Source organism: Leiobunum rupestre, chromosome 4, assembly GCF_980474605.1.
Source record: "Leiobunum rupestre chromosome 4, qqLeiRupe1.1.hap1, whole genome shotgun sequence".
Lineage (NCBI taxonomy): Eukaryota > Metazoa > Arthropoda > Arachnida > Opiliones > Sclerosomatidae > Leiobunum > Leiobunum rupestre.
In genome coordinates this window covers 38,777,454-38,921,632 of record NC_143387.1, presented here as the reverse complement: position 1 = coordinate 38,921,632, position 144,179 = coordinate 38,777,454, and the positions used below count along the sequence as shown (strand labels likewise).

The 144,179-nt window shown below is 35.5% G+C and overlaps 6 protein-coding genes across 17 annotated transcripts; 3 read left to right on the top strand and 3 right to left on the bottom strand.

Annotated features, from left to right (window-relative positions):
* Nucleotides 1-3,372: 3,372 nt before the first annotated feature.
* Nucleotides 3,373-6,362, bottom strand: LOC149947703 (uncharacterized). The gene is made up of 5 exons (XM_090170936.1): nucleotides 5,738-6,362; nucleotides 5,406-5,688; nucleotides 4,442-5,351; nucleotides 4,176-4,395; nucleotides 3,373-4,103 (listed from the first exon to the last, which is right to left on the bottom strand). The coding sequence occupies exons 1-5, from the start codon at nucleotides 6,360-6,362 to the stop codon at nucleotides 3,373-3,375; spliced, it is 2,769 nt and encodes a 922-aa protein (XP_090027062.1).
* A 36,379-nt stretch (nucleotides 6,363-42,741) lies between these two features.
* Nucleotides 42,742-78,521, bottom strand: flr (actin-interacting protein 1 flr). Of its 2 annotated transcripts, none has more exons than XM_090171268.1 (16): nucleotides 78,347-78,521; nucleotides 76,063-76,184; nucleotides 72,286-72,376; nucleotides 70,743-70,890; nucleotides 52,242-52,422; nucleotides 52,099-52,176; nucleotides 51,794-51,871; nucleotides 50,780-50,871; nucleotides 50,575-50,716; nucleotides 47,495-47,576; nucleotides 47,228-47,381; nucleotides 47,074-47,161; nucleotides 46,737-46,850; nucleotides 45,708-45,878; nucleotides 45,025-45,175; nucleotides 42,742-44,295 (listed from the first exon to the last, which is right to left on the bottom strand). In XM_090171268.1, the coding sequence occupies exons 1-16, from the start codon at nucleotides 78,360-78,362 to the stop codon at nucleotides 44,183-44,185; spliced, it is 1,821 nt and encodes a 606-aa protein (XP_090027394.1). In that variant the 5' UTR covers nucleotides 78,363-78,521; the 3' UTR covers nucleotides 42,742-44,182. The 2 variants fall into 2 exon arrangements, with proteins under 2 accessions (XP_090027394.1, XP_090027395.1); XM_090171269.1 differs by lacking the exon at nucleotides 78,347-78,521 and adding an exon at nucleotides 77,863-77,883.
* Nucleotides 78,522-78,798: 277 nt separating this feature from the next.
* On the top strand, nucleotides 78,799-85,145 carry LOC149947701 (uncharacterized). Of its 8 annotated transcripts, XM_090171785.1 has the most exons (11): nucleotides 79,200-79,297; nucleotides 81,066-81,135; nucleotides 81,191-81,226; nucleotides 81,281-81,360; nucleotides 82,139-82,218; nucleotides 82,509-82,632; nucleotides 82,801-82,894; nucleotides 83,918-83,994; nucleotides 84,188-84,296; nucleotides 84,671-84,826; nucleotides 84,887-85,145. In XM_090171785.1, the coding sequence occupies exons 1-11, from the start codon at nucleotides 79,244-79,246 to the stop codon at nucleotides 85,096-85,098; spliced, it is 1,092 nt and encodes a 363-aa protein (XP_090027911.1). In that variant the 5' UTR covers nucleotides 79,200-79,243; the 3' UTR covers nucleotides 85,099-85,145. The 8 variants fall into 8 exon arrangements, with proteins under 8 accessions (XP_090027914.1, XP_090027913.1, XP_090027911.1 ...); XM_090171788.1 differs by lacking the exon at nucleotides 79,200-79,297 and adding an exon at nucleotides 78,799-78,913 and having other exon boundaries at nucleotides 81,191-81,360; XM_090171787.1 differs by lacking the exon at nucleotides 79,200-79,297 and adding an exon at nucleotides 78,799-78,917 and having other exon boundaries at nucleotides 81,191-81,360.
* Nucleotides 85,146-86,099: 954 nt separating this feature from the next.
* On the bottom strand, nucleotides 86,100-91,944 carry LOC149947700 (uncharacterized). Of its 4 annotated transcripts, none has more exons than XM_090171699.1 (2): nucleotides 91,777-91,944; nucleotides 86,100-90,356 (listed from the first exon to the last, which is right to left on the bottom strand). In XM_090171699.1, exon 2 carries the CDS (start codon nucleotides 90,303-90,305, stop codon nucleotides 88,440-88,442), a length of 1,866 nt encoding a protein of 621 aa, XP_090027825.1. In that variant the 5' UTR covers nucleotides 90,306-90,356; nucleotides 91,777-91,944; the 3' UTR covers nucleotides 86,100-88,439. The 4 variants fall into 4 exon arrangements, with proteins under 4 accessions (XP_090027825.1, XP_090027828.1, XP_090027827.1 ...); XM_090171702.1 differs by lacking the exon at nucleotides 91,777-91,944 and adding an exon at nucleotides 91,389-91,406; XM_090171701.1 differs by lacking the exon at nucleotides 91,777-91,944 and adding an exon at nucleotides 91,326-91,343.
* On the top strand, nucleotides 90,473-94,887 carry LOC149947699 (uncharacterized). The gene is made up of 4 exons (XM_090170935.1): nucleotides 90,473-90,622; nucleotides 90,686-90,775; nucleotides 93,551-94,274; nucleotides 94,577-94,887. The coding sequence occupies exons 1-4, from the start codon at nucleotides 90,473-90,475 to the stop codon at nucleotides 94,885-94,887; spliced, it is 1,275 nt and encodes a 424-aa protein (XP_090027061.1).
* A 5,462-nt stretch (nucleotides 94,888-100,349) lies between these two features.
* LOC149947698 (R3H and coiled-coil domain-containing protein 1) lies at nucleotides 100,350-142,977 on the top strand. The gene is made up of 12 exons (XM_090170934.1): nucleotides 100,350-100,607; nucleotides 102,026-102,623; nucleotides 104,609-104,904; nucleotides 138,596-138,750; nucleotides 139,320-139,466; nucleotides 139,848-140,003; nucleotides 140,694-141,282; nucleotides 141,409-141,499; nucleotides 141,568-141,720; nucleotides 141,782-141,877; nucleotides 142,293-142,433; nucleotides 142,617-142,977. Exons 2-12 carry the CDS (start codon nucleotides 102,077-102,079, stop codon nucleotides 142,670-142,672), a joined length of 2,427 nt encoding a protein of 808 aa, XP_090027060.1. The 5' UTR covers nucleotides 100,350-100,607; nucleotides 102,026-102,076; the 3' UTR covers nucleotides 142,673-142,977.
* Nucleotides 142,978-144,179: the final 1,202 nt, after the last annotated feature.

Genomic DNA, 144,179 nt, shown 5'->3' with positions numbered 1-144,179 from the left:
AACATTTTTTAATAAGTTTTATTTTTGGGAATATTTTACAAACAGCTCACCACGGAGGCGCTGTTAAAGGGAATATAACCTCAGTTATTTGGTGTGGAACACCAACGTTTGCAGCTCTGGCCACTCATGCCTTTGGCTTTAAAAATGTTTGGCGCCACTGTACAGGATGATTTAAAAAATTGAAGGGGTCTTCTATAAAGATTGCTTTGCAGGTTATATTCCCTTTAAAGGCTACGTGAAACACGGAAACGTGCAGAAACAAGTATCTTGTGACTATCTCTCGTAAACGTTTAGCGTGTATCATATTTACATAAAAGTTATTATTATTATTATTATTATATTATAAACTTATGGTTTTGTATTATACTCATTTTACTTCTAAAAGGACATTAATGAACTTTTGCCACTTGTTATTAAAGTTTCTCGCGTCACGGATAAAAAACAATTGATAGTTTAATGAAAACAATTTGGTTCATAGAAGAATAATGTTTGCCAGATTTAAGGCTGTGTCCGGTTTTTGGGGTATTTTTTTGGGAGCACATTTCTCTGAAACGAAGCACTTTAGGACGCATGTTTATTAGACATTTTTACTCATAGAGACCCATAGAATGCATATAGAAAGTTTAGGTACTCTTATCCGTAACACCCTGTCTATATGATATATTTTGGTTGTGATACCGGCGTTGCAGGTTGCTGTGAATAGCTCAAACAAACTTAACACATTAGTAGGATTGTGTGTATTCTGACCGTCGTACGTCTTGTTAAATACTCTCGTAACAAATTACTTTTTTGTATACGACTACGCCACTGCTATAAACAATGATGAGCTTGGCCGAAGCTACGACTGCTTGGACTCTAATTCCGCTTTTTTGAAAGATTTATTTTCTCTCAGCACGGAGGATACTTTTTGCAGTTGAAGTTTAACCTTTATTGTCCAGTGAAAAACTTCAATGAAAAGTTGACTAGAAAACTGTGATACAAATAATGAAATTTTATCAACACCTTTCGTTTTATTTAAAAAATAGTACTAAAAAGGAAATAAACACCTTTTTCTTATCAATATCAACCTTCAACAATTTATCGCCCTAGCAACCTTCACTCTAGTAAAATTATTTCAAATGTTTACTTGTAATCGTCATAATATCTTTTTTTAGCCTATCAGCATATGTATATCTTCTTACGAAGAAACGCTTTAGTAAAACTCCGTAAAAACCTTCAAACGAAGACCATTTTAATTGGAAGAATATATAACAGTTTCGCGTAGTAAAGACGAAGTTTCGTTCACTGAGTGATAGTTTCCTTCGCGCAAAGAAGGTTTCCGCGGTTTCGAAAGGTAGAGTCCTATTCTTCTTTCAGAATAAGAAGGTTTCATATGGCGGAATTGGAAACTTCACTGGGCGAAGGAAATATTCGAATAGAAAAATATTCGTAAAATGCCACCTCTGCCCTGAAGTGCTAAATCTTGTTGGGGACATAATATAACAACTTCAACGTGTGTAGATAGGACCACTGTATTTCTAATAATGTCTGGTTTATGGTGGTCGTTAACCTGGAAAGCTATTGATCCACGGGATTCGGATTCCATGTAGTAGAAGTACGTTTTGTAGGCTAGTTGGTGAGAAGATTTGTTGGAAGTGAAGTGTTCTTTGAATTGTTTCCCCATATTTTTCCAATCCGAAAATCCCTTTAGAAATCCAGTATTTTTACTGCCTAACAAATGACGGCAACAAAACAATACACTGCATCCTTTGCAACTGAATATTCAATCATTTGATATTTGTCATACCTAGAAGAATTGAAACCTCGACTTTTACCTCCAATTATTCTTTTAGGAAAAGGATTTAGTTTAGGCTGAACTGGAAGGCAATCTTTATCTAGACTAATATCCAAGTTATTCAACGCGTGTAAGCCCATTTCTTTTGAATTGGACACGTTGTTTGGTCTATTTTTTGCATGGTTAGAGCTGGGGTTTGCAATTACTTCTGCAATTTCTCCTTCATGAGTTAGTTCCATTTCCATGGCGTTTGGAAGTACTTCAACAGTATTACTATCACTGTTATCAGTCCCCAAGGATTCTAAACCCTCTCCCAATTATTTGCCTAGGTTTTCCTCAGAACTATCGTTATGGGTTTGCGCCGACGATTTAAAAAAAACGTGCCATTGCACCTTTCTGACACTAACGACACTATCTTCTCTATTTCCTTTTTGTCGTTTTTGAGCCACAGATAAAAATTTTCTGGTACTCATATTTAAAAATACTACTATTATATACTAATAGCTAAATAACCTTAACAAGGTTTAAGACAATGAATCTTAGTTAAAGCTATGTAGTCTTCAAACAGACTTTATAATAATAACAGCTATATCTAGCCTTGAAAAAGGCTGTTTGAACAATTTAGGTAGAGTTGCTAATTAGCCTTGCCAATGGCCGGGGCTCATTTAACGCGGCAACCACTGTCATCTCCTAGTCCTGGCTTCTGTCTATATCAATGTAACCAGAGTACACTACCAATGGCCGAAACCACAGAGTTCGCTGCCATTGGTAGTGTACTCAGGTAAGATTGATTTCGAGTATAGGTGATTAAAAAGATAACGTTTTGTAAGGGCCATTTAGGACTCTTGGAAATTGGAATTGAATGGGATTTCTTTTTTACAGAGCTAGATGACCAATTTTTAAAAATAAATAAAATTTGAAAATCATATTCGGTCTCATTTGGAGACCCCAGAGGGTATTCTTTTGAAACTTTTAGAGGCCCCTAAAATAGGCCTAAAGTTTTTCAACATAGGCACGTGCCTACTTGTGCCTACTGCTGGCGGGGGCACTGCCTCTTTCCCAGAGGTTCTGTAAAATGATTTTGACGCGTATCGTAAACGGCGTTAGAAATCCTTTTGGGTCAAAAACCCTAGCTGACGCTCTTAAGATGCATCTCTTCGTTGGGCAGGCCGATTTTAAGTATTTCAATAGTCCGTCTACTTCGAAGTAAAATTGATCTTCGTGGCCGTCTTAAGGCATGGGCTCCAGCCAGTTTGTGGGCCCCGGAAAGGCCATCCATACCGCCTCTACTCTAGGGATAAGGGATTAGTTAATTAAATATTATTTATACTCATTTAATATTATGTATCTTTCAGTTACGTCTAAAATAATTTGACTCGTCGCCACATCGCGCATCATACGGTACCAACAATTTCTAAAACCTAACAGCGAGTCACTGTCAGTAAAAATCTTATTTTCAGTAGGACTATGTTATACTTCAGAAATTAAAAGCTTTGGTTTGATTGTGTAGTTTAATTTAGACAACGGACATACAAAGGCTGACCGTTGGGGATCGCAAAGGTCTTAAGAAAAAATTTTGTCCATGGCCCCAATAGGTCTTAAGACGGCCCTGCATGCCAGTCCGAGTACCTTGGAAGTATCTTTTGATCCAATGAAGGGTTTTCTACCTGAGTCTCATCGACGAATTTTTCTTCTTTAAAACGTTCGTTAAGTTCCTTGGAATTTGTCAACCACTTACGCAAGGTCATTCCAGCGTCTGCCAGTATATTCTTCGCCTCTTTAGACATCTCGAAAGCCATTTCCACATTGTTTCCCCCAGAAGCTACGTCATCGACGTACAGGTCACGATCCAACAGTTTGGCCGTTTTAGGAAACAATTCTTCATACTTCTTTGAGTGATGTCTGATGGTTGCCGCGAGGAGAAAAGGACTGCACGTGACGCCGAATACAACTCTGGTAAATCGCATAGTCTTTACCTTGCTAGGTTTACCGGGTAAAAGAGTATTTTGAAACCATAAGAACCGCATTACATCGCGATTTTCGGGTGCTATTTCAATTTGGAGAAATGCCTGCTGGACGTCCGCCATAAAGGCAACCTTGTGTGTCCTAAACCTAATAAGCATGTCGTAAAGCTCCGGGTTCAAATTTTCTCCTGGTAATAGACATTCGTTGAGCGATAGTTTGTCCTTTTCCTTGGCTGATCCATCAAAAACTATACGAAGTTTCGTAGTAAGTCTTTCCTTATCAATGACTGGCTGGTGTGGTAGATAATAGACCAATTGGCCTTCCAGTCGACTGTCTTCATTTACTTCTTCAATGATTCCTTTTTCTAGATAATCTTCAAAGACCTTCTAGTATTCCTCGTAAAGCCCTGGATCCTTTTCGAATCTGGGTCCTAAACCCGTCAGTCTTCTGTACGAATTGTTGTAGTTTAGAGACAGTTCTCCTACCTCGTCATTAATCCATGGTAGCTTCACTTGATAACGGCTACCATTAAACTTTACATTACTTTCAAAATGCTTCCTGGCGTCTTCGTTTCTGGACTGATCCTCCGAATTGTCCACTATTCCAACTGATTCCAACTCCCATAGCTTCTTCATATCTGCCGAATAATCCACCTTCTTCAAAAACTTGCACGTTGTTTACTATGACGCAACCAACGTTTACGCCAATGGACATAACGGCCGAGGTGGTTGGTCCTTGTATAAGGCATCCAAATATACTTTCCGTGGCTCCAACCGTGTCGTCTAGATGCTGGAAGTTTCCCGTAACTACTTTGCAATAGTAGTCTGATCCAATCAGTACTGATACCTGCATGTCTTGGAATTTTTCTGGTGATGTGTCGTCCGCTAACTTTAAACCCTTTTCCTGCATTTTTTGGCGAATTTCCTTTCCAGGGACGCACAAGATGCCTTCATTGATTTCTTCTACTTCGAGCGCCTCGCAATAAAAGTAATTTCCGTCTCGCGCGAGTAACTTCAGGTTGACCTTGACGCAGGTTCTTCGTTTTTTCTCATTTTGGCCAAAGGGTGCTACCCAAATGGTGTCTTCTCCTATTACTGGCAATCCCAGTTTGCGTGAGACTTCAGTCCTGATGAAGGTTCTCTGACTTCCATCACCGTTGAAAACTCGAACAGGACCTTCTCTTTTTCCTTTCGCCATAGTTCTAGCTGTCTTGAGTAAGACTGTTTTCGGATCTTCTTTAACTATAGCGATTGTTGTATTTACCGTAGTTTTTTGTGAGTCTTTCTCTTCCATTCTGAGTTCTTCTTTTTCATCTTTCTTCTCTGAATTTTCACAAACTGCCGCGTGATGGCGTTTCTTGCAATAGGTACATATAATTTGTGTCCGGCAAAATTTGGCCAGATGCCTTCCCGTAACGCAAATATAGCAATGTCCCATGCGTTTCAAAATGTTTTTTCTGCCCTCCACGTCAAAATCGTGACATTCTTCTGAGCTATGACCTATGCTCTTGCAGAACATGCATTTTATTTCGGTTGTATTGCTAAGAGCCGATATGGTACTCGTTTTCCCTACTTCTTGGTCCTTTTTATTCTTCGAGCTATATTGACTAGACCTTTTCCCACTTCAATTACTGAAGTTTGAATTTTGATAAATTTTCGAGTCTTGCCCTCGCCTTTCTCTGCCTTCTACTCGCGTAAAAGACTCAGCTCTTTCTCGACATTGCACTTCCTTTCTGATAAACTCTAAAAGATCGTCAACTCCTAATTCTTCCTTATCGTCGAATTTTCTAGTGAAATTTACTTTCATCTCCATAGGAAGTATGTTTAAAATGATATTGAATAAGGCTGTGCTATACGTGTCTTGAGTAACTCCTAGAGCGTCTAAGCTTCTAACTTCTAATTCCATTTTATCGTATAATTGGCGAAAGGCTACGACATCATTACTATCTTCTAGTCTTGGTAATTTAAATAAATTGTTCATATGAGCGTTTTTTATTACGTCTATTCTTCCAAATCTTTTTTTCCAAAATTCCTTTAGCTACCTTATAATTTTGATCTTCAATGCTCAATGACGAAATAGCGTTATACGCTTGTCCCGATAAGTAAGATCTTAAATACACCAGTTTTTCGGTGTCACTTCTCGCAGTTTTATCAATGATTAGCTCAAACTGAGACCAAAAACTCTTCCATTGGTGGATTTCTCCATTAAATTTCGGTATTTCTATTTTGGGTAAACGTGCATAAAATTTATTATTTACTCGCCCACTTAATGTTCGATATGACTCGTCCGACTCCGAAGATCCTCCTGATATTGTTCTTCTTCTTGGCGCTACGGCTTGCTTAAGTATACTTTGAGCTTCAGTCTTAATTTCGATGATACGATCCATGTAAGCTTCCGCTTGTTTGATATTTTGGGAGACTTCCGATAGGGGCACAGCATCTTCTATTTCTTTATCAATTTCACTTAACGCATTTTCTTTTCGTTCCAACTGTGCCAACAATTTCTCAATTGCCCTAATTTCTTCCGGTACCTTTTCAACTTCAATTTTTAATTTATTAATGAGTTCGTCCACGAGATCGCGCAAAGCGTCCCGTTTACCGGTCTTTCTTTGTAAAACCTCCATTCCGTGTTTTTTCGCGCCTTCCTTTATAATCCTGAGTTTTACCTAAACCTTCTCAAGTTAATCACGTCGTCTTATTTAATCGCGTTAACTCCTAAATCTAAAGGTTCCGGGGTTTCGGCACCATGAAATGACTCGCGTATTAAATTTAATACCACGTACTAACGAACAAAACAACGTTTATTTTACAAATTCACACAGTACACTTTTTTCCGTTCGTAATTTACGAAGTTCTCCTTCTTACTGACCCTTCGTTCTATTTTTTCTCATCTCCGCGATGCCCCTTACCCCCTTTTTCCTAGAAAAATGGGGGTTCCAACGGCATACCAGAAAGGAGGTCCATTATGACAATAGGACAGTTTCCAAATATAGCTCAAGGTCAACCGGTTTTAACCTCGTTTAGGAAGGCCTTTGCTTGAGTTATTTTCCGTATATTCACAGAACAAAATAACAAATACCAGAAGTAATATAACACCATTTTTAACACACGGCCTCCTGCACGCGCTCACCCTGCTCGCGACGATAGCGGCCCCGGCAAAGAATTTCCTCCCCATAAATGGTTCAAGTTTTGTATTGGCAATGAGTTTTCAAGTTATTAAAACTGTATTTTGTAGTTATTTAAGACTATAATTATGATAACTACTCATAATTTTTGTCATATTTTCCAAACTTAGTTGTTCTTTATAATTTGCATAAGATAAAACATTAATACTTTGCTCAAATGCTATTACCCTGGCTGTGTTACATCCAGTTTTTTAATAAGTAAAAATTACCCAATTAAAAAATGCCAGCAAATTGTTCTGTTCCATTGTTTTCATCTACTTTTAAGAAGACGTAAGTGTCATTTCATCAGTTTCCAGCTGATGAAAATTTATGCAAACTGTGGGAAGGATTTTGGAGTCAACGTAGCATACACTTCACATGGAAGAGTGGTTTGTGGTTTGCATTTTAAGGAATCAGATTATCACGAAGGTTAAGTATTAAGGCAACAACTTAAATGTATTTTTAGTATATGTGACTGTAGCTTTCTTTGGTGACCAGAATGAGTTAAGTGGTACTTCACATGCTAAAGTTTTTATTCCCATGAGGTTTTCTATTTTTTCAAAGTGCACGTTTTAATGTATTTTTAATTCTTGTGATTATTACAAATTTCAAACATTACATCAATATTACTTTTAAATCATTAAACCTAACATTGGTTCATTCTAATTAACATAATTATTAATTTGTTACTAAAGTTTAGTTTTCCAAGTTTTAATAGTACCATAAGTTACATATTAAACATTAGTATGACACTAAGCGACTTCAGTTAATGATAGTCTGTTGCGAGGCTATTGCGTAATCGTAGGATTTGGAACCAGAAATACGTCACTACCTACTACTTGGTGGCATTACAATAGGGAGTTTACAGTATGACGTGCCACTACGTCACCCGTGCTTTTTCCTATTGATAAAAAATTTCCCCCCACAATGGCGGCCATGCTCAAAGCTACGGAGTGATATTTCCCTATAGAGCCAATACACGATTAGTTCTCAAATTCGAATATAACTACCGTCAGAAACGAAAAGAATGTTTATCAACATCATCCAGCATATTTGAACATCATTCAGCATATTTCAACATCATCCAGTAATCTTAATTGAATTTTGATAAATTTTACTTAAAAAAAGCTATAATAATAAAGTTTATTGAACAGGAAAAGAAAGTTTACACTTATTGCGCCCTGCTTTAGTAGGGAATGGAGATAATATTAAATACCATAAAAGTTACACAAAAATAAGAATGAATTAACAGCAATGACAAAGGAATGGCGATGGATATGGCAGTTAGGAAAAGTAAGATATAATTTTTTTTTCGGTTTATACAACTATATACATGAAAGATATTTACCAGGTTCCCGTAAAACTTGTCGAGCCGAGTCTTAAAGGCAGAACTAGAGGATTTAATCTTAATTAGGGAAGGGAGGGCATTCCATGAGTTTACTACTCGCTGTGTGAAGAAAACACGGAGCGAGGTACAAGCATTACGCTCCTTACATATCGTAGGACCTGTCCTGCCCGTCCAGCGAATGGTAAAGAAGGCGGTGGCCGGGACATCATACAACTCGTAAATCAGTTTGAAGGCCTCAACCAAATCAGTTCGCAGACACCTATTCGATAGGGACAAAAGACCAAGGCGCTCAAGACGTTCAGGGTAAGACAGAGAACGAAGGTCAGAGACCATCTTGGTGGCCTTACGTTGCACTCTCTCAAGCCTCTCAATATCCTTTACCAGGTGAGGGGACCAAATACTCGAACAATAATCGATATGCGGACGGCCATAAGATTGATATAACACCTTAAAGGACTTGATAGAGAAATGGGAAAACGAACGTTTTAAAACATACAGGGCACGTAGGCCGCGGACAGAAGCCACCCGACTGTGAGTGGTGCCTAACATTTATCCATCCAACATGACGCCAAGGTCACGAACAATTTCGCTGGCCTTGATGACCCGACCACCCAACCGGTACTGGAAAAGGGGATTTTTAGGACCACAATGGAGGACCATGGATTTATCAGGGTGAAAACTCATCCCAGTTGTTGAGGCCCAGGAGTCCAAAGCGTTTAAGTCACTTTGCAACAATAGACAATCGTGGGATAATTTGATTTCGCGCCCAAGTTTGGAGTCATCGGCAAACAGCCTAATAAAAGACTCCCTAATAGCTAACGGGAGATCATTGATATATATGGCTAATTACTTTAATGTGAGGGTGGGACTACTAAGTTATCGGGATTCTTAGGCAGAAATGGATTAAAAGCAATTAACCAAAACCAATTTTTAACTTAAATTGATGTCAAGAAAAATTTGGGAATCTCTACATTTCCCTCTCAGAAAAAAAGTTAGTGTTAACCCATATTGTGAACTGCGAGTGAGTCTGTGACTATTGGAAATTTGGAATGCTTAAATGTCGCATACATAAATTTTCAGCAATCTTCAACATTGTCCGACTTTGTTAACTGTAAAAATAATATTATAGTTTTATAATCTGCATTACATTTACTACTTATTTACTTAAATTGAAATTAACTTTGTAAATATTAAAACAACTTACTATCAAAGAACTGTAAGAATAAAATCGAAAAACAACCGCTGATAAGCGAACACATGACGAGTTCTTTTGTTTAAACTATTAACGTTGACAGCGTCTTTTTTGCCTGGTTTTCTCGGCGAGTATTTTGATTTAAAAAATATCCAAACGTATTTTACTTATTTATTAATAAGTAATTTAAAGATTGAACTTAATACCCGGAAAGTATCACTTTGTTTGTAGAAAACACTTTAAAGAATCGGATTATCATGTTGGCAAAAACGCGAAAGATCTCACGCGGAAAATTCTTAAGACTCAATTCCTTCGGTTTTTGCGAGGGAAAAAAGTGATCTAACATTTAATGAAACTGGGACAAAAGTATATAATTAAGTGTTTAATAATGTTAGTGAAATAGGTATATATACATAATAACCGACTTTGTAGCGGAGCTATAGCAAGCATAAACCAACGAACTTAGAGTTATTGAAGAAGAATCTCAAGAGGAAGAAATGGATGACTTTATTATGTTTCTTACTGATGAAACATCAAAATCCAACATCTTTCGAGAAAAACATAATCCGTTATATGGCTGGTTTTGTTGTAAAGAAATTACAAAAAGCATTAAAATGCCAAACATGTTTACACGCTTTAGACGAAAGGCATTCCTCACTATCAAGTCATAGCTATGAAAAGGAGGACCCAACCAAACTTCTACTCCTTTTAAAGGACAATGGTGGATTATGTCATCCGACAGCTAGTGTTCTCAAGATTTGTAGCTTGACCGAGAAGGCAGTGAGATACTTCGGATCAATTAAAACTATATCTAAAAACATTGACTTAAAAATAGAATGTTTAGTTCTGCGCCAGTTAGTAACGGACGATATTTTTCTTACTGAACATATGTTTGATGACGAACTTGGATCACAACACCATGTTAATGTTTTGATGAAAAAGGTTATCAAAATATACGTTAACATAAGGCTGAGGAAAATAAGCAGAGACATAAACGATCAAATGAAGAAAGAAGCTATTCGAAAAAGACTCACCAAGCTAATACTTTTTCAAGGGCAATAAGAGTTCTTTAATCCTTTATCAATGTGTGTAGAATCCCTTCCACAATTATACCTCCCTTTTACATCCTTTGATTGCAATGTCAATGGCCAAATACTCAGACACTGTGTATTTTATTTATGTAGTTTATTTTATTTATTTATATTAATATTGAAACTAATATATTCATAAGTATTACATTAACAGATAAATATCATTAATATTTACTCACATTTCATTATATAATTTGGAAATTTATTGGTACATTCCTCCATGCTTCCTTTGTTTACATCTGACAGCTGACTTACTTTTTTTTAGTATAGTCAAGGCTATAGCCTAGGTATAGTTAGCCGCGCGTAGACGCCGTAGGCGGCGCCACGTAATTTTGTCCATATCACGCATAACAAAGCGCCGGAGCTCAAAACCGGCCTCAATCTCGTAGATCCAGCAGTTTGTCTAGGTATAAGTATAGTTCCTAAGTCTATGGTACGAAATGTAAGAAATAAAATGGCCGTTATGGTAGTCGGCTTATCAGGCCCAACTCTATCGGAAAATTATACCTAAATAGTAAATACTAAATATTTTTAGGGTCATTTTCATAATTAGCAATTGTAAAAGTTATTCCAGAAGTTTGAAAAAGGTAATTCTTACATTTTAATTTATCAATTCATTTTTATTTTGATCACAGCGAACAAAACCAGGCATTCATCTAGGTACAAAATACAAATATATTCAAATTATAATAGTAAAAATCTGGAAGAATTTGTAATAAAATATTCGTAAACTAAATGAGAAACCTTTTTACATTATGAACGTAACAAGCTGAAGGTTTTTTAACGTCTAAAGTATTTGGTGCATAACATTGATAAACATCAATGAGATTGATCTTCTCAATATACTACACTAGTGATCCACAAATTTCGAGTTGTTGGTGAATTTCTAATATAATACCATTTGCCCGATATAAAGATTTAATATTGTTGGGGAAAATACATACAATTTCTTTAATTTCTTCCGTTGTTAAAGTTTCCGTGGCGAAAACGAAATTAGTGCGGCTATACGCCTTAAGCCTAAAAATGACTGTTTTCAAAACCGCGGGAATCACGTTCCCGGAAGTTGGGTTAGATTAGTTCATGCCGCCGCTACCGAGTGGCGCTATTTCGAAAAAAATTTGACGTCACTGTGAAGAAAGGATGTAGTAGAACATTTCCCTAATGTCATACTTAGGGGTTTTATGTTACTTATGGTAATAATTAATGAAACTCTAAAAATTGGAATGTTTTCGCCATATACTCCAGCCATTTCTTCGTTAGAATTTCCGGCAAACATACGGACACTTCGACCATAGACTAATATACAGAGACACGTCTCGGTCAGCCTTCTACCAAGGAATCTGACCTTGGCTGGGTGATTTTGGAGAGAGGTAATTGCGCATGCGCGCTTTATATTCCCGGCGCTTGAAACGAGTCACTACCTATCCTTTTACTTCAGATTCCTTGCTTCTACCAAGGAATATGAAAAACTATCCCCAAAGTTGGATTCCTGTAAAGGCCCAAACACCTGCGATTTTCGAGCACGCGCCCATGCGCCATGACTTCCATTCTATTTAAGTCACGCGACGCGACGTGATTTGCCAGCGAAGTGTGCATCCTCCAGGCAGTTTCACGGTGCGTGAAAGCGGAGGGAGGGAAGACATACGCCGGGGGATTAAATCGAACTTTTCAGGGGCAAGATATGGGCAAGACACGTGATTATTTTCGAAACTATTACGTCAAGCAATTATTTGCGCCATTTCTTTCTCGATAGACTCGATTGTCCAAATAAAAGTAGCTTGATGTTTTTCAAGATCTATTAGGTTTAATTTAATTAACGTAGGTATATGAGGTTTTTATTTTCTTATAACTAGAATCTCAATTTAATTCGACAACTATTTTCAATTCCTGCAAGCATTTTTCCCACTACCAGCTAACCCTGGGAGCTATTAAATTAATTATATATTGTTTAAAATATATTTAAATACTTACCACTTAATAAATCATCTAATTGTCTGCAGTTAATTAATAAATCATCTAATTGTCTGCAGTTAATTGAAAGATCTAGTGGCACATCCATTATCCCAAAAATAAATAACTGACGCTAAATTTTATTAACTTTTTACATAAATTAATTTGAAAATAAAACCGATGATGCAGAAATTCAAATGAAACCGGCTGATGCCAGCATGCCAGCTATGTGGGAATTCCGAAGTCACGTGACGATTTATTTGCCCCTGAAGTTGAAGCTAACGCGCCCTAGTGATACGATCGCGAACTAGTCCCATCTCTGGCTGCTGCGGAACGTAAGCGTGACGCGAAAAGCTGCCCGAGAAGTGTCTCTTGTATTAGTCTCTGCTTCGACGTCATCTTGTCACACGAGTCGACTTCACGTAAGGTCAGGTGACTCGCAGACTGTTATGATAGCGCTCAGCTTTAGTTACTCTGGGTTTTGATATTCAAATTTTAATTTCCGGCTGCTGGACTGAAATATAATTTTTAATCTTTGGACTGATAATTGACTTTGGCAATCTGGCAACGCTGCTTTGACAGTGACTTGCTAGGAACCTTTTTTCCTACAGCTGCTGTTATAATCACGAATAGGTCTGTACAAAAGCGACATAAGACCCAAAAGTGTGTCAATACTACCTTCGCGCCTGCTACATAACATAACCTACTAGTTGGAATAGTACTAGCAACATTATATTTAGTCTATGGTATGGCGCGATTTTCTCGGCCGTAGCCATGCGTTCTAAAACGCCTCACTCGGGGGCGCTGGAGTGTAGAAAATTTCAAATTTTATGACGTAGCTCGCACGTCACTCTTACCCCCGATACCAGGGGTACGTTCAGTAGCAGTCAACGAAAAAAAACCCGATGGATTTGATATTTTCCACCGATGAGCTTTTTCGTCATAATGACGTCGTAAGTTGCTGAACGCTTTTATTCAGTCACCGGTGTTTTTTCAAATGGCGTACATGTAGCTTTTATAGTAGTTTTACATCAGAAATGACGGCAGTCATCGGAAAAACCGACTCTTCCAGCCGATATTTCCGGTTTGCGGGCTCGCGCCGCTAGGTGGCAAGGTTACAGAGTATTTTTGCGTTTTTTCGCTCGTGGAACATCCTTTAGTGTTTAATCCATGCTCCCACTGAACGATTTGCCTTTCTGACACACTTTGGGTCTTATGTCGCTTTTGGTCTGTATATTTCCCAAAGACAGTGTTGCCAATGTGTGGGATAAATCCCACATTGTGGAATTTTTGGCGATTTAATGGCTTTGTGGGATAGAGGGATTTTTAACTGAAAATCATTGATTTTGTGGGATTTTTGACATTAAAAATTTTGTTTTAAATTTTTTTTAGAAAAAGCACCATTTCCGAAACAAATATCAATTTTAATTTCTTCAAATTTTTTTAGGGTTTAGCTATTTTATCCCTTTTAATTATGGACTAATCTACTTATTCGCGTATTTTATAATCCTTTGCACAGTCCATAGCATAGAAATCGGATAACAAACTAGAACGCTTAATGGAATGGCTGACAAGGTACCGATTAGATTCTTGGCGCGTAACTTGGTTAAAAGTTTTCCCCCACCCCATTGAAATTAATGTAAAGTTGGCGATACTTAAACGTTAATTAACCTACCAAATGATATAAGAAATATTCCACTGACAATTTTTCCCGTTTATATGAACTTAAATGTAATATAAAATCGTCTTGAAAAATCGTTTATCGCTTTATAACATTCAAAAATAATATTTTTCGCGCACCATGTAGATAACCGAGAATCTGCTCCTCTAGGTAAAGTTTGTGTTGTCAACGCGCGTATTAGAAAGAAAAATGAGATTTTAGAAAGTAGGTTGTAATTCGGAACGATATTAATACTTTTCACGGATTTTGTCATCGGTGAATTATAAATATAACTTGAAATAAGTTTCAAGGTTTATTTAAAAGCTAGTTTCATAACTTTTCATCCATTGGTTCGTTCAGAAAGTATCTTTAAAGTAGACGAAAATTTTAAGGCGCGGAATCTTGCCCAGTCTTAAGCCTCGGTTTAATCTACTGCGTATTTTGAAACGGAAAAGCCCGATTACTATCGTTAAATCTTGGTTAAATGTTGGCGAACGCTCCTTGTAATAAGAAACAAATAACGAAATACGTTCTAAGCTTATTTAACGCCAAAAATTCCATGTATTTCGTTATTTGTTTCGTATTTAAAATATCATATTATTAATCCATGATTTAACAATAGTAATCGGGTTTTTCAGTTTCAAAATACGCGCGTTGACATCGCAAACTTATTATATTATTTATGTTAATAATTTTAATATTATTTTTGAATGTTATAAAGCAATAAACGGTTTTTCAAGACGATTTTATATTAAATTTAAGTTCATATAAACGGGAAAATTTGTATGTTGAATATTTCTTATATCATTTGGTAGGTTGATTCGCTCGCGTTCTACATGTCGAAGTCGAACAGTCTCATCGGTGTAGGGCTCGGCGATCCGGTGACGGTTATCCACTATTAAACGCACTCCATTGTGGAGTGATTAATTATATAATTCCGCAAATTGGTTTAAATAAACTTACCAATTTTATCCATGAAAGTTTAATCGATAAAGAATATTTCCTTTTTTATTTCCTACTATAGTTGTGTTTGAATAAAAAAAATTATGAAAAACTATTACTGTTTAATTATGGGAAAAAACGAACCTACTTCCTGACAAACGTTAACCATTAAACGTTTTTTAATCCTAGTCAAATAATTTGATTGTCTTTAGTGTCATGTTTTGCGTAAAATATTAGTTTCATATGTAAAACAGTTCTTATCAGACATAATCGGCTTAACTAACTTTTATATATTTTTTTACGGATTAAATTAGATAATTCACCGTTGATGAGCTTTTAAAGTAAACACGGGCAAAGTCAACGAATTAACCGTAATTATCCGACCGTTCCGGCGAAGTATTACGGTTTACCACGCTAGCAGTAAAAAATTGTAAAACTATTACCGTTCAATTATCGGAAAAAAACGAATTTCCTTCCTAACAAACTTTAACGAAATTAATAGTGTTTTACGCTACTCAAATAATTTGATCGCCTTTATCTTCGTGTCCTTTGTAAAATATTAATTACGATTTTAACACAATTCTTATCAGTCATAATCGGTTTAGCTATTTTTATGTTATTTTAAAAGATTAAGGCAGTTAATTCACCGTTTTCGAGCTTATAAAGTAAACTACGGCAAGGCAAACGTTTTAACCGTAGTTATCCATACGTTCGGAAGGTTGCGTACAATTATCATGGCGGAGGGAACAAGTGACTTATCGGAATATGTCAATAAGAAAAAAAATTACCGAAGCTATGTGTGGGAACATTTTGAAGTTGACGAACAAATGGCAATTTGCAGATATTGCGAAACGTATGTAAATCTAATTTTATTAAGTTTATTTATAAATAAGCATTATGGTTGCCTTGGTGTTTTATTTTGTAGTAAATACCAATTGTGGTCTTTGCACTAATGCGTCTAAAACCAAATGTTACATTAACCATGTTTTAATAATAGCCCAGTCGAGTCGAAGTAGCATTTGACTCGTAAATAATTTACGATAAGCAACTCTCAATGGTTTTGGGGGAACTCATTGGGAAAAAAAAGTTTACCATTTTCTGCATAGGGGGAACGTGTCTAGAAATGGTGGCCATTTTCTCTATTTATGGTTTTTTCGCAGTCACGGGTAAACGATACGAGATAGGCGATTTTCTATGATTCGGTGTATTGAATGTCTTTATACCAATTGCGTCACCTTGTGTACATAGATGAAATCAAGGCCGCCAATTTGTATATTTTCTATTTTCTGGGTAAACGGTGTGAGATATCCCTAAACTAACACGGGCAATTATCTACCGAACAACTCTTCCTATCATTTGGCATATTCCATGTCTATCCATCGCAAGCGCCACCTGGTGTGCATAGACGAACCTATTACGTAGCTTCAGATTTTGAGCCCGCTAGCAACTAGACCCCATGGGCCTTTTTGGAATTTACTGCTTAGAAAAAACTATTTAAACTATGGGTCCTAATTGTGAATGCCCCCCCCCCCCCCCCACGGCCCGTCTGCATTGCTCTGCTCCCCAATAGCTACGCCACTAGATGGATATGAGGACGATATGGTTTTAATTTTTGGAAATTTAAGTTTTTTTGAATTTGAAAAAAAAAAAAATTCTAAAATCTGTCCAATTTGATTCGAATCCCATAAATCGGCCTCAAAATTGTCCCCGAGCCATTCTTGAACTTGGTAGTACACTCTTTTGATATGTTTTGCAACTTCTGACGTTGAAGGAAGTGAAGGCAATTAAAATTAACTTTTCAAAAGTTTTTTGAAGCAATTTTTTTGTACAGTCGCGGCAGAAAGTTTCCGATCACTTTTATTTTATATCTTCGATCCTATTATAGTGCTACATTAACACGCAATACATCACTTTATATTCCGCTCCAACAATTAATGACCCCTAAAAATTGGCACCAAGATATATTTATCCGAATCCTTCAAATATGCGCATTATATCCGTGGTAGTATTCTGAAAAGAAATTCGAAAGAAAATTCGAAATCGGTGGAGCAGTTCGAAAGTTATGGTAGAAAAAAAGCGCCCATTTCTGCAACTTTTGAGGTTCAAATTACTGTTTAAGTTGGCACTATTGTAATGTTAGACGGCATATTATTTCCACAACTAAACTCCATCGACTAGAGGGGAAGATAGCTTTGGTACATGATGTATACTAATAATCATGATTAAATGTAATAAAAATTTATTTTCATAGAATAATACAAATAATTTAATTAAATGAGAAAGCTAATTCTGTATTCCTATGTTAAGCGAATTTTTGACCGACATTTCACGTTACTTTTCAAAATACTGCCACGGATTTAATGCGCCAATTTTGAGGGGTTATTAAAAATGTGAATGAAAATATTTTTCAAAATAATAAGACTATTTTGGAGCAGAATAGAATAAAACGTGAGCAGACATACAAAAGATTGTTAGTAAATTTATTTCCAAGACTGTACAGTCTGTTTTTGTTCATGGGATTTGTTTCGATTTTTCCAAATTTATTCTTCAAGGAAGTGACGTGTGTAAAATACGGTTTTGTTCCTGGGTAACTTATAACTTTTTGCATCGCAATGCAAAAAGTTCGAAAGTGGTGAAAATAGGCCCAAAATAGGCAAAACACTTCAATGTGGCCAACACTTGGAAAAGATACGGGAATGGGACCAACACCATTGGAAAGATCGGCCTCTAAACCAACCGATTCCAAAGTTACGGAGCTTCGAAAATCCACCCCGTAAAGGGACAGCTCATAAAGGGGGAATTCCCCTTTTTTATTATTAAAAGTTCTCACTTGGTTTACTCAAAGCTAATTATATTTCACGCATACGTTTTGGCCTGAGTAAATAAGATAATTTATGAATAGCAGGAAGCTACTTTGCACCATTATGACAGTCACATCCTCCTTTGAGGATGAAAAAAAGCTCTCGACCAGGCTGGGTGCGCGAGCTCCTAAAATTTAAATAGAAACGCGCATTGTCATAAGAGCTTTATTTTGAACATTTTCATGCTGGTTGAATTTGTTCGTCCGCGAACCGAAAATCGTTAGGATGATGACTTGCTTAGACGTGGAGTTATATATTCCCCATCAAAGGAGGGTGTGACTGTCATAATGGTGCGCAGTAGCTTCCTGCTATTCATAAATTATCGTATTTACTCAGGGCAAAACGTATGCGTGAAATCTAATTAGCATACAAATGCCACGGGCAAAAACTTTCTTAACGGACTGTACATTAGGTTAAGTGATTTGGTTGGTACATTTTCGCCGCACAGTGGGGCAAACTGAGCCCAAACCTGGCCAAAAGTAAAAAAAATAAATGGCGCGTATGAATTTTATTTTAATTTACAACATTTGTTTATAAACCACCGCGCAATTTTATTCTCCTCCAGGCTCCTTAGAATTGATCAAATAAATTCGGGCCAAAGTTATTCAGAAATAAAATACGATGAAAAACAACTTTCTAATTGGAACGATGTTTCTAAATCTAACGATTCTCGAGATAATTTTTCAATGACCTGGAAGACGTTATAACATCGATGCTTTTCAACCATTTTTAATTGTCTCCCAACACGTGTTAAGTGTCACAAAAATATTAAATTAGTACAGGAAACGGTTTTTGAGATATTAATTTTGACCATGTTTGGGCTTAGTTTGCTCCACTGGGCGCTGTAAAGTTTAGAATATGATTCCCAGCTTCGATAAGATCTTTCAGATTTACTTCCGGTGTTGAACGTACTGTTCTATGATATTTGAGTAGGTTGAAGACCGGTGCCGTACGACTTTGTACAATAAATGGCCTTTGTCAACTACGAATATGTTTTCGGCATTCTGGGGAAATTTATTAGTTAGCGTCTCAAATTTATCCAGTTCTTTTAAAAGTTTCGACTTAGTAGCTTTACGCGTGAGCCCATCTAGAAACGTCGAGGATGAATCTAAAATACGGTACCGAATTTTTGCCCGGGAGGGTATTGTTCGACGACCAATGTCTCAATATTCCTTGTTTTTTGACCTTGATCTACGTGGAGAGGTTGTAGCTTAGGCCGTCTTGTTTGTACGTGTACAGTCTGAATTCTAAGCAGAGGGGAAACTTCTACAAAGCGGTCTTTATTTTCGAAAATAGCGCCAGAATTTCTAAATTAATTCATTTCATTCCAAAATTAAAAAAAAACCTAAAAATTCATAATGGGCCTCGGGTCTATCTATGCACACCAGGTAGCGCTGGCGATATATAGACATGAAATACGCCAAACTGATAGGCAGATAATTGCCCATTTTATTTTTAGAATACCTCATACCTTTTACCCAGAAAATCAAAAATAGACAAATTGGCGGCCATCTACCTACACAAGGTGGCGCTAGGGGTATATAGACCTACAATACACCAAATCGTAGGCCATACTTATACTGAAAGTGTTTGTACATCTCGTATCGTTTACCCCGTGACCGCGCGAAAAACCCTAAAATAGACAAAATGGCGGTAAGTTTCAGACATGTTCCCCATCTAGACCGCAAAACCGTTGAGTTGCCCAATTTTATTTTAATTTGACTGGGCTATAACCACCATACCAAATGTAAAGAAAATACTCAAAATTAAGAAAAACTGTTACAACTATGACCAAGCTTGGCTAATGTGGCATTGATTCTCCAATCAATATAGAGAGTAAGGATTGAAAAAAACCCGTACAACAGTTGTTCTATCAACGTAAATATTTTTAACTATATATGTGCTTCGCCAATGGCAATATAAATCATAATGTGTCTAAGGTCAGGAAACTTAGGGTGGGTATTTGCTATTTTCGCGTATATTAGACTACGGGGCCGGCCTGGGAATAGCGTAGATTAGATATTTACGAATCTACGAAGCAAATAGCAATAGAATTCTATTGCTATATTAGATTCGATGTTAATAAGCGCAGAATCGATATAGTGCAGTCAAAATAGCATTTGTATCGGAAGTAATTTGCGGCAAGCAACTGTCAACGGGAATGTGTTTCCAATGGGGTGTCCTGGTTTTGGGGATGAGATGATAATGTCCAAAAATGACCGCCATTTCGTCTATTTTCGTGTTTTTGGGAATAACTCTTACAACGGTTGGTGATCTCATTTTTATGGTAAGACCGAAGGTGTAGATCACGGCATTTCCTATCGAATGGTATATAGTGGGGGCGTAGTGCGACAACGCCATCTAGCGGCAATAAATTTAAAACGACGACGGAATTAATAAGTCTATTTTTCAACAATTGCTTTGCAATGACTCGTTATAGCACGTTCATGATGTAGACTAATGTTGTATATCTTACAATTTAAAATCGAATGATATATGTTATAGTACGACATCGCCGCAATCAAGCGGCGATATAATTATAATTCTGCAAAATTGATGAACACATTTTAAGAAACATATTACACATATTATGTTCATTAAACATCAATATGTATATAGTTAAGTAATTTATGAACAAGCGAACACTAAATGAAAATGTATAGTTTTGAATAGTACACGAATCAAAGTTATCGAATTGCTAACTTTTATTCATATACTTCTGATACATCTTTACGCAATTTTTTTTTGTTTAAATATTAACAAATAAAAAAGAACTAAATAAGGGTTGGTTATATATTTAAGATCATTGGATTCCATTTCGTCTTTGTATGCATATAGACAATAAATACCTCTACTTTATCCGCACATTGCAGAGCAATTCATCCAATATCTCTTACCGGTGGCGTAGCCAGAAATTTGTCAAGGGGGGGGGGGGGTTCTAAGTATGTGACTGGGTCGAGAAGGAGGGTGGATATTTAGTACAGTTAAAGGTAGGCCCAGGAGGGGAATATGGGGATAATGTAGTAGTATTTCTTCTCTAAATGCATACGATTTATGAAACGGAATTCGATGACCTCATAAATATATAACTAACCTTTTTGGTTATTTATCAATGGTTTTTTTAAATTGGTAAAACTTTATGCAAAATTGTTAATTATCAGAAATATATGAACCAAAATTAGCAATTTGATTACTTTTGTTTATGGACTTTTAATTTATGTACTACTATTAAAAATTTAAATTTTCCATCTAGGACTCGCTTGTTCAAAAATAGTCTTATACATAATTTTATAGTAATATTATTATTTCTTAAAATGTGTTAATCAATTTTGAAGAATTATAATTATATCGCCGCTGGATAGCGCTGTCGTACTATAACATGTTACATACCATTCCATTTTAAAAAGCAAGGTCTATATCAATAACGTGCTATACCGAGCCATTGCGGGGCAATTGTTGTAAAATAGACTATTTTATTAATTCCATAGTAGTTTTAAATTTATTGCCGCTCGATGGCGTTGCCGCATGACGTGATCTACAAATTTGGTCTACATCATAAAAATTATATCAACCGTGGTAGTTATTCCCATAAACACGAAAATAGAAGAAATGGCGGCCATTTTTAGACTTGACGAACGCAGAAAACTCTCCCCCCCCCAAAAATCAGGATCCCATTGGCAATTCATTACTGTTGAGAGTTAATTGTCGCAAATTATTTCCAAAGTCACCCGGTTTTGAAGTTAATTTGAGTGTACTAATAGGATACCGAGGGCCTTTATAACCCGGCCACCTTTAATGAGGCTATACAAGTCGCAAAATAACTTAGGCCTGTGGTGGTGACGTGGGTATTAGCTTAGCTGATTATTGTTATAGTACTATAATTATTTGAAACAAAAAAAAAACATTACGGAAATGCTGCTGTGATGGTAAACCGGCCCAATTAAAAATTCCGGCCATAGCTAGAAATGTTAATTTTTGCGATTTACTAAATTAAACAAGGAATAATATATCGATTGATAAGCCCATAAATCATATTGCATCGTACGTGTAGGGGAAAATACAGAATTCAAAACAAGTTGGCAAGCCAAAATATACCTCTCCTCGGAAGCATTGTCCCTAGTGGTAATAATTTCTCGAGATGACCCTCTAAGTTATATCTCCCCAATTCAGAGTTATTTACTAATAACGTAATCCCGGTTCAATCCCGCCCGGTATAAAATTTTAATTTGAATTAAAATAATTGAGACGAAACAACCGAGATTAATTTATTCAGAATATTATAAATTAAGTAGTTACAACAGTGAGTTAGACGTACTAAAACAATGCACAATTGACTTTAACCCTATTTACGGTACAAGTTTAGCAGTTAAAAATAATACGAAGCCAATTTTAATGAAAGAAATATCTACAGAGGGTATTTGTATTTTTGTCGCTTACGAAATACTTGCCGCATAGTTAACGCTCATTTTATTTCAACTATCGCCCGATCAAGATACCGTAGATATCTGGTAGTGGACGACTCGTAGACTGTCGGAACCTGTTGACGTTGTGACACATACCGCATGAAAAAGACCAAAACCGTCCAATTTCCCATATCATATAATGACTCGCACACCCAGGATATCAATGACTGCATTAGGAATCGTAGATATCCAAATATCCACACCAACAAAAAACTTATTAACAAGAAGGGAAAAACTTACCATTCACAAAGCACAGAAAGCCACTTGACTAAACGTATATCAATAAATGACCGTAGAGGGAATAGTTAGGGTTCTTTATAAATAAACACAAACGAACCCAATTGATGAACTGCATTAAACATCTTAATCAGCCGAGAAAACGTTTAAAATAAATTACGACCGAGTTGAAAACCAGACCAACTCGATATGTTGTTAATAAATGAATTATTAAGCTTGAAAACCAATACGCTAAACCTAATAGATAAGAATATACGACTGAAAAAAACTAAATAAATTACAAAAAACTAACGGGTTCTACCCTTTATCTTATCTGCTGACTGCGCTAAAACAAGATTTGACCATTAAATTTTTTGAAAATGCGACGTATACACTTTGAAGGTTCCGTCAAAAATTATCCTTTCCCAAACGTAAAGGTTCTCAAAACATTAATACACAAAAAATAAGTAAAAAGGTTCCTCCAAAAAATGAACCATTTTGCGGAAGAAGTAAATAATTTTAAAAGAATAAAAGATAAAACAAATATACAACCGCAAAAATAAAACGTCAAATAATAGAAGAAACAATCTTAAACTCCATTCATTAAAAAAACACTAAACAAAAGTACCAAATTGAAATAAAGCAACTTATTATATTAAACAAGATTAAGTCTTTATAATTTTTTCGTAAAAAAACCACATTAGGCCTTCACAATTTCATTCGTAAAAAATTTCAGGACTTTGTTAACTATAATGCTTACAATGAGTGTCTTATTTGCAGTGTAGCTTGAAGTTATCGTTGGTTCTGTGGTAGAGTGCTCGACTGCCTAACTGAACGGCCCGGGTTCGAAACCTGGGTGACGCATTTGTTTTTAATCAAATGAGAAATCGCTAAATTAGAATTTCTTCGATGCAATAATTTCAATTTCAATTCTATTTCAATTAAACCAAAATTTCGTACTCTATTAAATACGCTTCCGATAAAGCTGAAGGTCTAATTTTCAATAAGGCGTAACAAGTGTCGGTGGTTCTGTGGTAGAACGTCCGCCTGTCAATCAGGAGGTCTCGGGTTCAAATCCCGCCCGATGCGATCGCAAATTGATACTAAGACGAATACCGTGTACAACTGGTGGAAACCCTGCCATTGAACGTTGAGAGGTAGCATTACACTCAGCACTCGGTCCGTCCCAAAGTCATTAAGAAGAAGTTGGAGAGAAAACGCCCATATAAACACAACAGACTCAACATGCACATCCATCAGAACACAAACACAACAAATTCAACACTCACAACCTACGCATAAACATTACAAAAACGTAATACACCAAACCGTCACGACGGTGAGCGAAAAAACACCATCCAACCCAAACCGCAAATGCATCCGTTAACGCTCACCGTCGCACGGTGGTTTTGCCAACCCTTTGAGAAACTGCGTACGCAGTGATTACACTTTGCACCGAAAATGCGAACGCGTTCGCAGTCCTGACAGACAGACACACCCACCCACAGACCCACCCACAGACCCACCCACAGACGAACCCACAGACCCACCCACAGACCCACCCACAGACCCACAGACAGACACGGTCGTTGTATAACCCCTCCTAGGGGACTTTGTCCCCTCGGAGAGGTAATAACCCAAAACATCAGGGAACAAGCCATTTAAAATATCACCTGGAAAAGAAACACCCAGAGATGATTAATAGCCCTAAGGTATGTGTTAAGTGAACAAGTAACAAAGGTGTATACCGAGTGGTTTTTGTTAGAGCAAGCGATTTACTTCAAACTATTATACATTTAACTAGACATCTGAAATGTTTATGGTGAAGTTGTAGTGAAATTTCGTAGAATTCTGTAAATGTTTTCATAATTTTCAAAAACAACAGTAGTTCAAGTTTGTCAACGAGAAAGTTGGTTCGATTGAAGAAGACCCAACTTTTCACGATAAAACTAGGCTTGAAAAATTTACAAGTTGCTCAAGCTAAAACAAACTTCGGTTTTTATTGATTGCACATTTAGGAATGACTTAGTTATTTCTAACTTATTTATTTAACCAAAATTATTTGTAGGCAACGGTCCCCAATTTATCCGCAATGCTTTCTTCATTAACGAATGCTCATTTAATCACATTTTTAAATTAATAAATTTTGATTAAAGAAAGCCCAGATTGAGGCTTTTCACAATAAAATTTTAATTTTCATTTGAATTAACTTTGGTTAAATAAGTATACTAATGGCTCCTTAAAAGTTAGTATTGAAATCGGGGTTTTTTTTCAAGTCACGATTTTCAGTAAAAATATTTTGTTTTCTCCATCGAACCAACAATAGTCTTCGGTTTTTGACATCGGACGCTTTACAACTTTCTCATTGATAAATTTGATCTAGCACCTAGTAGTTAAAAATACTTTTTAAAAACTATGAAACCATTTTCAGAATTCGATGAAATTTCACTACAGTGTCCTCCGATATACTAATCACCATGAAAATATCAGATGTCAGCTATAACGGTTTTAAAATAAAAATCTTGTCCCAACAAAAAATTCCTTGTATAATAGAAAGATTCGTAAATAACAAAACGTTGTTTAAACAGCAAAGAATGTCTGCCGTAGAACGGGCCAACGATTGCTTAAGACGATGGGTGGCGGAAACAGACCAACCATTCACAGTTGTGGAACACCCTAAATTCAAAGACCTTCTACCCAACCAGCTCTTCTATAGCCGAAAGCATTCCACAATCTGCTAAAGTATTGAAAACTAGCCTGTTGAGTTGTTACGAATCTGAAGCCCAAAAAGTATTAGACATTTTTAAGGTAGGTTGAAATTGTTTTGGGGAGTTCACAATTGGCGAAACGCGATAAGGATGGGGGGGGGGGGGAGGTATTGTGTAAAGCCTAGCTCACATTATACAATTAATTGGGTATAGTATAGTTGTATAGTGTCAACGGAAAAAATTGTAACAATTGTTACTACTTTTTCTGTTCACACTATACAACTTTCTTGCTTGCAAATAGTTGGATACAATTAAGTGGCCCAATTAATTGTATAGTTTGAACTAAAATGTTACGATGCATATTACCTTTTTACAAAGGAATTTCATTTTGTCAATTAATTAAACTTAAATTTGCTATTTAGCAGTGGCGAAAATAACGGGCGGTCCCCGAAGATAAAGGTCACCTGAAAAGATTTTGAAAAAGGGCCTTAGTTACGAAGCTGAGATTTAGCGGTTTTGACTAATTTTTTAGTGCAAAACCATTAATTTGGTTTAATTTTGAGAGAAATTTAACAATTTCGTGGGTAATGGTTTTATTATAATTCTAGTATTTATAACGAGGAGGGGGGGGGGCTCCAAGAAATCGGTATTTTGCGTTACCTAATTTGTGAACAGTCCTTTTAGTATTAGGCAATAATGCTTATTAAAATCATAAATTGCTTAGTCTGTTCCCGGTCATGTTTCATTTACTATTGACGGGTGGACGTCAACTAATCGCATCCCATTTTTGGGTGTTTCTGGACACTGGATCGACGAAAGTTGGGCTCTTAAAAACATGTTGATGGGCTTCATTCATTTCCCAGTACGTCACACTGGAAAAAATATTTGCGATGTCTTTATGTCTTTAGTGCAAAAGTTTGATTCAAAGGGTAGTGTTTATAAGTTTGATAGGTAAATGTTTTTAACGTTTTTACGAAAATGTTCTAGGTTCTAGCTGTAACTATGGACAACGCCTCCAATAACGAGACATTTAGTCAGGAGCTAGAAAAAACGAGTAGGGATAATGGAACACGGTACAGTTCGCAAACTCGTATTCGTTGTTTTGCCCACGTTTTGAATTTGGTGGTGCAAGAGTTATTGATACACCTAAAGTCTCAACCGAAACATGACACAGATGATCAATACCTAAGAACTGACGATGATACATATACGTGTACTGATGGCAACGTTGGTAATGCGGTTGCAAAGGTACGTCATTTAAAAAAGCTGTATAGTATAATCATAAATATTATACCTTAAGCTGTCGAACAGCTCTAATATTTGACCGTAGCGCCTCGTGCGGATTTAGAGTTAACTTAGTGAACCCTACCAAACTAAAGAAGTCATACTCCCTTTAAACTTTATTTAAGTTAAATGTGCTTGGTTATTCCAGATCAGGACTATAGTAACTAAAATCCGACTTTCAACTCAGCGGGAAAATAAACTATCTGAACTTAACATTGCATTCAATCTAGAAGATCTTAAAGTTGTTCTCGATGTAAAAACCAGGTGGAACTCCACATATGCAATGCTTGCGTGAGCTATATATTTAAAGAAGGTTATTTCAATATTCAAACCCACTCGCAGTGTGCTAAGAGACCACTATTTACCAATAGTATGTACACATTCGTCCTTTTTTAAGTTTCTTAAGGCCTATTCACACGACCCAACATTTTTGCCCAACTTTGTTGATGAACATAGTTTTTGACACGAAACGTTGGATTTTCGTTCACACTATCCACGAAATGTTGCCAAGATTTCACCCGTTAACCGACAAAGAAAATTATTGATAATATTCTCATAAATTACCCCTACTGCTATAAAAAAAAACGTGAATTTGTAGTAATAAAGGAGAGTCAAAATATTTTTAATTTTATTTAATCAAAACGATGTATGCTAAAATTATTAGATTGTAATTTTTACGTTAAGACTCAGTCTTAAAATCGGTTATTCTTCAAAACTTCGTAAACAAACGCGTAATGTGTCTCAAGTTGTTGAAAGGTTTTTCTCCATTCACTTGTAGAAACTCAGTTTTCGACTCATGTTGGCCTACAATGCTTTGCAAAAATGTTAGCTCGTGTTAATGTTAGTTTGAAGACGACAACATCAGCTGGTTTTTTTTTTGTCTACAGGTGGCGCTACCTGTTCGACATTTTAATATATTACACCGCTTTTATAAGTTTATTATTATACGAAGTTAGATTCTAAATGAGCTTTAATATTTTTTTTAAAAATTGGAATTGAAAACATCAGAAATTTGGCGTCAGCTTTATCCCTAAATATCTCAAAATTGGGCAGCTAAATTGCACCGAAATATTCTGCGCTAGTTGGTCAGCTCAAAAGATACAGCTCGGTACACCGTGGAAAATTTAAAAGAATTTAATTATTGAATTGACGAATAAAGCAAGTTAAAATCACTGATATTACCCATAACATTTAGTTACAAATTAACAAATTAAAAAACTCCGTATTTTAAATCATTCGAATTAATAACATAATTTTAGTTTCATTAATTAAACTAAAATTTTAATGTATGACCACGTGATTTTCAGTTGCTTTATTCGTCAACTCAATAAATAAATTCTAATTTTTGTTTACGATATACCGTGCTGAAACTTTCGAAATTACTGAAATTTTAACTGTGCAATTTTGAAATATTTAAGAGGTTAAAGCTGGTTGAAATGACCAATTTCTGACGTTTTTAATCCCAATTTTTGGAAAGTTATATATCAAAAGAGCGATCATGTAACGAAACCTATACGTGAGGTAGACACCAGATGGCGCTATCGACTTTAATTTTTGAAATCCTCTCACCAAAACAAAATTAAATGTTTATATGCTATAGGTGGATATGATATATCCACAAATTCGGTTTCTCGGCACACTGTACCACTATTGAGATCAACTAATAGCTTAAGTGATTAGTCTTTAGAATCAATCATACAGACAGACAAGGACTTAAAAAAGTTGGCTTTAATAGAAGCTGAATGGCAAACCTTGAACGGACTAATGACTCTTTTGAAGGTTTTTAACATGCATTCTTGCAAAAGTCTATAAAATTTCTAAACGATATCTTTTTATAGGAGTTTGATCTTGCAACTAATCTAATTTCCTCGGCAAAATATCCTACTATTTCAATGGTAATGCCAGCTTATCACTGGCTTCTCGATAAGTTGAGTAAGGGTCCAAATGACCCCGTTTTTGACGACGCCTGCGCTAGTGCGAGCGAAAAGTTGAAGAGCTATCAAGAAGCTTCAAATATTGAGGCTTTTTGGATAGCGATTGGTACGTATATTTTATAAATTTTCATCATTACTATTAATTGCAATTTCGATGGTTGATTTATCTGTTCAAACGAGCTCTACTTTACAATAGCTATGGTCTTATTCTAAATTTCAAATAAAAACCTTGGATTTGTGGTTCAAGGGCTCGCATAATACAAGATAATTGTTGAAACTTTTGTATGTCGGATGACTTGAACAGTGTCAATCAGTGGCGTAGCCAGAAATTCGTCAAGGGGGGGATCTAATTATGACTGTTAAGAGGGGGTCGAGAAGGGGGCTGGAAATTTAGTACAGTCAAAGTTAGGTGCAAGGGGGGGTCCGGTCACGGAAACCCCCCTCCCTTGTGGTCAATTCCAGGATTTTTTTCGTGGTACGGAAAATGGGACCCCAGACTCGAGAAATTCCTCCCCCAATTGTGTTAAGTATATCTTGCATATTAAAATTTTCAAGGCTGCGCTTACTCAATAACGCGGTACATTAGGAATAATATATCAATAATTCTGACTTTTAGATTAGTCATTAGTTTTTATTTGCCTCCTAATTACCTAAGCTTTCTTCGGTGAACAAAATTGCTTGTAGGCTTTAGTATGTCTATACTACCACCTAGATTCACCATTGGCCTAAAAATGAAGTCTAAATAAATAATTATTTATATAGCTCTAGATCCAACTTTAAAAATGGACTTTATTCAAAAGCACTATGGGAAACCAATGATTAAATCGATAAAGTCCATGATTTTGAACGTTTTTAACACTTTGTATGAAAGTAGTTCATTGGCTGCGACTAGTAATTCTACCGTCGAAGACAGCGAGGGAATATTCGCTATTTATCCTAAGCGACCGGCTAAGTTGGCACGAGGTTCCGAGCTTCTAAAATTTTTCAAAGACGATCTGCAGCCACCGAAAACTAATGTACTTGGATGGTGGAAGGTCAGTAAACAACAAACCGTAATTGTCAAGGGCATCAAGTCAATGCAAACACTTATGGTGCATAGATATTTCGTTACGCTTTTATTGATTCAGCTACCTTAGTCGTCCGCGTAGCTCGTACATTAATCGCTTATTTTATTTTTATCCATAACCTACAATTATCCGAAAATATAATTTTTTTTGGATGTTATATCGTTGTTTAGACGAGGATATCCACGGATAAACGGTTAACCATAATATTTACGATTAATCGAAATTTTGGCTGTTGATTTATCCGTTCCGCCGAGCTTTAAAAAAGGGAAACGATTGGCCCATTTTATGTCTCTATTGCGTGTTAAGTGGCGTAGTAATAGGGCGGCCTGGGCGGAAAATGCCTCGGGCCTCGGGATTCTTGGGTCCCGAGAAGGTTCATCGGGCGGAGACGTCGTGCCTTGGTCGAAACATATTTCAAACAAAATCAAAGCCATATTTTCAGCTATGTATAAGGTGCCCCAAAGAAAAATTTGCCACGGGCACATCTAATCATTGCTACGCCACTGTGCATGTTCTAGAATGTTAGGGCGCGGGAAGTGTGTGCGCACTTTCCTATCTCTTTTTAGGTTTTGTCAAGCCCGCATTTATACATTCGCAAATGTAGGCTTTGTCCCTGACAGCTTTCCCCATTGCTTCAGAGAATCCTCTCGACGTTTTGGGAGAGCGCTGCTGGGGAAGGGCAAGATGACTCACTCTCGCTCGCATTGTCCACTTTCGAAGTTCTCCGAAAGGCGGCGACCTTTGACCCGAAGGGTTATAGAGCGGGGTGAAGTCGCCGATGATGTTACTATTGCACCACGGAAAGTAAGCGAATATACCTTTGCGAACTTTCCTCTCCAACCAATGGGGCTAGAGAATGGTAAATTCATCTGAGCGGGCACGGTATAAAAACGGGTTTCGCGGGGTCCGAGTTATCTTTGGGACCACGGACGTTCTTTGCGCGAGTCACGCGCCCCTTTTGTATTATACCGTGCTAGTATGCGAAAATATGTTTTTGATTTATATATTATTGTAAATAAGTGTTTTTATTTTATCTTGTTGCTCTTGGACATACTAGAGAAGAAAACAATTTCATCTGATGTATTTAAGCTAATGCAACATATATTCCAGGCAAATGAAGCAATTATCCATCAGTTGCCAAAATGGCTAGGGATTACCTCGCCATTCCAGCTACTTCGGTTCCTGCAGAACGAATATTTTCTGCTGGACTGGATCTCATAACATCAAAAAGAGCAAGCCTACAAGCAGAAACCATATCTGCAATGATGTGTTTAAAACTTTGGTGGAAAGAGGAAAGTAGTATATAAATACGTTTAAAAAACTATAACAATTCACGGAAGTCGCACAAAAAATTTGTTAAAACTTCCGTTAATATATTAAACAATAAAATGTCAGTAGTTTCGATCATTTTAGTCTCAACTAAGACATACAACAAAGGGATAATTTAAAGTTACACCATAGCTCGCAGATTACGTTAAGGGAGAAAACTACAGTAGAGAACTCTTTTTCATTCAAGCTGAACGTTTTAACAATTACACAATCGAGTTATATTGCTATTAATAGACTGAACCTTCCTCTAGTGCTTAAAGGGAGTATGACCTTTCTAGTTTGGTAGTTGCTTGGTTAAACATCGGTGTCTTAGTTCAAAACCCTACTGATTTTACAGTTATATTTTTAAACAAAACCATTATAACTAGTAAAGTAAATGTACCTCAGTAATTTTGTAAATAGAAGTTATAAAGGTGCTATATCCTGAAATATATCTCCATCTAGGCTACCTTAGCTTTATATTAAAAATCAACTTTAACAGCATTTATTCGGAAATAGTTAGTTAGAAAAATCCTATTCATTCTTCCAAAAATTGTTTTCTTTTTCGTGCCAAGGGAAATGAAAGATTTTTCCCCTAAATACCGCTAACGGTTATACTCCCTTTTTGATAATTTTGATAATTCTAATATGAATAGTTGACGAGAATAAGGTCCTAACTAAAAGGCAGTTTGGGCGCTTTCCCAACTTGTTTAGTGCCGGGGGACCGAATTAAAACGTAATAACTAAATTACTTTTAAAGTTAAAATTACTTTAAGCACTAAACAAGAGGCTGTTCTACACGTAAATATTAATTTTATAAGTTAAAACACAAAAATAAGAGTTCAGCTTGAAATAGTGCTAAAGTAGACAATGGCGACAGTAGTCTTGCCCCTTGGGCCCAGTAGTCTTGCCCCTTGGGCCCAGTAGTCGAAGTAGAGGTGTCAATGAGCGAGCTGAGTCGAGTTTTCTAGCTTGACTCGAAAATGACTCGGCTCGGATAAGGCTCGACTCGATATGCGCTCAGCTCATTTTTGGCTCGGTTCTACATAGGCTCGATTAAAACTGACTCGGCTCGGGTGACGTTTTAGCTCGCCGAGCTCTATTTGAGTCGGGCTCGACTCGAGTTTAGCTCGGATCATTTAAGACTCGACTCGTTTTAAGTTCGCTCAAAACATAACTCGCTCGAAACGGTTTCCGAGTTAAATGACTCGGTTCGACTCGGGTATCGCTCGTTGTATCGAGCGAGTTTTTGAAAATTATTGAGCACTTGAACATTGTCCAGTTATCTTTTCATTGCATACTATCGACCATAGCGCTTACAAATATTTGTTTTATTTATTTGAGATTTTTTTACCCATTCATTTAAAGAAATGGTTCCTTTACGGCACCAGGAAGAAATTTTGCTTCTTTGGATCCAAAAGCAGTGATACGTGTGACACCTGTGTCGGAAGTATGAGCTGCTGGGGGGTTTTGTGGTCATCTACATTATCCGGCTACTCAAGAATGCTATTTATAATTTTTACTTTGGCACAAAAAAATAAAGTAGAAATTATATGTATCCTCGAACTTTACTGAATATGGATTATATCAAAGTGAACTGATGGATAACAACCGCCATCAACGCTCGAACTCAAATCAGTCCAAATGCAAACAGAGTAAAAGGGCAGTTAACGCGTGACGTTAAGGCAATGAAGCAACGTAAAAACCCACCTAAAATTCAAATTAGACATTTAACGGCAATTTTTAAATAAGTAAAATAAAAAGAATTGTCCATGTCTAAATTTTAATCTTCACACTCAACTAGTGATTTTTTTTAAATCGAATCTGTTTCAATGCGATCATTCTATTAAAAATTTAAAATATTTTAACCAGCTTTAAAGGCCGACCACATGAATTTTTGGTTAACTCGGTCTATAACTGGAAGTACGCTAGCTTTAAGACCCATGTGCTATGCAGTCAGTCTCCTTTCAGATAAAGACAGAATAAACCGAAAACTTACGTAGTTTCCCTTTAGCAGGTAACAATTGCTATGTAAATCGAGTTATGATAAACATCCGTTTGAGGTCTTTATTTTGTTCACAATCATAAGGCCGCTAAACTCAGGGCCAGATCGCCCATGAACCCGTGCCTCAAGAAGCAGATTTGACGCACTAGTTCGAAACTAGGCACTCAATTTCCGTCTTAACCTTAGTTTCCACAAGTGTGCGTCATAATGTAAAAACATTTGTACGTCTCAAAGCTGAGAAACGCGTCGTTGCGCGCACTAGTGGAAAACGAGCATAAGGTAACATTCCACTGCACCTTTACATACCCAGTCCGGTCCTAGCTGCACTAATGAAATGAACAAATTTAATTTAGTCCTCCGGAAAGCACATTTGTTCAAACTGTTTATTATCTGGGTTCAAAATTAAGGCCAACTGTAAAAAATATTTCATACATTCTTCGCCAACAGTGGGGTTGCTATAAGAGAGAACCCGCATTGCGGGTAGGTCCACGATCCTGGGAAGTCCATACAAAACTATTACCATACCTTTGAAAAATGCCAAAATATAACTAAACACGGTCGATTTAAAAAAAAATTTCAATGGAGTTTAATTGTTGGTGGGCCCAAAATCTTATTACCATTCATGACTATCGCTGATTAAACACCTAGTGCACCCTTGAAAAGAACGGCCCTGAATGCCTCAAATATAATATGGAATAAAATTACCTAATTCCCATTTTTAGATAATTGTTCTAATATTCTTTCCTTTAACCTTACAAAGTAAATTTTAGAGCTATTAAATAACGAGCCAACTCGTGTACCGCTCGCGAAAAAACTCGATTCGTAACAATTTTCAAGCGAGCGCACTCGGTTCGTTTCCGCGCTCGGTTTTTTAGCTATTAGCTCGATTCGCTCGTCAAGAAACTAGCTCAACTCGTTGCTTGCTCGATATGACTTTGGCTCAGCTCGTAACTCGGCTCGTTTTCTTCTGATTAACGATCGAGCTCTAGAACTCGGTTCGATAATTTTTAGCTCGACTCAACACTCGACTTGTTAATTCTTAGCTCGACTCGTCTCGATCCACTTGAGCCGTGTCGAGTTGCGAGCACTCGCGAGCTGGATGGGTTCGTTGACACCTCTAAGTTGAAGTACCATCCTGGCAAGGGCGAATTTAAGGGTCGTTTTGGGGGATAAATCCTCCCGAAATGTTGATGACCAGGGGGAATAGTTAATAAAAAAAATGCAGAGCCTCCGTCAGCACTCTTATCCTCTTCAATTGTTTATTTCACCACCCCCTCCCTGAAATAAAATCCTGGATATGCCCTTGCATTCTGGTCTGCTATTTCGCTTAACTACGCGTGTCTCGTACATTTTTAAAACTCTAATTTCTTGTGACATTTCAATACGGTATTTTATAATGTAATTTTAGTTGTGTAGATTCAAATAAATTATTTTAGAGATAAAAGAACTTAATTGTATATTTTCTGATAATTATTCCATAATAAAATTGTAATGCAATTATTTATATAGCAAATTATCTGTTCAATAAACGTAACGGTAAACGTAAAAATAAAATACCGCGTTATATGTTTTACGATTATTTTTTCCAAATCAAATTGTAACGCAATTATTTATTAAAAAAAATTATCTGTTCGATAAGCGTAACGGTAAACATAATCGTAAAACATATAATGCGGGTTTTTATCTTTATCTTTTTAAATTAAAATATAATTTAAATTATTTATAAAAAGAATTATCTGTTCGATAACCATAGTGGTAAACATAAAAATAAAAAATCGCACTATGTGTTTAACGATTATTTTTGTCATATCAAATTTTAATGAAATTATTTATACAACCAATTATCTGTTTTCTATAATAAAACGGTAAATATTTGGATAATAAACCCCATGATATCTTTAACGATTATCTTTGCCAAAAAACTTGTAATGAAATTATTTATTAAAACAATTATCTGTTCTCTAAACCAAACGGTAAATATCAAAATAAAAAAACAGCGTTATACGATTAACGATTATTTTTTCTAATCACATTGTAATGAGATTATTTGTAAAAAAAAAAATTAACCATTCCCTAAGCATAACGGTAAAAATACGGTTAAAACTAAAATATTTTGCGGTTAACCACAAATAGCCGCAAAATTAACGGATAATGGTTGGATAATGCCGAGCCCTACATCGGTGTCGTGTTTTCTTTTCAAAGCATTGATACTGGTCTTTTGGATTTATTCCTTACGGCAGTCAGCATGAACTTAAATTGAAGTGACCCATTATTCCGACTTTCCAATCATTTTGTCTCACACAACCTTCACAATAGCTTCATTTTCAAGCGATTTATTGCAAAAATAACAAGAGTTAGCTGGGTGGTAAATTTTAAACGCGGTTACATGAAGAGCGGCGGATGCGTTTTAAGTCAACGAAGGCGCAAAATTGTAAGACGCGTTTCAGGTACAACGTTAAAACCGCGATTACGACACAACGATTGCTCGTATGTAAAATATCCATAGAACATTTTTTGTAGGAAATAGCCGGACCATAATGTTTATACTTGGGTTTATAGCCGTACATGCAATACTAACGTAGGTATTCGCGATAAACCATTACTGTGCACCGGTTTTCCCCATAACCATTGCTCGTAAAATAACTATTTCTAACAGTAACCTGTGAAAAGATATGTTTTTGTATGAGTAATTACTCCTTAAATATTTATTTACGGAATTTTGAACCATTCTTCATTTTTTATTTAAAAAACTATCTTTCTATGATTTGAAAGAAACGCGTTTTCTAGTGCGTTCTTAGCGATTGGAAATTATGGTAAAAAGAAAACTATTTATAACACTAACCTGTGAAAAGATATGTTTTCTTTTGAGTATGTACTCTTACACGATTTGATTACTTTAATTAAACATAAGTTACTTTAAAGATGTAAAAAAAACCGCGTTAGCGTCGAGCTAAAGTCGGCCATTTAATTTTAGGCGAAATAGAGTGTTAGTTCACCAGTTTGGCACCGATGGCGTAACTTTCGTTGCCAGCCAAACGAAAAGCATGGGCCAAAGGTAGGGTTTTTTAAAAGTTCTAATCGGAACCCGCGACAAAATTTCAAAAATCGTTCTAGTTTGTTATCCGATTTCTATGGTCCATAGTTGGTTTCTTCTAACTCAATTTTACCTATTTGTGTATTTTATATTGCCTTCAGATTTTTGTATTTTATAATATTTTTTAATATAATTTTTTATTTCGCGCTAGCCTAGGAAAGTAGAAAATATTTGGTATGTTTTCCGCTGATATTTGGGAGGAGGCGTGGCTAAAAACGTTTTGGGGGTTTAGCTGAAAATTTGGTAACCGGACTGTGGGATTTTCGCTCCTCAAATAATAGCAACACTGCCCAAAGAGATGTATTTATACAGATTTCCGCAGTATTTTATTTTAATTCACGGGTAAAAAATTGTTCAGACGCGGGTTTCAACCATAGATTTTACCGCGGTATCGGTGTTTTTTATTTCGTGACCCCCTTTATGGGAGGGGGGGGGGCAAGAAATTTTGAGTTTACTCAATAGTGGAACAAATAGATGGTTAGCTAGTAGCGTCCGTAAAGGCGGGAGAGAACCGTTCGACATTGTAGAAAGGTCTACGGGTAATCTATCTGAAAGAGAAGTGGCGGAGAAAACTGTAAATCAGTCACTTCGTAGTGGTCGCAAAGGCGCGCTTACTGCTCCAAATCCCGAAGAGCAGTATCGGTTAACCTATAAGAAAAGTTCTGCGGAGAAAACGGAGAAAAATAAAATGCTAATAATCAGGTTAGCTGGTAGCAAAAGCGACATAAGACCCAAAAGTGTGTCAACTCTACCTTCGCGCCTATTAAAATTTCTAGTGAGACCTAGTCACACAATAGACTACATAACGTACTAGTTGGAATAGTACTAGCAACTTTATCTATGGTCTATGACATGGTGCGATTTTCGCTCTTTGATTTACTCGCCCGTAGACATACGTTCTAAAACGCCTCACTCGGCGGCGCTGAAGTGGGGAAAAATTCAAATTTTGATGACGTGTTTTTCACCCCCTCTCTCACTCCCTCCTTTTACTTCGCAACAAGCTCTCATTAAAAAAAAACCGTTCTGACACACTTTTGGGTCTTATGTCGCTTTTGCTGGTAGAGCTCGTAAAGGCTCGAGGAAGGTGAGTTTCTGCTTGAAATTGTAGCGAGTTCGACAAAGTAACTTCTCTAAATGAAAAGGTGAGGAGAAAAAGAGAAAGGGAAACAGTTACCTAGTAGTAGTGACAAAGGCACACTTACAGGCTCAAATCACGCAGACCAGTATCGGTTAACTTGAATTTGACGGCACGGAACGAGAGAGAAGAGAGAGCTTTAGCGCCTGCTGCCGTCGGAAGGGGAAAATTCGTAAATTGTCTTTCCCCTTTTCGTAAAATGTGTACGCAACACTGCGATAGCGTGTTTAAAGGCCTGCTGTGAAACTTTCTTACCCAAGCCGTGTATGTCCAGAAGTAATAAATAAGTGCAGCACTTTCTTATCGAAGCCATGTTTGGCCAGAAGTAATAAATAAGTGTGGCATTTTCTTATCGAAGTCGTGCTTGGCCAGAAGTAATAAATAAGTGCGGCACTTTCGTATCGAAGCCATGTTTGGCCAGAAGTAATAAATAAGTGCGGCACTTTCTTATCAAAGCCGTGCTTGGCCAAAAGTAATAAATAAGTGTGGCATTTTCTTATCGAAGCCGTTTATGGCCAGAAGTAATAAATAAGTGTGGCACTTACCTATCGAAGTCGTGTATGTAAAGAAGTAATAAGTAAGTGTGGCACTTTCTTATGAAAATCGTGTATGGCCAAAAGTAATATTTCACTCAAATTTAAGGTTTATTACCAATTCATGATTTTCTGCTACCTGTGTAACCGATATCTTTCCCCAGTTACAACCTAGTTCGATTGTTCCCTAACCACGTTAGTGCGTGAGAGTGAGAGAGCATTACAATTTACAAAAGCACCAAAGAAGTTCCAATCATTATTTCAGTGGTGGATTTACCATAAGGCTGAAAAGGCTGGAGCCTAGGGCGGCAGATTTTAGAGGCGGCAATTTGGGGACCGAATTTTTTTAGCCGTCTCACAGAAATCAAAAAGATTTCTGTGAGACGGTTTTCTGATGTCTTGCAACTAAATACATTTTCCGGTGACTTTTCACTTTTCAATTTCATTGTACATTCAACGTACCGCAAATTTCTATAAGTTCTATAAGCTCTATGCTAAAACACCCAGTTCCCGGCCCACCACCAGTAATCGGCTTCTGCGTCTCTGCCTGTACTTTGTATGAGTGAGAAGAGAACACAATTGCGGCATATATATTTTACACTACCCCCCACTCATACAAGTCCGACTACTGGTCAGGGGTGGCGAAATAGGGTACGCAGGGTACGCAACTGCGTACGGGCGCAAGGGTTTTTTGGGGTGCAAAAAATTCTAGGACTATTAGGTAAGCAAATTTTTTTAGTTGGCGCAGTGGCAGCGTTGGGAAGTTGTTTAATTTAATTTAAAAAATAGAAACATTTATCCTGCAAAATGTATCTGATACAAGTTAAAAAATTTAAGTTACGGAGTAAAATATAAATAATAAATAAATTAAATAATAAATATAAATGCATCTGTATTAGTATTATCGAAGATTCTAAATACGAATTTTGTTTTCCTGAGTCAGGCGGCTATTAACGTAGTAATAGCCGTTCGTGCTACTCCGTCGAAGTTTTAGCCGTTCGTGTGTAGTTTTTAGATTAACGGACTTCGGACTCAAACGGACACAGATTATACGGACACTGTGTATATCACTCATTTGACACTGACGTTTAAATTTGTAAGTTTTTTATTTTCTGTATTTTTATTACGGCATTAATTTTACATGGCATTGATATATATAGGTATTTGTTATTGTTAACCAAGTTTATTCACTATTCATATCGAATTAACCTTCGAAATCGAAAATTTTACATAACCGAAACGCCCGAAAGTAAAACTAAACCAAAATATATTTTTAACACCTTTGTAGTTATTATCTCTATTCTTTACCGAAAATTCAAACACGTGTAAACAATTTTATTCTCTTAAAAATTAAAAAAGCTTAATCAGTATCACATGTGCACTTTAGGTATTGTAAGAAACTTTCATAGCTTCATTCAATTTGTTATTTTTTTAAATTATTGTAAGCAGGGTTCGAAATAAAAAAAACCCATACAAAAAAAACCACTCAAAATTTTAATAAAACCCCAAAAAACTCAATAAAACCCGATGTATCCGGGTTTTATGAAAAAAAAAACGGGTTTTTTAAAACCCGGAAAATTGCGGAGTTTAACGGTAATAGTAAGTGTAGGGAGCTGACTGTAAGCTCGCGTGGCATGAAGGGCCACTCGTAAATAAGGCAATAAAAGTCGTTTGCGACTTGGGGCCTGTGGTGGTGCCTAAGGTATTAGTCTATTTAATTATTAAAAAAAATAGATACCCAAAAACTATTTCTTGCGCACTTTCAACCAAGTTGTTGAATTGTAAAAAAAAATGGGAACTGACAATTGTAAAGGTAAGGGCGGCAAAATGTGAACAGCCTACTTTTGGGAAATGTGTAAATCCGCCACTGCATTATTTATTTGAGGTGATTTAGGTAGTGGTAGCAATAACAATAATAAAAGCATGAATCTATTTAACCCATGAATATTCAACTGGAATAGCCTAGGTAACCTCTGGCGACGCGTGGGGCGGAGCCAATTTATAGCGACGGACAGTGATGTTCCAGGCGGTACATTTGTACTTTTTTGATACATTTTTGATTTTGAAGTACAAAAATACATTTTGAGATTTTTAATACGTATTTAGTACATTTTGTAAATTTATGATACCAAAGTAAACTTTTAGATACGGATTTAGTACATTTTGAAAATATATGAAACGAAAATACATTTTTATATTTTTGACATATATTTAGTACATTTTTTAATTTGGGGGATTGAACCATCACAAATTTTTAGCTTGTCTCCGAATTTCCATTGTAAACCCCGCTCTCCCACCCTCCCCACCTCAGCCACCTGTATAGATAGCAAAATTCCGCTCATAGCTCCGACTTACTGGAATACTGGTTTTCAAGGACAGCTGCGTTTTAAAGGCAGTTAATATTTCGGACTTCTTCTTTTGACCGTTCATCTGTATCAATAGGGGGGGTCAACCCCTTTTGCAGACATAGAGCAGCTTTAAATGCAGGAAATGAAGTGAATAGTGCAATCTACTTGGCCGCTCTGAAGCACTCGCGGGGTAACAGGTGTACATTGGTTTTGTGGAATTTTTTGTGTACTTACTCCTTTTACTGTTTATTTTCGGGTTTTCACCACACAATAGTGGGGGTGGGTTTTAGGAAACTTTGGACAGTTTCGCTTATCAAAATCAAGGAGACTGTAAACAAGTTTTTGAAAATATACAAAAAAAATTTAAGTTGAAAATATTAAAATTTTAGATTATTTTTGTTTCCACTCATTGCTTGTATTTGCAATTTTCGCGTCCATCATCTTATTTTGTGTAATGTAACATCTGAGTTCTACCTAGGAACATCTGCGTTATTAAAGTTTGTTCTTTTATTATAGCATATGTAACATAATTACAGATAAGTATGCCTCTGTATAACATTTCCATTGAAAAAAATTCAATGAGACCTTGTTTCAGTGGAACATACATTGAGCGGACCCAAAAATGCAAAAATGCTTATAATCCTTGCGCTATTGAAAAGGTTACCATCTAAATGAAATCATGTGATCGCGATTCACGAACTAAATTTGACAAGGACAAAGCCAGAAACGCGTGAGGAATTCTCACTAACTTCCGTTTCCAATCAGTAAAGTTGATGACGCGTATTTCGTCACGGAATTGTAAGTGGCGTAATTTACGTCATATCCCGTGAACAAGGTTTCATTAACAAAAATGCTTTTATGGCATACTTATGAGTTACATATGATTATAGCAATAAAAAAGTTAAAATCTAGAAACGTTTTTAAATTTCCCGCGCTTTTTGGTAATAAAACTCATAGATGGCGCGCGCCGCTCAGCTTATAAACAAAAAGTACATTTTATCCTCCAAAAGTACATTTTGACCTAGGTGGAAAGTACATTCCTAAATCGCGCCGGAACATCACTGGCGACGGAGTCGAAGTAGAACTCAGCTGTGTCAGCTGTTATTTATAAGCAGTCGAAGCGTTAGTTCCTAAAATGACGCGCTATGGTTATGTTTCCTTTTTGCAGTACTTATCATTAATCTATTTAAATAAATAGATCTATTTCATATTATTATTAGAATAGATTTTATTAGAATAAAATGATAACAGAGCATTTATTATTTAATAATAATATGGCAAAAATTGACTCAGGTTTTCTTCCAAAGTTTTACCGAGGCTTAGCTTTTCAGAGATAGTTTGTATGTTTAAATTGTTATAAATCTCACAGACACTCGATAGCGTAAGATTGCTTTCAAAATATCGGAGTAACATTCCTTTTTAATTTATATTTTTATACTAGAAAGAATTATAACTGTAAAGCTTATTTTGAACAAAATAACGTGAACCGTACCTGAGAAGTCATTTCGCGGCTATTCTGCTCTCCGAGCTCTCGTAAACCATAGACGAAGAACGGGTAAATTCTTCGTCTATGCGTAAACTATCTGGCGCTAAAATGACCATTTCCGAATTCGTTCTTATTGGCTTAAAGAGTAAATCACTCGTATGGCGCGAAAATAGGCTCCGCCCCACGTTCCCTCAGAGTATACCGTGGCTAATGATAGAGTTGGATATTCATGGGTTAAATAGATTCATGATAAAAGGTAACAATTCTTCAATTAAGTACAATACTAGTTTAACATGAAAGAGTAAAAGAACACAAAACATCATACCCGTAGATACCAATGTGCAGCCGACATAGCATAGCACTACTATAAAGTAATTATTACTGACTTCCTCCGTAAGAGTGAAGAGTGGCGAGGTTATGACAAGTTAAAAATACACTAACTCTTTCTAACATATAGTAATTGAACCTAACATTACAAAATACACTGATATTTGCAACTAAATAATAATATCTCCTAAGAACTACCTAATCAACGTACTCCAACAGCATCATCACTATCAATCTCTCTAAATCCTAGCTAACCTCCCTTTATATACTGGCACAATGGGCATACAGCCAAAAAGGTGTAAAAAAGATCATTTAACGACGTCATGAGAGACGTGCTTTAAGTGACGTCTACCCAAAACAAGCCGTCCATGACGTCACTAACGTCGACTGCTAAAGTTTAGCTAACTAAGCTCAGTTCAATATAAGCCTATGCCAATAAGTAATAAGTAGGAACATTAAAAGAATAATAGGTAAATAAGAATGTTTATAAAGAGATTGTTCTGGTCTCATAGGAAATAGGAATGTCAAGCTGTCAATGGTAAGAAACCTTACCATTTGCTTAGGCCTAGGCTGATGGAAGCTAGGGTGAAACTCCCGACGGTTGCACCTGCTTAAATGGAATACGATCATGAAATAATATTATCGCCTTCTTGGCGAACTTGTTAAAATGACGTTGAATTTATTGTAGTTTTACGTCAGTAATCGGAAAAACCGGCTCTTGAAGCCAATGACTTCGGTGAGCAACCGATGACTATCGTGACATTAAAATCGGAAACGCGAAAAAGCGTACATATAATAGTTTTCAGGTTCAAATAAAGGTGCAAGGAAATTGAAGGAACTACTGTTAAAGAAAAAGAAAACATTAAGAAATGCTGATTTTAGTTATCCATACATAATTTGATTTTAATTTTCACGAACTTGTGTTATTACATTAGAAAATATTTATTTTCAGATTACAAACTCTTAATTAGTTATCACACTATCAAATTCTTAAACTTAAACAGCAGTAAATTATGGTTAAATACTTACATCGTAAAAGCCGAAACCCCAAAATAAACCATAAAAGAAAGGCAATGAATAATTTGGCTTTAAAGGAAAACTACACTGTCAAATAACAGAATGACTTAATGCTTACAAATGGAACCAGGAATACATAGATATAACTTTATATAATAATATATTCCTGACAGAACATGGCACAATGTTCTTCATAAGCCCAAGTCGCATAATTTTAACAAAAAAGGAACATTTTGTATTTGTTTCAAGTAATGGTATTACATTGTGCTAATTATAAATAAATGAATACTAAAACAAAAACTGTAAATGGCATATTGACGTACACTAATAATCGATTAACATAATGTTAGGTTTTGGTTTTCAAAATACCCTGTTTAAAGAATATATAACCCTTCTTACTGTAGTTATAGGAATTTCAATTTACTAACTACTTAAGTTACCAGCATCACTCTTATATATTCAGTGGTTTTCATTTACTGCCATTGTTTCTGTAGAGATAATTCCCATTTCTTGAATTTAAAAAAAAAGGAAATGTTCAAACCCCTATACATTTTGGTGACAACTGTACACCACTGACTTAGATGCCTTATGTTGCCTTTTAATTTAAGCAACCTCATGAAACATAGCAAATTGGTGAAGGTTATACAAACTTTTATATTTTCTGCTTTCTGAGTAACTGGTAAATTTTATAAAAATTATTAATCCACATTTTTTGTTTAAAAATATATAAATTTTCTCTAAAGTAAAATATTCACGCGATTGATTGTATAGTTAACCTTCTTATAGCAGTAGAGATTTATGGAAATATTTCTAAAGGTAACAATATCGTGTATAACTGAAAAGATAACAAAATGCCACCTTATTTTGTTCCCAAAGTAAATATTGTTCATATTGATCATATTAAAGTAATGTTTTCATTTCTATAGCAGGTAATATTGAATTTTCACATATCATCATAGCTTGAATGTTCAGTCAATTGACAATGTTGCGCAAAAGCATCGCTTTTCTGGCAGTAGGTGTATTAAAAAATTGTTACATATATTCAATTGAGCATTAAACAATCCATTATCATGATCACCGAAAAAAATCTAAGTTCTATGTAATGATTAATTTACATGTCACACTATGCAAACTTTATGGCCAGCTTGATCCTGTTAAGTGATTGAATTAACCATTTACTTAGTATCAGAAAGCAGAATTATGGTACATGACTTTCAAGAAATTAAAATTTAAGTTTCAAACCAGTCTTTATACAATAGTTTTTTTTATAGAAAACTTAAAAATCTTTGGCAATTGAAAAGAAATATTAGCTTAATCAGGTAAAACTACATCCCAAACCTTCACATTACTATCTTGACCAGTCGTAACCAGACTGTTGTTGCCTAACCAAGATATTCTTGTAATTTGGCTTTGTGGATGAGCCTCTGTAATATATTTATAATTAATATTTTCACTCAAGTCATAAATCGGACAGTTTTAAAAACATAAATAGAAATATAAAACTGAAGTGTCTATCTTAAATGACCACAGAATCAATTTTCAGTAGGTTCCCGCGTATGTCTTAATTAAGATGTAAAACTAAAAAATGCCGAAATATAAGCCATAATCAGCAATTCTCTTTATGCCTGTTTTATATGATCCCCCCATAAGGCATTTGGAGATGAATGGCTTTAATGCTTGAATTTTTAATTTGTGGTTATTAAATAATAGCATTACAAAAGTGTAATATAGCTTAATTTAATCATTCAAACTTAGTATTATGAATATTTAGTTTTTTTCTATGTTAAAACTTTTTAATTAAGAAAGGGTTAAAGTTTCCTATTCAAAATTGGAATAAGGACTATCTTAAAACGTAGTTATTTAAAGGGACTTTTTTATCATATTTGGAAACCATGTATAAGTAGCATTAATCAATTTTAATACGATCTAAAAATTTAGGAAAGCTAAAATATACTTAATACTAGGTTTGGACAAACTTAGTTTATAAATATGAGGTATTTACAAGTTATATGCATCTTATTTTTGGTAAGGGCTGCTAGCAAGAGATATGGATGGGGAAATTGGAGCTTTTTTTTCAATTATTCTGTGGCCCTTGAATGCATTATATTTTAATCTAATGGATTCTTGATAGTAGAATGTATAAATTTACTTACTTTTCAACATAACATGTTTGGAAGGGTTTTTAGTGCTCCACACAATAATTGCTGTATCTAAACTACCACTGGCTAAATGAATAGAATCAGGTGCCCATGAAATACTGTTCACCCTAGCAGTATGAAAACACCAGTCCATATTGTGTGCTGGCTGTATAATTTAAAAAATCATAAAATAAGAAATAACTTTCTGTGCCTGGTGCATTTCCATTAAAAACTAAACACAGTTCAACAGAGTGAAAAAAGTAAATGCTCTCACAGTCTCCTTGAGTCTTTGTTCCTTTGTGAAAAGTGAACTTTTTAATATTATCTTATTCCATTTTAAAAATAACAATTATTTCTAGAGTATTGCTTCTCAACCGCACTGCGATATTTAAACTTTAGAATAAAAAAACCTTTATGTACATAGAAAAAACTACTGAGATGGCAATAATAATATCCTCACATAAGCATGAAATGATATTTTATCTACGCCAAACGAAATCTCACTCAAATTCTAGAATGCTCTGGTGGCCAAGGAATTATGAACCATAATTTGATACACACAACCACAACAGCTTAAGACGATGACAGAGCATGATGTTTTGGGTCTTTAGCACATATTAAAATCTAACATACAACTGTTCGCAATTTTTAATGGCAAGCATATAGATCAATATAGCTATTATAATTAGTAACATTACCTCATAAGTCAAGGCTGAGTAAAGTATAATAAATCTATTTGCATCAGCTGCAGCAAGATATTGACCATCTGGTGAATAAGCAACTTCAGTAATTGCTCCACGGTGGTTCATTGTTGTTTTGGGACTAAGAACTGATCCACCACTCATCAAGAATATGTGCACTTTGGAATCCTATGATTTAGTATTATTTTAAACTGTTAATAATTTGAAATAATATAGATATTAAGTTGGCTACGATTAGTGCACAATAAGACAATAAGGATACGTCTACACTCCTGCTTCTTCTACATACTAGTTTTCTAGGGCAAGCTTAAACTCACTTTTAGTTGAATAAAGCCGTGTAAAATATGGCGCAAAATGTTATTCATTTCTTAACCCGTAGTACACTTTTATTACAACCAGCTATAAATTTGAGAGATACTGTAACGCATCAAAACAATGGCAGCTTTAGGCCAGCAGAAGTTATGTGGGAAAAATGGAAATACTGAAGTTACCACTGTTTGAAAACCAAATAAACTTAAAATAAATATCATTGTTAACAGGGTTGCCACAGTTTTTTCACAATCAAATTCCCTGACTTTTCCAGGTTTTCCCTGACCATCTCTGCTGACTTATTTTGTGTCAAAATTGTATTTTTTAACCAATATTTTAGTAAAAGTTTCCAATTTTCACCCAAAATTAAATTCCATGCTTTTTAGACTAATTTTTAAAATTCCCTGACTTTTATACTCATATTCAAATTCCCTGACTTTTATACTCATATTCAAATTCCCTGACTTTAATACCCATATTCAAATTCCCTGACTTTTATACCCATATTCAAATTCCCTGACTTTTATACCCATATTCAAATTCCCTGACTTTTATACCCATATTCAAATTCCCTGACTTTTAAAATAATTCCAGGTTTTCCAGATACCGTGGCAACCCTGGTTAAGGATTTGGCTGAATACCAATATCATTATGTTAATTTTAATGTATTAAGCTTTGACTTGCAATGGTTTTTTTAGACACTTGAAAAGTACCAACCTTTTGTCCACCTCCTATAGCAAGGTCGGATTCCTTTGGATTTACCGCTACACAAGTAGGTTCAAAATCAACAGCTAAAGATGATACTTTCATTCCATTACTGATCACAGTTATCTTAAGAAATACTTATAATTACTATTCAGATTAATTTTTTTAAGTATTGTAGATAAGTTATCCAAGACCCAAAATCAAGCAAAATATTAATCAAAATATATTCATTATTACGTAGATTATTTTGTTATTATTTAGATATAAGAAACTTGTTTTCTCAAATAAATTTTTTTAGACTTGCATGGCTTTCAGTCTCAGGTAGGACTGACATATTTTAATATCTTACATGTTGAATGCATGCAACAACAAGTAAGGAGCCACCTTCGGCAGAAGAAATTCCATGAGGTTGAGAATCCATTTTAATTTCAGTTGTGCTAAAATTAACATTAAACAGTTTAATAAGGTTTTATTTAAACCTTGAAACTATATGAGTTTCTTACCTATATTGCCTTGAATTAAGGCTAATTGAACGTACAGTGTCATCTAGACCGCAAGTGTAAATATAATCAGCAGTTGTAGTCATATCTTGTACTTGATTACTATGACCAAGACCAGGTACTCTATCTTGTTCCCCAGTTGCTGCATCCCACATAGGTATGACCAGTAAAGGACATAACAATAAAAAGATGGTCTGACAGCTTGCTAAACTAGCAATATTCCTCAAAAGCAGTTCCCCAAAATACTAGTATATAATAAAAAAAGGATATTGATATAACCATCATGACTTCCAGTAAATATTGTTTTTTTATCTGGAGAAACTGCTAAGGCGGTGATTGATTTATTGTGGCCCTGAAAGTAATAAAATGTTCAGTTCTTAGTTGTGTTCTTGAGTTTTCGATATCAAGTAGACTTAAGTTACCGTAATATCGGTTTGATACATACGGACTTATGATTCCAAATCTTAAAAAAACTTTAGGTGGCTTACACAGCGACACTTTTTTACTACAAGGGCTTTTTCTCAGCCCGTTATTAATCAGAAAACATGTCTACACGATCCCATTTTTCCATGTACAATCAATAGGAAATAGTACCTACACTACTAAATGAATATTGGAATCTCCAATTGGATTTTAATGTATCCAAAGTACAACCATTCCAATTGAAATCTTCAATTGGTTTTCAATTATGTCTATAGGTTTTCAATTGGTCAAAGTATGTACCATTCATATACAATCACAGGTTAATGAAAAGATTTATATAGCTTTAACGTAGCTTCTAGGCTAGTATTGGTTTTCTATGGATCAGCATTAAACATAACTATCGAATAGGCATTGTCTATTGGTTTCTTAAAAGAGATAAATTGGTTTTCATTATAATATTTACTATAACTTGTCAGTTTGTTTCCTAATGGTTTTGAATTGGAATAGAAGTAAAATCCATTTACAATACATATTCTAAAATTTCTAATAGAAAGCCTCTGAGTTTCCAAGGTTTTTTTCAATAAGGGAACATTTTTCATACGCCAATGATAGGGATTTCATCTCCAATGTGGGGATGATTTCTAAGTACTCTAGAGCAGCAAATGGTATAAACAAAAAATAGCATAGATCTGGAATATAAAATTATGAAAGTAATTTATCTTCTGACTATTTTTCAATGCAGCAAACCAAATTGAAAAATCTGCTGACCACTAAATTATTACAAACATTCTGGTTCATTAACTTACAAGGAGACATCCCGAAGTGTAACCCACAAATTTTGTTCAAAATCGGGGGATTGGCAGACCTTCATGTATCTTGAAAAACCCTAAAGGGAATTTATTCAATGGGCAACCGTTTTGCCATGGCAACGAAAAATGTTTTTGACAACAAAAAATTTATATTTTCCCATTGAAAATAACATGGGATTTCCGATTCCTAGCCCCCCCCCCTGTGAAAATATGAACAAATTTCAAAATGCCATAAAAAAAAATTAAAATTGACGAAAAAAATCAAAATTGATTCATTTTTGATCAATTTGTACAAAATGGGTGAAAATAAACCCAAATGCCTAAAATTGGAAATATGTGAGAGGAAATTTAAAATCATACAAACATTGAAAAAATGTTTCAAAATTGTTTAAAATAAATAATTTTTTCAAAATTTAAAAACAAAAATTAATTTTTTTTTATCAAAAGCAGTGTGTCAGAATTTATAGCCCGGTGTACCTAGTAACAGAGACCATACCACCGGAGGCCTATCATCATAGTGCCCTACGCCAGCGTCCCCAAGCCCGGTCAGGTGACAAAACCAGCATTGGTAGCAGAACCCCACTACTGATGGTCGCACCTTGGACGCAAGCCACTCAACCCAGCAGAAGGAGCAGAAACGGGTGGACCAATCCCCACTTCGCTCACAGCAGTGGGAGTAAGAGCGGATGCTGTAGCAACTCCAGCAGACACCCCACCTACAGAGACAGAGTCAAACCCTTTGGAAAGAGCTCCTAAAGGGGAACGGCGAGCACACAGCAGTCCACATAACCCGGCACAGCTGGCACCGGATATCCCGGTGGGAGTCCAAAAGGCCGGGAAAGAGGACCGCCGTGCCACAGCAGGCTACCCAATCCGTCGAGGCAGCCAGTTTGCACGGACCCTCTCCGTTAGCCTGGGCCGAAACCCAGTATCCAGCCCCTACCTGACCGAAGTCGGAGGTGGAGATAGGACCATTTGACCAGAGCTAACATCTCCCAGTGCGCCACCACCCTTATGGGTTACAAGAGCCGGACCCCAACTCCCCGGTAAAGCCACCAGTTATTACACACCCTGACCCATTAAGCAGTAAATATTATGAAATAGATTATTTGTTAAATATCCGAATAATATATAGATAAATTGGTGCATTTGAAAAAATATATTTTGGTCAATTTGGTCGATAATGATCAAAATGGGCAAAATTTTCAATTAAAAAAATTACTAAATTTTACTAATGTAGTTTGCAAAAATATTTGTTCCAAAATTAAAATTTTGCTAAATTTGATTTATTTTTAACAATTTTGGTCAAGTTTGACCAAATGGATCAAAATAAATCAATTTCTTCAAAAAACACAATTTATCTATACATTAATCTAATTTTACAGAACTAATAAATTTCAATTAATTCCTTTCAATTTTAATCAAAACTTCTGCATTTGATAAAATTGGTACAAATTTTTTCAATTTTATCAAATTGGGAAAATATATTTTATTTCTAACTTTTTGGATGTTTTTGTAAAATTAAGTCTTTTTTAAATTTAAAATTTTGACCATTTTGATCTATTAATTTGAATTTTGATCATTGTTAACCAAATCCACAAATAATCTACTTCAATCAATTCCTATAAACTTAAACTATAATCATTTTTGAAAAAAAACTTTAAAATAATTTTTTCAACTTTGAAAAAATAATTTATTTCAAACAATTTTGAAATATGTTTGTACTTTTTCTCACATTTTCCCGATTTTACCCATTTCGTTCAAATGGAACAAAAGTTAAACAGTTTTATTTTTTTTGTCAATTTTTATCTATTTTTTCTATTTTTGGCATTTTCAAAATTTTTAAATTTGCTCAAATTTTTCACGGGGGGGTGGCTAGGAATCGATCAAAATCCCATGTTATTTACAATGGGAAAACTTAAATTTTATGTTGTCAAAAATATTTTGCAAAATGGTTGCCCATTGAATAAATTCCAGTTAGGGTTTTTCTACCAATCCCCCAAGTTTGAACAAAATCAGTGGGTTACACTTCGGGATGTCTCCTTGTTAGTGAAGCTGCCTTTTGGTTAATAGAAAGTATTGCCTTAACAACAGAAATTTTATTTAAGCAGTACTTACTTTGACAATTCTGGCAGGAACTGTTGGATTATTAGGGTCTAAATAGTTGATGAAACCAGACAATGATACAGATATTATATAGTCTCCTTGCCACAAACAGCTAACTTGCTGGTCCAAAATATCAGTACCCATAGGAAATTCCCTGAATAATACAATTCAGAGTTCAAATAATATTTAAATCATGGTTTTCATTTAAATATATTACGTGAGGCATGTTAAAGTCTCAACATCCCAAATTTTGCACGATTTATCTCCAGATGCAGATAATACTTTCTTTCCATCAGGACTCCATGACACCTGGAATACGTAGGATGATTAAATTAAAATTTTCTTAAACCTTTTAAAATATCTCCAAAATATTCGCATTTAGAAATTCTTAATACATAAACAGCACAATTTCCAAGAGGGTAATATACTAAAGTAATTATGATCCTACAAATAAGGAAATATAATTAGCTACCATCCAAATTAAGGGCATGATCTCGAACAATTACACATCACACTAAAAGACCTGGTATAATAGAGAGGCTGAGCAAAATATTTAATTTCTTTCCTACAAAAATATCGAAACACAAGAGCTGGCTTAGCGAGCTGCAGCTGCTTTTAGGACGGCTCCCATATTTCAGGAAACGAAGATAAAGCGCGCTCTCCCATTGGCAGTAGTGTTGCGCCAAAATCTCTTCCCATTGGCTATCCTCGCGTTGGCGGATAATTTTCAAATGCAGGTAGAGAGCAAGCGCTATGGCTAAGACCCTTTTTTAAGGAAATTAAAAATGGAATTAAAATTATCTCGTTAAGTGAATATCATTTTTGTACTTCATTTAGGAATAGGAATCGATAAAATATAGGTTATATAGGCTTTTCATTATCCCTTTAGAGTCTTTTGCATTATACAATTTGATAATAGCTAGCCCCTAAGCAACTAATCATAACTAAAGCGAAATCCCTTGTCTCATTGCAAATACGCGCCAGTTTTCTAATCCCCACACGTAGGTTTAAGAAAACTCAAAACCAAATACCAAAGTATAAATTGATCATCAATTATTTTTATCAAGACACATATGTACTAAATTCGCCATAGCCACCACTTGATTTGAATACCAACTAAATATTTTTATAAAAATAGCTCTTTAGGTCTGTGCATTAAGATTTGTATTTAACCTTACCCCTAGATATTCTATAACTTCAGAAAAAATGATGAAATGTGGCTTATACTTACACCATAAACACCTCCACTGTGAGCTGGGTTTCCAAATTCCCCAATTTTGGAATAATCAGCAGTTTTATATAAAAACATCTAAGTAAAAATAAAATTAGAACAAAAATGAGAAGGCTATGTCCTAATTCCTACACTTTCTCCCTACTAAATTTCAAGTGCGGCATAATATCTCTATTGAACCTTACATGGGTAACATATATTGTACCCATATAAATATCACTAAAGAATCATGCAGTGAATTACACACTACTGATTTTTTTTAAAGATATATGATTAAATAAAAAAGTTGGAAAAATACTCCTTACTTTCCCATCAAATCCTCCACTTGCAAACATTTCACCATTTGGTGAAAACCTTACTGACTGAACATAGCGTGTATGATCCTAACACAAAATTTAAAAGCAATTGCATGTTAATGTACTCAGTATAAAGAGATTGATCACCTTACATTTAAAGTTAATTTGAATTTAAAAGGTGGCCCTTCATAAATTCCAACAGAGTTATCTTCACTGCCAGTTATAATGCGAAAAGGACGGCTTGGTTTAAAATCACAGGAATTAATTAAATTACTGTGACCACCAATTTCACCTACAGATGTTCCAGTTTCAGCCATAAAAACATGACCAAACCTAAAAATATTGATATAAAGAAGAGAACAACTGATGTAGTAATTATCTTTTCCTGTTCAATAAACTTAGTTATTATTACCAAACAATGGTTAAGTGCATTAATAAAATCACTTAAAAAGGTCTTGAAAAAAGCTTCGACAGTAAAAACTTTAGCTCTGGCAGTATAAAGAAAATAAGTTGTATGTCTATAGTCCCAAACCCATGAACTTAACTTAAAATTTTCTTGCGCAAATAAGTAGACACCAAATTAATTATACCGTAATTATTATAAGAAACCAGTAAAAAGTACCAACAGGGTGATCTAAAAAACTACCTAGTTTTTTTCAAAAATATTAAAAACTTTCAAAAAAGATTAATTTTAAGCAAATCTCAATTGACAAATTTAATATAGATCGGACACGTATATAGTTCAGACAAATTATAGCCAAAAATTAATAATCCCTCACAAATTTCTCAAAATATTTGGGAATATTCATTATAAAAATAAGCAGAACTAATAATAAGTTATATTAAATTGGCTGGAAAATACTTTTAGTAAGTTTGTAATTAGTTGGTGTAAAGTGGTTTTTAAGTATGGTCTTAGTTAATATTTAGTTTGTATTTGTCTCACAGTGGACATCGGCCCAATAAGAAACTTCACCATGGACCACAACAAGCTGTTTGCGCGAAGAAAGGTAATCCGCTAGCCAAGAAAGCGCATCATCACAAGCCACCTGCGTCTTTTGGGGGCTGAAAGAATAGTGGCATGGGGAAGTGAATCAAATGCCTTAGAAAAATCAAGCAAAATAACATCCACGACAAACCCTCGATCGAGCCGACTAGATCAATAGTTCGTAGCAAACAAGAGGTTGGAGAGACAAGAGCGTTTTGAAAGAAATCCATGTTGGGCTTTAGAGAAAAAATCTTAAGAAGAGGAAACTACTGAGCTGCTCATGAGCTAAGATTTCAGGCAATTTAAGAACTTGGTTCAAGACACAAATTGGACGAAAGTTGGGGTGAGGTTACGTGGACCCTTTTTGTGGATTGGAGTGATAATCGCCTCTTTCCTAGAATGAGGCAAAGTTTTCCAAAAATTTCCAGAGCTGCCAAGTTACGCAGATAGCAATATTGAGTTGACCGCTCTGTAATGGGGGGACCTTGGCACCGCGAATGGAAAACCCCCTTTTCCCAGATGGTGCCAAATGACTGCTTGGCGGGAAGAAACCGCAATAAAAGGAGCCGCTTTTCCCTGGGAGAGTAAGTCCGGAGTTGGAGATTGAACGGTCAACTTCAGTGATAATTATTTATGCTTTCTGTAAAATTGAATATAAAATAAAAGTTATTTTCTTGCAACCTAATCAAAAGGTATACCGCTTTTTTGACCCTACAACCCCCATACACTTACAGCTCCATATTTTTAAACGATTTCCTTTTCAAAATGTCTCGTGAATGCTTAAAGGGATAATTCCATATATATTAAAAGTGAGATAACAATAATATGGTTATTTTCGTATGTAGACCTTAAAATTATCATTCCAAAAATGTATTTATATCAAATATTCATATTAATTATCATATTTAAAATAAATTTTTAAAATCAATAATTTTGTCGATGCGCCACCTTCAGGAAGTTTTATAAAGCACCTTTGCCAAGTCAAACTCCGCACGTTTCTTGTGAAGAGAAAAAAAAAAGAATTGTAGGTTTATTCCAAATGGTAGTTATACTTTTTTCTTTAGCTACTTCCGTTTCCACATTTTTTGACCAGAGTTTTCTCGCGTTATTTCAACTAAAAAAACGTTGTTGCTTTTATTTATTGACACGGAACAGATTTCCACTTTAACAATTGTTAATGAAATTTGCTTTTAGTGAGTATTACTAGTGTTATTTAGACTTACTCCCAACACTACGTATTACCGCGGTTAACTATGACTTCTAAGCCTCGGTCATACGCAAAAATTATGATATGAATAAAGAACTGTCGTTTCATCATTTCCCAAAAGACCAAAATCAAAGGGAGCAATGGATTACCAACTTGGGTATTCCAAACTTTGTACCTAAGCCATCTATGTACCTTTGTTCTGCACATTTTTTGAACGACTGATTCGGAAAGTCTCATGAAGTTGTAGCGCTATTACAAGGTTCAGCTTCAAGCGGTTCTCAAATTAAAATCTATTAACAAAAAGGAGCAATTCCTACTAAATTCGGCTCTGAGCGCCTTTCTTCTAAGATAGCACCTAAAGATGAAACACCTACAGTGATCCAACCACCGTCCGAAAAAAAGAAAACTACATTAAATTATTAACATATATCTATAAGCACCAGTAAATGGAGTTAATCACTACCGTTCACTAAAAGGATAATAACAAAAATATTCAAACTCAAACATTTCCTCCTAAAATTATGGGATTTTACAAGGACAGAGTAACACAGGTTGCCGTAAGATTAAAAAACACAGGTTAGTAAAATAGGTACTAATTTTTGGTTAAATTAAACCAATAGCTTGTCAAATAAACATGAGTGATAAAGCTTGTCAAACAGATTTTGACTCTCCCATATCAAGACTAAACTGTAGCCAAGAAGTTACAGTTTTTAAGTGAAGAACCGGATGAGGGGGAATGTGAAAATTTATTGGACCTTAGCTACACCCCTTCTGAAATAACAGATGATGTAAAGAAGTAGGTTTAATATTATATTAATCTGATGAATGTAAAAACTAATTTTTTAAATGTCTTAAAACTTACAGGGCAAGAACTTTTACTATGGACCCAAAAACTTCTTATAAAGAGAAACAATATTTTACTACAGCTCTTTCAGTTTTGCTGCAATGCCTTTTACCATGTACGGTTTCCATCAGTACAGTTGGCTCAATGGTAAAAGTAGAGACAGTGTGTGTGAAAGGACATCGTCATATTTGGGAAAGTCAACCGAAAATTGGCCAGAAGCCTTTGGGGAATGTTGTTTTATCTGCGTCTATTCTATTTTCTGGACTCAACCCTTCACAAGCACTAAGAATGTTTGAATTTTCAAGAATTCAAGCATTTAGTAAAAGTACATTTTTCCAAATTCAAAGTTTTTACTTGCTTCAAACTATTAGAGAAGTAAATACATTTTGTGAACAGGTTTTTTTTAATTAAAATCTTTTCAATCAATGTACGTGATAATTTTATTCTTTCACAGATTTAACAAGAAGAGCAGACTAAAATTTTAGGATCACAAACTGGAAGAAAATTGAAACTTGGAGGAGATGCTGGGTAGTTATAATTTAATATCTGAAGATTGAATACAAAACTGAACAATAATTATTTTTAATTATCAGATCAGACAGCCCAGGCTACAGCGCTAAGTACAGGACCTTGTTTGCTAGAAAGTTCAGTAAAGAAGGTAGTCCATTTAGTTCTTGTCCAAGTAAGAAAATTTTGCGATTTTCAATGGCTTATTACGTGCATAGACTAATAAAGCTACGTTATACAGGGTGTTAACTAAAAAACGATACAGAGCCAATTACTCAAAATGGGTTTTATGTAAGAATTTGAAATTTGCAGGTTACACAGAGGGTTCACGGGGAAAAATGTCAATGAAAATTTCAATGACCTTGAACCAGGTCTTCAAGGTTATTCAAATTTTATCTTGAGAACCATTAGGCTTAGAAGAATGGTTTCAACTAGAAATGTGTTCTACGTTTATTTTTAAGTCTAACCAGCTTTGACCCGATCTAATTTGACCAATGGAAAGCCAAAAAATGTTACACCAAGAACCATTAGGTCGTGTGTGGTATTCTAATCAAGACATGACATTTAAGGGCTTATAAATCGAAAACTACCAGATCTAATGGATCAAAATTGTCGTGAAACTCTAAACTGAGTGGAGGAGTTCGTAATTTGTAACTGATGATGACCTTGAAACATTAGTTCAAGGTCATTCAAAATTTATCTGGAGAACCATTAGGATTAGGAGAATGGTTCCAATTAGAAAAATGCCCATTAAGGTTTTTTTAAGTCAAATTACCGTTTACCCGAGGTAAATAAACCAAGAAAACTCAAAAATAAACGTTAATTGATTTAACACGTACCAAGGATTTTTATTAACTTTTTTAGGTTAAAATGTTTTAAACCCAAAAGAAACTAAATAAGTAATTGAAATAAATAAGCAACTAATACACGAGCGCAAGCATGCGTAGTAGCCAATGGCGGTATTTTTTAACACTTAAGGGAGCTTGGAACATCACAATCATTGTTATGTGCATTATTATTTGAAAGTTAATCTTCAGTTTTTACATTATTTATTTAAATTATTTGAAAATAATTCTTACGTTTATTAGTTGCTTATTTATTTCAATTACTTATTTAGTTTTTTTTTGTGTTTAAAACATTTAAACTAAAAAAAGTTAATAAAAATACTTGGTACGTCTAAGGGCCCGGTGCAGAGACATTTTTAAGAATCGCCAAATTGCGATTCATCGCCAAATTAACAGAAAACGCGCGTGCTATCGAACTTCGCGCCGAATCGGTGTGCAGAGACATCTTGCTCACAAAAATAACAGGAAGTCGCTCTGTTTATTTTGCGAGTGGTCTTGGGCAGTCGCTAGCCGCCGAAAAGCTCGCAAAAATAATGGCAGATTGTGTTACATAAAGAGCTCTGGAAATAAATTGAGAAGTAAACGCTTTTTACCTACTTTAATAAGATAAATTTTACAACACGATAGGTCAGAATCTTTTAAATTATTAAAATTTGAGTTTCTAGCTCATTATCGCTTCCCGAAATATGTTTTTGTCGAATTATTGTCAGAGCCAAGGCCTAGCCACAATCACGATTTACGAAACACTAAAATATGCCAGCCACTCTTACAAATTTTACAGGTAAGAATAAATTATAATAGGGAATCTTATACACTACTACTTTGGGTGTATTCAAAGCCTTGGTTTATTTATAGATCCTTATTTGCTGGTACTGTATGCAGTGGGTTTTAACTAATGAGTCGGTAATGACATGGTGAATTGGTTCAGTGTATCAAGGATCTTAAGCTATCAACCAGCGTTTATACCAATTCATCTACCGAGAAGAAACCTTTCCTCAGGTAGACTAGGGAGTTGCGATAAAAGATGTATTGGAATATTCAAGTTTATTTGGCATGCATCAAGAGCTTACCGAGCCAATAATTTGATGTATTACCTTAAAAGTGTTCGTCAGTTAATTCTACACGCTTATATCATTTGTTACAATTTATACCTGGATTAGGCTATGTAAATGCCAGATAATTAGGTAGAACAACAACTTTTATCAAATACTAGGACCATTGTTTTACGTGTGATCAATATAGGATATTTCGCTAGAAATTGCTTTAGACAATTACCATTTTTTGTAACCTCGTGAAATTGCTGTTTTTTATTTATTGATTTATGTTATAACTAGTTTTATTTTAATTGCTATCAGCTAAGTTTTTAAATAAATATTTTCCTAAAAACCAAATGATACGGCTCATTTTCTAACAGAGAATCATTTTCGGAATATGTTGGCTTATAATAGTAATGAATCTTTTTTTTAATTCGTTATTTTATTGATGTACCAACCATATTATAAAAATATATCTTTAAAATAACAAAACCATTAAACTGTGTAATAAATGCAACCAATCTAATAAATAATAAGAGTAAGAAAATGATATAATCAGAAGAAACTAATTTTCATGCACTATTTAAGGCTTTAAAAAGATTTTGTATAACATCTCATTCTTCAGAAACTGTTTTGCTTTCCCTTCGTGGCTATATTATATAAATTTATTTTAATAAAATAACGGATTTAACTATAAAAATTATAAAACCTAATAATATAATTAGAGTTAGGAAATTATTAATTAGAAGAGCCAGGATTTCATCGTCAAAATACAAACCAAACATAACCACGTGATAGCTTTTTACGTCAGAAATGGAGCTCTCCCATTGGTCCGTTACTTGGTTAAAAAAATTGGAAAAATAACAGCGTCGCCGATTAACAGGAATCGCTAAAACGTCTCTGAATCGCTAAAACGTCTCTGCACCGCGATTTCGATTGCGAGGATCGCCAAATAAACAGCTCGCCAAATCTGAATCGCTAAATTGCGATCGTGTTAAAATTAACAGGAATCTCAAAACGTCTCTGCACCAGGCCCTTAAATCAATTAATTAACGTTTATTTTGGAGTTTTCTTGGTTTATTTACCTCGGGTAATAGGTAATTTGACTTAAAAAAACCTTGGCGGGCATTTTCTAATTGGAACCATTCTCCTAATCCTAATGGTTCTCGAGATAAATTTTGAATGACCTTGTACAAATGTTTCAAGGTCATCATAAGTTGGAAATTTCGAACTTCCCCACTCAGTTTAGAGTGTCACGACAATTTTGATCCATTAGATGTGGTAGTTTTCGATTTATAAGCCCTTAAATGTTGTGTCTTGATTAGAATACCACACACGACCCAATGGTTTTTGGTCTAACATTTCTCGGCTTCCAATTGGTCAAATTAGATCGGTTCAAAGCTGGTTAGACTTAACATTAAACGTAGAACACATTTCTAATTGGAACCCTTCTTCTAATCATAACGGTTCTCGAGATAAAATTTTAATGACCTTGAAGAACTTGTTCAAGGTCATTGAAATTTTCATTGTCATTTGTCTTCCTGCACCATCTATTTAACCAGCAAATTTCTAATTCTTACATAAAACACATTTTGATTAATTGGCTCTGTATCGTTTTCTAGTTAACACCCTGTATAGATAGGAATGCTAATGTTAAAAAAGTGTTGATTGTTTTCGGCGGTGGCGCTATCTATCGGTCAGACCTGAACAACTTTTATAGAGCTTGTCACTGCTTTCAGATCAGTGTATTTAAACCTAAGTAAGACCTAAATTTTTATCTACACATATTTTAAAGCAAAGAAGCTTAAAATCTAGGATAGACTTACATTTTTATACATTAATATGCCTAAACAATTGGTCCTTTTTGAAAAAATTTCAACATAATCGAAAAAATTATTTTATTGTAAAAAAAACTAATAATTTCCAGAGCTAGACAGTAGGGGCGCTGGCGTCGCGGCGAACGATTCTCGATATTTGGCATTCCTATCTACATAGCGTAGCTTTATTAGTCTATGGATATGTGTTTGTTTCGGTTACTGCAAGTCGGCTGACTCCAGCGTACTTCCAGGGGTTTATTCATAAACTGTGTAGAATGGTATAGGTTCCTCTGCCATATTTTTTTAAAATTTTGATAGAGCAATGAAGTAAAAAAATAGTGTGGCTATGGAATTGGAGGGATTAACTCGTGGCTTAAAATATCTGGTGGAAAATGAGATGGATATTGAATCTATAGTTACACACCACCATGTTCAAGTCAGTTCTTTTTTAAAGAAGTATTATCTCAATATAAGCCACCTTTTTGATTGTTGGCATAATAATAATAATAAAAAGCTTTATTTCAAGATATTACTATCAGTTAGATACTGGTTTACATAGGAGTCAGTGTTATTAATTTAAATTAAATCTAAAATCCAAAACCAAAGAAAGGATAAATAAATTTTTTGAGGTCTCTTTTAAAAATATTAAAAGAGTTCTGAATTTTTAGCACTGCTTCTAGTGAGTTCCATAACCTTGTACCATTTACTCTTATGCTTTTATTACTAAAAGAATTAAGGTAATTCTGAGTGTTAAAGTTAAAACTCTTTTCTTGTGACGTACTTATGGCTTTGATTGAGGGACGAGTCTAATATTTCTTAAACATATCTGGGGCATTTTTCGTTATGGATTTTGTACATTAGTAGTAAGGTGTGATAGTTCGCTCTTTGCTGTAAGTTCATCCAACTTAGCTCCTTTCTTGCTTCTGATGCTGAAGATCTTGGGGGTATTTGTAATATGGCTCTGGCTCCATTATTTTGCAAGGTTTGTAGTTTCTTCAGATTTGTGTTGGGTGCAGCATTGTAAAATATATCACCCTAGTCAAACACTGATTGCACCAGGGCATTATACCAGATACAGAGGGTTTCTTGGTTGAGGCTTGATATAAACGGTTTAAATAGCCAGAACTTTTGTTTTACTTTGGTGAATGTATAGTCAATGTGACAAGACCATTTAAGCTCATCGTCAAATAATAGACCCAGGTATTTAAATGTATTAACCCTCCAAATTTCCATTTTTGGCAGCTCCGTTATAATTGATGCGAATTGTTTTTTGGCCTTATTTGGCGAAAAGATAAAAAAAAGCAGATTTTTTGATGTTGAGGTGAAACCCTATAGAAAGTAATACATTACGCAACATGAGGATATCATTCTCAAGCTTTCCTATTGCATTATTTAGGTTTTTATCTGAATTGAGCAGAGTGTCATCGTCACTTATACACTAGTGTATAAGTTAGAGTAGGGGTCCGAGCACACTACCCTGGGGAACTCTGGTCTTAACCAATAGTGGTTTAGAGGTGTTCCCATTGACTGATACTACTTGCCTTCGTTCACTAAGATAGGAGTTAAACCAATCCAGTGATGCATTTTCTAGACCAATCCTCTTTAATATTTCAATTAAAGTGTTGTGTTTGACACTATCAAATGCTTTGGACATGTCGAGGAATGCTACAACGACATATTTGACAGCTTCGAGTTGCTGTATGATGCGCTCAAGCAAATTCAGGGTACATGTCATTGTAGAATGGTCTGGAAGAAAGTCGGATTGCATGTGGTAGAATATCTCGTTATTGATACAGTACTCTAAAATCTGATTGTACGCACTTCGTGCTGGTGTCTTGGATAATTCTTGCAGGATTGATACGCCTCTGGTAGTTTCCCGGATCCTTGTGATCGCCGGCTTTATGAATTGGTATCACTTTAGCTTCCTTCCACCTAGATGGAAACTGCCCCAGTTGGATTTATTTATGATTTGGGTCAGGACTGGAGCTATAATAATTGCTAGTCCTTTAATTATTGACACTGGAAGTCCGTCGGTGCCTGTGGCCTGATAGTGGGGACGCAATTGTTAGAAAAAGGGGATTTAACAAGAACGCTATTTTGCGATTCAGATTTAAAGAGCTGTTTATTTTGAGATCCTGGCAATCGCGGTGCAGAGACGTAATAGCGATTCCTGTTAATCGGCGACCCTGTTATCTTTTGAACCAAAGTCACGGACCAATGGGAGAACTCGATTTTCGACGCAAAAAGTTATCACGTGGTTATGGTTGCCTTGCATTTTGACGGTGAAAGCCTGGCTCTTCGGATTAATAATTTTCTTACTCTAATTTTATTACTAAGTTTTAGAATTTTTATAGTTTAATCCGTTATTTTTTAATAAAATATATTAATATAATATAGCCACGTAAGGCAGCACATCAGTTTTTGAAGAATGAGAGGTTATCCAAAATATTTTTTAAAGCAATAAAATAGTGCACCAGATGATATAATTTTCTTACTCTTATTATTTATTAGATTTGTTGCATTTATTACATAGTTTAATGGTTTTGTTATTTTAAAAATATATTTTTATAATATGGTTTGTACACCTATAAAATAACGAATGAAAATAAATTTCATTACTATTATAAGCCAACATTTTCCGAAAAGAATTATCTATTACAAAATGAACCATATCATTTGGTTTTTAGGAAAATATTTATTTCAAATCTTAGCTAATAGCAATTAAAATAAATCAATAAATCAATAAATAAATAAAAAAAAGCAATTTCACGAGTGTATACAAAACTTGGTGATTGTCTAAAGCAATTTCTAGCTAAATATCCTATATTGATCACACGTAAAACAATGGTCCTGCTTTTTGATATAAGTTGTTGTTCTACCTAATTCTCTGGCATTTACATAGTCTAGTCAAGGTATAAATTGAAACCATTGATAAAAAAAAGATGGGTAGCCTCAACCAAAACAGAATTAGGAAATACAAGCATAAAGCGGGTAATAACATTTAAGTACTTAGGGCTGCATTTTGACGAATGTCTTAAATGGACTTATCATATTGACCATACTTTTACCAAAGTCAAACAAAAGCTCTGGCCATTCAAACCATTTCTGTCAAGTTTAAATCATAAAGCCTTATGCATCTTGTATAAATGCGCTCGTCCAGTCAGTCTTCGACTATGGCAATATATTTTACAATAATGCAGCAAAATCCAAATTAAAGAAACTTCAAACTTTACAAAATAACAGTGCTAGAGCTATATTGAAGAAACCGTTCAGGTCATCAGCAACAGAGGCAAGGGAAGAATTGCAATGGATGAACTTAAACCAAAGATCATTATTTCAAACTCTGATCGTGATGTATAAAATCTATCACCAGAAGTGCCCCACATACATAAGAGAAATATTCAATCCCTCCCTTACAATAAAACATCCGTACCAAACTTCAAAGTACAGAAGAAAATTAATAACTTTAGTGACGAAAGTGTAAGAGTCAAGGGAATAACTAATTGGAACTCCTTAGACAATTCACTGAAATGCTAAGAATCTCTGAACATATTTTAAAAAAAGCTGAATGTTTTTATACTTAAAGGAATAGTGGATTAAATTGCTTTTAACTTAACTAATTTATTTTAATGTAAAAAATACCTCAATGTAAACCAGTTATACAACTGATATGAGATATCCTAATAAAGCTTTTATTAATAATAATAATAATAAAGCTTTTTTTATTGGATACCTCTTATCAGTTTGTAACTGGTTTACATAGAGGTCCATTGAATTAAAAAATTAAATTAAGTTAAAGACAATCATATATATATTTTTTCAGAGTTCTCTGGAACGCGTATTTTCGTTTTTTAATGTTAGGGGTAGTGAATTCCAGAGCTTGATACCACTAACTCTAAGGCATTTCTCACTATATTTGTTGGTTTTCGTGGAGACGTTGAAATTGATTTTCGAAGTTCTTGTGCAATAGGTGTGGTTAGTGTTGAGTGTTTGTATGAATATGTCGGTAATGTAGACTGGGCAACTTTTATGATAAATTTTATACATAAGGATAAGCGTGTGATATATTGCTGTTTGATTTAAGTTCATCCATTCTAACTCAATCCTGGCGTCTGTGGCAGATGATCTGGAATGTTTGTGTAGAATGGAACGGGCACTGTTGTTTTGTAGGATTTGCAGCTTCTTTAATTTAGACTTCGATGCGTGGTTATAAAAAATATCACCATAGTCGAGGACTGATTGTACCAATGAGTTATATAAAATACAAAGATTGCTTTTACTCAGACTATTGAGAAAAGGTTTAAATATCCAAAGCTTTTGCTTTGCTTTGTTAAAGGTGTAGTCGATATGATGTGACCAACTAAAGTCCTCATCAAAAATATCACCATAGTCGAGGACTGATTGTACCAATGAGTTATATAAAATACAAAGATTGCTTTTACTCAGACTATTGAGAAAAGGTTTAAATATCCAAAGCTTTTGCTTTGCTTTGTTAAAGGTGTAGTCGATATGATGTGACCAACTAAAGTCCTCATCAAAATATAACCCCAGATATTTGTAGGCAGAAGTTCGTTTTATGCTGGTGTTGTTTAGATTTAAGATATGAGCAGCAGTCACTTTCTTCTGTTTGTCGGGGGAGAAAATCATTAGAGCGGATTTGCTTTCGTTTAGGATAAGGCCCTTAGCCTGTAGAAGATCTCGTAGCGCGAGTACATCTGTTTCAAGGTCTTTTAGTGCATACCTTGAGATTAGCATTAGAATTCAAGAGTGCGTCATCATCCGCATATTCCATAGAGATTGAGTTATTGATAATTTTATGGTTGTCGCTTGTGAAAAGATTAAACAAGAGCGGGCCAAGGATACTTCCTTGTGGTACTCCCGACTTAATTGTAAGTGGGTCTGAAGTTTGGCCATTAACAGATACAATTTGGGTACGGTTAGTTAAATAGGATTTAAATCATTCGAGTGTAGCTGACTCAGTTCCATTAAGCTTTAAAATTTCAAGTAGTAATTTATGGTTCACCCTGTCAAACGCTTTAGACAGATCCAAGAAAACAACTACCACAAATTTACCCTCTTCAAGGTTGCGCTCATGAAGGTTTAGGATGCCTGTTGTAGTTGAGTGGCCAGGAAGAAATCCTGATTGCATCGAGTAGAAAATGTTATTAGTAAGGTTATACTCTAACAGTTGATCATTAGCACATCTTTCTCCTGTTTTAGATAAGCCCTGGAGAATAGAAATTCCTCTGTAGTTGTTCGGGTCTTTTTGGTCGCCGGCTTTGTAGATTGGAATGACCTTAGCCTCTTTCCATCTTGTTGGGAAAACGCCAAAGTTAAATGATTTGTTAATGATTTCAGTAACGACTGGAGCAATGATAATTGCTAAGCCCTTTATTAGGTTGACAGGTAGACCATCAGTTCCAGAGGCTTTACTAGAAGGTAGAGATTTTAGATGATTGAACACTGTTTCTACGGTGACATTCTTAAGGCAGAAGTTGGAAGACAATTGCTCTGTAAAGTCCAGCGGATTGATACTTGAGTATAACGTAACATTTGATTGATTATTTATAAAATGTTCATTAAAGCCGGTGGCTATATCTGTTGGGTTGCACGTGATGTTATTGTTGAGTTTTAGTGCGCATATCGTTTTACTTCTTGACTTGATATATGGTTTCAGGACCTTCCAAATATTTGGAGGCTTGCTAGATCCACTTAGTTCTTTATGGAAGTAGCAATTTTTTGCTTTTTTAAAAGATTATTAACTTTATTACGCAATGTGTGGTATTGTTCAAGAAATTCTGGACTATGGATGGACCTCTTTTTCATTACATCTCTGATGTGCATCATGTATTTCACTTCATTAGTTAGCCATGGAGTTGGAGTGATATTTTTCCGTTTGGAGATAATCGGGGCATGGTGATTTAAGTGTTTTAAGATTATGGATTCAAGTTTCACAGCACCTTCATTAGCGTCAGCCATCTCAAAATGTTCCAGCAATTCGGTGAGATCCTTAATGAATGCATTGAGATTCATGTTTCGATATAGTCTCGAAATTTCGCTATAGTTTTCTTAGGTTTGGAGCAGTGGTTTTTCCGAATGGAGAAAATGAGATGGTGATCGGACACTCCAAGCGTGATATTGCCACTTGCCAGAATTCTATTTGGATGAGAGGTGTATATATGGTCAAGTAACGTTGCAGAATTCAGTGTAATCCTTGTTGGAGAATCGATTAGTTGTGTGTAGGAAGATAGGTGTTTTTCAAGAATTTTGCTTTTTGAATCCAGCGGTTTTTTTAATAGGTTGCAATTAGTCACCTAGTATCAGTAATTCATTGTTTGGGTTGGGAATATGTTGTAGTACCTTTATAAGCTCAGCATTGAAGTTCTCAGTGGTTTGTTGTGCATTCGGAGGGTAATAGCAAACCCCCAAGTGCATTGGTTTTGTATTACATTCATATAGGGTTCACCATAGATTTTCAATGAAACAGTCCTTCTCTAATGCAGGCGTATCGTCCAGGATCAAGTTATATTTGTTCTTATAGTAGATGCAGATACCTCCACCGGGTTTGTATGTTCGATCACAGCGATGGAGATTAAAGTTATTAATATTTACTACCACATCAGGAATACTATCATTTAACCATGTCTCGGTGATACACAAGATGTCAAAATTAAAACTGTGCAGAATATTTCGTACATCGTCTAGGTGGGGATTTAGGTGTCGAATATTTAAATGTCCGATTTTGATTCCTTTATACTTTTGATAAGGTACTTGACCTACTAGTAAATGGGATATGTTTGGCTGGTAGTACCTCTGGTTAATATTATCCGAATCGATTTCCTGTATTTTCCTGGATTGCCCTGGGAGTCATACTTCATCTTCCTCTATACGATTTAACTTCGGCAATCGATATCGTTGAATTTTGTAAGGGTATGGCCAGTTTTCTGGGTTTAATATCGTAAGATCTTGGTTTGATTCACACTGAATGATGTAAGAAGGTTTCCAATTAGGTCGTGACTCTGATTCCTTTAATGTGATATTGACTTCATTAAATGATCTGTCAAGTTTTCAATGGATAGATTATTTGGGCAGTTTGATAGGAAGTATTTATAGTTGGGTGAATTGGATAATCTCAAGCCATCTTCATCAGGATTGGATCCCCAAGTCTTCTTGGTTTTATTATTATTATTATTATTATTATTATAAGCGTGTACAATTAACTGACAAACACTTTTAAGGTAATACATCAAATTGGCTCGGTAAGCTCTGGATGCATGCCAAATACACTTAAATATTCCAATACATCTTTTATCGCAACTACTAGTCTATCTAAGGAATGGTTTCTTCTGGGTAGATGGAAACTGTTTGAATCGGTATAAACGCTGGTTGATAGCTAAGATCTTTGCGTACCACAATCCGCCATTGTTTTGGCGAGCTTTAAGGCGACTAGCGACTGCCCTAGACCTCTCACAAAATAAACCGAACACTTTCCTATGTCTCTGCACACCGGTTTGGCGCGAAGTTCGTGATTTTCCGAAACCAGGCCCCCTTTCTGTTAATATAGCGAGGAATCACTATTTTGCGATTCTTAAAAACGTCTCTGCACCGGACCCTTAGTTATTTTTGGCTACTATTTAAGCGAAAAGTACTTTTTTAACATTTTGCACAGTAAAAATATTAATTGCAATCCAGTATATAATAAAAATTGACATATTTTAAAATGTTCAATATAAAATTATTTTTTAAAAGCTATTTAATTAAAAAATGCTAGATATTGTTAGATCATTATTTTATTAAAAATTGAATGGTAAAAGATTCTAAATAAACAGTCTTCAAACTGCGGCAGATAAACTCAAAATCGACTGTTGATTCGTTAGTAGTGTTTTAGCTTTTGATTCAAGAGGTTTCTTTCAACAGATTGCCCACAATAATAACATCCGAGTCAGGTTTAGCGTACAGCGAAGAGAGAATGTTTATAATATTTAGGAATTGTGTGTGGCATTTGGAGCTAACAGATACCAAGATGCAGGGGTTTAGTTTTTTTTTCATGGTGTACAACAACCATATTCGATTGGATCCTCCCCTTGACCAGGAGTTGCAATCAAAGTTACATTAAGATTTGATCTGTAGTAAACACATATGCCTCCTCCCCCTTTCTTTGTCCTGTCATAATGCAGGATATTATATTGGTCAATGTCTATCACCATGTCAGGAATGTTGTTTCAGTTAAGCACGATATATCAAATTTTTTGGCAAAATTGAACTACAGCGGCCTCATGTAGCACTTGACGCATAGATTACGAAGTTATTTTTTTTGGGCCGCAAACGATAATATTTTTATTAGCTTAATTTTAAAAAAGTAATAATTTTAGGGGATTAGTAACATTTTTCTTAAAAATAGTTCCGTCGTGTATCTGCCGACACCACTTTTTAGGCCCGCATCAGCCCCATTCTGAGCATTGACGGTGGGCCTTCTGTAATCGTACCTAGTGGCATCGTAATTAGTGAAATCGTATCAACTTAATTAGTAACAAAAATGAGAACAAGTTTTAAGCATACTTCAAAATTCCCCGTAGTGCCGAATGATGGCGCCGCACACTCACTTCGCTCAAGCACTGGGGTCGCGCCGCGACTCCCCAACCCCATACTAAAAAAAGCGATGGGCCATCAATAACGCAACCTAGATGTAAGGCTTTTGCTGTACTTTGCATAGGATATTGTAAATGTCGTCTGCAAAGTCAATGCAGACACTTTAGCAGACTAATGTTGTCTGCTAAACATAACAGACAATATAGCAGACAAATTTCGTCTGCAAACCCAAAACTAAAACTTTACTTGTTGTGTCATGTTCTTTTGAGAGAGATATGTATATTTTGACATTCTAACTTTTGGTCTTCATTAAACTTAATTATATTTCATTTAAAGATGTCTAGATTATTTACTAATTGCCATTAATCCCCCACACTAGAGGACAGTACCAAGCCTTACGGATCAAGTATTTAATTTTAAATTATCAACAACCAAAAACGTGAAAAGGCCCAAAAAGTGCAACTTTTCAATTAAATTAAAACATTAAATAAGCGTTTGTGGCCCAAAAATATAAACATCTAGAAAGTGAACAAAAACTTTAATTGATTTTATAATCTAGCGGAATATTATTAGGACACCGAAACTGTGGTGTCGGCAAACACAGGGCGGAAATAAGTACAACAAAACACGTGAAAATGACCAAAAATGTGAATTTTTTTTATTAAATTAAAAAATTTAATAATCATTTGGGGCCAAAATAAAAAATACAATCGGCATCTACGTGACAAGGTCTATCAGGCGCAACCAAAATGAATATAAAATTCAATGAGGCCGCTGTAGTTTAGTTCACTTCACCCAATTTGGGCATGATAGTATTTTGAAAAATCTTCAAAATGTGGGATCAATCTGCCAATGTTAATATGCCCTATCAGAAGCCCCTTATGTTGACTGTTATTGACTGGAGGCTGTCATATACTCTGTTGAACATTATTTTCCATGGCTTGACTTCAAAGTTTTCTGCGTTTGCTTTAGTCTAATGGGGTTGGGCCAGATTTCAAGATTTATATCTAAGCACATTCAAGTTTAAGTTTTTTCCATATTTGATCTTGGACTAATTCTGTTACAACAGCCACAATCCCCACGTGCTGGAGATGTTCCTGTATAGCCCACATGTCTATGTTCATTTCACAGTTTGCTGTTCTATTCAAATAATGGCCATAGTTCCTGCTCACTATATAGGTTTTCTATCTCATCATTTTTGAAAAAGTCTCCATATTTGTTGACAAAATTTTTTGAGGATGAATGCATTGCAATTTTTCCTTCCAATGACTTAATACTCTCCTCATGTACAGCTTGAACTATTTCTAATTAACTCTCTATGGATTCCTCAAAAGCCATCTTCAGATTATCTAGGACCTCCTGGAAATCTTTCGCCAGTTTGCTCAATTGTAATTTTGGGGCAGCCATTAATATATTTTTGTCTGGATGGATTTCTCCATCCTAATTAGAACATAACCACATTGCACGATCTCTTAAAGGCTTTAATATCTGAGGCCATCTCTCTTAATTTGAAGATTTCTTTCACACATGATGGGCATAACCAAAAGCCCCAGTAATGGCTTTCCCTAACCCTAAGAATATTACGTTCACCAATAACAATGCTTCATTCTTTTGAAATAAACAAAATTTTAGTATAAAATACTTTGTCATTTAAACATTAGGCTTGTATAAATATGAAAAACTTAGTCAAGGCCACGCTTAGCAGGAGCTAAAACTCATGCGTCTTCATAGAGTAGAGTTGCCTTACAAATTAAATGTAATAATTGTTTTCTCAGTGGTGACTATATAGTGACACGAGTTAGTAGATATAATCTGCACTCTGTAGTCATTTAAACCTGACTCTAACATAAGGTCAGTAGTAATGCCATTGTATTACTATTAGCGAGTCAGGTTTAAATAACAATTGACCAGCGAAGAGGAAAAGTTTAAAGGTGGGGGGGGGGGGGTGAGCAATCATCCTTCGGAAATCAGAGGGGTGCCTATTGGCAGTGGCACCATGGGGAGGGGGCAGTTACTACTGTACCAGCGACAGAGATCGGAAAACATTTCTGTGGGGGCACGGACCAGTATTTTTTATCCAAAAATTCATATACTTAAAACTTAAGCAATAAAATGTACAGATCTAAATTTTTAAGAGTATGTATATTTTTTTAAAGTGTTCTTTCTAATATCTCATCCGTCATTGAATACATTGATAATAAAAGTTAAGTCGATATCTTCAGAAAAATATCTGTGTACATGGATAGATAATTAAGCCTTTCTTGGCCACATACTTTACAAAGGTATTTTAGGTAAAACAGGGTACACGATGCGGCGATTTTCTGTTTGGACGAATCTATCAAAATCAATTTTACGGTTATATCATCTTAATGCTACTCGCGTCTAATATCCAAGGCATCACCTTACACCTAAGTCTTCAAGCGTTTTTTAAAGCCATTAAAAAGACTGAATTCGGACCTAAATAAAGGCAGTGAGATTATAAATATTCCCTGATTAAAATTTTTCCTCAATTTTATTTCTGTGGGGGCTCTGCCCTCGTTTGTTTTTCCCTGTGGGGACTAGAGCCCCAGAGCGCCCACGGGATCGCCGTCACTGACTGTACCACGTTAAAAAAAATGCAGCTGCTAGGGGAAATTCTAAGGCTTTGCCCGCTTGAATAGACTTTACTTTTCATATGCCTTTGACGAGTGTACTAGCTGACTGGTTTTATTTGAAACATCTTATATAAGCAACTACAATTTTTTAGGGAGCAGGAACACTGTCTTAGTGAGATTTTAAACTCACCAAGGTACTCTTCCCCCTTAAACCCACTATCTCAATCTCACCTTTCTCTTCCTTCACCTACTGCAACAATCCTCTGATTATCCATTGACCATGCCAGATCTTTAATATTTCCCACAAATGGTTGGAATTCATTTTTCAAAATATGCTCTTTCTGAGTAGTATCCCAAATACGAACTTTTCCAGATTGATCTACGAATAGTGTATTGTCAAATTTCAATGGGCTTTTCAACATAAATTTCAATAATTGGAAATTTCGACTTTAAACGCAATTTGTAGTGGCTTAATTAACCAAACATTAACAATTTATCAAACCATAAATACAATTATGTATTGGTGATAGCCAAATATAATAAAAGATAGCCCAATTGTAAGCTCGATCTCTTTACCTTTACAACTGCAGATAGTGAAGATATTTTTTAATACCAACTTGTGATATTGTAATTGGTATTTTAAACTAAACCTTGTACGTCATAATCACAAAAGACAACTAATGAATCTGACCTATGGACGCGAGACTCTTGAACCATACCAAAAATATAACAATATTATCATAAGTAAAATAATACCAATAAGAATGACAATGAGTTAACCAAAATAATCACTCAATTTATTTTCAGGTTTATAGTGCAATCAAGGTTTAGTTCTAAATATGCCAAAAGCGAATTGCTACTACCAAAGGTGATATACTCAGTACGGTTGAAAGTCCCACTGGGTACTAGGTTAGAGAGTCAGTGCCGAAAAAATGGTTCAACAAGAAAATTAGGGTGCCATTCTTATTTTTATTATGATACTTATCCTAAAATCTAGGTAATGAATCTGCCAGTAAGTAAGTAAGTACATCAAAGGCGTTCTCAATGTAGTTTAGATTTAGAAGGTATAGTAATCCCTTACCAAAAAATAAGTTGGTTTTTAGTTGGTATTTAGTTGGTTTTCACATTTAAGATGGTTTTAAGTTGGTTTTTAGTTGGTATTTAGTAGGTTTTCACATTTAAGTTGGTTTTAAGTAGGTTCAAGTTCCCAGCATATTTTAATAAACTATTTAAAGAGGTAATAAGTTGTTTTTAAGTTGGCTGGAAAATACTCATTTTTTGAAGTTGGTTTTAATTTGGTTTTTAGTGGTCAGATAATTACTTATAATTTTTAAGTAGATTATAAGTTGGCTTTAAGTGGTCTTTATTAAGAGGTCTTTTTAAGTAAGTTTTAAGTTGGTTTTAAGTGGTCTTTATTAAGAAAGCTTTTAGTTGGTTTTAAGTTGGTGTAAAGTGGTTTTTAAGTAGGTTTTTAGTTGGTATTTAGTTGGCATTTGTTCCAAATACCAACTTAAAACCAACTTAAAAAGTTACAAGACCACTTATTTTTTGGTAAGGGAAATTATTACTGAAAGCTATTCGCTGCCTTTTCTGCTTTACTTCCTCTCACTCTAGCGAGGCAAAGTTATAGAATATTTTGAGTTAATGGTAATGGTGCTTAACTGCTCATTCTTTACATGTTATTGTTCCATATCCATCTCTCATAAGAAAAAAGGAGCGAAGAAAAGGAAGAATAAAAGTAATGTCGCTTTTAAAACTAAAAAAAATTACTTACCAGCTGATGCAATATAAAAACGGCTAGGTGAATACTTGGCAACAGTAGTTTGCACAGAATGATCAGAATAAATATCTGCGACCGAAGGATTCTAGAAAGATATAATAAATGTTTGATGGAAAATAATTAAAAGCAACAACTTCAAAAGTAAAATAAAATTCTGGTACAGCTTATATATGAAACTATAAATTAAAACTTGTTGAGGTTAATGGTAATAGGGAGTGGAATGGTGGGCTTGCATGATACTTTTTTGGGGCCATTTTGGTTACATAAATTTACTGAGAAAGGTGACAAACAGCAATCAAAACTCAGGTACCACCCCGGGTAGTAAAAGCTCTAGCATCCCAATGCATAATACATCGGAATATTTATGACTTAAGAAGAGAGGGTGAAAATCCACAGATTGCAAAGTTGGAATAAACTATTGGAATTAGTTATAAGTGGTAAAAATGGGATTTTTACCATTGTTGTAGTTCTAAGTCGAAGTTTCTAAATGTATCACTTGCAACTATCGGTTCATTTACTAAACGTTAATAGCTTTAAGTTAAATTTATTGTATTGTTATTGTTTATAATTTTGAGGCCTTAATTTGTAAGTTAGATGACATTAGTTTAATTAGTTTGTTTAAATAATTAACAGTTATCTTTAAAATTAAATATTTCATGGCAACCTTCATACCCCTTTAATTATTTATACCCCTAGACACCATTTTTTATTTATTTTAATAATAATTATTATCGCAGGTCCCAATAGTGAAAGCCTGGCCAATACTAAAGTTAATTGCAATTGTAGCTAGCTTATGATCGGATATTCGAAGTTAGACATACGTCATCTATTTCTAATTAACATAGTCTACACCTTAATATTTAAGATATAGTCCCATACTTCTGATCTACACAATTACTTTCGGAGTATAGCCCCATTATAATACTTCAAGCTAGTTTCTTATTATTATTTTCTTAATGTCTCTTCTTTATTATGCAATTTAATATTTGGTTGATATTTTTTGCTAAATCTTATATACATATATATAAATATATTTATCTGTATAAATTGGTCAACCATATTTTCATATTGTAAATGAGCACCTGATAATTTTTATACCGTGTAAAGGAAAATGTCCTATGTACCACTAACGAGGAGTGTACCCGAGGTTTTAATCACCGATTTTTATGAAACACGGGGGGGGGGGGGGTATGTAGACCTTGGGCTAACATTAATTTTCACCAAGTGAAAAGTTATGATGGGCTTCTGTTTTGCTATGGCAACCGAAAATGTTTTTGACAACTTTAAATTAAAAAATCTGCATTGAAAAACCATGGGATTTTCTCGGTTTAACTGTGAAAATTTCAAATCTATTCAAACTATTTTGGGTGAAATTCATCAAGTTTGGGTAAAATTGAGAAAATTTCAATGAATTTGATAACTAAAGGAATATTTGCAAAATTTTACCTAAATATGGTTTTGTCAAATAATTTTTTTTTTAAACGTAAAAAATTTGATAAAATTATCACAATTCGTCCAAATGACAAAAACTGGGTGAAGTTGTGTTAAAACAACTAATATCGGCTACAATTGTGTAAAAAGATAAAATTTGGGTAAAACAGTCAAAAACGTCGCTAAAATGGATTAAAATTGAATCAAATGAAAGAAATTTGGTTAAACAACCAGAATTTGGGTTAAATGAATGAAATTGGATAAAAAGAGTGATAATTTACTTAACATAACTAAGTGGGTGAAGTGAACTACAGCGGCCTCATTGAATTTTATATAAATTTTAAATAAATTTCGGTGTCCTAATAATTTCCACGTGATATTCTGGTAGTTTATAAAATCAATTAAAGTTTTTGTTCATTTTCTAGATGTTTTGTATTTTTGGGCCACAAACGCTTATTTCAGGTTATAATTTAATTTAAAAGCTTGCACTTTTTGGGCCTTTTCACATTTTTGGTTGTTGATAATTTAAAATTATATACTTGATGCGTAAGGCTTGGTTCTGTCCTCTAGGTCGCGTTATAGATGGCCCATCGCTTTTTTTTAATATGGGGTTGGGGAGGCGCCGCGCGCCCCCAGAGCTTGAGCGAAGTGAGTGCGCGGCGCCGTCAGGCGCCAATACGCGGAATTTAGTAACGTCTTTTACGTGTTTTGGATGTAATTATCTTCGTCGGGTTGTCGCCTACACCGCGGCTTGTTACTAACAGTTTGTTTCGGTTTTCACTCTTTGTTTCAGTTATCGCACGTGTTAGTGTTACTCGACTTAGTTTTGAGGCCGTGTTACTTTCCAGCTAAATAAACCTTTTCCTGTACATTAAATGCTTCAAACCTGTTCTCATTTTTTTTCCTATTTAAGTTGATTTCACTAATTACGATGCGACTATAGGTACGATTATATTAATGATAGTGCACTTGTATCCCTTACCAAAAAATAAGTTGGATTTCAGTTTGTATTTAGTTTGTATACACATTATTAGTTGATATTGAGTTGGTATTAAGTAGGCTCAAGTTGTCAGCATATTTCAAGTTACTATTAAAGGGGTAATAAGTTGTTATTCAGTTGGTAGGAAAATACTGCTTTTGCTAAGTTTATAATTAGTTGGTTTTTAGTAGTCAGGAATTGACATAATATTTTTAAGTTGCTTTTAAGTAGTTAAATGTAAATGTTGATTCTGGTTTAGTTGGAAATAAGTTGATTAATAAAGGATTTAAGTTATTTTTAAGTAGGCATTTGTCCCTAATACAAACTGAAAACCAAGTTGAAATACAAGTTGTCCTAAGTGGTTTTTAGCCAACTTTTTTTTTGGTAAGGGATTCCTTACTGCACAATCAATTTTTGGCACCAATTTTTAATCTATGATCCAATATTCCTGGTTTTCATCAGGACTTACTGAAGATAAGCCACGTTTCTGTTCAGTGAAGGAAGTGTGTTTTACGTTCACAACGAACGACTATCTCTCTTGTAGTCGAAGTAATTGTTGCAAAAATTGATTTATTAAATGCACCCATTGCAGATATATTTTATGCTTTGATTGTTTTTATTATGGTTACCACATGCATTTTATTTAAATACCACATAATGTGATTCATTGCCATTTTTTTGAGAAATATGTATTTTGAAGTTTTAAAATTTTTGTTCTATTACATTAAAACGAAATTACACAATTTTGGGTTTTTACATAAGCTTACTCATTATCTTCGTAAATAGAGACGTTAGAAATAATTTCTCAAAATTTACACTAATTTATTTTTTCAAGTTGGTTTTGTTATCCCATTCTATCAATTTGATAAACGATTGATTTTTATCACATTTAAGATTTGTTTTATCAATAAAATCTATTTTTAATCATTTTCTATCAAATCATTTGCATTTTTACCCATTTTCATCAAATTAAAAAAATTTATAAAATTTTATCAATTTTATTTATTTTTTGTCAATTTCGATAATTTTGTCTAGTTTTTGCATTTAAATTTTTTTTTTGAAAATTTTCCAAGGGGTACCCTTAGAAATTTTCAAAATCCCATTTTGTGTTGTCAAAAACATTTCGGGTTGCCATGGCAAAACCAATGCCCGTTGAAACTTTTCCTTTTGGGAATTTTCATGATTCATTAAGGCCTACTTAACCACCGAGTTTGAACTAAATCGGTGCGTTACACCTCGGGTAGTCTCCTTGTTAGACCAATGTTCTTTCGTATTAAGTAGTTGAAATCTAAGATTACTATAACTAGAGAGGAGAAGGAAATGTAGCTTGACTTTTAATAATAATAATGAATATAGCTCACCTCAATGTCCCTAATTATTACATAATTTCCATTTGTATAAAGGAATGTTTTTCCTTTAGGGTCACCGCCAAGAACCAAAGGCATCCCACGTTGTGTTCGTGGCAATGATGCAAAAGTGTTACCTGAAAAATGATGACCAAATGAACACTTATTTATTAATAAACATTTATCATGTGGCAAAAAGTAATAGTGGATAATAAAATAATGTATAGAACATACATCTAGTTTGACATGAAATTTTAACCTATTTTAAAGTAGTAACATAATACTTAAATTTCCTATAATACACCAACAAAAATTAGTTTTAAAAAGTGTAAACTGAGTGCTATGTCATTGATCTGAATCATACTCAAAAATATAATTTTCACATTTCTTTTCATACAGTCCTCTATTTGCCACTTTGTCCTGTAAACTAGATCATTAATAACAATAACAATAATAATACTAATATTAACAATAATAACATAATTAGTTTATTTTGTGCAATTCATTGGTACAAGAGTGTTAAAACCGTCAGGTATTATCAAGTGGCGTCCTTCAGTACAGCTGTACATCGGTTGATTGCCCAATACTTAGTGTCGCTCATCAGATCACGTTTTACATAACTTTAAACTTGCAAGACACTTCTTATGTTCAAACATAAATATTGTCAGTATTGGTTATAATTATTCATAATACAACTCATACGGAGTAACGTAGTTATATCTCTGGTTGAAAAGTTTTAATTTTTTTATTCTTCAATAATTTCACTACAATCAATCAAGTTATGAAATTGTTTAATCGTGTCCATTTTTAATGTTCAAGCATAAGTTTATAATTATATAAAATTTTTTAATAAAAATATTAAAGGAAAAAGTAAAAACAATTCTGGATGTGTTTGAACCTGGATACTAGGGCTTCAAATAACAGTCTTGATTAAGGTCAAGTATAATCTCAAAACATGAAGGTTAATTTATATTCTTGGGCAATTTTGAGTGCTAAGCATACAGTTCTAAAATGGATTGTGAAGGTTTTTTCAATTTAACATAATAAGGACAGCTTTTCACCAAAAAATTAATACTCCTAAATCAATAATATTTTTTTATCTTGTTTGAGACTTTAGTTGCTCAATTTATAATGATAACCAATTTTATTTTTCTTTCGGAATATTATTTTATGTGGACCAATTCTGAATTTTTACTAAATCGCAGTTTAGTTTTTGACTGCCAATCTGATTTCCACCGGAATTACAGTGGAAATTTAAGGTTACAATAAGCTATATCATATACAATTTGTCCCTTGGCTTTACAAACCTTGGAACACTGATCATAGGCACTTATTTCAAAATGACACCAACAGAAGGAAGAATTTATCTCCCAATACTAAAAATTATAGACTTTATATATTTTAAAATATACTCTTCCTTTAGACTACCTCTGCCGTATACTAGAAATCGAATGTAATACTTAACCTAAATATTTTTTCAATAAATATTGAGTGGCCTAGAAAATGATCTAGAGAAAACTAAAATTTTCTAGTAATTCCTTAATTGAAGAAAATCAGATTTAAGTAATGTCAAGAATAATCCCATTTGCTCTTCATTAGTAGGCCTAAAAAATCACAATAATTTGTTTTCAATTGATCAGTACCTGACTAAAAGACTGAACTAATCATAAAAGGATGGTTTGGAATAATTGTGAAATTGTTCGTAATGCATAAGGAGATAAATGTAATGTATAACTTTAAGAAATGGTGAAAAGCCTAGAAGGATATTCTATACACTTTCTAATATGTGCCAAATACAGATTCAAATCTATATACCTCTGGTAGAAATTTAGCTTTATAGGGATATTTACTTCTTTATAAACCATGTTTTCCTGATGTAATAGTTTTAGTAAGTCACTATTTTCTTCAGTATTTATTTGGAAAAATTAGTAAGAGCCTGTAAAAGTAGCAGAATAGGGAATAAGATACTTCTTTTAAAGATATATTATATACTTCTGGTAATGCATGAAGGCGAGTATATAAATAATGTGTGATCATGTCATGAACAATTAATTTGGTAAAGGGGTAGGACAAGTTCCCAAACCATTTTCCTTAATTTCGAACGTTAAAGGCGTTTCTCACTCGTTTACAGTTTGAGTCTTAATGATATTTTTCATATTAGTGAAGGTGTTAAAATAAACGCTAATAAGACTAACTTCTACAAGTGCTATTTGAAAAGGGTCATTATCCTGGTCACAGCCAAGTAATCAAAAAATGTGGCAATATCCTTTAGATACATAAGAAATATAATAATACTTACGGTGAGAAATTGACATTATAATGCAATAGGTTCCTAAATTTTAAAATAAAACCTCTCTTAATATTCTTAAGCGATTTTTATTATAATAACTTATTTTTGTGAAGCCAAGGCCTTTCGAACTAGCATTTATATATGCCTTTGAAAATAATACCGGCACTTCCTTTTAAAATGACAAGCCGGCCGTAAAAGGAAACGGAAGTGTATTTTCTTTTAATTTTTTACGTAGGAGTGTAACTTTGACGAAAGTGCTGCCACGCAAATATATTAATATTTCCGTCTTATTTTCGTGAAAAATAATGTATTATCGTAGTCGTTATGCATAATTTAATTTGAAATTAGAAATAAATAAGCTTCACAGAGGCACAACAACAAAATAATTAATTCATTGTATAAACTACTTGGCGGCCTATGTACAAGTCTCTACCTAACTTTTCCATAACTAAGTAGTCTGCTCGGTGGTCTACAAAAAGCAGCCGCAGTCAAATTAACGAAATGTACCAACTGGGACTCTGGGAGTCATACTCGTTTTTTCTCAATAAAAAATAAATAAATTTTAAAGTCGTCGACGTAGGTAAAACATCATATTAGACTTTCACCTTTATATCATTAGTTTTGCCTTGACACAGTCAGGTGGATTGGATTGGGTATATAAGGTTAAATTTAGGAAACTGACATAGGTTTGATGTTGTGAGTGTTGCATATTATTGTCAACCTTTGACCTTTCATTTTAAATTGTAAAAAATGGGTTTTGGATTAACAGTTTGGTAGAAAAAAAATAAGTAGAATTTTTTAATTAGGGTTAATTTAATCTACATTAAAACTTATATTTTTTCTAACAACATGTTTCCAATTACTACCGTTGTTCTTCCAATAACAATTGTATCTTAAAAAGAAACAATGTTGGCAAAATTGTGTGTATTAGGATATTGTACACCACTGACCACTTGGAAGGTAAATAGGGGAGGGGTGGGAAAACAACTTGTTTTGTAGACTTGCCCTTTAATTTGTCCACAAAACTGTACTGAACCTTAATATCTTCATGTTTTTGATCATTATCTTGTGTGATTCAGTCTTCAAAACGCTATATTGTCTAGCTGATTAAAAAATTATAAATTTACCATTGGAATTAAACCACATTTACTGAATGAGAAAATCAAACAATTTTTAGTAATTAAAATTAGAAATGGGCTGATTGTATCCTTTTAAGAATGTGTTTAACAAATTTGATCACCATCTTTTACACCTTTGGTTTTTATAAAGTAATATATTATAAGAATTTTTTTAGGAAATATAAAAATCATATTTTCTTTAAACATAAAGAATAAATATACTAATTAAGTTACAAATTTAGTTAAAATGAATACTATTCTGTACAGAGTATGCCAAATTAGATATCTCTTATAATAGTTCAGATTTTTAACATAAAATGTATAAAATATGATGTATAACCTGAACAAACCTATTTTGAGTATTAATAAATGAAAATTTTGCAAAAGAATTCTTAAAATATAATTTTTTGTAATGAAAATAGAACATATTTATATCATCTCCAAGTAATTTTGGAAATGTTTACTCAGAGACGAGCATCTTCTTAATTTGATGTTTTACAATATGTGGAAGTAGTTTAAAGGGGCTCCAAAGTTTGATGGAAAAATGTGTGTAAAGACAGTAAAGTACGAAATTTACGGTTGACTCTGCCCGCCTCTGCCAAGGCCGAGTGGGGGGTTGTGGGGAATGAAAAGCATGCTCAATTTTCTTTTTTTTTTCCACTGAACTTTGGAGCCCCTTTAATTCTGCCCCATTGTATAGTAGTATGTGTGACAGAAGCTAAAAGATGTGTGAACTATACGAGCAGTAGTTAATTTAGACTATTACCATTATGTATATGTTTGTAAAATAAAACGAGCAAATTTCGCTAAGAACGCCTAAACATTTATCTTAACTCGTTGGTTTTTCAAAAAACCTATATAGTTGGTGCCTCAATTTGGTTATATTATTTAATTTTATAAATTCAGATTAGTCTGATTCTGTTTTACTATTATTTGGAAATTCCCTTACCAAAAAATAAGTTGGCTAAAAACCACTTACGACAACTTGTATTTCAACTTGGTTTTCAGTTTGTATTTGGGACAAATGCCTACTAAAAAATAACTTAAATCGTCTTTATTAATCAACTTATTTCCAACTAAACCAGAATCAACTTTTACATTTAACTACTTAAAACCAACTTAAAAATAATATGTAACTTCCTGACTACTAAAAACCAACTAATTACAAACTTAGCAAAAGAAGTATTTTCCTACCAACTGAATAACAACTTATTACCCCTTCAACTAGTAACTTGAAATATGCTGACAACTTGAGCTTACTTAATACCAAGTTAATATCAACTAATAATGTGTATACAAACTAAATACAAACTGAAATCCAACTTGATTTTTGGTAAGGGAATTTATATGCCAGAAATGTAAATTTGTGGGCTTTGGTAAGGATGTTCCAATCTGAAGAAAAAAAAGGGAGATGATACACATTTTAGCTTGAAAAACTACCCTTATTAGTAAAAATTTTAAAATAAATGTAATGTGATGTCCCAAGATGATATAAGGCAAAATCGTGAATTTTTTTTTTGAGTGTGGCTGTTATCAATCAAGGCAGAAATTGGAATTTTAAGCAGGAGGCAAAATTTATAATTATTTATAGCACAGATTTTCACTTACAGCTTCAAGAAATGGATGAAACTGAATATGTTTTTATGCCTCAGTCGTATGACCTTGACTTTGTAGTAGAAGGTATAAACATTTAATTTAAATGGGTTTACCGTCATTTAGACTTCAATATTTTTAGATAGAATGGTTGAAATAATGACTGAAAAATCAAATGGTAATGGGGAAACTTTTCAAAGTAATTTACCTAATAATGATGGAAGTCCAATAGGCAATTCAGACCATTCATACAATAGCGATGAATTTTCTTCTGGTACAATGACTATTTCTTTAAAAGAGGAGGAGCCAAAGGCAAGTTTCAAATTATACATATATCATTTCCATAAAGTTTCAAAATTATTTTGTATAATTATTAGATAAGATTAATTCCAGCTAGAAAACTCTGGGGCATTGTGTAGTCATACCTTTAATGTTCACAGACTGTTTACCCTATATGTCCCTTACCAAAAAATAAGTTGGATTTCAGTTTGTATTTAGTTTGTATACACATTATTAGTTGATTTTAACTTGGTATCAAGTAAGCTAAAGTTGTCAGCATATTTCAAGTCACTAGTTGAAGGGGTAATAAGTTGTTATTCAGTTGGTAAGAAAATACTTCTTTTGCTAAGTTTGTAATTAGTTGGTTTTTAGTAGTCAGGAAGTTACATATTATTTTGAGGTTGGTTTTAAGTAGTTAAATGTAAAAGTTGATTCTGGTTTGGTTGGAAATAAGTTGATTAATAAAGACGATTTAAGTTATTTTTAAGTAGGCATTTGTCCCAAATACAAACTGAAAACCAAGTTGAAATAAAAGTTGTCGTAAGTGGTTTTTAGCCAACTTATTTTTTGGTAAGGGGTCCCCCTATGCGTTTTTTAGCCCTGTCTTATAGTGGTTTTGATTTTGCTGTTAATTTTTTTTTTGTTTGTTGAATAATATACAATTTCTTATACAAATGTGAGATAAATCCTTCAGCTGTTTAAACTCATTTCAGAGCCAATTTTACTATTATTGGAATGCTTTTAAAATTTGCTAATATCATATCAAAATTTATCTTCTATTTTCAAATAAAAATATTGCAAAATATTTTAGAAACGACGCGGTGGTTGGCCTAAAGGAAAAAAAAGAAAACTTCCTCCAAGTATTGCTTTACCTAAAGCACCAGTTACAGGGTTAGTATCTTAATTCATTGAGCATTAATCTTTAAGTTAGGATTTTTAAAGCTTTTATTCTCAAAATTTTAATAGTTGTTAGTATATGAAAAGTGGTTGCTTAAAATTTATTTTAAGAGTTTGAGTTTTAAAATCAGTGTAAAATTGGCTAAAACCAACTTTTAAGGGTGAAGCCTTAATTAAGGCTCTAATGGTATAATCAAAATATTGATTAATAATTTGTCATGCCATTTTTGAAGTTCATAAACATAAATCGTATATAAAAGTCTACAATTATTTTCCTATAATAGGTACTTATTATATATTATTGAAAAGCGGCAGTTGCTAAAGAAAACCAACCCTGACATTCCTTTTTCTGAAGCCACAAGAATTCTTGGAAATGAATGGTCTGTTATGCCAGCAAATCAAAAACAGGTCTAATAGAATTTTTCATATTCAATCAAGTGCACAAAATTATTCCTAATCTCTGGGTTTTGCAAGTGTATCAGTAAATTCCTTCCTTCACATTTCTGTAATTATAGTAAATATGGGGTTCCAGTTGGAAATTAGTTTTTAACTGAGATGAATATACTTTTGTTATAGGTTTATTTAGACAAGGCAGAAGCTGACAAGAAGCGATATGTTTCTGATTTAGTATCTTACAAGAAAAAACTCCAGAAGGAAAGTGTGAAAAGAGGTACTATTGAGATTAATGCAAAGCTAGGATGTCCTCTAAATAATGATCTATAATAATTTAAAACGTTTTTGCTATGAATTTGAATCATGTCTTTGAAGGGAGTGGGAACGAAATCTAAAAATCGTCTGCTAACATGAGCTACAACTGCTTTATTAACATAACTAGGGACAGCTACCCTTATCTTCTGTTAAATCTGGTGGCAGAAAAGTGTAACTCGCTGATCCACCATCTGTATGGAAGTTCATAATTCCATTAAGGTCATTTAAAAAATCTTGAGAACCATGAGGTGAAAACTACTCGCCAGTCAGGAACAATTCAAATCTTGTATGAATTGTCTGAAATTCCATCTTAAAAGCCCGTATTGACTAGTCTAAAAGCTATTGCAGAAGAATTTAAGAGATCAGCCTCGGGTTCTTGATGGTACCTGCTCTCTAGCAGGTACTGCTTGAACCGTTCCGAAAGGTTCGAGGACTGGTTCCCATGAGCAAATAGTTTGCGTTAAAACGTTTCAATAATTTTTTACGTATAGTTTGCCTGAGGACTTATTGAATGGTTCCTGACTGGCAAATAATTTTCAACCAGTAAGTTTAAAGAAGTGTTCCCTTTCACATTTGAAGCACAGATAGGGAAGAGGAGCTACCTGAAATTTTCAAATAATTCTTTGGCCCTTTAAAGGGAATCAACTTCCATACTTATTGTGGATCAACGAGTTTCACATTTTTGCCAAGGGGTGGGTATAACAGAAGCTAGAGATGATTGGTAGTAGTTATGTCAAAAAGAAGTCTTTAGACTAAAGCAACTCGTAGTGCGTGTTAGCAGACAATTTTTAAACTTTGTTCATGAAATAAAAGGGCTCAATTTATTAGCAGTGTTAAGTCTGAAAATGATAAAATATTTTCCTTTTATTATATTTATTGACTATTGTAACTCTATTAAAAAATCTTACCTTTGACTGGAATGTTTTAATTTAAATTTTTAATAACATAAGTGTTATAACATTAAGTCTTTGTTTGATTATTTAAGTTACTATGATAAAGGATTTAACTCAATTGCAAACAGATGAAAAAAGTGAAAATAGAAGTCAGGGCCTAAACCTTGAGGTGAGATATTCTTCATAAACAAATCAAATGTAAATCCCACAATTGCAAAATCATACTTCAAAATGAAATAACCATAGCATGCCTTGTAGAGCAAACTGATAAGCTTTAGTGGAAACAGCTTTTGTTTTTAATTTTTCCACATTAACGCCCATTGTGAAAATAAATCCAGCTAATTAGTTGGTTTAATTTTTAGGCTCTGGATGGAGATATTCTTTTCTGTGAAATATGTAATCAGTATTTTGTCAATAGCCATAACAAACAGGAACATATGTACGGAAAACAGCATTTAATGAATATGACCAGTGAGTGTTTTTTCTTCATTAACGTTTGAATTAATTATAAAGGTAATTTTTGGGATTGTCTGAATTGATTTAAATCAAATGATTATTTTAATTGCTTATGGCACTTTTACAAAAATCTTTAAATTAGTTTGTTGCAATGCTAATTCATAAAACTAAATTACAAGATTCAGTTTGAATTATCAATGCTTGCAAATCAATTTGCCAGAAAATTATTGAAATCAATTAAATTAAAAAAATTGGATCAAATATTTTAATTAAAAACATCGTTGATAATCATAAATCCTGATTTCAAATCAGTGAAACTGGTCCATGCTGTTACTAATTTATTGTAAAATAAATGTGATTGTTATATCAGTTTATTCTTATTTTATTAGATAAAGTGGGGAAGAGAACTAATGACAGTTTAACACAATCTTCTGTATTAAAATGCCACACCACCACAAGCCATAATGCTAAAAGTAATTGTCAAATTAATTTTGTATCAAATAGCGTGCCAAAGGCCATGGAAGACGTTATATCTTTCAATATGGGTAAGAAAAAATCAAAGTTAACGAACATACATTAGTACTAACTTCATCATCTGCTTAAAGAGCGTGAAAGCGAAATTTCATATTTGAAAAGCAATAACCAACATTTAAAAGAAAATAAAAAGACTATGTTGAAGGAGTTAAAAATCTTGGAAGAGTCAAGAAATAAAGCATCACTTCGATTGGAAGAGTTGAAAGCTGTTAGTGTTACATTAACAACGCAGCTTGTAAATTTGAGAATGGTACCAACTTTGTTCGGAGTGATAAACTTTTAGCAGAAGAAAAACCCTTCTGCTTTTAGCCATAAACAATTCTAGTATATGTGAATAAAATTATTTTTAATTCTTCTTGTATCTTATTTACCTCCTTTTTATAATGTAATTTTAAATAGAGGTGCACACGGATTGTAATTAAACACTTTTAATGCGGGTACAAATAGCCCAATTAAAAAACGAGAGCTTTTGGCTCATATTGAAAAAGGTTCTCGAGCTAAAAACTCTTGTTTCTTAATTAGGCTTTCTACACCCGCATTAAAAGTTTTTAATTACAATCCATGTGTTTCTCTTTTTAAAATGAGGTTATATACTGAACTACCCTATAGTTGGGGCTTTCCTTGGATTAATTGTTTATTGAGTGTGTAGAATGAAAATATTTTTTTAGTATGAAATTCTTGAATATTTCAAAGTAAATAATTAACATAAAAGTGTCTTGAAAATAAACCACAGATAATGTTATTTATAATAACGAAAATAATAGCTTATAATTACTTTGGCAAAAGATTTAGAAGATTCAGCAAGTGACTAAAAAGTAAAAAAAAAATTTGCCTTGAATCAGAGATTTGGTCACCATTTATCAAGTAAGATATCTTTTTAATTTCAATCAAGAATATTTATTTATTCTTAAGGAGGAGGGGGGGGGGCAGTTACAGATCTGTGCTTCAATTGTAAGACTTAAGTTTTAGGAAGACAAAGATACTGGGGTGATTTGATTGTTTTCTGTGGAACGAGCTTATTCTTTGAGCAGTAACAGATTGCAGCAAACGCTGAAAAGCGTCAATCTCCTTAAATAAATAAATTCTTAATTCAATCCCATTAAAAATTTCCAATTAATTTGTGGTTCGGACAAAAATTTATAAAATAGGAAAAAATGTTACCCTTCAATATAGTTGCAAAAAAACCCTTTTTTTTCACATTATACTGTTTCATATTAAGAAAAAACTTATTTTCAATATTCATCTTTTATTTCATGTATTTCAATATGATTCATATTTATGAGCTTTCAAAGTCTTGAGATAATTATTTAGGTCTATGAAAGTTGTAAAAAGAAACAAACAAAATAAACCTTACTTTGGAGAATATAACATAATGTATATCAGTTGTAGGTGTAAAAAAGAACCGATATTGAAACAATCTAATGAAATTTATCATTAACAAGTAGCTGGTGGATCCATAAAAAAGCTTCTTGAGTGGTCAAAATGTTTGTGCTGAGAATTCTCTTTTGCAATTTTGTCTTACACCAACAGTTATATCCTGTCAATTTTCCAAATATAATAAAAAGCTTGTAAGTGGACAAATGACAAACTTTCCATTGAAAAAAGGCCCATTTAAAGACTTGTCTGAACAATAGTAGAATATTTACTCTAGTTCTCACATAAATAAATATTTCCAGATTCACTGGAGACCCTAGCATTATTGAAAGATAAAGCAAGTGTCAGATTCTAAAACTAATCTTCAAAATCTAATACGTTCTAAGAATATTCATATGTAAAATAATAAAAATTAGGCTTTATCTAATGTTGTTTTTTTAATAATTTCAAATTGTAATATTTCATTAATAATTTAATCATGCTGGATAAAAGTGGCCACTGGGTGTCTCTGGTTCAGAAATGTTAATTGGAATAGGAAAAAATACTGGCTTGTAGCCAGGGTTAATGTATGAACTATTTATTAGTTGATTTATACAATTACGGAATTTTGAATTCTTATGAAAAGTGACAACTCTTAAATTACCATTAATAAAACAAAATTAAGCAAGTATTACCAATAATCCTTTTTGGAACACAACGCAAAATTATGAAGACATACTTCATTTTAAATGATTAATTCCAAACTGAAAAGATTTTATCGATTAACAATACCAGTTCGAACTTAAAATGTTTATGAAACTCCAAAATAGTTCTCTACGTCTAATTCCTTTATGGTAAAATGTATAACCAGTACTGTACATTTTTTAAGCATCTGAAATTTTACTAAGCTCCCAGCAGCCAATTAAAAGACATTAAAAAACTAACTAATAAGATAATGTGTATAAATCTCTACTGTACCAGTCAATTTGAAACAGGAATTTGAATGGGAATTCCCCACAGTCCAGCATGGTCAGGCTAGAGTTAGATTGTTACGAATTTATATACAATTATGAATTACACCATGAATTTATTCATTGTACCAGCTATGGTATAATAATAATAATATTTATTTCCCTCTGTTGGAAAATGGGACAAAAAAAGATTTCATATTGGACATGACTGTGCGTAGAAACACTTTTGTTCTACCAAAAAGGTCTACCCTTAGTCAGAAGTGGTTGAAATTGGGAATGAAACGGAATTAGATTAAGCTTCCGGCACTTTTCTAGTCGAGTATATTGATAAGAATGGGTTTATGAAAAATGCCATATAAGTCATGGATTTCAATTAAATGGTTATCTCCATACAGTTTATATGAATATCATTTTTGGGATAAGTGGTATTCAATATAAAATCTCTCATTGGCCCATGGTCGGAAAGAGGCTGGACTTTAAGCTCTGCCATGCTTTAGCGTCTCGCAGTGAAAGACGAATCAGTTGGGCAAATAGTTTTTCTTACTGTTATTTTAAAAATTTCTTGCCTTGCTTGCTGAAGTGCACATTATCAGCTGTAACTTTTCTTACCCAAAAGGCAGTTGTGCGGATTAGGTACCCGTGATTAAGGTATAATGCATTGACCAGTAAGCGTAACACTTGAAATATTATGTTAACCCAAGTTTCAATTCAGTATATTGATAATGTATGGCAGATTAGAGTGATATCAAAAAGTAGTTCTAGTTCCGAATATTATTTTAACATTCGTAAAGAACTAAAATTTAAAACCACAGGTGAGAAAAACACTTCTTATATCAAACAAGATTAATCCTTGTCCTGACATGTTTTATCATTCTAGGCCAGTCTCTAACAGTAAATATTGTTAAAATTAGCGCAGTTATTACAAACAACACGTTTTAAAACTTCAATTCCAAGACAATATCACCACCGATATACGCTGATGGCAGCAATGGCTGGCATGGCTAAAAATACAACCACAAAACTGCAGTTTTATTTTCTAAATAACATAATAACGTCACAGCTTATTAAGTCACGCTGGGATCGTACCAGGCAGATAACCTACTGTTCACAGGTAGAATGTATAAATTCATGGTTACACACAGTTCTCTCCAGATGATTTCTGATACAAATTTTCAATTTCTAATCAACAAAAGTACTGGTAATAAACTTTTAAATTATAGAGGGAATTCACTTATTTTAAAAACTGTTCAAGAGATACATATATTTTCCTTCCCAAATATGAGGTACATGTACCACTAATTTATTTATTTCTTTGTGAAGACCTGGTAGCGCGTTTTGGGGGAATTGCTTTGGAATTTTGCTTCCTGGGTTGTGTTTTGCTGTTTGATTTATTTTTGGGAGAAAACTTCTTGCGTTTATCCCTTACATTTTTTATTTCTGGATTCTTTTCACTCTCCAATTTATGTTTGGTTTTTCTTGGTAATGCTTTGACTTTTTTGTCAACTTTTTTCGGTTCAGAGACTTTAGCTTTCTTTGCATTTCTGGAAGTTGTTTCATCCACTATATCTTCTGATTTTGATGAATCTTTGGTTTCATCTGTCAAACTTCTCTTTGAAGATTCTGTTCCAGAGCGATCTCTTGGACGAGGCCGTTTTCGCTTTGGAGCTATAGGTATAGGTTGGGGCCTTTTTGATAACCTGCGTTTAGGTCGGCGAATACGAGCTGGTTTAGGAACGTCATCTGCATTTTTAATTTCTCTTACTTTAATTATCTTCCTTTTAACAGTAATCAGTTTAGGAGCTGGCTTTCTAGGTTTTATCCGTTTCAGCAACTCGCTACGAGGCAAAATGACAAAAGAATCTTTCTTTGGAATTAAATTACTTGGTAGACGGTCAATTTGGACAGTGCATTTATGTAAGTATAGAGAACTTGATGGAATTTTTATCCCTCCACTAGATTCTGGTAAACTGTCCATTGAGGAGTTAACAAGGTTTTTATTAACACCAGATTCATCTAAATCTGCTTTGCTTTTGTCTTCAAGAGTATCATTCTTAACAAAGTTATCCGACACTCCCTTGGTTGTTTCATCATTAGCCGCATCATCAGTGTTGTCTTTCTTGATGTAGTCATCAGCTTTAGCACTATCTTGACGTTCATCTTGTTTACCATATTTTCCTACAGTTTTTTGGCAGTCGGTATCACTATCTTTGGAGGACCCCGATTCGTTTCCATTTTCTCCAATAAAATCAAATCTTAGAACATTGCTTAACAGCATTGGAGTCTGTTCTGTACGTACAACACTCACATTTGTTTCATCAGTATCCTTCAAATTAGTATCTTCCTCTTCTTTCTGTCCCTCTTTACTGTCAAATCCATTACAAAACATTGCCTCAGTTTTGCTTTCTTTCGAGTTATCAGCTTTCAAAGGTGGTTTTATATCTCCATCGCTAATTAAATCAATTTCTTTTTTTTCGTTGGACTTATCAGATATTAAATTTGTCTCATCAGGATTACGTTCTTTAGCAGCGTTATTTATTCCTGTACTCTTAGTTGAGTCCAAAGAAATATTGTTAAAACTCTGTTTTTCCTTTTCATCGGAAGCATTTTGCTTTTCCTTATCACTTTGTTTGTCCTCCTCACTCAAATTTGAAAAGTTATTCTCGTCATCAGAAATATCAGACAATTCGGTAATATCCAGATTACCAACAAATTTCTTTTCATTAGCTGGTGGCTTCTTATGACTTTCAGACTCAAGATCTTTTGCTTGTACGGTTGCTTTTGCTAAAACTTGGTTATCTAAACTTTCCTCCGATTCAACTAAATTTTCGATTTCACTTGGTTGGTGAGACTCTGACCTATTTGGTAGTGAACCAGAATCTGGTACCAGTTGTTGATCCTCCTTATCTTCTGATACGGGCTTGAAAGATCTCCGACTACTAGTTTTTTCATCTTGCATGTGTTGACTATCTTCTTCATCTGCGTAATTACCCTCACTTAAGCTTTCGCACGATCCTTTATGCTCTTGGTCCGAGTGAAATGGTGATCTATTGGAATCACTTTCCGATTCTTCCATTTGAAGAACACCAGGACTGGATGTATCTTCGTCAACTGGAGAGTATTTACTTCTATTCAAGTCAGCACTTCTCGAAACATCGTGTATAGACATTCCCAACTCATTGGGTTTTACTTTAATCAAATGTTTAAGTTAAGGCTGGCCCTAAAAAAATTATAACAACCAATTATTAAATTGATAAGAGCAATTGAAAGATATATAAAAATAAAATAGCTATATATAGTGGTTATTGATACATTATAACTATAAATATTTTTCTAATGGTTTGCTCTGATATCATAAGACTTGCTCAAGAAGATCACATCACAATTAAATATCATATTTGCGAGTGGAAATTATATTTCGGAAGTAATTGGCCGAGCAAACTCAGCAAGTTTTTCAATGAGGAAGCTGAAAAATCACTTTTGTCTGTTAGTGAGTTAGTAACCTCAATATTGCTTACACAATGACATTATTTATATCCAATTTGGCAGATATTTTCAGAGTTGGTTGGACCAGCCCAACAGAAAAGACCTATGGTTATTGAAAACCAACGCCATCTTGTAAAATGGTGGATAACTGGAGTAATTTAGTTTAAATTCTATGTCATAGAAGAATAGGAAAACTCACTGGTGGTATCGCAGATTTAACTAAATCATAGTATGAATTCCAACTAATTTCAATTTTAAAAACTCATACAATGATCATAATAGGGGGTGAATTGAGCAACATGAAAAAACTAAACTAGTATCTGGAAAATCTAGTGCATAGTATAGTTCAAAAGTGGTGTACTAAGCCACTTTAAATAGCCAAGAGATATGATAGTAACTGCATGATGGCATTTATATTCAAGATTGTAGAAATTTTAAAATTACTTATGTTGGATGGGATTTGCATCCATTTCCAAGTTTGTGAAATTAAGAATTCCATTTCAAATGAAGGTGCAAATGTTTCTTTGGCCTAGCATTTCGATTCCCCCACTCTGCAAATTGAGTACTCATTCCTTTTCACAGTGCTTCTAGCTATATTGCCCCTTTTATTTCTACTCGCATATTATTGTCCCAAACTTTTTTTTTTTGCTCCTATTTCAGTAAGAGCTAAGGCTTTATAGCCTTAACAGCTCTGATAACTTACAATACACCTGCATGGTAATCCCCATTAAAGTATTGTTAATTTGTATGTTATATAACTTTTCACTAAATCAACAAAAGGTCCATATAAGAGCATCATGGTAAATAGTGTCCAAGGCAAAGCATAAGGTGGTGTAACTAAAGTTATTTAATGGCGCCCCCAATAAGTTATAACTATTGCTTCACGCGATTTAAAAATGCCAAGTGAAAAATGACATGGTTCAGGACTTCGCTATTTTAATACAAATACTTGTGCAGAGTTAAGTAAAGATAACTATGCAATGTAAAGTTTGGAAATTTTCTGAAGCAGTGAGACGTAGCGGTTAGAGCATGGGCCAATAAAAGATTTCATCGTTAGAGGTACTATCCTTGCAAAGACCGAGGGTGATGAGGTAAAAAAAGACCCGAGCTTTTTAAGCTATGCCCGATCAAAAAGCCTTCATCAAATTGTTTACCTTTTTCTTAAGACTAAAGTATCAACATGCTATAATCTACTTCAAAGATTGATGCATTTATCAAACTATTCAAATAATTCATGTTGGCCTACGAAGCTCCGACTCGCCGACGGCCATTTTCAAACATAAAATGTTCTTAGCACCCAGAGTTGCCAGAATAATATTTTAGATCTCGCACAAACCAACTTTAAAACTAGCCCAAATTCCCGCACAAGCCAAAATCTGATTAACTCCAAAAGAGCCCAAATTCCCGCCCAAGAAAATTGCCGATTTCTGCTATAGAACGGGAATTGGCGCGTTATTTGAAAATAATTTTAGAAAATTATTGAAAACATCACAGTTTGCAAAGCTGGTTCCAGCTTATATTTTCTAGGAACGTTGATTCCCGTTATGAAGGATGGGGTTGGAAGGGGGAAAACCGGTACCCCGTTACTTCGCCTTGAACTTTACTTTTGGCACCAGCCCAAAAAACCGCCTCCCGCCCAGAGGTTTTTTTCCCCGCAACAGCCTCCGCAAAGCAGCCCAATTTGGGCTGAAAACCGCCCATCTGGCAACTCTGTTAGCACCTGTCTTAGAGTTGCCAGATTATTTTTAAGGATCTCGCACAATCTCTGTAAAAAAGTAGCCCAAATTATCGTCCCAAAAAAGACTTCATCCTCGATACAGCCATGGACTAATTAACATGATTATTTAGTCCGTGATACAGCCCAATTTTCCGCCCAAAAAAATCTGTTTTCGACGTCACTATACACGGACCTAAACAGTATACCTCTAAAGCTTAAAAGTATTTATTTGACATCGTACACTGTCTTGTACAAGCATAGAAATCATATGCATTTCAATCTGTTATCTAATTTACATCTATTTGCCAAATATAGTACGAATATTTATTTATCATCGTAGATAGTTGAATTAAAAGACTTCAATAATTATTTGGGGGGTATGAATTGTGAAGAAGATATATTCAATCAGGAAACTATATAGATATACACTTGGAATGTCTAAGGAAGATTTTTACGGCCGTGATAAAGCTCGTAGAAATGGGCGTGTCTTAAAGCGGGAAAACTCTCGCGCCTCGCTACCCTAATTCGACGAAAACTCGTCATTAAGCCTAATCATGGTTATTATATTATTAGCTTACCTGATTATCTCTTTTATTCGCGACCGAAACAGCTCTAGGTGGCGATGCGGTGCCTTAGTTTTCCCGCCACTTCTTGTGTGTGTAGCGTCTGCTAGAGCCGAAAATAAATACATCTGGGGTCTATGACGTTCTGTGTTGTATTCTAATAATAAAACTAGTAACTTCTGAGGAAAATATTATATATTTTTATATATTTCAGCGCGATTTAAAACTTTGATTGTTAGTACCGTCTGCTAATGCGCGACCTGTTACTGCTTCCGTCTGCTGCCGAATGAGGGCGTATCCATAGTTTTCGGTCGCGAATAAACATACAAATACCTGAAATTAGGTATCACTACACTTCTTTCACGAAGAACGTTATAATTACTTAAATATTAAGTACGATAACAAATTGAGGTTTTTAAATCCATTGTTTTAAAAGCCTTTTTTGCACGGGAAGATCGCCTATTTCTTACCTTGACAACGCATTCTTTTACAAATAATTCTGAACGTTTGAAATCCTATGTTGTGGCAAATGATATTGCTTTAGATACTAAGAAACATGCCATTTTGATAACCTGTCTGCCTTCTAATGTATTCTCTAAATTAGCTGGAATAGTAGTTCCTGCAAAACTTGTGATTCTACTCACGCAGCATTATGATCCAACACCAAGAAAGATTACACAGCTCTTCAAATTCAACCAACGAGTAAGGCATCCAGATGAATCGGTTAAAAACTTCATAGCTGAACTCAAACGATTAGCCGAGCATTGCAACTTCGATGCAGCATTCGATAGCATGATACGGGATCGACTAATATGTGGAATAGCAAATCACGAGATACAAACACGTTTGCTACAGGAAAACACCCTCACGCTATCACAGGCGACATCCATTGCGGTAGCCATGGAAACAGCTACCACAGATTCAAAAGTTATGAAATCCGGAGATAACAGCAATCCGCACTCAGTCCACCACATGCAACATTATCAATATAAAGCAAAAGGTGGAAATTCGGGTCGTAACCGCAACACTGACGAAAGGACTGATCTAAAGAAAGATTCATTCGAACTACCAACAAAACTTAATAGACGTTGTTTCCGCTGTGGAACCAAGGAACATTTCACCAAGAATTGTACGCATAAAGATACAAAGTGTAATAAATGCAACAAAGTTGGACATTTAGTACGAGTTTGCTTGCCGAAACAACAGAAACCCATTACACAAGTGAAACAAATAACGGAGGAAGATAAAAGCAACACAGCTCAATACAAGCTTTTTGACGAATACAATGCTAGTGCTTATCATGTCACAAATGACTCTCCTTCAATTATTGAACCATGCATTCTATCATGCCAATTAATGGTTAACGAATACCGTTCGAGCTAGACACTAGCTCAGCCTTCACAATTATCTCGGAATCTGTATTTAACAACATTCCAAATGCAAACCCTTTGGAAACATTTCCTTATAAATCGCGCTAAGTTTGCAGCAGTAACTTGGAAACAAAGGGCTTTTCTAAAGTAAAGGTACAATTCCATGACAAGTCAGCACTCCTACCACTGGTTGTTACACGAGGCACCACACCAAATCTCTGTGGACGAAGTTGGATTTTCTCAAACCTTCGAATTCTGGATCACTTCGTCAATCAATTAACTACCACTTCACTCACTCTCGAAGACATCTTGGAAAAGCACAAAGACGCTTTTACACCAGGATTGGGACGTTTCAAAGGTGTCTTCGTACATTTGATTAGGAAGCCAGATGCACAACCACGATTTTTCAAACCATCAACTCTGCCTTTCGCAATCAAGGGAAAAGTTGAACAAGAAATTGATCGCTTAGAAGCTATGGGAGTTATCACACCCATTCCCACTTCTCCTTATGCTGCACCCATAGTCCCAATACTAAAACCAAACGGCTCCATACGCATATGTGGCGATTTTAAACTAACAGCCAACAAAGCCATCGACACAGAGCACTACCCGTGACCAATACCAGCTCACATCTTTGCAACTATGAAAGGATGTCAGGTATTTTCTAGAATATACCTACGGGAGGCATATAGTCAGCTGGAGTTAGATCCCGATTCTAAGGACTTAGTGGCTATAAACACTACCAAACGCTTATACGCACACAACTGTCTGCCATATGGCGTATCTTCGGCTTCTGCCATATTCCAGCGGGCCATGGAGACATTATTTCGAGGTCACGCCAAAGTGTATCCATTCCAGGATGACATTCTACTGGGCGGTACGTCTGAACAGGATCACCTACATTTTCTGGACATGGTTCTGACAATTTTGAGGTCCAATGGCTTAAAACTCAATAAAATGAAAGGTATCTTCTTACAAGATTCCTTGGAGTTCTTAGGATACGGTTTAGATGCAGTTGGCATACACCCACAAGACAACAACATCGCTACAATTAGAGACGCTCCTGTCCCTACAAACGTGGAAGAACTGAGATCATATCTAGGCCCCATTAATTATTATGCCAAGTTTGTACCAGACAATGCAACCCGACTCTCTCCGCTGTACGAACTCTTAACTCAAAAATCTAAATGGCAATGGACGGATCGTCAGCAACACACCTTTGACACAGCTAAAGCCATGTTAACCTCCCACTCTTTATTGCTACCTTTCGATCCAACGGCCAAGGTGTATTTAGCTTGTGACGCATCACCTGTGGGCATAGGCGCAGTTTTATCCCACAAAATTAAAGGGCAAGAACGACCAATTGCCTATACATCAAGAAAATTAACAAAAACCGAAGCGAATTATCCTCAAATAGAGAAAGAAGCTCTTGCTTACCAAATTTCGCGATTATCTTCTTGGACGGCAGTTTCATTTAGCAACTGACCATCAGCCACTAGCCGCAATATTCTCCGAAAATAGACCTGTACCTCCGACAGCTGTTTCACGTCTGCAACGCTGGGCCCTACTTTTGGCATCTTACCAGTATTCAATAATCTATAAGAGGTGTCTCGAAAATTCTAATGCCGACGCCCTTAGTCGTTTACCTTTACCAATACTAGACCAAGAAACACCCATTCCATCAGAGTATGTCTATTTAATTCAGTCACTTCAACATGGTCCAGTCATGATTTCTTTAATGGTCACTGCGACTACTCAAGATGCAACCCTCGTGCAGATTCGCAACTATCTTCGAAACGGTTGGCCGTCCACAATACGAGAAGGAAATATTCGTCCTTATTTTCAACGGCGCACTGATTTATCACTCATGCATGACATCATTCTTATCAGCAACAAAGTAGTCATTCCCGATTCTCTACGCTCAAGCATACTCGATGACTTACATGCCGCACATCAAGGGATGACCCAAATGAAGCAGATGGCACGCACGAAGGTTTGGTGGCCGGGGCTTGATGCCGACATAGAAAACAGGGTGAGACATTGTCAACAATGTCAAGTAAACGCACCAATGCCACCTAGGATTTATAATCAATGGCGTTCCACTTCAATCCCGTGGTCAAGGGTACACATGGACTTCGCCGGTCCTATTGAAAACAAATATTTATTGATTATTGTCGATTCTGCCTCAAAATGGATTGAAATCGGTTTAGCAAAGACAACCTCGACTGAAGAAGTTATCAAACATCTACGTAGCCACATGTCATGTTACGGAATCATCAAGACATTAGTGACTGACAACGCCACGTGCTTCCTTCAACAATTTCCTCAAACAGAACGGAACCGAATTGGTCCACTCCCCACCTTACCATCCCGCATCAAATGGAAGACCTGAGAGAGTAGTGAGAACCACAAAAACCACCTTAAAGAAATTGGATGGCTCCACTTCAGAATTCACCGATCAAGTTGACGATGGACTTCAGAGATATTCAACAGGCACACTATCGGCGCGTATAGATAAATTCTTGAACAATTATCCTTCGCACACCGCTAGTTAATGGTCTTTCGCCTGCAGATATTATGTTAGGAAGGAAATTGTACACTGCCCTGGATCTCTTTAATACTGTCCACGAGATGAACACCTTACAACCGCAAGGGACCCGTGACAGAAAATTCAAAGTAGACGACTCTGTATTTGTACGAAATTATGCAATAGGACCGACTTGGCAACCGGGCACCATAACACAGCATATAGGTAACATGCTCTTTGACGTTCAAACCCACTGGGATCGTACGGAAACATGCCAACCAAATACGCTAAAGACCAGTCACACAGCCCATGTCATCGAAAGTGCCCATGCACCCCAATGATCAACAACTTTCGTTGGAGCTTCCAAGTCACGACAATTCATCGTTAACTAGTACACCACAGGATCGCACAGACAACCTTATCGCACCAGTGCCGAACATCAATGTTCCAGATACCTCCGAACAACTCCAATCTTCAGTTGTACGTCAACCACACGGCATCAGAGATCATGACTCTATAATAAAGATACGTCATGACTTCCTGCGGTCATTTTCTACCAGCACCAGGGTTGCGCAAGTCACACCAATGAAACAACATTCCTCAACTCTAATGCAACGCCATCCATCAACTACGTTGACTCAACAAGCAACGCATTCACCACAATAAATTCAACCCAGACGCTCCAGTCACGCCATTCACAAACCCAGCAAATTGGACTTGTAACTGTTGAATTTTGTTCCGCGGGGTATTGTTGTGTATTACGTATTTATAGTTTATCTTGTATAGAATAGATGGCACGTCACTACATAGTCTAACACACCAATTACTCCCGGAAATTTTGTTTTCTCCATGAACCTAGTGGCGTTTAATCTATTACTATTTCTCTGACCATATGATCTGCCCTTAAACATTTGGTAATAACCTCAATTTCGTGGCCTCTCTTTCCACTTTGGTTGTTGGAAATTTGATCCATTTTGGCATCAGAGTGGTGTTTATAGCCTCTGTTACTTGATGTAAGCAGCGACTAACTGTGGCTTGACTAACATCCAAAAATAAGACTTGACCAATGGCTTTTTGGTAACAACCAACAGCGTAAAAACGCACAGCCACTAATACCTATTGGTCCCATAATATTATGATTAATTAAATATAATTATTAAATAGCAAAATGATTTACTCACCTTAGAATCCACAGGGAGATCCGTTCCTCTTGAGCCAGAGGCATTAGATTCTAACACTCCCCTTAACTCGATCTTCACAAATTTCAATAACAAGAAATTTGTCCAACCTAAACAAACTTCTAAATTGATGTTCAGAAAGTTCGAAGGCTTTTGAACGATCGCGAATTACCCGATCCCTTCTCAAACTTCTTCTTTCTTCTATTTCTGCAAAAAAGCAAAAGTTCAAAACATCCGAGCTGTAAAGCTGCCATTTTGAAAATACCGCGATTTGAAGTGAAAAATGACGTCATAACGACCAGAAAACGCGATTCCGACACCCCTTACCCTGACATGTCGTTATACGGCGATGTCGAAGTGAATTTTCGAGACAAGAATAAGGTTTTCGCCAGTCGATGTCGTTATGGCGATATTTTATCGATTTCGCCATAACGAAATGGCTATCGCCAAGACAAGAATAGGCCCCCTGGGGGGCAATTCTGTAAAAAATCGAATGGGAATTCGATCTCGATGCCCTATACCATGTCGAGATCGACTTCGACAATTTGCATTGATTTATGCTTATTCGAAATCTTTACCGAATACCATTCGTCGAGATCTCGAAGTTCGAAATCTAGTTTTCGATCGAAAATTGGATTTCGAATATTACAGAATAGGCCCCCTGGAACGGGCCCTTAGTCCGAGAACCGGCGAAAAGAAACCACCTAATAGCAGTGTTGGAAATAAGCTTTTTAAAAGTACTGGTCAATATGACCACAATACCCCCTACTTAAAGAATAATTTACTGGTCATGACCACTCTTTTCTACCCCACTTATCTCCCTCCCTCTTTTATTTTACTTTTGAAAGTGAATTGTTAATAGCGGGAAACTATAGATCTATACACTTGGAATGTCTAAGGTTCCATTGGGACGGTGATACGATACGAAAGCGCGTCGAGAAAAAGGCTGGGCTTAACTACGTCAAGTGTAAGACGTAACACGATATTTCAAATTTATTGGCTCGAGTTTGACGCGAAAAGAATGCGTTGTCAAGGTAAGAAATAGGCGATCTTCCCGTGCAAAAAAGGCTTTTAAAACAATGGATTTAAAAACCTCAATTTGTTATCGTACTTAATATTTAAGTAATTATAACGTTCTTCGTGAAAGAAGTGTAGTGATACCTAATTTCAGGTATTTGTATGTTTATTCGCGACCGAAAACTATGGATACGCCCTCATTCGGCAGCAGACGGAAGCAGTAACAGGTCGCGCATTAGCAGACGGTACTAACAATCAAAGTTTTAAATCGCGCTGAAATATATAAAAATATATAATATTTTCCTCAGAAGTTACTAGTTTTATTATTAGAATACAACACAGAACGTCATAGACCCCAGATGTATTTATTTTCGGCTCTAGCAGACGCTACACACACAAGAAGTGGCGGGAAAACTAAGGCACCGCATCGCCACCTAGAGCTGTTTCGGTCGCGAATAAAAGAGATAATCAGGTAAGCTAATAATATAATAACCATGATTAGGCTTAATGACGAGTTTTCGTCGAATTAGGGTAGCGAGGCGCGAGAGTTTTCCCGCTTTAAGACACGCCCATTTCTACGAGCTTTATCACGGCCGTAAAAATCTTCCTTAGACATTCCAAGTGTATATCTATATAGTTTCCTGATTGAATATATCTTCTTCACAATTCATACCCCCCAAATAATTATTGAAGTCTTTTAATTCAACTATCTACGATGATAAATAAATATTCGTACTATATTTGGCAAATAGATGTAAATTAGATAACAGATTGAAATGCATATGATTTCTATGCTTGTACAAGACAGTGTACGATGTCAAATAAATACTTTTAAGCTTTAGAGGTATACTGTTTAGGTCCGTGTATAGTGACGTCGAAAACAGATTTTTTTGGGCGAAAAATTGGACTGTATCACGGACTAAATAATCATGTTAATTAGTCCATGGCTGTATCGAGGATGAAGTCTTTTTTGGGACGATAATTTGGGCTACTTTTTTACGGAGATTGTGCGAGATCCTTAAAAATAATCTGGCAACTCTAAGACAGGTGCTAACAGAGTTGCCAGATGGGCGGTTTTCAGCCCAAATTGGGCTGCTTTGCGGAGGCTGTTGCGGGGAAAAAAACCTCTGGGCGGGAGGCGGTTTTTTGGGCTGGTGCCAAAAGTAAAGTTCAAGGCGAAGTAACGGGGTACCGGTTTTCCCCCTTCCAACCCCATCCTTCATAACGGGAATCAACGTTCCTAGAAAATATAAGCTGGAACCAGCTTTGCAAACTGTGATGTTTTCAATAATTTTCTAAAATTATTTTCAAATAACGCGCCAATTCCCGTTCTATAGCAGAAATCGGCAATTTTCTTGGGCGGGAATTTGGGCTCTTTTGGGGTTAATCAGATTTTGGCTTGTGCGGGAATTTGGGCTAGTTTTAAAGTTGGTTTGTGCGAGATCTAAAATATTATTCTGGCAACTCTGGGTGCTAAGAACATTTTGTGTTTGAAAATGGCCGTCGGCGAGTCGGAGCTTCGTAGGCCAACATGAATTATTTGAATAGTTTGATAAATGCATCAATCTTTGAAGTAGATTATAGCATGTTGATACTTTAGTCTTAAGAAAAAGGTAAACAATTTGATGAAGGCTTTTTGATCGGGCATAGCTTAAAAAGCTCGGGTCTTTTTTTACCTCATCACCCTCGGTCTTTGCAAGGATAGTACCTCTAACGATGAAATCTTTTATTGGCCCATGCTCTAACCGCTACGTCTCACTGCTTCAGAAAATTTCCAAACTTTACATTGCATAGTTATCTTTACTTAACTCTGCACAAGTATTTGTATTAAAATAGCGAAGTCCTGAACCATGTCATTTTTCACTTGGCATTTTTAAATCGCGTGAAGCAATAGTTATAACTTATTGGGGGCGCCATTAAATAACTTTAGTTACACCACCTTATGCTTTGCCTTGGACACTATTTACCATGATGCTCTTATATGGACCTTTTGTTGATTTAGTGAAAAGTTATATAACATACAAATTAACAATACTTTAATGGGGATTACCATGCAGGTGTATTGTAAGTTATCAGAGCTGTTAAGGCTATAAAGCCTTAGCTCTTACTGAAATAGGAGCAAAAAAAAAAGTTTGGGACAATAATATGCGAGTAGAAATAAAAGGGGCAATATAGCTAGAAGCACTGTGAAAAGGAATGAGTACTCAATTTGCAGAGTGGGGGAATCGAAATGCTAGGCCAAAGAAACATTTGCACCTTCATTTGAAATGGAATTCTTAATTTCACAAACTTGGAAATGGATGCAAATCCCATCCAACATAAGTAATTTTAAAATTTCTACAATCTTGAATATAAATGCCATCATGCAGTTACTATCATATCTCTTGGCTATTTAAAGTGGCTTAGTACACCACTTTTGAACTATACTATGCACTAGATTTTCCAGATACTAGTTTAGTTTTTTCATGTTGCTCAATTCACCCCCTATTATGATCATTGTATGAGTTTTTAAAATTGAAATTAGTTGGAATTCATACTATGATTTAGTTAAATCTGCGATACCACCAGTGAGTTTTCCTATTCTTCTATGACATAGAATTTAAACTAAATTACTCCAGTTATCCACCATTTTACAAGATGGCGTTGGTTTTCAATAACCATAGGTCTTTTCTGTTGGGCTGGTCCAACCAACTCTGAAAATATCTGCCAAATTGGATATAAATAATGTCATTGTGTAAGCAATATTGAGGTTACTAACTCACTAACAGACAAAGTGATTTTTCAGCTTCCTCATTGAAAAACTTGCTGAGTTTGCTCGGCCAATTACTTCCGAAATATAATTTCCACTCGCAAATATGATATTTAATTGTGATGTGATCTTCTTGAGCAAGTCTTATGATATCAGAGCAAACCATTAGAAAAATATTTATAGTTATAATGTATCAATAACCACTATATATAGCTATTTTATTTTTATATATCTTTCAATTGCTCTTATCAATTTAATAATTGGTTGTTATAATTTTTTTAGGGCCAGCCTTAACTTAAACATTTGATTAAAGTAAAACCCAATGAGTTGGGAATGTCTATACACGATGTTTCGAGAAGTGCTGACTTGAATAGAAGTAAATACTCTCCAGTTGACGAAGATACATCCAGTCCTGGTGTTCTTCAAATGGAAGAATCGGAAAGTGATTCCAATAGATCACCATTTCACTCGGACCAAGAGCATAAAGGATCGTGCGAAAGCTTAAGTGAGGGTAATTACGCAGATGAAGAAGATAGTCAACACATGCAAGATGAAAAAACTAGTAGTCGGAGATCTTTCAAGCCCGTATCAGAAGATAAGGAGGATCAACAACTGGTACCAGATTCTGGTTCACTACCAAATAGGTCAGAGTCTCACCAACCAAGTGAAATCGAAAATTTAGTTGAATCGGAGGAAAGTTTAGATAACCAAGTTTTAGCAAAAGCAACCGTACAAGCAAAAGATCTTGAGTCTGAAAGTCATAAGAAGCCACCAGCTAATGAAAAGAAATTTGTTGGTAATCTGGATATTACCGAATTGTCTGATATTTCTGATGACGAGAATAACTTTTCAAATTTCCAGAAATTCAGCACTTCAGCAAGCTAGTCAAATTTGTCCAGACGGTTTGAAAATAAAGTAAAATTTTTCGGTCCAGAAATTCATCACATCAGCAAATTAGTCAATTTGGTCCAGACGTACGGTTTGTAAATTAAAGAAACTATTCGAAAATAAAGTAAAATTTTTCGGTCCAGAAATTCAGCACTTCAGCAAGTTAGTCAAATTTGTCCAGACTGTTTGAAAATAAAGTAAAATATTTCGGTCCAGAAATTCATCACATCAGCAAATTAGTCAATTTGGTCCAGACGTACGGTTTGTAAATTAAAGAAACTATTCGAAAATAAAGTAAAATTTTTCGGTCCAGAAATTCAGCACTTCAGCAAGTTAGTCAAATTTGTCCAGACTGTTTGAAAATAAAGTAAAATATTTCGGTCCAGAAATTCATCACTTCAGCAAATTAGTCAATTTGGTCCAGACGTACGGTTTGTAAATTAAAGAAACTATTCGAAAATAAAGTAAACATTTTCGGTCCAGAAATTCAGCACTTCAGCAAATTAGTCAAATTTGTCCAGACGGTTTGAAAATAAAGTAAAATTTTTCGGTCCAGAAATTCATCACTTCAGAAAATTAGTCAATTTGGTCCAGACGTACGGTTTGTAAATTAAAGAAACTATTCGAAAATAAAGTAAAATTTTTCGGTCCAGAAATTCAGCACTTCAGCAAGTTAGTCAAATTTGTCCAGACGGTTTGAAAATAAAGTAAAATTTTTCGGTCCAGAAATTCATAACTTCAGCAAATTAGTCAATTTGGTCCAGACGTACGGTTTGTAAATTAAAGAAACTATTCGAAAATAAAGTCAACATTTTCGGTCCAGAAATTCAGCACTTCAGCAAATTAGTCAATTTGGTCCAGATGGTTTGAAAATAAAGTAAAATTTTCGGGTCCAGAAATTGAGCACTTCAGCAAATTAGTCAATTTGGTCCAGACGGTTTGTAAATTAAAGAAACTATTCGAAAATAAAGTAAAATTTTTCGGTCCAGAAATTCATCACTTCAGCAAATTAGTCAATTTGGTCCAGACGTACGGTTTGTAAATTAAAGAAACTATTCGAAAATAAAGTAAACATTTTCGGTCCAGAAATTCAGCACTTCAGCAAATTAGTCAATTTGGTCCAGACGGTTTGAAAATAAAGTAAAATTTCCGGGTCCAGAAATTGAGCACTTCAGCAAATTAGTCAATTTTGTCCAGACGGTTTATAAGATAGTAGCTTCTATGTAGGATTAATCCTTCAAAATTCAGCGTTCCAGACGTCCAGAAAATCAGCAAATTAGACAATCCCATCCTTTACAATGCAGTCCATAGGTATATATTAATCTCCACCACTCTCCCCCTATTCGGCTTTCCGTTGCTATGCAACTCGTTTTGAAATTTTTAATATTTAGGCTTAGTTTCTCTATTCGGTGTTATAGTCGCAAGCCAGATTTCCCGCACGGTACTGACGAGTCCCAAATAGGACGAAACCGGTCTACCGTTGGAATTTCGGGCTATTTTATTTAATTTTTAACTCTAAGATCTATTTGGTCCGAGTTTCGCGTCTTTTTGTTGCTCGGAGATCTATCGGTACGAGCAGCTATTAGTAAGTTTTTAAATTTCTTCAAATTTGTTTAGGGTTTAGCTTTATTATCCTTTTTCATAATGGACTAATCTACTTATTCGCTAATTTTATCATCCTTGTCTAAAAGTAGTCATCCAAAACGGTAAGTCGCGAGTCCAAGTCTCGGCTTGAAGAGAGTATCAGTGCCGAAAAAAGGTTCGGTTAGAAAATTAGCATTAAACCAATAGAATTTTCAAATTAACATTATAGATGGGGCCTCTAAATCAGGCTGGGCCTACGTGCAGAAAATTCCTGGCGGGGCTAATAGCTAATTACTCTGCCACTAGAAAAAAGGAAACTAGACGACAAGATTCATAAACTAGGACTTGGAATTTAAGACCGAGTTCTGCAGACATAATCTGAATTCACCGAAGAAGCGTCGTCCGACAACGATAGTAGAAAAGACCTTTTCACCAAGAAAAGGCAATCGATCGAAGGAATTTCACCCACGAAAGTGGCCCTCGAACAACACGCCAAGCGTTGCCTTTACCATGTGGCCATACATGGGGCAAGAGCTTATCGTCGATGCAAAATCTACCTTTCCCCGAAGATTGTGGCTGGCAAAAGAACTCCCAAAGACAATGGATCCCAGTCTGGTCAACCCTTCCAGAAGCATCCAAAATTTGCAGTGAAATTTTACACTGAAAGTGTAAATATAGCACTAGGCGATGTAAGTGTAAGCAAGCATATTTTCAAAAGTATTTTTGAAAAAGAAAAAAACTCGCCAACTGCTATAATTTAGGTTTAAATATAATCTTTCTTGTACTTCCCCCTAATGTTGCATTGGATTCTACCTGTGGGTGGGGATTCCGCCGAAATGTTTTTGTAAAGTACCAAAATAGGTTTAAAAAAATAAAAACTTCTTTATGATTATTAGCTTAAATTGAAAAAATTCATTATGCATATACAGGGTGTTTCAAAAGGTTATGCAAAAATGATAAGGAGATGTACTAAAAATATAGGAGATCATTTTTAGCTTGAATCCAAGATGGCGGCCATTTTATGTGCCAAGATTCACATTTTATTTTTTTTCGGAACTATAAATTAAGTTTTCGAAAAAATTATAGCGGTTTTTTACATTCTTAAGTGTAATGATGCATTGCATATTTTTTTTCGTTTACGTCCGCCATATCGAATCCAAGATGGAGGATTTTAAATTTAACCCCTGCACAGAAAATTCAATTTTCTTACTTTTAACAGCTGAAGTAGATGTTTAATTTCTGGTTGCTTTCACAACCCACAAGATGGCTGCCATTTCATTAAGTTATAGGTTCAATTTTTTTCTGAAAATCCAAATTATCCAACTGAGCTAAAAGTAAAATATCAAAGAAATGTAAAGTCTTAAATTAAAGATGGCGGTCATTTTTCCATATAAACCTATTTTAAGTAGAAAGAAAGTAAGGTCGACACTCCGAACCCGGGTTCGGGTTCGGGTTCGAGTACGGGTTTAGGGATTTTAGGGGTGAAATGGGGGTAAAACCGTTAAAAAGTCAATGTATTTATGGTATTTCTCGCGACGATTTGTTTTTTCGTATATCAACATATTGTGCTCAGGCCAACTTGTTTATTTATCTCCGCTTATCTCGAGTGACACTTGAACGTATTTCTTATCACGTATTATCGTACAGAATAAGTTGAAATGATTTAAAAAGTGATAACCTAGGCGGAATATATATATGAACCCGCAGGTACCCTAATGCTTATATCCGTTTCAACTAAAATTCTCTCTCCGGCGGGTTCATATGGACGTATAGGTAATTATTTATTAATGGTTACTAAAATTATTCCCCTTTAATTTATTCTATAGTACATGTATCTTTAGCTCCACGTTCAGATCTAGCAATACGCAACGGCATCGACGTTATGGCCTAAAGTCCATTTTTCAGGTATTAGTAAGTATTTCATACAAACTAACTTCTAAGTTTGAAGAAAATATGAATTTAGTTTGTAAATAAAATCCTTTTATAGTTCTTTGAAGGACTCTTTTTACGTTTTGAACTTGAATAAAATTAAAAACAATAATCTAAGATACCCTTTAAAGTTAAATTCCTTTAGAGTTTATCAGTAAAACCACTCACTTTAAGTATTTTTTAATCCGATCGGTCTAATTGTAGATTACCCATCTATAATCCATGATGTTTTCATTTAAATTCCAATTATAACAAATTGAAAGTTTGAAGAAAATATGAATTTAGTTCGTAAATAAAATCCTTTTATAGTACTTTGAAGGACTCTTAATACGTTTCGAACTTGAATAAAATTAAAAACAATAATCTAAGATACCTTTAAAGTTAAATTCCTTTAGAAATTATCAGTAAAACCACTTACTTTAAGTATTTTTTCAATCCTTATACCTATATTTACATATTGGATTGTTACAAAAGGTTCTTTTAAACGTAACTTAGTACATTAATTAAGTATTTTTAATTTACCGTAATTAAAATATAGGTAAGTTGTTTTTATCGTATTTTTATACCTATATTTACATATTGGAATTGTTACGCATACGCGGTTCCTATTTAATATTGGAATATTTATAGTAATAAAAGGTAACTATTGTAGAAAATAAAAGAGATTTTAATTAAAACATTTCTTAATTTATTTATTGTCTAAAAATATTTACAATATTTAAAACATTTTATTTTGTTTAACGTCTTTCATTTTTAAAAATGTAATTGCTTGACTTAAATAAAGCGTAAAAATTATTAGTTTCAAAATGATATTTACAAATCTTATCCACACAAATTTTATTTTATTTTCATTTTTGTGTTTTTATATAGTATCTTTCCGACTATATTTGTGTATAAGAATTGTATTTTACCGTATTTAAAATATAGGTAAGTTGTTTTATTGTATTTTTACCTATATTTACTTTTTGAAATTGTTATTATTACAATTGGCATATCATTTTCGACTCATCTTACAAAATAGGTATATATAAATTTATCAGGTCCTCATACGGAATCACGTGTACAATTACAATACTTGAGAAAGATACGTTTCACATACTAAAACTTGAGATATTTATTTAAACAAAATACTGGTGATGTTGGCTAAAGCACTACTTTGGTATATAGGCACTTAATGATATTAAATGGAGTTTATAATTAATTTGATTCACTTTAACAAAACACTTGTGACGTAGTAGAGAGAAGGGTCTTTCAGACGACCTAAATTTTAGCATTTCTGAACTTTTTATATTCATTATGTTTTCTTACTTATAACCATATGGATTTCAATACATTTGAAGAAGCGAGTAAAATAGTGGAAGAGTATAATGTGACGTGGTTAGATGTGCAAGAAATAAGAAAGCGTTTGGAAGAAATGGAAAAGCATATTGAAGAGTGGAAATTTAAGCTAGATGAAGCTAGTCAAAGAGAAATGATACTGATAAATAAAGTTAAAGATATAAAAACAGATATAATTGGATTGAAAATATTGCAAGATAGTTGGAAGAGAGCAGAAAACTAGAAAGCGTGTTTGCAAAGGGTTCTTTTAAACGTAACTTAGTACATTAATTAAGTATTTTTAAATATTTGAATATCGGAATTGTATTTTGTTGCATTAAAAGTAGAGTTTAGATGTTTTGTAGTATTTTTCTATGTATTTGCATATCTGAAATATATTATAGTATCTTTCCGACTATATTTGTGTATAAGAATTGTATTTTACCGTATTTAAAATATAGTCAAGTTGGTTATATCGTATTTTATACCCATATTTACATATTGGAATTGTTACAAAAGGTTCTTTTAAACGTAACTTAGTACAATAATTAAGTATTTTTAAATGTCTGAATATCGGAATTGTATTTTGTTGCATTAAAAGTAGAGTTTAGATGTTTTGTAGTATTTTTCTATGTATTTGCATATCTGAAATATATTATAATATCTTTCCGACTATATTTGTGTATAAGAATTGTATTTTACCGTATTTAAAATATAGGTAAGTTGTTTTTATCGTATTTTCATACCTATATTTACATATTGAAATTGTTACAAACGGTTCTTTTAAACGTAACTTATTACATTAATTAAGTATTTTTAATTTGTCGTATTTAAAATATAGGTAAGTTGTTTTTATCGTATTTTTATACTTACATTTACATATTGGAATTGTTACAAAAGGTTCTTTTAAACGTAACTTAGTATATTAATTAAGTATTTTTAAATATTTGAATATACGGAATTGTATTTAGCTGCATTAGAGTTATATGTTTTTGTAGTATTATTCTATGTATTTGCATATCTGAAATATATTTAATCCGGTTTAAAGTAGAGTTAAGATGTTTAAATAGTATCTTTCTACCTATATTTGCGTATCGGAAAGTATTTTAACGCATTGAACGCCAAGTTAATGTGTTTTGTAGTATTTTTCCACCTATATTTGCGTATTGAAATATATTTGAACGTATTGAACGTCAAATACATATATATTTGTATATCGGAATGTAATTTAACGTATTCGTATACCCATTTGAAATGAGCTAGTCGAGAGCTTTTTCATTTTCATTAACCCCTCACAGGTCTTTTAACCAAAAATGGACCAAAATGGACCGAAAGTACCCTAAAAACGACCAAAGTCACCATTACCGGCCCTATGTACCCTATTTAGAACCATAAGTACCCTAAACTGGACCTATTAGCTTTATTGTGATGTTAAACTCTCATAGAGATTCACCTAAAAGAAAAAAAACTTGCGGTCCAATTTTGGGTACATGAAGTATTTCGGAGTGGGAACCCTCACTACCGCGATAGGCATGAATACGTTTATGTTGATTTATCTACTTTTAAAACACTTGAGATCAATCCATGATGTTTTCATTAAAATTAACCGCGCCTTCCATTCTACGTCATTTTAAAAACTACTTCGAATATTCCATGTCGTCACTTTTTTAAATACTCAAATCCATGTTTTCATTTAAATTAACCGCGCCCCAGGTAATCTGCGCAAGCGCGCGTTTCATTTAAATTCAAATTAACCGCGCCCCGGGTAATCCGCGCACGCCTATGTCATCACTTTTTACATCATTTCAACTTATTCCGTACGATAATACGTGATAAGAAATACGTTCAAGTGTCACTCGAGATAAGCGGAGATAAATAAACAAGTTGGCCTGAACACAATATGTTGATATACGAAAAAACAAATCATCGCGAGAAATACCATAAATACATTGACTTTTCAACGATTTTACCCCCATGGCGGACAGTTGGGCATACAGGCTAAAAATGATCACCTATATTAATAGTACATTTGTGAAAAGGTTCATGCTTTTATCACAAAGTGAAGTATTCTGTAGATATATGCCCTACTACAATAATTATCTCTCGATTTGTTTAGCAAGAAAATTTTAATATTGAGTATTTTTATTTAAACGCTATAAATATTATACTTGACCACCGTTTGCCCCGATTTTTTGACCCAAAACAAGGTGCGTTTAAACCATTACTAATTTTCCTAAAAACTATCAATGAGTTTTAAATTTTTTTGCCGTCTTTAAGTTATAAAAGGTTGCGACTTCTAAGTATAAATGTGAAAAGAAACCCTTGGAGAATGATCACGTGACTCAAAAGGTTGTAGCTCAAACTTCTAGAGTGCTCTGCTAAACCTCTCTAAAGAGTTGTTTAATGAACCACTACGAAGATCATATCTCAATAAATAAAAATAAATCTAAATAGGCTTAATGGCACTTAATTACTTTGCTTTCGTCTTCAGACATACTTAATTGAGCGGAGCGAGCGTAGCTCTCTTAGCAGCGAGTTCTATGGGAAAGATTTGTCCGTCCGTCCGTAGCATCATAGAAAACAAGTCGACCCAGGCCGTAATATTAGTTCCATGTCAGTGTATTAGAGTGGACAAACCTATACACCCTTAGAAGACACAGGTAGGGAAACTAATACAAAAGCTGTTGAAGCTACGTGATTTCTTATCGTTTGATATATAAAATGCCATCCTATGTTAGAGAGTGGGCACCGCCCACCCTCTGGATACGCGGGTGGACAAACCAATACAAAAGCTGTTGAGGCCATTTGATTTCCTGTCGTTAGACGGAAAGTATCAAAGATGAAATAGGTAAGCAAAACACGACAAAAGTAATTCTTTTAAATTATTGAAATTAGTAGAAATATGATTTAAAGAAATTCTTAAGCTGGGATTCAAATGTGTTTATTTTAGGAAATTTATATCAAACATTTGGGTAATTTAGGCACCAAAAGTCATGTAAATTCACAAATTCATAAAAAAAAATACCCATTTTGCGGAAAATAAGAAATCAGTTGAAGACGCGTCAGTGGCTCAGTGCGATGATTTCATCGCAATTTTTAGGGCGTATTACAATTTTCGTGGCCAAGAAGGCGATAATATTATTTTGTGCCACACATAAACGACTTCGATAAGAAAGTGCCACACTTATTACTTCTGACCACAAGCGGTTTCGATAAGAAAGTGCCACCCTTATTTATTACTTCTGACCATACACGGTTTCGATAAGAAAGTGCCACACTTACTTATTACTTCTGACCATACACCGTTTCGATAAGAAAGTGCCACACTTATTTGTTATTTCTGATCACACACGGTTTCGATAAGAAAGTGCCACCCTTATTTATTTCATCTGACCATACACGGTTTCGATAAGAAAGTGCCACACTTACTTATTACTTCTGACCATACACGGTTTCGATAAAACGTTTTATACGGTGGAAGCCTACCATCCGTAATTCAAGGGGGTTTTTGTTGAGGGTTTTTTAGATTTATTGGACTTCACTAAGGTTAGATTTCAATATGAGGTAATTTTTAAGACTTCACCCTATTTCTATAAGAAATTGCAGGACTTCATCGGACCAAATGTTTAAAGGGCAACGCAAGTGAGCTGGCATTTGTGTGACTATGTATGCAAAGTGCGAAATTGAGGTAAACTCTGCGTGGTCTCGCCAGTACCGAGTGGGGGTGTAGGGGGTTAAAAAGCACGGTGCTTTTTCTTTTTTTTTTGCTACAGAGCTTGCGTTGCCCTTTAAGGATTTCACGACACTTCATGGTATTTTACAAGAAATTCACAAACTTAATTTGGGAACTCAGAATTTCTGAGTGGCGGATACATATGGGGGGTGCCAACCCCGCCCCCAGGACGCTTAAGCTTTGCATGTGACTTGTGGGGTGGCGGAGTGGTTAGCACTTTCTCCTCGCAGCAAGAGGAGCTGGGTTCAATCCCAGCTTGTGGCACTGGGTGAGAACTCGGAATAACTCCTTCTGCGTTGAGTTTGCAAGTTCTCTCCCCACTGATTATTATTATTATTACGATTTGTTATTACACCCATAGCTCAAGATGTCTTTTGGCGTCCCCCCCCCCCCATTGAGTTTTTTTCCGTATCCGACACTGGCTCTAGCTACTTTGAGAAAGATATTATCACAACGTACGGTTTCATTTATTTATTAAAACAAATTTAGTACAGAATTTAGTACGCGTGAAAGAGTGAGTGGCCAGGAGGTAGTCTTTAAGTATCAGGTGTACAAATAGCAGCCCTGGATTAACCATTAGGCAAAAAAAGCAATTGCTTAGGGCATCAAGAAATATAGAAATTAGGGGCACCATCGAAATTTTATTCATTAGGAAAAACTAAAAAATGTGATAATGATACAATGGAACTAAAACTAAATAAAAAATAACTATATCAGTATAAATATATAATATTTATAATAATATACTCCTTTGAAGCGTCTACTGACGTCGGCAATTCGCCAAAACGATTACCTCCATAAATATATTGAATACCGCAGGCCTGGTGGCGGGAACAAAAAGGCTACATGAAATGTTTTGACTATAGTAAATATACTAAAGTCACGTATTTTGGTAAAATTTTCATTTATTAAAACTCACAGTTCAGTAAATACATTTAACTCGGAAAACATTTTGAAATAATGGTAGTCTGGCATCATCTATTATACTTTAGTATAGTCAAAACATTTCGTGTTAACATTTTGTTATCACCACCAGTTTTGCGGTATCCAATATATTTATAGAGGTACTGAGGTAGTCGTTTTGGCGAATTGCCGATGTCAGCTGTAGACTAGTAGACGCTTCGCCTTATTTCAGTGGCGGATTTACCATAAAATTTAATTTAAAAAATATAAAAATTTATCCTACAAAATGTATCTCTTAAAAAAATTAAGTTACGGAGTAAAATATAAATATAATATAAATGCATCTGTATTAGTATTATCCAAGATTCCAAATAATAATTTTGTTTTCCGGAGTCCGGCGTCTGCTAACTAATGAGGGGGGGGGGCACCAAAATTCTTAAATTGCTTAGGGCAGATATTGGGGTTAATCCGGCCAAAGATAATTTAAACTCGTACCCTAGATTCGAATACTGAGAGCTTTCACATTGACGATTTTGTTACGAAGCGTTTACTCTTTTCCGGCACGTGACCTCAGAAAAATCGGGCTCCATCGGTTGCAGCACGGCCAACTTCGATCACGCGCTATATAGCGCGGTAGCGCGTGATTGAAGTTGGCCGTGGTTGCGGTAAGCCGCAAACCATGGAGCGAATTTTTTCTGAGTTCCGGCGGGAAGTGGGTAAACGCTATCGGCAACGCGCGAGAGAGTGGTTTCGAATCTAGGGTACGAGTTTAAATTATCTTTGATCCGGCCCTGACAAATAGTAGATCATCACGGGTATTCCCTCAATCACTAGAAATCACTTAAGCTTTGTGAGTAATCAATGGCAATAACCCAAAAATTGTGAGAAATAACTGGAAATAAGTAACAGATATTTTTTGAAAACCAGTAATCAGGTGTAACGTTTCGGTCAATAGATGAAATTTGGCGTTGAACAGGTCGCTCAGCCTATTAAGCAGTCGTGTGCAGGTAAACTCGAGTTGGTCGTTACCTGCGGCACTACTACTTAGCAGGCAAAATGACCAGCGCTGGACAAAGCTAGTTGACACCTAGAACAAAAAAAGAAACTGTCAAATACGTAGATTTTAGTTACGCGCATTAAAACACGGATACCACGTATCGAGTTTCCCATTTATTGGCTAAAGCCTGCATTCAAACGGGAAGGAAGGTCAAGTGTGTTTAATAAAGAACTTGAAGTTTTAAATGTTGAACAACTATACGTTTACGAGTTTGACGAATTGGACGCATTCGTCGCGTTTCGTGGGCTGGATATGTGGTTTTTCAAATAGAAACCCTTAGGTGGCTTTCATCTACAAAACAAAGGCTTAAGCTTCGCGTACATTTCAGAAATAAGTCACGAATGTGTAGATCCGGTTACGATATACGCGGGTCAGCGACGATTTTGGGGGAAATAGGAAACTCTTTGATCACATTATAGTTTTTCTTTTGCTTAAAATGTATGAAAGTGATTCTTCCTCTGGCAGCGTCCAATTTTGGGTCCAGCACCCATTGGCGTATTTTACGCCCGCATTCAATATTCATATATAACAATACTCAAGTAGGAAGTCTAGTTGAAAAGCTTCGCGTTCTGTACTGTCTATCGCGTTTATTATTGTTTAAAAAAACCTGTGTCTAAATACGCCCATATTTAATTAAATCTCAGCGAAGATAACTTCGTAAAATGGGCTTAAGTGATAGCGTATCTTTTTAGATTTTGGTCCTGGGATATTTACAGCTTATTTCCACCACGTAACCCACTTGTTTAAGTTAAATGCTAAAATAATTGATCCAACGAAAATTAAAAAATTTCGTATGAAATCGCGGAGTTATCGTCAGTTATTTTTCCCCTTTTCGAACGTGTCTGCAAATAATTTTAAAGCGAGAAAATACGCTCTGTCAGGAAACAATAAAATAAGCAAACTCTTAAAGCGTACAAAGACTATTAAAACAAATGTATTATATTATCGTTGAAAATTTTAATATTAGTCTACGTGGTATGTTAAAAAAATATATGAAACGTGTCGAGTCGCAGGTGTAATGAGAAACCAGCTTCTATTAATCGCATCCCCCCTCCCCCCGTCGCTTATTATTTCGGCGAGATCCGCCGTTTCCCGTTTCGAAAATGGAAACGTGGCCGAAACTCGGTACGGGCGAAGGTGATATACGAACGGGAATAAATACAGGTGATCCCGAAAACATTTTTATCTGTCGAGCCCACCCGATCGTCCAAATCTTCCCCCATTATTCATCAGGGACGCCCCATCCCCACCCCCCAAGTGATAGACTAAAGGTAGGTATCCGACAGGACAAAGACTAACGGAAACATCCAGGTGGTGTACACATGCGGGTCTACGCGAGGGAAATAGGAGTGAAAATTATGGACGATAAGCGTTTAATAAAACTTATTCGTTAAAGAAAAAAAAACGGTCTTAATGATATTTCAACAACTTATTTTAAGAATATTCAGTCCTATTCATACTCGCCTCCCCGACTACAGAGTACAGAGTGCTCGCGCAGCCACGTGCCAATAGTTTGTTTTTGTCCATGTAAATGACGAGACTCGGTAAAATTCGCGGTACATGTACAAAATCGAAATGGTAAAATCTCTGTTTTACTCCAGAATGTGAAACTAAATTGAAAAACGAAATAGTTGTTTAGACAATTTCCAGATGTTGTACATTCTATATTTGTTTCAAAGAATTGCGAAATTATTATACCACGCGTAGGTGGCCGCGTACATACTCAGGAGGGCTCTCAAAATCAGTTATGGCGCGAGGGGTCGGACATTTGCCTGTTTTGTGTACGGGATTTTGGATTTTTTTAAAATCCAGGATTTTTTTGTGGATTTGTCATACAAAGTCTATGGGAGCAAAATTCTTGGATTTTGGATTTGTGGATTTTTTTTCCAAATTTTGTACTGGATTTTTCCAAATGACCGACCCCTCGTTAGGCGTTTTTCTTTGGGCTACTCCGATTGCTCCCGTAGTGCTAAGACATAACAGATTTATATACTCCCGTACCGTAAGTAAATACATACTAAAACAGCCAATGTGAGTGCCATTAGGTATTTTTCAGGGAAAGATAATAAAACTTCGCCATGGCTTAATCCCTTTATTTACAATTTTATCCCAAAATTGGACCCGAAATACTGCTTTTTAAAACAGGAAAATTGCACTCGTATGAATGATGACATCGCGCGTAAAATTTACTTTATCCGAGAGGTAGTTAAGAGCGGTTTAGTCTGAAGCTTCGCCCAGGGTCACAGCAACTCTTCAGTACTGCTCCGTAAAAATTAGACGCGTAAATTAAAAATAACGACGAAAATTAAATATGCCACGTAGTGTAATTATGAACTACTACTATACGGACTAACTGTAGCAGCAGTAGTAGTAGTTTCAGTATAGACGAAAGTGTGATTCGTAATTTGCCTTAAACCGGTATCTTCCAAATAGCCATATAGTAAAATTTATCCAATTTGGTATTTCAGAATAACTCTTTGATATAATCTGAAATCGGCTGAAACATTTATGAAAAATAACAAAACTAAATCGTTGGCAAAAGCAGTCTACGTTCGTAAACTAAACTACGTAATGTCCCGAAATTATGACAATGTTTTAAATACTAACCTTTATTTAGAATCCACCGTTGGTAAGAAGTGAAATCGTAATTGAGTTAGCCCCTAATCAACTGCGGGAATCCGGCGATCGTTCTCTCTCTTATCAGTGGTGGCGCCGGTACGCTGTCGCTGTCAAATAAAGCCCAGAGACTGTTCGCTTTCGGCCTATAAGTAGGCTAATTCATCCATTTTGTTGACATTAGCAGCAGCATCATCTAACAATTCTTCCCTCATTTTCCCCCGCCTTTCGCCGCTGAAGAATAACTTTGGCCGCACCTGCTTCTAAGGCAACTAGTCCTTTTTTACGCTTTCTCTGATTGGCGGACAAAGTTTGCCTCCATTTCTCGCACGCGTTTCTAACTTTTTTTTTTCAACCAAATCTCCTACGTAGTATTGTTTCACCTGTACGCGCGTTCAACATGCCAACGTTCAGGCCGCACAAAAAGAGAGGCGACTAGGCAAAATCCAATTGGCACCGCGAGGAACCCTTACGTGTCGTCAGCAACCCCCTCCTCGTGGATATAACGTTACTCGGTTTCCCCAAAATTAGAGCATTCGCTTTATTATAGTCTATGGATTCATTAGCTGACTACGGTTCGTTTGATCAGCGGATTTTTATAAGTTTTAGAAAACGGCGCGTTTTAAACAACCTTACTTTTGCGGAATTATCTAAATAAAGTTTTTTTTCTCGCGGAGGATATGGCGTAATACAATAGTATGATATGAGGGGGGGGGGGGGCTCTTAATCCTCTACTATATCGGCGAATATTCCGTTCGTGTATTCAAAATGTTTGCTTCAATGGGCGGAAGCTAGAACGTTTGATATGGCCGGAAGCTAGAACGTTTGATATAACCGGAAGTAAATAATAATTGGCCTTTTTCTAGCTGTACTCTCTGTCAATGAAATGTTTGAATGGTCACTCGCCGCGCGATCGCCCGTCAATTGAAGACGAAAATAAGTACTTTAAAGTAACGCAATGGTCCCTTTACCCCTGACTTGTAATAATTATGGGTAAATCAATCATCTTTTGTGTTTCAATTAATTAGTCGCTTTGACAAAGACCTTCGGGTTGAAAGCTCAGTGTGTAAAGTATTGGGTTCTATACACCCCAATAAATTTAATTAGATCCATGCGTGTCTCTCTTAATTTTCAAATACAACTTTTAGTTAGTAAACCACAAAATGGTCCAGTTCTGACCAAGCCGTTTAACTTCTGCCAAATGCTTTTTCGTCGTTTCAACTACGCTTCATTTTACTTCTTGATTATGAACTTCCATATTTATGGTGGAACAACGATTGGCGCTAGATACGTTAAAAAAGTTGATTTAGTTTATATTCCCTTTAGCCCCGTCGCGTTTCCGCAAATAACACGCCCATAACACCGATTGTCAGCGTCGGAAACCGAATGTCAATTGTTTGACAGCTTGCACCACTTAACAAGTTGGCAAGCCAAAATATACCTCTCCTCGGGCTATGTAAGTTTAATTTGAAAGGAGATGCTAGCGTCACCTGGCTGTCGTACTGTTCTAAATAGCGCGGCAAGTTTAAACTTCTCCTGTTATTCCTCCATGGTTTGCCTATGATATTATTTATTTTCAAATCGACGGCGTGGAAGTCAATGGCTCAACTGTGAAAGATCCACCTGTTAAGAATGTGACCCGGGTTCGTTTCTTGGCCACGACGGTATTTTGAATTAAAATATTTAATTAATTTTAATTTCATTTAATTTATAAATATTAAAAAAATGTAGAATAAATTGACGTTAATAAGTTTAAAACAGCTTAAAGGAACAGTACTTTCTTTGTTTAATTTGAAGTAATTAGCTTAGCGGTAAAATATCCGGCTGTTAAAATTATGACTTTGGTTCGATTCACGGCCACAATCATATTTTAATTCAATTAATTTTAATTTTATCTATAAATAATAAAAATCTTACAGAATAAATTGACTTTTATAAACTTATTAACGTCAATTTATTGTAGAATAAATTGATGTTAATAAGTTCATAAAAACGTAAATTAAGACGGACTTTCCTTAAAGTTGTTTCTCAAAATATCGTTGTAATATAACATGTGTCGGTGGTTCTGTGGCAGAACACCCGCCTGTCATGCGACAAAGCTCCAGATCGGATCCCGCTTGATACTATCGCAAGTGAGAAAAAGATTTTTGTTGGAAACCCTTCTATTTGGATGCTAAGTCGTTTAACGGAACCCTTAGCGCTCGGTCGGCCACCAAAGTCAATAAATAGAAGTTGGAGAGTAGAAACCCCGTACATGCACAATACACACCCGTCCCAACACGCAAAAATTTGAATTCAGGCGTTTTAAAAACAATAAGCCTTTTTCCAAAATTGGAGAAACTAGCTGCGAACGCGGTTTGTATTAAACTTTGCCCCGGTACTGCGAACAACAGGCAGACGCGGTGATTGTAAAAATATTGTGATTAATTTTCCTATTTTGCGCAATATTTAAATTTCATTGTCAGATTCGAATTTCTTGTCGAAGATTTGATAAAGTGACTCATTTTTATTAGTATTGGGTAATTTCACTGCGAGTTATGGTCACATATTTGAATTTTTGGGGCCGTGAAGCCTTCGTTGTGTGTAAATTTCAATAAATCATAAAATGCCCAATTTAAAGCTAAAGGGCTTAAATTTTGGGAATTGTCATTATTTCAAGCCTACATTCACACAAAAAATGCATGTAAAAATCGGTGAGGTAGTGCCTCCCAACCTCTCGATTTCACATGGAATGACCCTAAGTTGTTCACTAACCGTTGTGTTTAATTGTATCCAATGTTTACAGAAAAACGTCCTTTAGTTTTGGAATTATTGGCAGTTCTTGTTTAACGTTTTCATCTTTCTGTTTGCGAATTTTTCGTTTTTCTGCTCCACTTTTTGACTTAAACTTTGAGGTAATAGTAGATTCTGACAGTTCTGTCTTTTCTACCCTCCATGATTATTTATAGAACGCGCGCACTATGCGATCTAATTATTTTATTTTGCTTATGAGCCCTTCCATAAAATCTCCGTCGAAATAAAATAAAAGCCAACGACTTGCAGGCCTTGGTTTTTGGAAGTTGGGTGTAGCCCTGCGAAGTTGACCGAAAGAAAAAGCTGCGAGATAGAAATCAAAGCCAAAGCGAGAAATCTGCTCCGACTAAACACGCTTCGCCGGGAAACGGAAGCCGGTCCAGCCGCTTCAGCGGCGCTTCAACTTGCTTTTAGGCTATGTAGATAAAAGCTTCAAACTTTAGGGCCCCCTTTCGGGCACGGGACCGCCCGCAATTGCGGGTTCTGCGGACCCCTCGCTACGCCAATGCATAGCACGCGTTTTAGAAAACTTATGTGTCATTCCTATATAACATCTTATATAAGTATTCTACATTCCGAAATTCACGACGAGCTTTTACTTAACCTCTTTATTATAATCATGATAGGTTTATGATAGCAAAAGTGTATATCTCGAACGAGAAGTGTCCATCTAGGCCATAAAAATGAAACGTGTACATTCGCCGACTTTCCCGCCAAACCGCGAATGTGTCCACCGCGTCACGACTCTAATTTTAGCGCGCGTATTTCTTTTCCTAGCCATTGAAAATGTTAAAATTACACCGTATAGAAATATGTACTAATTAATAAATCATTTTCGTGATGTAATAGTTTTAGAAACTCCCTATATCATGAATTTTAAATAAATTTAAAGAAATTAAAAACTTACTCGTGAGTTACTCGGTCCAATAACCCTTCGAGAAAAATAAAAGACGCGGACCAAAGGGATCTTCGAGTCAAAAACGAATTAAAAATTAAATAAAATAGCGAAAATTTACAACGCTAGATCGGTTTCGCCCTATTTCGAGCTCATCAGTACTCGTCTTTTATTTATTCTAGAAGGCCTATTGGTCAGAATAACTCGCCAGGTTTTTCATTTCTTTAAATTTGTGTAGGGTTTAGCTTTTTTACCTCCCTTTTCGGCATTCTTTACATTGCAATCCGTAGGTGGTTCTTATTAACTTAACACTTCAAGAATTTTGCCCGGCCCTATATGTTGTCTTCTAAGCACGCATTTGGAAAAATGTACGTGTTTCGAGCGAATACCATTAACAGCTTAAGGATATTAATACTTGTCTCGTAAGGTGATTGGTAAATTCATCATACATTTTACATACCAGTGACTAAATCGCGATCAACTATCGGATTAGAAACCCCATTTTTAAAGTGAATATAACCTGCAAAGGAATCTTTATAGAAGACCCCTTCAATTTTTCAAATTCCCCTTTACAGTGGCGCCCAATATTTTTAAACCCAAAGGCAAGAGCGGACAGAACTGCAAACGTTGGTGTTCCACACCAAATACCTGAGGTTATATTCCCTTTAAGGGAAAATAAATTTAGGAGGCTCTTTAATCCTTTCTTAGATTTTTTGAAATAGTCTGACTTTCTAAAGTTCGAGAACTCGCTGCTCGAGTTAACCTATACGTCAGCCAAAAGGTATTGGATTGTGTAACTTAAAAAAAAACGGTGTATGACTGTCTTATATTAGACAGGTTAAGCGTGCTCTAGAAACGAATTTTCAAGGAAAGAGTGTAGGTAAAACAGTCTGCGCGATAATGCTACATTTAAAATAGTAGACGTTATCCCCGCTCGTTTTCTAGCGATAGCTTAACCTGCCCACAATCTTCGTTTCGTTTTAAAATTATAGAGATGGTCATGGCTCCATCAGACTCCCGCTTAAAGGGCCACACCGGCGTTTGAAAAATTCGACCCCAATTTAGCACGGGGTCGCAGATACGACCACTCCTATTCTGGAAACTAGCGCGTGAAACGGGTCAAATTCAAACGCCGGTGTGGCCCTTTAACCGTAATTTTTCCAGTTACGGGGCTTCTACAGTTCTTCATACCGCATTTAAGGTGTAGCAAAATAATGAGATAGATTAAGACCATATCTACATTCTTTTTATTAATACGGATTTTCTTTAAATTAATTAATTAATGTTAACTAACGAAATAATAATTTGCGCGCCTGCTTTAACCAAAGAAAGGGTACGCGTTCTTTCAACGGCTTTTTAGAAAGCGAAATATTACAATAAGCGTTGATTATTTAAGTTTCCATAATGTTGTATCATCATCAATAAATCGAATATAAAGTAGAAATTTTATTATCTTTTTATATATAGACATTCTATAGAATTCGTTGAGTTGTTTTGTGACGAAAACGATACGATTAAAAAAAAAGATTTACCTCCAGTGAAGTAATGCAAGTTGATGAAAAAACTGATGAAAGAAATGCGCGAAAATGGTGAGGTTCGAGAAGATGGAAGATGGCGGCTTGGCGAGTAAAGTGCGTCGTGTTGATGACTCAAGCACTAACTAGTGAACGATAAAATGAGCATGGGCTCGACTGGCTTAACATGCCCATTATAACGGTCACAAGCTAGGGCTCGACTTTCCAGCTTCGTCGGCTATACCTATATTTCGGCTCGTTAAATAAAGAATTCAATTAAAATTTTATTTCAAAGTGAAATACAGCTCGAGTGGCAAAAGGGGCTGGGTTCATCTACGGAACAAAAATCGTACGGGGTAACGGATTATCTTCGAAAAAGGTAATCGTCGATTCGCGGGCGCTTTCGATAACCGCGCTCTGAGGGTACATTTACAGTGGTCCCAGAGAATTCAGATACACGGGGATCGTTGTCAAATCCTGGCTCCGTTGTGGTGAGCCGAAGTGTGGGAGCCGCTATTTTATAGCGCTCGAGCATTTGGGCTTCCGCGAAAAGGGGCTAGGAAACAACATGGTGGACGAAATACCGAAAAGCCATAACGCAGTCACGTACGATTTGCAAATTTCGGCTCTTGTTTTTGCGCACTTTCGTTGAAGGGAACATTACGGCAGCCATATTTCGCTTCAAGTAGAAAATACCTCGCGTCACCTGTCCGCGCGCCAAAGAACCGTACTCTTCGGTTGAGAGCCCTGAGCATGTGCGGGATGACTCGTACCGCTAACTACTTTACACGTACCGCTGTCCTCTAACGCGGAGCTCACCGACGGTAACCAACGCTATAACACCCTCGTTTACTTCATTATTACTACAGGTGGTCCGATCTTCGCTATAACGCCAAAGCCGTAGAGGGTTACAGTACGCGTTCGTCAGCTTTCCGGAACTGATTAGCATAGGCGTCCAATCAAGAGTGAAGATCCCGTCCATCCGTCCACCTACAAGGCGTTATTTACCCGAATGCTCGTGGCACCCACCGCCAACATCAGCGGACAGCTTGACGCTATAAGGCAGCCGGCACTCGTTATCCGAATTAAAAATTTCAACATTTTACTAAATTTTTATCAAGACCTTTCGCGGCGTTTTCAAGCGCCAGACACGATTCGGATTGCCATTAATAACCACCTGAGGTCGTTGAACCGCATCCGTCAGACCACACTGGCAAATTGGTACGAAGATACCATACACCCATTACGCGGCAAATTAACATTCGTTACTCGCCACTATTCATTATTCATTTCAGAGAGATTGCTGGCTGCTACGAAATAGATACCCGACACTCAAACACCAAAAAATACGGTTTTCGAGAATAGATTTGATTAGTTATACCCGAGGTTTCGTCACCAAACTAGACGAAATGTCTTTGTAAAAGGAAGCTCTCGGGTCTTTCGTTTTGTGTGTTCCACTTTTTATTATAATTTTATATGGTCGAACTTAGCTTTAACATCCCAAAAAACGGAAAATATTTAGGTGCCAATTTGACAATTAAGTTCGTTGGGAAAAATTCAAATTGATTGTTACCACTCTCGCGTCTCGAATCGGGCCCTTATTTCGGATAACGATCTCAGGAGTGCCAAAGAACTATTCAAAACTTATTTATGTGGGAGCCGAGTGACACTATTCCACTAAGGTTAAACTTGGTAGCCAAAATTAATTATATTTCGACAAACGTAGTTTTCACGTCAATGGATCACCTCTTTCTTTAGACTTTGACGAGTAATTCGCGTGAAAAACTACTCGCGATTAGAGTTTACGCGATGGGGTGTATTTTGGGTCCTGGATTAGGCAAGTAAATTTATTGCCCATTAGTAAGTTATATCGTAGGTATAAATAATAATGAATTAGGAAAAAATATCTCCTGATTTAAAATGAATGATAAAAGGTTATTTATAAAATGGGTTCAGTCTTCTTTTCTATTTCAATAACAATCTCAATATTGTGAGTCTAGGTGAAAGACAACGATTCACGTGCCTCTTAAAGTAGATTCAGGAATCCGAAACTAATTCTGAGATTTTAGAGTACTAATTTCGTGTGTTTTATTTACGCAGATTTCGAGATTATAAAACCCTGACACGTTCAATAACTCTCGCCGATGTCAGTAATCCCTGACATCGGTTTCTTACTAGACACTTTTTCTCGTTTCCGGTTTGACGTCACACTGTAATAATAATAATAATCAGCTAGGCTAATACCCAATGCTCCACCTTAGGCCTAAGTCATCAAGCGACTTTTAAAGTCATTAATTGAGGTGACCGGGTTACAATGCGTAGAAGGGTGGTGGCAAGCCCTGCATGCCACGCGAGCCAACACTAACTATTACCGTTAACCTCAACAAGTTTTTACGGAAGGGGAAAGAAAATCACTGGAATTCACGGAGCATTTATGAGAAATTACTGGAAATCACCAATAAATCAATGGAAATCAACGAATGATTTTCGAAAATCAGTAATCATGTGTACAAAGATTTTACGAGTGACTACCCCCTCGGGCGCCAGACCTCCTCCTTTTCTTTCAGCGGCGTTATTTTGAAATAAGACCACCTCCCAATACTGCAACAATGGACTCGAAAACTTACGGACTTTGCAATCAAGCTCGCGAAGAAAAATTAAGGCATTTATTTACACTGAAAAAAAGAGAGTTTTCTATCCAAGTGTTAGTCATTTATTATAGGTTATTTAAAAAGAGGGTTATCATGTTTTTTAAATCGTAGGAACGGTTGTAAACAGAATGACGGTAATAGATATCGTGATACGTCACCGTGTTCCTTTTTCAAGTTAAAATTCCAAAATATTTCTATTTAAATGATAAAATGTTAACGGGCCTTTTAGGATCTATAGTTCATATTAGTGTCAGAAATCTCCCTCTAATATAGTCATCCTTTATGTAACAGAAATCCCTGCCTTTGTTAGTGCTAATTAAGAGGTAACAGTGATTTCGAGTTAGATAACTTGAAAAACTTGACAAAAATAAAATGTGTTAGCTTTTTTTATCAGTCGTAACTATAAATTAAGTGGCTTAAGAGGCTATTCACGAACAGTGGCGTAATTACGAAAATGCGGATCAATGGGCGACCAAGCGAGCGATCATTAATCAGTAATCCCTTATAATAAATGTACTTTTATTTGGAGACGGGCCGACACTCTTCTCTCAAAAATGTTTGTGATGCTGAAACGAGGGTTTCGAGGAGCCACATTACATAGATGGGATACAGGAAGGCAGGGCCGTAGCTTGAAAAAATTACGCGCCGGGGCGAGTGAGAATTTGGCACGTGATAATAGGACACTAACGCGACAGTGGCGCCCGGGGTGCCTGCCCCTCCCGCCCCTGTCTAGCTACGACCCTGCGGGAATTCTATTCTGTAAAAATTAAAAATGACAAAAAAATCTCAAAATTGGAAATTCGCATGTGGAGAAGGGGCGGATATTGAAATATCAAACTATCAATTGTGTCAGTTCAATTTTTAGAAGGGGCAGTATGTTACGCTTTATCCGGTATTTTAGTCAAATCATGAACTAAATGCTTAAACGGACGTAAAATACCTTTTACTTCTGGTACCCAAGACTTAAATTGGCACCATCGAACGTATGTCGAAGCATTTCATTAAAATAACTTACGTCGGCATTAAAGAACGCCACGATTTTGAATTTGACTAATACTATCGATAGTTTGATATGTCGATAGCAGCCTCTTCTGCAAACGCGCATTTTCATTTTTGACCGATCATGATTTTTTTTGTCATTTTTGATTTAAAAAAAATCCAAGATACAAAAAGTCATAGAAACCAAATCTAACGTACAAAAAAGTGAAAGAAAATCCCGGTTTTTTTAAATAGAAATAAAAAATCTACGGTAACAAAAAATCCAGAATGAATTAGTCCAGTGAAAAATTAAAATGTATTCTACAGGTTCGGGTTAGGTAATTTGGAAACTCATGAAAAAAAAAACAGGAATGTAAAAATCGAATAAAAGGTATATGTGTGTTAATTTGACCTGTTATTGCAAAAATCTATACGCCTATATAAAAATTTGGGTAAAAATGCCGACCAACCCAGAAAATTTGAATTAATATGAAAGACCAATAAGTAACTACTATTTCGTGACACGTCGACTGAAACGCGGACGATTTAAAACCGAAAACACGAAACTACGCGAGATAGGAAATTCGTCTCGATGTAAATTAAAATTTCGCACTGTGATTCACATTTTTACGCACCTTTAAATATAGGCGTATAGAATTAAAAAATCCACTATAACCATTTATTAACTATCTAGTTAGGTTAAGTAATTTGAAGACGTTAGGTTAAGTAATTTGAAAACTTGTCGATCTCTGGATATTATAGTCGGGATTTATTTCCTCGGTGAATTTCTTCGCGAGTTAACGAGTGGATTTAAGTTGGCCGTGGTTCAACCATTGTCATAAACATACTTTCGTGTTAGTTTTTGATTCATTCGTCGGCCATATTTTCCTTTATTATGATGAGATTAAACACTTGCTTTCCACTAGCGCGTGCGAAGGTTTAGGTCCCCTAAATAATATTACGTGGAAACTAAGCTTAACAGGCAAAAGCTATATTTTTGATCAGTCTTCCATTTTTAATAACTATTTACATAACCAAAAAATTGATTATTTCGTTATAATTCTAATAAATTTTTAGATTTGACTGCTGTTGAGCGGGCGATATAGCCCTCACTCTGTTCCGATCAATTTCCGCGTATCCCATTCACAACATTACTGGACAGATCAATGGATCAAGAATTCGAGATCGGTATCGAAGAAAGTTTTTTTGCGCGTTTCAACGCGCTCGGTTTGCTCGAAGCTATTTTTTCGCGTCGAAAATAAATCGGTTGAATTTTCGGAACACGAAATTCGAGGAGTCAAATATGAAAACGCTATAAGAAAATATCTCCGAGAAAAGTATGTACAGTACAGGAAACGTTTTCTCAGATTGTATCATGAACCTCTTAGAAAATTTTACTAACTTCTAACTCAGATTATTTTAGGGATTTTACACGTATACAAAAAAATTTCGATTATTATAAAAAGCTAAAAAACGGAAGTGGGAGAAACAGGTGAATTTAAATCCCCCCTCCCCCCGGGCGAGAGTATAGTGGCGCGTCTATTTAAACAGATGTTGGTCGTAGCAGGAACGAAAACAGTTTTATTGCGCTTGCTTTTTGATAGCTATGCTTACCGTGTAGAAGTAGAATAATGAATATTTCGTTTCTCCCCGAATAAAATAACATTTAAAAAAACAAGATGAATTAATGAAGGAAAACACTTTTTTTTTATATAAAATAATATATTTCCAAATCTGCTAAGATATACTTTACTGGGGATGTAACGTAACCATACGGAACATTTTAGGTGTAAACGGGGGTTATTAGAGTGCAACTGGAATAATCCCGGGGTAAATGATCTGGGGGACACACCACGCGTCTCCGCGTAAACGTGTGCAGCGCGGATTTTAAATTCGCCACGCGCAACGTTATCCGACTAAAACGCCGCCGTTTTAGGGTGAGGCTTAAGTAACCAAAGCTTTAAAGTAGTAATATTGAACAATATTCCCTACTGGCATTAAACTTACCGTGATTAAGTATAACGTATTATTATCTCATTCCTGAAGCGCGCGTCTGTTTACGTTTCTGGAAACTCGTCACAAACTCCATTTGTTAAATGACAAATCAATGTTTTACACGTACACGCTAACCCGAAACTCTCGAAACGAAACGTTCTTCTAAAGAGTAGAAGAAACTAGCGCCCCGCTACATTTACAACGAAATAATTCAACGGTATTTGACTAGTTCTATCAGTTTGTGACAGTTCCGTCTCTTCCTAAACTCGTAACGAGGGAAAACAACGAATTCAACGGCACCAATCCGCCACTTCGGGTTTTCGTATATGGCACTATCTAAACGACGCAAGACCCCCAACCAGGAGACTGTTCCATTGTATTCGCAATGCGGAGTTTTAAGCCGTAAGATAATATATTAGCGGTCGCAGCCGGCCGTCATATTGTTTAGGCACCGTACATGTTGTTGTTCTTTTTATGACGAATTTATTCGTAACCATTTTAACGCTAAATCCACACCTGCTGACTGCTTTGGGATTCTTCGAAACCTATTCCCTTTATTCCTTCATTTATAGCGTACGCAATATCTTCGATTACAAATTTCTTAATTTTATTTAGAGTTATATTTAACATTAATTTTGATGGTTTGGGTTTTTCTTTTGTGCTACGTCGTAAAATATTTATTTTCATCTTCCACATTTCACGAGAGAACGAAAATCGCTCATTTTCGGTTTATTTCAAACAAAATAATCGGAATCTGGCAACACTGCTACCTTTTTTTTAAGTGTCTAATAGCGTTTTCCATTTGATATATAGCGTTTTCCATTTGTCTGCTCTCGAGCACTCTAGATCACTCTGATCAACATTTTATGTTCCATTAGCGTGCTCGGATCTGCTCCGATCAAGTTTCTCGTATTCCATCATAGAAATCTCATAGGTAACTAGAATGCTGCCGCCTACGGCCGAGCTTGTCGCCAGTTCGTTTTGAACCTTCAGCCAATGAGAGGCCGTAGAGTGGTTCCGCCAAGAAGGATAATAATCCTCCTTGGTTCCGCTACTATCGCGGGAGCTAGGTGACGTCATTATCTCTGGTGACATTAAATTCTTGGCAGAACCACTCTTTGAGCTCTGATTGGCTGAGATCTGCCTATCGTCTGCCACGGCGTTTGGTCCATTTGCCAGTTACACGGCAGCATTCTAGTTACCTATGAGATTTCTATGTGTTCCATTTGCCGCTCTCGGGTGCTCCGAGATTGCCCAAAACCGATCTGCCGATTTCGACAGATCAACGGATCGAGATCGAGATCGGAGCAAATTTTCGCGTGTTCCTGTTACATTTTTTGGAAAAATGGCAGACCAAGACGCGAAAATTCAAATTACTAGCAGACGAAAAACAACAAAGCGCGGGAATATGTTAATGGAATGTTCCATTTGCGGTTTTACTCTAGTCGATTGGGGTGAGATCTATGACATCAGAGACAGATTCAGAGCGAATCTTGAGCAATCAAATGGAAAACGGTATAATTGAGATTCACTCCGAATCTGTGTCTGACGTCATAGATCTCGCCCCAATCGACTAGAGTATGGCGGACGTTTGAACCGTGTAATTTTGAGTTATCGTGTAAGACAATTTATATTGCGGTATAAGATCGCGCAAATGTTGTGTGTTTTAGAATCGCTCACTTATTTTAGAATATTGAGTTAAACTTTGGACAGAGGAATACAATAATTATTATAATAGTTTGCTCTCCAAAGACAGATGGTGGGAGTCACTTCAAAATTCAAAGTATAAGTAGGTACCATCGTGAGCTTGTACGAATGGATTTGCGCAAATGGTATGGGCCCTCTTTTTTTAACTTGATCTGTTATCTTCGGTAGGAACGCACTCGAATAACGTGTATTTTAAATGTTCGTAAAATTTCACATTTCGCGCCAGTACAATGCATCGAGCGCTTGTAGGAACCTTGAGTACAATGCTCCCTTATAAACTTTGCAATTGTACTCGTTCCTCATGAGAAACGCTACGCTAGAGCAATGGTAAAATCACGTACAGTGTCTACCCCCTTTTGTTTCCCTTTGCCACACCAGCGTCTCAGTTGCAGGGATAAAAAACATTTATTTCCCGAAGATTATCCCGCGTTTCTGGTTAGTTTTCCTCCATTCCACTAGATGGCACCACGATACGAGTGTACAGCGTATCTCCCTTAGCGTAGCAGGCTTGGAAATAAGCGGTGGTCACTGGGTCAAAGACCAGTTTATTAATTACTCGGACCGGTTTTTTTATTCAAAAGCTAGGGGTTCACTGGTCCAGTGTCCAGTTTTTTAATTAAAAAATATCTACCCTATTATTAACCAACTGTTCTACGTGACCACTTAAACAATTCAAGAGTTGGGAGTCACTGGCCAAATAGACCAGTTTAGAAATAAGCCTTATTTCCAAGCCTGAGCGTAGTACATGTATAGGATCTCTAGGTTAGAAGGAATAATAAAGAGTGTCAACAGTTCTTTATCGTTTGAATACGACACCTTGTGAAATAAATTCAAACTATTCCGAGATAATAATAATACTTTATTGTCAGGATAGAGAAAGTGAAATACACTTATTGGGCTCCTGAGTACGCACTTATATTACGTATACCAAGCATTCAAAAACAATATTAACATAAAACAAAATAATACAAAACAAGATTACCAACACAAGACAGAGACATAGACCAAAAATAAACAAAGTGGGCAAGGGGTTGATGAGACGGGAAATAATACGGATAATAAGAAAACTAAGCGGAATAGTTTAAAAACTATGTACAGACAAGAACAGGTGAATTGGGGAAGCTAAAGAGATTAAGCGGTAAGTAGTACAACACACTATACAATAATATAAAACTAATTCAGATATTTAAAAGGGGGAAATGGGGAATGACTAGAAGGTCCAGAACCGAAACTTGTCCAAACGTGATTTAAAAGAACCAACCGAGGATTTAGTTTTGACGGCAGAGGGGAGCTCATTCCAGTGGTTAATGATACGTTGAGTGAAAAAGACCCGTCTGGATAAACAGCTGCACCTGATTTTGTACAGGGTTGGTGTAAAGAACTGGTCGGCCGTCAAGTCATAGAAACCATGTACAATCTTAAAAGTTTTAATGAGGTCAGAAAGGGACAAAAGGCCCAGGCGCTTAGGATAAGGGAGGGTACGCAAACCCGGGACTAGTTTCGTGGCTTTCCTCTGCACCCGTTCCAATCCATCAACGTCTTTAACAAGGTGAGGAGACCAAATGCTCGAGCAATAGTCGAGATGAGGACGGACATAAGCACTATACAAAATCTTAAACGATTTAGCACTAAAAAAAGAGAAAGATCGCTTTAATAGATAAAGGACTCTCATTCCCCTGGCAGAAGCAGCTTTGCTGTGAGTGTCCCCCAACATTCTGTCCGAGAGCATCACCCCCAAATCACGAATGATATTTTGAGATTCGATTAGTCTGCCACCAAGACGATACTGGAAGAGGGGGTTGTTACTCCCACAATGCAGAACTAATGATTTGGTGCAGTTGAAACTCATACCGTTCGAGCCCCCCCAATAATCTAATGCATTGACATCTGATTGAAGTAAAAGAGCATCAGACACAGAGGTGATTCCACGGCCAACCTTGCTGTCATCAGCAAAAAGTTTCAAAAACGACTCCTTGACCACAAGGGGGAGATCATTGACAAAAATGACAAAAAGTGTGGGGCCCAAAACAGCCCCTGGGGAACACCACTAGTGACCGAGCACCTGGAGGTGACGGAGCCACTGTGGGGATACTATCGTCGCGAGCCTCAGCGACAAGGCGTAAAAAGGTAGACATCATATCATCGAGAGAGGGGGAATTATGAACTGCAGACCAGTCTTTCGTTAATAGGGAAGCGCGAAAAAGGTTGAAATTCCCACGTTTTTAAACAAAACGTACAGGCAAGGTAGGAGAACTAGGTAATGCATGATTTACACGCAAAGAGAAGGACAGGACGTCGTGATCGCTTTTCCCTAAAGGAGCTAGGTGGGCTAGATCAGTAATAACGTCCCAGTCAAATGTAAAAATTAAATCAAGTGTAGAGGATAGGTTGGCCCCCCGTTGCCTGGTTGGGGCCAAGACAAACAGTCGCAATTTGCAGGAAAGGGTAGTGTCAAGGAGACGTTTTTCAACCGATCGAACCCCTCTCGAGGTAGAGGCAGAGCTCCAATCAATACAGGGAGCGTTGAAATCGCCCAAAACAATAACCCGATAGGCCAACATACTGCCTCTCTCAATTGTCCGCAGGAGTGTTTTAAGGAAGTCTAGGGAGGAAGAAGGACTACGGTAACAACAAAGTAAAAGCAGCAATTGATCATCCAGTTTAAGTTGGCAGACCAGTATGTTAGGGGAAGTGAGCGAGCGATTAAGAGAAGCAGCTAGGGACGAACTGAAGTAAAGCGCACAACCCCCACGATTGGTAGTAGCACAGTCAGAGCGAAAAATGTCATAACCCTCAATGGCAGATAGTTCAGAGGGAGCGTCCATCTTCAACCATGTTTCGGTAAGCGCAATGATGTCTGGAACACGGTCCCAAATCAAGAGTTTAAGTTCATAAAGTTTATTAAGTAGTGATAAAGTTTATTTTACCCAGAGTTCTTTGAAATTTTTCCAGAAATATCGTCTACTTAGGAATAGTTTTTTTTAAATCGTCCCTGCATTATCTTAGTAATTTAAAGGGTTATTTAATGATAATGAAAACGTTGTATGCTTTAAACAGGTAAGCAATTTATTCCTAAACTACTCTTTATAGTTTTCGTACATAAAATTATACAAAATATTAAATTTTTATAGATGAAGTTGAAATTTGTATCCAAGCCTATCGGCTAGTAGGCCACACTTTGAAGCTCTCTGGCGCTCTTTTAACTCATCATAGGAAAATGGGGAAAAACAGGCATACTTCTCAACTCACCCCCTACAACTCCTTAAAATTTTTGCATAACCTTTTGAAGCACCCTGTATACAGTTTGAACAGGAATAAAACTATGTCAGGCAGATACAAGGAAAAAAATAAAAAAGGTAAATATTAAACTAGTTATAAAGTCCTAGAAACTCAGTTAGCTCATATAGGAAACGTATATAAAGGTCTAGATAAAATATTTCCAAGGGAGTGAATACGGAGGTGACAGCTAGCAGAAACGCGTAATTTCTGCAGGCTATCCCGAGGGGCTAACCACTCTTAGAAAGTCTGTACACCGGAATACGCTTAGATTAGCACTGCCAAAGGCAGGGACTTCAAAGATTACACGTAGTCCCATTAGTACAGTCAAAGGTACGGCTCTGTACACCGATTACGCGGAGTGATCAGCCCCTCGGGCTATCCTTACAAGGCGCTATCTATCGGTAAGAAAGTTCGTGCTATCGTCGCAAGAGCCATTGTCTCCTGCTTAAAAATTATACTAAAATTCACCAACAGATGGTGTCTAAAGACTACTAAGGTCAAGCACTTAGTAATAAAATGCTAAGAGAGCTCGCGCTCTTGGTCACGTGCCTTCATCGGTGTCTGCTAGGTGTCAATTACGTATTTTATGTTAGGCTTAGACGCCCTGAAATTTATCTAGACCGTTATATACATTTCTTATATCTATGGCCAGCTCCTTGCGGAACTGTTTAGGGTTGAAAATGGCCTTTAGGAAGTCCGGGAGGGAGTTCCAGTCACGGATCGAAGAGGGGAGGAAGGAGTGCCGGCGGACGGAGAGGCGAAAGCCGGGGAGAATAAGGGCCACGAATCTAGTTCCTCGTGGTGGACGACAGTGCCGTAACTCTAGCGCAGGTGCAACAGGTGCCACCGCACAGGGCCCAGAAGCCAAGGAGGCCCATAAACGAGGTTGAAAACAAATATGTAAAATTCTTTATTCGAAGCTGTGGTGGCGCCGAGATTATTTGGAGATAAGTATTCCCCCTCATTATTATTATTCTTAATGCTTAATATGGTGAGTCAACATTTACATTTCAATTTCTTTGTCCAATAGAAAAATGTAAATTATTTTAAAATGCTAGTTTAATCTTTTTTGGCCGCCTTTCAAATTACAAATGAAGCCGTCACTTAAAATCAACTGGACCACTTAGGGCCCTATAGTAGCAGGAAATGAAGCTAAATATTTTGAGACAAAATTGAAAATGCAAACATTGTCAAATACTTGAACGCGTTATTTATAGAAGACCCCATACAATTTTAGCAAGAATTCACGACGTAGTGCCAAAATATCTAAACCCATTTGAGGAAGCGGGCAATTTTGGGAAATGTTGGTGTTCCACACCAAATAGTTAAGGTTATATTCCCCTTTAAAGAAATCAATTACATATCATGTAATTTATGACTCAAAATGTTCAGAAAACACAACAAATTCAGTTCTGCATTAGACATAATTAAGCCCTTGATTATTTCCTTCGATTCAATTAAACTTCTCTTCATCGTCGTATTATTCATTGTTTTGTTAACTACCGGTGCCCGGGTATCCAATTGATTTGTTAGGACAGGGCCTAGTTAGCGGTGAAGCGACGGTACAGCAGGCCCTTGAAGTTAGGGGCCCTTATCATTTCAGGTGTATTAAGATTGAGGAGAGACTGCCCAAAAACTGTAAGTACGCTATTATGCCTAGGACCAGATTTCCGAGAATAAAATTATCTTTGATCTAGTGAAATTATTGAAAATTCGCCTAGAACCCTCACCACATTCATAAATAAATCTGTGAAATTCAATTTCAACGCGGCTGATGGTTATCTTAGATTTTTCCTATGCTAAAAATTTCAATGAATTTTATGCAAACTAAATTAACAGAACTGTCATTGGAATTTTAGAGGTTCCCAGAGATGCAGGTCACTCTATTTTCAATCATGATTTAAAATTTCATCATGTACTAATAATTTTTAAATTTTGTACAGCCAAAGCTAAAGATTTTATTTTAACTATATTTAATCATGATTTAATCATGTGAGGGTGTCCTAATAATCAAGGAAGCAGTGGCGGCTTCAGAAGGCTGAGTCCGGAAAATTTTACTGGGTTTTCAAATAGTTTCTTTAATTTTCAAACCGTCTGGACCAAATTGACTAATTTGCTGAAGTGCTGAATTTCTGGAATATCCACAAAGGGCAAAGAAATTAGTAAATGGAAATATTGCCCTATATAATTTGAATTTATAGACGCCAAATGACCCGGAGCTCGGTAAAAATTACATCACAATTTAAAATGTGTATGCATAGAACCACCATTATTCTCACCGTCGAACATCACGCCCACAAACTTGTACCATAAAATTTCAGATCTTAATTATTTACCGTGCACAATTCGTTTTGTGTTTGCCATAGTAATTTATCCAAAAATTGAGCTTTGCACAGGGCCGAAGAAAAGCTAGTTACGGCACTGGTGGATGATTCCAAGGCGAGATGGCACACGCAAGCGGGGCCAGAGCGCCGTTGGAGCGGTGAATAATACTGTTGACAATTGTGAGGTGCTTGACGCGGCAACGGTTCGATAGTGAATCCCATCGCGTCATGCTTGCACTCCAGGAGAAGCCGATGTTTGCAACAAAACGGAGGGCCTTTCGTTGAATGGTTTCACTGGTATGCATTCCGCTGGCGGTGTTAGGGGACCAGACTGGGGATGACATACGTTTTGATAGCGAGGTATTTGTCTGGAAGGAGCAATAAGAGAGGTGTCGTCGCACGAAGCCGAGGGCACGAGCGGATTTGGAAGTGACAGTCGAGATGTGAGGATTCCAATCCAGGGTTCAAGATAAGGTTACCCCGAGGTATTTTTGGGAGGCGACGTTCTTAATCTCGACATCCCCCAAGGTGTAGTGGGGGGAGTGGGCTGTCTGTCCCGAGCGGTGGAGGGAGAGTACAGAGCATTTGGAGGCATTGAGGATATATAGTCGGGAAATAACTTCGTTCCCGATGTCGTTGATGAAAATGACGAATAAAAGAGGGCCAAGAACTGGGCCCTGCGGAACACCAGAGGCCGCTGGAAGCCAGTTAGACGTAGCCCCTGGAGCAGTAGCGGCGCCAGCAATAGGCCGGGGTATACGAACCTTGGGTTGCGGTAACCGTTTCCGGTTACTCTGATTTGCTTTGCCGGAAGTTTCTAGCGCAGTCAAAACACGCGGCCAATAATATCAATCCTTCCATTCCTGGGGCTTTATATTCTTTGGTATGATGTTAAATTGGTTGTAAAAAGACGCGTTTTTAGGGTCAGGACGAAGCGCTCTCGGCGGATGACGATGACACTAATCGCTAAACTTTAGTTTCCCGCCAACAATCACTGAATTTCAATAAAGCTACATTGGGCTGACTAAAATTCCGACACCAAAAATTTCCTTATCAATTTAGAGGTTTTCCATTGGCTTAAATACATATGTTAGTAGGAAATAGTGTGTCCCAAAATTACTAGGATTTTTAAAAAGGTTAAAATCTAACGTAGTCCAACTTTTTACTGGTTCGTGGTAAAACCAACCGTTAGTGACTTTGAAGAATAAAGGTACAGTGGCATACTTCATATGAGTAATTATGTTACAACCCCCTCTTCCAGTATCGTCTTGGTGGCAGACTAATCGAATCTCAAAATATCATTCGTAATTTGGGGGTGATGCTCTCGGGCAGAATGTTGGGGGACACTCACAGCAAAGCTGCTTCTGCCAGGGGAATGAGAGCCCTTTATCTATTAAAGCGATCTTTCTCTTTTTTTAGTGCTAAATCATTTAAGACTTTGTATAGTGCTTATGTCCGTCCTCATCTCGACTATTGCTCGAGCATTTGGTCTCCTCACCTTGTTAAAGACGTTGAACGGGTGCAGAGAAAAGCCACGAAACTTGTCCCGGGTTTGCGTACCCTCCCTTATCCTAACCGCCTTAAGCGCCTGGGCCTTTTGTCCCTTTCTGATCGCCGCCTTCGAACTGACATCATTGAAACTTTTAAGATTGTCCATGGTTTCTATGACTTGACGGCCGACCAGTTCTTTACTATTAACAAAAGTGACATAAGACCCAAAAGTGTGTCAACTCTACCTTTGCGCCCGTTAAAATATTTACTGAGAGCTAGTCTCACAATAAACTACATAACTTACTAGTTGGAATAGTACTAGCAAATGTATATTTAGTCTATGGTCTGGCGCGATTTTCTCTCTTCGATTTACTCGCCGGTAGACATACGTTCTAAAACGCCTCACTCGACGGCGCTGGAGTGGAGAAAATTTCTAATTTTGATGACGTATTTTCAACCCCCTCTCCCACTCCCTCTTTTTACTTCGAGACAAGCTCGCATTAAACATTTTACCGTACTGACACACTTTTGGGTCTTATGTCGCTTTTGCTATTAAGTGGTCTGGTCGAAAAGCAGCAAAACCCTGTACAAAATCAGGTGCAGCTGTTTATCCAGACGGGTCTTTTTCACTCAACTTATTATTAACCACCGGAATGAGCTCCCCTCTGCCGTAAAAAATAAATCCTCTGTTGGTTCTTTTAAAGATAATTTAAACTCGTACCCTAGATTCGAATACTGAGAGCTTTCCCATTGACGGTTTTGTTACGAAGCGTTTACCGTTTTCCGGCACGTGACCTCAGAAAAATCGGGCTCCATCGGTTGCTGTAAGGCGCAAACCATGGGGAGAATTTTTTCTGAGTTCCAGCGGGAAGTGGGTAAACGCTATCGGCAACGCGCGAGAGAGTGATTTCGAATCTAGGGTACGAGTTTAAATTATCTTTGGTTCTTTTAAATCACGTTTGGACAAGTTTCGGGGCTGGACCATCAAGTCATTCCCCATTTCCCCCTTGTAAATATCTGAATTAGTTTTATATGAGCAAAAGTGACTCTTTTGGTATTGTGTAATCAGCCGCAATTACATATTTCGTTTATTGTATTCATGTTTGCCAACGTCACACCTGAAACTTAAGCTCTTGCGCGAAAATATCTAGTTGGATTTGATCCGCATTATAAGGAAGAAATCAATCTAATTTTGCAAGTGCACGCTACAAGCGAAAATTTCAAGCGTGGAAACGTTTTTCGGCAATTATGAAGAACATGACCCCCTCTTTTTTTGTTTTAGATGAAAGCCCAGTTTGTAAGAAGTACGATGATATTTTTTTAAGTTACCGCAAATGTTTATTAGTTAAGTGATCGCGTTTTGAAAATCGGCAATTTCAATGCATTTTCGTAACTAGTGAAATGGAAGTTCTCTATTCAGGGTTAAAAATGCTACCAATAAATCGTAAAAAAAAACGAAAACAAAAAGGGGGGCATATTCTTCACATTGGCCCATTTTTCATTAACTATTTCTTTCTTAAGTTTGATTTACAGCTACAAGCATTCTTGAAAACGCGAAGAGTCAGTTCTCGTTATTTTTCTACATTAAATTTTCTATAGTAATGCCCTTTCTCCGATTTCTATGGTATTTCCATTATCTCTAATTATTAATATTTCATATAAAATGCTTTGGTAGCTCTGTAGTCCGTAGAAGACTCAGCCATAGAAATCTCATAGGTAACTAGAATGCTGCCGCCTACGGCCGAGGCCAGTTCGCCTTGAACCTTCAGCCAATGAGAGGCCGTAGTGGTTCCGCCAAGGAGGATAATAATCCTCCTTGGATCCCCTACTATAGCGGGAGATAGGTGACTTCATTATCTCTGGTGACATTAAATTCTTGGCAGAACCACTCTTTGAGCTCTGATTGGCTGAGATCTGGCTATCGTCTGCCACGGCGTCTGGCCCATTTGCCAGTTACACGGCAGCATTCTAGTTACCTATGAGATTTCTATGGACTCAGCAGACGACTTTATAATCGCAATTATTATTTTTACAGATGTGCCACCATTGAGTTGGGAATAAATAGAGGTACAACTAATGGCGTTTTCCATTGGGACTGCACCGAGCGTGATCCGGATTTGCCTTCTACGTCATCGCTCTACCACGGAGAACTCCGCTAGGTGCTCGGAGGACTAGACTTCCAGCCCTCCCAATGGAATACGAATTTTTGCTTAAAAATTGCTCTTTTTTGGTTGCCCCGTCCCTCGAGTTGGGGCAGCTCGGATCAATCCGCGAGGGAGCAACGGTGCCAATGGAAGACGTGCCTCCTTTTTGGAGTTGCCCTTTTTGTCCCAATGGAACACGTTTTATATTTAGGAGCGCTCCAGGAGCGCTCAGAGGACTCCAATGGAAAACGCCATAAATCTGCCTGCGCGGGACCAATTTCGTTCAATAAGGAGACTTATGGCGTTTTCCATTGGAGTCCTCTGAGCGCTCCTAAATATAAAACGTGTTCCATTGGGACAAAAAGGGCAACTCCAAAAAGGAGGCACGTCTTCCATTGGCACTGTTGCTCCCTCGCGGATTGATCCGAGCTGCCCCAAATCGAGGGACGGGGCAACCAAAAAAGAGCCATTTTTAAGCAAAGTGACTCCGAGAAAAATTCGTTATACAACTTTATCGTTCTACCGTGGCGGCATCTGTCTCTAGTGGTGGAAACTTTATTGCAATTGAATTTTTTCGCGAATCTGATGCGAAATTGAAATGTATTACAGTGTAATGTGATACTCGTAACAAACAAACCTTTTAAGTTGTTTAAAAATAATTTATTCTGTCAACACGAACCTTTTTAACTCAAGTTACGGTGAGTTAGCTAATAATTATTTATTTTTAGCCAAACTTTACAAAGTATAGATAGCGCTACCGCATAATTATAAAGATGAATTTCGTACAGTCTTATCTGAACAGGTCCCGCGTAACCATGGTAACCGAAATCGTAATTGTAATTCTAGCAGTATTATTCCCGATTCAATGTGTGCCACCTACATGTATGAAGAAAAGTTGCTCTGCCCATGGAATAAGGCCACTAGGGACTTCAGCTTGTTTATTACCTATTCTGAAATATTTTGACTGGCCAACAGTTTATTTCTAAATATCTCACATTGAAACCTAATTACATTATACATAAAAACCATAAGATCCTGTGTGGTCCATATTTAAAAAAAGCTGGCGTTCTGTATCAATGGAAGGTACCTTAGTAGAGATGATGATGAATTTGTGTATCAGATTTGGTCTGACATACTATTCTTCACAAAACATTTGACGAAAAATCATCCTGCTAAACCAAGTAGTTTGACTCAAGAGCCCTACGATAGGTATATTTAAAAAATTGTAAATGAAATGTTTGTCTATAATTAATCCCTCACAAAAACAGTGAAAGCTGTAATTTTTATGGAAGTTAGGTAAGTCTCTCGCCGTACTCTTATGTTATTCCTTCATGGAGAAGAAACTATTTGCTCATAATGCTACACAGAAATATCTCAGTTGATGAAACGATAATTTTTAGCATAAGTACTGTAAATTAACTACCTTACTTGAAAAAGCACCTGATTGTTAATATTTCCAGTAAAATGAAACAAGATCCTAAAATTATGTTTTGAAGATTTTTTTAGCTTGCAGTGGTGTGATTAAAATAATTGATAATTAATATATTGAAGTGGTTTCCATTAAATCCTGACATATTGCCATGGTACTGTTTTTTTGAGGGCCTTGCTTTGTAGTTACATTCATTTATATATTTTTTTCTATTATAAAAATCTTTCATTTACTCTAAATATCAAGTTAACCGTAATCATAGCTGTATAGATTTAATCATAGCTTTATGGATTTTCTTCAGCCTAATATTGAAGTTGGCCCATTTAATTTTTGTGTATTTTTTATACAGGGTGTTGCTTTTTCCGCCTCTATTCAAACAATATCGGTTTCTCCTTCATAAGGCTGTAGAAGAATCTTTTCCCAACCTTTTTAGTTTTTCAATTTGTGACAATGAGCAACGAAGAACAGTCGTTTGCCCAGAATACGTTATAACACGGTAAATATTAATAATACATTTTGGAACGTTTAGAACCATAAAAAATACATTTTAGAATATAATTGACAAAATCCACCCTTAAATTTTAACTCTCTGGTTAATGCATATAAAATATAAAATTGGCAACCTAAGAAAAAAAATCCCGATTTTAGTTGAGAAATCGACTGGTACAGAATTTTCTATATAAAACTAAATTTTTTAAATAACAGATACTTTCTATACCCAATTAGTTATTATTCCATTTTCAACAATTAAAATATACATGCCTTTTTTTATTATAAAATACTTTTTGTATTAAGTTGGTTTTATATTTGTTATTTTAATATTTGCATTAAACACTTAATTATAATAATATTCACCGCTTCTAAAACCTTTTTTCAGCCTGGTTTTAAATAACGAATGTCGAATACCTTCAGTTGTAGAATCTGCTGTACAGCGATATAATATTAAATTTGACAACAAATCCGAAACGTTTGGTGATACTCTTAGTTGTGACGCTAACTCAATTATGTCCAATTTCTCAGAAGAATCGAAAGGGTAAATAAACATGCTTCTTTTTTGTTCATATTTTTCCTGCTTTAGTCTGTTTACGAGCACCACCATCGCAACAGTGAATGCGAAGAAGACGTTATTGCTTACTGGTAATGAAGGTCTCGTAAATGATCTAATCGAGTAGAATTAAATTATTGTAGGATTGGTTCAATAATGTGGTCCTCTTAAATATAACCCTTACCAAAAAATAAGTGGTCTTGTAACTTTTTAAGTTGGTTTTAAGTTGGTATTTGGAACAAATGCCAACTAAATACCAACTAAAAACCTACTTAAAAACCACTTTACACCAACTTAAAACCAACTAAAAGCTTTCTTAATAAAGACCACTTAAAACCAACTTAAAACTTACTTAAAAAGACCTCTTAATAAAGCCACCTTATAACCTACTTAAAAATTATAAGTAATTATCTGACCACTAAAAACCAACTTCAAAAAATGAGTATTTTCCAGCCAACTTAAAAACAACTTATTACCTCTTTAAATAGTTTATTAAAATATGCTGGCAACTTGAACCTACTTAAAACCAACTTAAATGTGAAAACCTACTAAATACCAACTAAAAACCAACTTAAATGTGAAAACCAACTAAATACCAACTAAAAACCAACTTATTTTTTGGTAAGGGAAACAACATGACACTTATGGTGGAAATATTTTTAAATTTCTACCACTTAGCTCAAGGCTAAAAAGACCAGATAGACAACTTTATATCCCAAGGGCTAAGAGATCGAATGCAAAAGATGAAAACAAAACGAGTTCTTCAAAGGATATTTCAAGGAAACAACCTTCAAAAGAGTCTCAACAGGATTCTAAAATAGAAGGTGAAATAGAAAATATTGAAAACCGAGACAGCAAAATAAAAACTGTTGTAAATAATACAATGGTAACTAGTGAAGAACAATTAGCCTCAGATCTAGTGCTTGAAAAATTATTACAGAATGATAAATCAAAGATATCAAATGAATCTGCTAACAATTCACCAGTTACAACTAGCAATACTGATTTAACCACGGAACAATCGGGTTTAAATGTGAATTCATCACTTCATGATTCTTCAAAAAATGGAAACATTTCTAAACTTCCTACAAAAGAAGATGGATCAAATGTTACATCTGCAAATGTTTCGGTGACCGACAAAACCAATTCTAGTGTAGATTACCTAAGCGAATCTATCATTAAAAATGAGGAAGACTTTAACTACTCTACTTGGGATAAATTATTTGATGACAGTGGAGAGTGTTTGGAAAGCCAAGTATTAAATGAGGTGCAGTTTTAGAATAATTTTTGTACTTTTTAAAAAAATGCTTGAGCCAGACATTTAAAATAAACTCATTAAGGTTTTTTTGTATAGCTTAATATAGCTAAATATTAGTTTTATTTTCTATGGCAGCTCACATTGGCTATAGGAGAAGTTGAAATTCAAAAACCTAAGTATAATTACTTGGATTTTAGACCACACGAACCAGATTTAAGTGGTGTAGGTATGTTTCTCACATATGAATACACATTTTTAGATTATGATAACGATACATTTTACTTATGCGTATAGATTATAGCCATGTTGTTGAGCTGTATGGTTTTCCAGCAGAGTACAAAACCCAAGACCTTATGGTACTATTATCCCCATTTAAGGATAGAGGTTTCGATATAAAGTGGGTAGACGATACTCATGCTTTGGCTGTATTTTCTACCACTCTTGTTGGTATGTTACTATTTTTCAAACCTTGAAAGCCTCCTGTACAATTAATTTTGACATTTTGCAGCAAATGAAGCTGTGAAAATGAAACATCCGTTTCTTAAAATCCGTCCTCTTTCTGAAGCGATGCCAGAATCAAAATGGAAAGCTAAAAGATCAACAGGTTTAAATTCACAAGATTTATTTAATAGTACCTATTCAAAAATGTCACAAAGCTTTTAATTTGTATTATAGCCCTATAATATAGTTATGTCGTATCAGGAAATCATATATGCATACACTTAGAATGTAACATGTATTTTCAAATTCATTGGCTGGCCAGCAATGCGCCATCTCCAGAAATTAACTTATTAGAAAAAGTGATTTCATTTCATCAAGGTGAAGTTCTTTATGAATTGGGTGTAATTAGATTTTTTAGATGGTTAAAGAAAATGAGGTAATTGAACTTCTATGTTGAATTATCGCTGAGCCAAATTTTTTACGTTAACCATTGTGTATCATCAGAACCTCTAGTGTTCCTTAGACATTTGACTAATATTTTCCTGGTCTCATGTTTATAAATAAAATTCCTGTTTTAGAATCACTACAACCTTTCAAACCAAGACCTCAGACTTCAGCAAGTTTGGCCCGAAGGTTAGTTTCTGGAGCTTTAGGATTGAAGGTCAATGTAACAAAAGAGCAAAGAGAAAAAGAACGCCAAAAGATTATAGAAGCAAAGGGTAATTTTTTAAGTTAATTATTTGTAAATGATTGATTATTAGGGATTCTTTTAAATGGAATGAAAAAAATAGTTTACATAACACTTGTGCTAAATTCTATATAAGATTTATAAGAAAAACTACTGTCACTTGTGCTCTATTTAACAACAGTTTTATAAGAAAGACTACTTGTTTAATTTTCAGAATCAAGGAAAAAAGTCTTAAAGCAAAAGAGAGACGTATGGGATGGTGCTGCTTAAAGAATAAGTTTATTATTTTCATCCTTTGAGGTGCCCTAAAGGGCTCAACATTTTCCTACTGGGTGAGAGTCATGTTTATCCTCTAGGGGTAAAATTTACTCTTCATTACCTCAATTGGGTAACTTTTCCAGAGCTCAAAGGAGGGAAATAATACACTTCTAAGGTTTTAAACTGTTTCGAGGACACTTGAAATGTTTGTTATAAATATATCACATTATTTTCGTAGACAAAAAAAATATTTTCAAATTAAGAAGTAACCTAATTTTAAATTTGCAAGATTGGGAAAGAAATGTAGAATATAAATATATCAAATAGGAACCATGTCCTTAAAACAGTTTGGGAAAACCTAAAATGTTTTTACTTATTGTTATTTATTCAAAGTATATTTTAAACAAATTCTGATCTTTTAGAAAAGAACTGTAAATAAATTTGTACATTTATGCAGATTATTTTTTCAAAGCTACTAAAATGATCGTAAAATAGGCCAAGAACTTAGTTTAAAAAATTAACAATGGTTTACCAAACCCGGTTTAACCAGTTTAATAATGCCTTAGTAAGCTAGGGTTTCAAAGGTACTTGAAATATTAAAATCGCCACCTTCTACTGTAGAAGGTGGCGATTTTAATATTTCAAGTACATCAGATGTCTCAGTGGTGCTATATAAAATCTGTGTAGACTTAAGTTTTAGTTTGTTGACTTTAAGAACCTTTGCGAAACACATACTTTTTAACCTATTGTTGATGGATTCAGAATATTAACTAAGTTCTAACAGTAATTAAAATGTACAAGCCTTATAAAGACAAATTATAACTATGTCCTATAGTGTGTATCAAAGATTACATTGTACTATGGGAACTATGGATAAAAGCCGTAGGGTTCATAGAAAGATAGCACACTTAAATATAATGTGGCTGAAGGGCCATGTTTTGAGTTCCACCCTCTTTGATTGTCAGAGCCCACTTGGCCAATCTCTAGTTCCCGTAATATTGCCACAATTTTCGAAGGAAGTATGAGTCAGGGGTGTCCGACCTCATATTAAAAGGTTTCGCTCCGACAGAGTTTATATTTACCAGCAAAACAGCCTGACCGCACTTACTTCTATACCCTCTGAGGCTGCTTTGGTGTTAAATGTTTTTTTCCACCACAGTCAGTGCTAATGGTCCTCTTGTTGCCCCTCTGATACGAGGCACTCCTTCTCCATTGTCCCTTTATTTTTTCAAAGTTTTCATGTGAACGCGCGGACATTATTAGTTTAATTTCTATGCTCATTGTCACCAAGTCCCCATTTTTAACCTATGTCCTTATATCTCATTATTTTGCAATCCTTTGTGCAATGTAAACTTCCCGCTACTGGAAAGGCCAATATTACATCCATCCATAAAGCAGGCTCGCATACTGATCAGACCATTTTTAGGCCGATTAGTATTTTAAACCTAGCCCCTAAGCCCAGTGATAATCTTGCAGTGCGTCAGGCTGTAGTGTCATTGGCAAGTGGCTCCCCCATGGT

What these genes read in the sequence shown, in the direction of transcription:
- LOC149947698 (XM_090170934.1), top strand. Translation starts at nt 102,077, where the DNA reads ATGTCTATACACGATGTTTCGAGAAGTGCTGACTTGAATAGAAGTAAA. An exon ending in TAAATATAGCACTAGGCGAT is followed by an intron (nt 104,905 to 138,595) that starts GTAAGTGTAAGC and finishes GTCCATATTTAA; the next exon opens with AAAAAGCTGGCGTTCTGTAT. An exon ending in ACTCAAGAGCCCTACGATAG is followed by an intron (nt 138,751 to 139,319) that starts GTATATTTAAAA and finishes TTTTTTATACAG; the next exon opens with GGTGTTGCTTTTTCCGCCTC.
- LOC149947703 (XM_090170936.1), bottom strand. Translation starts at nt 6,362, where the DNA reads ATGGAGGTTTTACAAAGAAAGACCGGTAAACGGGACGCTTTGCGCGAT. An exon ending in AAAGATTTGGAAGAATAGAC is followed by an intron (nt 5,689 to 5,737) that starts GTAATAAAAAAC and finishes TACCAAGACTAG; the next exon opens with AAGATAGTAATGATGTCGTA. An exon ending in GAAGGCAGAGAAAGGCGAGG is followed by an intron (nt 5,352 to 5,405) that starts GCAAGACTCGAA and finishes AAGTGGGAAAAG; the next exon opens with GTCTAGTCAATATAGCTCGA.
- flr (XM_090171268.1), bottom strand. An exon ending in TTTTTATATTGCATCAGCTG is followed by an intron (nt 70,891 to 72,285) that starts GTAAGTAATTTT and finishes CACTATTCGTAG; the next exon opens with ATCAATCTGGAAAAGTTCGT. An exon ending in AAGTCATGATGGTTATATCA is followed by an intron (nt 47,382 to 47,494) that starts ATATCCTTTTTT and finishes TACTGGTCATAC; the next exon opens with CTATGTGGGATGCAGCAACT.
- LOC149947701 (XM_090171784.1), top strand. Translation starts at nt 79,244, where the DNA reads ATGTTGGCAAAATTGTGTGTATTAGGATATTGTACACCACTGACCACT. An exon ending in CCTTGACTTTGTAGTAGAAG is followed by an intron (nt 81,136 to 81,190) that starts GTATAAACATTT and finishes CAATATTTTTAG; the next exon opens with ATAGAATGGTTGAAATAATG. An exon ending in CCTAAAGCACCAGTTACAGG is followed by an intron (nt 82,219 to 82,508) that starts GTTAGTATCTTA and finishes TTCCTATAATAG; the next exon opens with GTACTTATTATATATTATTG.
- LOC149947699 (XM_090170935.1), top strand. Translation starts at nt 90,473, where the DNA reads ATGGTTTGCTCTGATATCATAAGACTTGCTCAAGAAGATCACATCACA. An exon ending in TAAAATGGTGGATAACTGGA is followed by an intron (nt 90,776 to 93,550) that starts GTAATTTAGTTT and finishes CTACTCACGCAG; the next exon opens with CATTATGATCCAACACCAAG. An exon ending in ATTAATGGTTAACGAATACC is followed by an intron (nt 94,275 to 94,576) that starts GTTCGAGCTAGA and finishes TCACTCTCGAAG; the next exon opens with ACATCTTGGAAAAGCACAAA.
- LOC149947700 (XM_090171699.1), bottom strand. Translation starts at nt 90,305, where the DNA reads ATGTCTATACACGATGTTTCGAGAAGTGCTGACTTGAATAGAAGTAAA.